This window comes from Lepidochelys kempii, chromosome 23 (assembly GCF_965140265.1).
Source record: "Lepidochelys kempii isolate rLepKem1 chromosome 23, rLepKem1.hap2, whole genome shotgun sequence".
Taxonomy (NCBI): Eukaryota; Metazoa; Chordata; order Testudines; family Cheloniidae; genus Lepidochelys; species Lepidochelys kempii.
This window is the reverse complement of record NC_133278.1, coordinates 12,234,758-12,356,653: the sequence shown is the minus strand read 5'-3', so window position 1 is coordinate 12,356,653 and position 121,896 is coordinate 12,234,758. Positions and strand designations below refer to the sequence as shown.

Here is a 121,896-nt window from a genome sequence, read left to right as displayed (position 1 = left end):
TGAAGGAGGCGGCACAGGAGGAAAATCGTAGGCATGGAGCACGCTCACACCAGGGCAGTGCCTGCCCTGGGAGCGACCCAACAGCTCCCCCCGGGGCAATGGGCACACTCACACCAGGAACACTGAGCGCCCTGGGACTGACCCCACAGCTCCCCCTAGGGCAATGGGCACATGCCCATCAGGGGCAGTGCCTGCCCTGGGGTTGCCCTGCAGCTGTCCCCCAGCCACACTCGCACCACAGGCTGTGCACACTCCGGGGCCATCACCCCCATATAAAACAAGATCTTTATTTACAATACCATTAAATCCGCCTCCCTGGCACAGAGGCAAAGGTCGGGGCAGGGGTGGGGGGCAGAGAAGTGCTGTCACCAGGTATACGTCTCCAGCCCTGGCATGCCACTTTTTGTGGGCAGGAGTGAGCTCAGCCATGGCCGAGCCCCAGAACCCAGGGCCTTGGGCCTGGGCAGAGGCCTGAGTCCCACACAGTCCCTCTGGGGTGGCGCGAAGCCCCCCACCCTACACACAGACGCTCCCTGCCTGCAGTCCCAGGCCTCACTCCAGCTCGCGCAGCAGCTGCAGCTCGAAGACCTGGAGGTGCTCCTTGAGCTGGTGCCGCATGTCCGGGGCCGCCCGCCGCTCCCGCTGTAGCTCACAGATGCGCAGCCGCAGCCGCTGTTCTCGCCGCTTGCAGGCCTGCAGCTGCCGCTGGACCCGGTCAAGGGCCTCCAGGGCTGCCTCCGCACGCCGCTTCCACAGCAGGGCGCTGCCCACCTGGTAGCTGTGCTCGCTCTGGATGTAGGCGCCGGCTGGGGGCGGCAGGCGCAACATGTAGAAAGACGGGGAGACGGGGCGGGGCGGCTCCGGGGCAGGTGGCGTGGGGGCCTCTGAGGGGGCATCTGTCTCCGGGAGCGCCGGCGTGGCTGTGGCTGCCTCCTGCCCTGTGGCCGCCTCCTGCCCTGTGCCAACGGCTGGGTACTCCAGGAGGATGTCCGACAGGCTGGCCAGGATGACGTCGTGCTGATCTTCTAGCTCCGCCCCCTGGGGGAGGGGCCCGGGCAAGCTGCGGTGCTCAGTGGTGGGGGCGGCTGCGGGCGTGGCCAGCTCAGACTCCTCCTCCTCCGGGAAGCACGAGATATCCGTGTTGGCCAGGGCATCCTGCTCCCCTCGGCCTGGATTGCGTCTGAGGGGACAGAGCTCATCCCACAATGCACTGCAGAGAGCATGCACAGCAGGGTCCCAGAGCCACACACCATCCCAACTCCCCTCAGCCCGACTGCCCAGTCCAAACCTGGGGCAGCCCCAGACCCTCCCACCTACACCCTGACCCCGCTCCCAAGATGACCCAGGCTAGGTTGGGGTGGGGCTAGCGTATAGGAACAGCCCTAGCTTCTGACCACGCCCCTTCTATCTAGTAACATCCAGGGCTGCTCCACCCATTCCAGACCTTCACCCTGCTCCCTGTCCCCGAGATCTGGTCTCCAATGCACACAGCCCAGCAGAGCCAGTTACAGCTCCTCACCCTGACCCATTGTCCCTGCCATGGCTGGGCCCTCCTCAGTCTCACAAGGGCAGACCAGGCCCTTCTGAACCGCACCCCGGGCTGCATAGCCTCCTGCTCCATGTGCTCTGCCTTGGCACATCCCAGCCCCTCACCCCACGACCCAGCCCAGCAGACCATTTACAGGACGGGCACTCACCTCCACCTCCTCCAGGCCCTGGCGGCCTTGGCGTCATCACCCTTCTGCCTCACCTTTGCTGCCCGGCGCGCCTTGGAGAAGGACTCGAAGACGGTGGGGACGGCCCCCTCCTTGAGCCGGTGGTAGCCACTGCGGAGAGACATCGGCAGGCACGAGCTGCCCCCGGTCCAGCTGGCTTGGGGAGAACCCCACAGCCCTGCGCTGGAGGCACCAACCTGGGGGGAAGCTTTCCCGGCGCAGGGACTCTTGGATGGGAACACTGTTCCACTAGCTTAGTTGGGTGTCTCTTTGCTGGCCTGGGAATACTTTTAAGTGGCTCTTCGCCCCATAGAAACCACTAGGCCAGGATGAGGCCCCGACTTTGGCGCATATGGTTTTCAACTTATCAGTTGGTCTGTCCTAGGCCAGGCGTACACTCTGGGTAGCGCAACAGCAGCTCTCATGCTGTAGCACCGGAGCGTAGACGCTTCCTGTGTTGATGGAGATGCAGGTAACCCACCTCCTCGAGAGAATTCTTCTGTCGACCTAGCCATGTCCACACCGGGGCTTAGGGCAGCTGAACTACGGCGCCCAAAAGCGTGAATTTTTCACACCCCTGAGCCATGTAGCTAGGCTGATCTAAATTTTAAGTGTAGACCAGGGCTTAATTTGTGGTCACCTGCATATAGGCTTCGAAATAAGGAGCAGTCTGATTTTTTTTACCCTCTCTCTCACAAATCCCTTAGTCTCTGAAGCACACCTTGTTTTATTCAGGTGCTTAAGGCCCCGATCCCATGATTGGATCCACACAGCCGGCCCTTGGGGTTCCACATTCATAGATTTTTAAGGCCAAAAGATCATCTACTCTGACCTCCTAGCTAACACGGGCCACAGCATTTCAGCCATTCTCCCCTGCCTTGAGCCCAGTGACTTGTGTATACTTACTGTAGAATAGTTACAGTGCTTTACATTCACACCTCACCCAGTTAACTTCCCAGTGCAGATGAGCTCTTTGTCCTATTACACAACTGCGCATTGACTTTAATTAGGTGGGTTAGTGGTTGTGGGTATGTTTACCCTCCCTTACAATAAACCCCACCCTATTTTTATGTTCTCAAAAAAATTAAATGTAAAACCCCCACACCATGCATTCTTTTGCTTGCTAGCAAGACCCTGCATTGAGAGATCTGCTGTAACAAACCGGAACTGTGTTTCAACAGAACTCATTGCAAAATGTGGCCAAGGAACTGTGACGAACAGGCCTTAAGAAAGGCCTTAAGGGGACTCACGGTCCGTCAGTCCTCACAGGGAGAGGGAGATGGGATGTGTCTGCATCTGGGGTGGGGTGGGGGTGCTCAAAATGGACCAGCTCACCTTTGCGGGACGAGGGGGGCGTCTAGACTAGGGGAAACCATTCAGATCAGTCCACCCTCATGGGGAGTGTAAGGCCTGGTCTACACTGGGGGTGGGGGGAATCGATCTAAGATACGCAACTTCAGCTACGAGAATAGCGTAGCTGAAGTCGACGCATCTTGGATGGACTTAGAATCACTTACTTCGCATCCTCGTGGCGCAGGATCGATGGCCGCTGCTCCCCCGTCGACTCCGCTTCTGCCTCGCACCCTGGTGGCGTTCCGGAGTCGACAGCAGAGCGATCGGGGATCGATTTATCGCGTCTACACTGGACTATCGTGTCTACACTAGTACAGATGCACTTAGGCCACGTCTACCCGATCGGCGGGTAGTGGTCGATCTACACTAGACACGATAAATCGATCCCCGATAGATCGACCACTACCCGCCGATCGGGTAGACGTGGCCTAAGTGCATCTGGACTAGTGGGACCATACAGACTAGTTCACCATCCAGGATAGAGGGAGTGTGCCTGGACTTGTAGGTGGGGGAACCGTATGGCCCAGTCCATCCTCACAGGGAGGGGAGGATGGACTGACCCGGAGGGGACTGTACAGACCAGTCTATCTTCACCGGGGGGACATCTGGACTAGAGGGAACCATATGGACCAGTCCAGCTTTGGGGGGACATGCCAGGACTAGGGGGAACTGTACAGACCAGTCCTTCTTCTGGAGGAGTATGTTTGGTCTAGGGGTAACTGTACAGACCAGTTCATCTTCCCAGGGGTAGGAGGAGGTATGTCAGGATTAGGGGAACCATACGGACCCGTCCATCCTTCCAGAGGGCAGATGAAGAGAGTTCAGGGCAGGGCTCCACATGGTCCAACCCATCCTCCCAGAGGAGAGAGGACCTGAACCAGGAATCTATGTGGCTGGTGGTGCTGTTTTTCTCCACCCCTCCACCCTGGCATGCCCAGCTGGGATGCCAGGGGCAGCTGCTGGCATAGTTATGGAGACCTGGTGAAAAAGCTCATCTCCCAGGCTAGCAAGGCTCAGCCTCACTAAAACCACCCAGCTTCAGGACACAGAGCTGGGCGTCCCTGGGTGTCAGTCGGCCTCCTGCACCCACCTGATTCCCACCATCTCAAAGCAGCTCTTGTCAAAGTGCTTGGAGCAGAAGTAGATGTAGTCAGAGGCTGGATTCCAGGGGCCCTGGCCGCTCGGGTCCTTGCGCTGACAGTTCTCCAGCCACACACTGCGCCGTGGGTTGTCCTTCTTGGGTAGCCTGTGAGGACAGAGATGGCACCATTCAGCTTCTGGAAGAAGCATGGGCTGGGGCAGGGGTTCAACTGCCACAAGGAGAGTGTCCATGGGTGCAAAGGCAGATCTAAGAACAACCTCCCCCGCAGGACTTTTCAACCCAGAGATGCTAATGTCCTCTAGGTACAGAGAAGAAAAAGCAAAACCACCTCCAAATGACCCACTGGAGCTGGGACGTAGGACCAACCAGACTGGATCAGACCAAAGACCCCGGTAGCCCGGCATCCTTCTCCGACAGAACCCAGCTGCGTTAGAGGAAGAGGCAACACACCCCCTAGTGGACAGCTCTGGAATAACCTGCCTAAAAGGGGAAATTGGTCCTAACTTCTCAGCGATTCCTAGATCACACCAGGTCTCAGCTGTGGTTTTGGAGCAACAAGCTTTGATGATAACAAGTGAGTCCTTGTGGCAGGAAGTTATGCAGGCTGTGCTAGGAAAGTATTTCCTTTCCATTGGCGTTAAATGTACAGCTGTTCAGTGTACCCAGATGTCCCCTTGCATCTTCCCCACAGGGAGGGGAGGGCGAAAGGGTCAGTTGTAAGGGGAGGTTGTGGGGAGGGCACAGGGCAAGGCTAGTTCTTACCGATGGAAGGAGATGCCTCGATTGCGGGTCTCGCGGGTGTCCCGGGTGCAGCAGCCGGTAGCAGAGCAGTGACGGGGCATCTGTGGGGAGAGAGACAGAGATGGGGCTGAGAATCACTCATCCCCTTTCCAGAGCTACACCCCAGCCAGTGGCTCTCAGTCTTATCCATCTCAACCCTAAGCCAGGACACTCTCCTGCCCCCGTCCACATCTACCCCTCACCCCCCGCCCCAGCCAGGACACTCTCCTGCCCCATCAATACCTACCCCATCACCCTCCTATAACCTGGACACCCTCCCCTACCCATATCTACCTCCCCCCCCACGCAGCGAAGAAACCCGCCCCTCCCCCAGCTACCCCTCCCCGTATAGCCAGGACACCCGCCCCTCCCCCAGCTACCCCTCCCCGTATAGCCAGGACACCCGCCCCTCCCCCAGCTACCCCTCCCCGTATAGCCAGGACACCCGCCCCTCCCCCAGCTACCCCTCCCCGTATAGCCAGGACACCCGCCCCTCCCCTATGAGCATTTCTACCACACACTGGCTGGCTCAGCTTCCCCATATGTGACCCCCCCGACACCTGTTTGGGCCTCCCCAGGTTGAAACCCCTGGAGCCTGCGCAGCAGCTGCGGAGGGGGAAGGAGGGGCAGGAACCAGGTGCCCGGTGGGGGGGGGGCTGATCCCAGGGCGGGGATCCGGGGGGGGCACAACGAGCCGTGGCGGGGCAGGCTGGGAAGGGGGGTGGGAGCGGGGGGCAGGGAACCCCGTGCGGGGAGGGGCAGTTGGGAGGGGGCTGTGACGCGGGGGTATCTCCGGGGGGAGGTCTCCAGATGGGGGGGCGGTGACGTGGCGCGGGGGAGGGTATCCCCGGGGCCGTTTCCGGTCTCACCTCCCCGTTCCCATCACTCCACAGACGCTGCGGTCCAGGTCCGGCGCAGGCGCAGCCGAGCCTCTCGCCCTGTTCTCGCGAGAGCTGGAAGGAGCGCGAGCCCCGTCTGCCCGCGACAACCTCGCGAGAGCGCGGGCGGGGAAGTGGGAGGGGGCCCGGCGGCCAATCAGATTCCAACGCATGCCCCGCCTCCGCCCCTGCTTTGGAGGCGCGAGACAAGCCCCGCCCGTCAAAGCTCCGCCCCTTCCCCTCTCCTAGCCCGCCGCAAGCTCCGCCCCACCCTCAAAGTCTGCTACAGGCCCCGCTCCACAGAGCCCCGCCCCTTCCCTCATTACCTGCCACAGGCCCCTCCCCCTTCCCCTCAGAGCCCCGCCCCTTCCATCATCACCTGCCACAGGCCCCGCCCCTCAGAGTCCTGCCCTTTTTCTCTCCCCCACCCCACTCCTCCAGGGCGATGGTGTCGACCTCCAAGGGCAGGACCCCCAGTGGCCTGGGCAGCCCTGAGGTGGCTCCCTCTCCGGTGACGGGGGGGGGGGGAGAGGTCTGCCTGGTGCCCTCCCAGCCCCAGGGCCACGGATCTGACTTCAGGCTTCCCAGGCTGGGAGGCCGGCGACACGGCGCGTCCAGTTACTTTCATAACTGATGCGGTAAGCCCAGAGATGCCAGGTCTCTGACAAGGAAGTCCCCACCCCGATTGCAAAACTGTCAGGAAAGCTGTTTTATAAAGGTTTCAAATTACTCCTGAAGTATATGGGTTGAAATTTAGAAATCCTAAAAGGGGGGAATACAGGGGTGCAGACCGTCATGTCCACCTGCAGTTCGTGTGCTGAGGAGGCTGTCTGTGGTAGGACCATCCTAGCAAACCAGGCACTTGTCTGAATGTGGTGGGCCCAATCCAAAACCCATTGCAGTCTTCCTGGATTTAGGATGGGGGCCCAGCATGTCACCACCTGGGCCTGATACTGATTCACCCCAGCAGGGCTCTCAGCCATTGGGGAAGAGGTACAGTCTTTACCTTCAGCTCCGGATCCGTGCGAAGGGAAGTCACACTAGGCCAAGGCATGCACAGATGTGTGTCGGTGTCTGAGAAGACCATCCCATTCCTGGTGCAGAGGTCACTGGAGTGCCTCACCAAGGCCGGATGGAGCAGGGGCTCTGGACATCTCTGCCTCTTACAACACCATCCCCTTGCAAGAAGACAGAGCTCTCAGCTGGAGAAGGATTTAATTGCTTTGTAGGGGCAGCTGCGTCTCCAAAGCTTTGAAATATCCTACCACCTCTTGGATCCGCTGATCTCGGAAGGCGCTATCCCCCCACAGGACTCCTTCCCTGCTCCCAGTTCACTGTGCGTCTGCCAGTCTGAAACGCTTACTGATGCCTTGGGCAAAGCTCGGGGGAACATCACCCAGGGTCAGTCCTGAGCCAGCCCCTGTCTGTAGTAGGGTCAGGGCTGGATTCTGATCTCAGCTTCCCTGGAGTCAATCTGGAGTCACACCTGACCAAGATGAAGTTGTTCTGGATTGGTTTAAGTGTGAACAGAATCCAGTCCATATTCTTTAGAAATAACCCCTGGTGTTGGAGATGCAGGCTTGTATCTTCTCTCTGTCCTCAGTTTAAAACCACAGACCAGTTCCTAGACTGTAAGTCCAGAAGGGACAATTATGCTTGTCTCATCTGACCTCCAGCATGGTGTAGGCCAGGGGGTTTCTCCGAATTAATTCTTGTTTCCGGTTCAATAGCTGTGGTTGAACTGGAGCATATCCATTTTTATGAGATGCAGAATCCGAACAGCAAATCCAGCTGTGTCCCCACAGGATCTGTTTCTGGGGTGTGATCCTTCTTCTTTGTCACTCATGTATAAAAGCACAGAAATTGTGTGTTAGAAAGCCCACCCTTTGTAATAGGTAAATCAAGATTTTAGAAGGAGATAAATGCTCATATCCTCCTCAGGTGGTGTGGCTGAGTGATTAAGGCAATGAGGTAGTTATATATTGTGCTCTTGATACGTGGGTTCAAATCCCAGCTTTGCTAAACCTGCTTATTCTTCATCCCTTCACAAACATCTTTCTGCGCTGCACTCATTGCTATGTTCACATTCAGGGACCATGCGAAAGAACTAGACAAAGGAGGGCAAAGTCCCTGCGCTACAGATTCAGTTCATGAGCGGTGCTTACTTTTGGGAGCAACAAAGTTTGGACTTCATTAGCGAAACCAGCCCTCAGTAACAGGCAGCTCAAGTTTGTCTTCATTCTCATGATACCACCATGATTGTATGCACCTGGTGCAAAGTCAGCATGACACATGTTCGTCTTCTTTTTATATGGCATATCCATCACTGGAGGTTTGCAACCAAGGTACCCCATTGTGTATGGACCTCTGCTAATTTCTTTGGGGATGAGTACTGTAGTCCTTTTGATCCACGCATCGTCCACCCCAGACCTTCTTTTTCTGCTTTGTGTTCTTCTGCCATCGACTTTCCCTTCTGGTGCCTGTAAACATGCGTCGCTTGTGGAACCTCTTAAAACGTCCCCAGCAAATTGAACCTTTCTTTTCATAAACCCTCCAATTAACATTTGCTTAGTTCCAGTCATCTCCAGTACTTTGTTGTTGGTTACGTGGTCCATTCATGATATTTTCAGAATTCTCTTGTAACACCATAATTTGAAGGATTGTAGTTTCTTTATTATTGATTGTTGGAATGTCCATGTTTCCCAGCTGTAACTTAACACAGACCAACTGTACATTTGCAAGAGTCAGAAGTTAGTTTTCAGGTTTATGTCCCTTCTCATCAGACGTTTATTCTTCCAGAATAACTCTTGCGCTCTTGCTATTCTGGTGCTGACTTCAGTATCCAATTTGCCATCTTCTGTTATGGTGCTTCCTAACTAGCAATAATTTCTCTCTTGTTGTATGGTTGTGTCATTCACTGAAATCTTGCATGTTTTCCAAAGATTCTTGCATGTCACCACAGCTTTTGTCCTGTCTACTTTCAACTCTAGACCATATTTTTTGCCATATTCATATATAATCTCCACCTTCTTCTGAATCATGCAAGAGCACTGTGTCATCTGCATAGTGAATGTTATTTGCTCATTTTCCATTCATCTTAATACTTTCCTCTGTTTCCTCAATTAATTTAATCAAATACTCACTATAAATGTAAAATAAAGTCAGTGACATCATACCGCCTTATCTCACTCCTCTCTAGATCTCTGTTAGATTTTCATTTTCATCTCCCGTTCTAATTGCCTTCTCATCCCAGTATAATTGTTTTATTACTTGGCATTTGTATCCATCAATCCCTACAGATCTGAATATATTGAGCAGTTTGTAGTGGTAGCTTCTGTCAAATACTTTTTGGAAGTCAATGAAACACAAGCATATTGTTTTCACCTGTTCAACTGATCTTTCTAATATGAGCATCAAAGTTTCACAATGGTGTTTATGGTGCCTTTTCCACATTCGAAATCATCTTCTTGTTTGCTTATTTCCTGATTGGTCTTTCCTTGTATTTGGTTCTGAACAACTTGCAAAAGTCTCTGAGATACTAGGCTGCTTGTTCTGTAGTTGTTACGGTCCATAGCATTGTTCTTTTCTGAGATTTGGATACACATTGAAGTTGTCAAATCCTTTGGCAAGTCTGCTGTCTCATACATGTTCTTCATTAACTCTGAGAGGCCTTTGGAACCTGTCATAAATATAAAGGGAAAGGTAAACACCTTTAAAATCCCTCCTGGCCAGAGGAAAAATCCTTTCACCTGTAAAGGGTTAAGAAGCTAGGATAACCTCGCTGGCACCTGACCAAAAATGACCAATGAGGAGACAAGATACTTTCAAAAGCTGGGAGGAGGGAGAAAAACAAAGGGTCTGTGTCTGTCCGTGTGATGCTTTTGCCGGGGACAGAACAGGAATGGAGTCTTAGAACTTAGTAAGTAATCTAGCTAGATATGCGTTAGATTATGATTTCTTTAAATGGCTGAGAAATTAAGTTGTGCTGAATAGAATGGATATTCCTGTCTGTGTGCCTTTTTGTAACTTAAGGTTTTGCCTAGAGGGATTCTCTATGTTTTGAATCTAATTGCCCTGTAAGGTATTTACCATCCTGATTTTACAGAGGTGATTCTTTTTACTTCTATTAAAATCCTTCTTTTCAGAAACGGAATGCTTTTTCATTGTTTCTTAAGATCCAAGGGTTTGGGTCTGTGGTCACCTATGCAAATTAGTGAGGATTTTTACTAAACCTTCCCCAGGAAGTGGGGTGCAAGGGTTGGGAGGATTTTGGGGGGGAAAGACGTTTCCAAACAATGCTTTCCTAATAAATAAACCCAGATAAACGTTTGGTGGTGGCAGTGGAAGTCCAAGGGCAAAGGGTAAAATAGTTTGTACCTTGGGGAAGTTTTAACTTAAGCTGGTAAAAGTAAGCTTAGGAGCTTTTCATGCAGGTCCCCACATCTGTACCCTAGAGTTCAGAGTGGGGAAGGAACCTTGACAGAGCCTTAAGCCCCTTTGCTTTAAATCAGCTGGTTTTCCATCACAACCTACTGCTTTTCCATTCAGATGTCTTTTTATGGCTACCATGCTGTCTTCATCCATTATTGACAGGTGCTTATTTGATTGATCTCTAGCTGGTTTTTCAGGCCTATCATCACCATATAATTCATTCCTATATTCTCACCATCTCTCGTTCTTGTCTTTAGGGCCTGTCAGATATGGTTGCTTTTTGTCAATAAGAGTTGTATTGGTCACTTTCCTTCTGTAATCAAACCTTTTGATACATCTCACTTTGTTTATTTTCTTTATCCAGTTCTTCAAATTATTTGCATTTCTCATTCAGTCATTAAGACTTTGCTGATCTGCATTTATTATTTATCATTTTAGCTAGTCTTTGGTATTCGTTTTCTGTGGTCGATCCGTGTGCTTTTACTTTCCGTCTTTCATCTAGCAGCGCAATGATTTTGTCTATTTCCAGGGGTTTTTAGTAGCTACTGTAAGCAGAGTCAGAATGAGCTGTACCCTGACATCTGGTGGTGAGCTGTGGAAAAGGACTTCAGGGACTGATCTCGTTTGCATGAGCACACCCACCTTGCCTAACATGATGGACTGCCTGCCCAAATGGTCACTTTGGCTGCTGTGGGATCGCCAGTCTCTTTGTTATTGGGGCAGGAGTAATAAAGGGTTGTTATCCTGGTTATCTGAATCAAGGACAGTAGAACTGTACTTGGCATTTTATGATGAAGGGACTCACTCTCAACGGAGCAGCACTTGATAGGCAAGGCACATGGGTTCCAAAACCAATGAATTGAGAGAGGTTGGGGACAGGTATGTGTACCTGGTAGTGTGGGGCTCTTCTGAGGGTCCTAAACACCACTTTGGCCCCTCCTCTCTCTCTACTGTGTAACAGCAGACCTAATTTTGACTCCATTAGAAGTGTTGTTACATGCTGCAGAGCTGAGATCGCTGATACCTAGGTCTAAGCATTGGACCTACTTTGGGCTTGTGGTGCACAAGTGTTGAGGCCCCCCCCTACTGCCAGGTAAACTCACTGAGAGCTGATGTAGCTGAGAACTGTGCTAAGTAGGGGGGCCCTGAAGACAAGTTGGTGAGTGGCTAGCCAAGAGGAGAGCGGTGTGCCGCAGACAGCAGGAGAGCAGGACCTAGGGGTGACAGTGGACGAGAAGCTGGATATGAGTCAGCAGTGTGCCCTTGTTGCCAAGAAGGCCAATGGCATTTTGGGATGTATAAGTAGGGGCATAGCGAGCAGATCGAGGGACGTGATCGTTCCCCTCTATTCGACATTGGTGAGGCCTCATCTGGAGTACTGTGTGCAGTTTTGGGCCCCACACTTCAAGAAGGATGTGGATAAACTGGAGAGAGTCCAGCGAAGGGCAACAAAAATGATTAGGGGACTGGAACACATGACTTATGAGGAGAGGCTGAGGGAGCTGGGATTGTTTAGCCTGCAGAAGAGAAGAATGAGGGGGGATTTGATAGCTGCTTTCAACTACCTGAAAGGGGGTTCCAAAGAGGATGGCTCTAGACTGTTCTCAATGGTAGCAGATGACAGAACGAGGAGTAATGGTCTCAAGTTGCAGTGGGGGAGGTTTAGATTGGATATTAGGAAAAACTTTTTCACTAAGAGGGTGGTGAAACACTGGAATGCGTTACCAAGGGAGGTGGTAGAATCTCCTTCCTTAGAGGTTTTTAAGGTCAGGCTTGACAAAGCCCTGGCTGGGATGATTTAACTGGGAATTGGTCCTGCTTCGAGCAGGAGGTTGGACTAGATGACCTTCTGGGGTCCCTTCCCACCCTGATATTCTATGATTCTATGATTGAGAGCGAGCGGAGCAGAGTGGACAGCAGGTGGCGTGGCTAGCAGGGTGGCTGGTGTAGAGGTGTAGCTGGCGGTGAAGTTTGCAGCAGAACCCCATGGAGAGGTGTGGCACTCAGCCATCAACCTGAGCAGCAGAGCATGTAAGATGGTCCCCCCATACCCACCTCCACCCAGGCTTGGAGGTAAACTCTGCAGATGAACTTCTGAACTCTGGGGCTGTGCTGACCAAGGTCAGAAACTGTGGGTGGGGTGACTGCTGGGTTGCTGGACTTAAGACCCTGGGGGAAAAGGACACTACTAAACTTACTTGGAGGTGGGTCATTTGCTCATGGTTTGTGTTATGAATCCTGTTGGTGGTGTTTCCCCAACATAATGCTGCATTGTTTCCCTCCTTTATTAAAAGGCTTTTGCTACACTCAGACTCCGTGCTTGCGAGAGGGGAAGTATTGCCTCTTAGAGGGCCCAAGGGGGTGGTATGTAATTGTCCCAGGTCAGTGGGTGGGGGCTCGAGCTGGGTTTGCATTGTGTTATTGAAACAGAACCCCTAGATACTGAACCCGGCCCTTGTTGCTGCCAACTCTGATGGGCAGAAGAGTTGCACTAGTAACTTCTTGCCTACATGTTTATCTGCATCTTTGAGATGTTCCCAAGTCAATTGGTCCTTGTTTTCATGAATGCACACATGACATGGGTTAAAAACTGGCTAAATGACAGGTCTCAAAATGTGATTGTAAATGGGGAAACATTCTCAAGCAGGGTTGTTTCCAGGTATCAGTTGTTGGCCCTGTGCTACTTAACATTTTTATCAGCGAGCTGTGGGAAAACATAAAATCATCATCACTGATGAAGTTTGCAGATGACACGGTGATTGGGGGACTGGTAAATGATGAAGAGGGCAAGTCCCTGATACAGAGCAACCTGGATCGGTTGGCAAACTGGGCGCAAGTGAACAATACACATTTTAATATGGCCAAATGTAAAGTCGTCCATCTAGGAACAAAGAACGTTGGCCGTACCGACAGGCTGGGGGACTCTCTCCTGGGAAGCAGCAACTCTGAGAAAGATTTGGGGGTCGTGGTGGATAATCCCAATGCGACGCTGTGGGCGAAAAGGGCTAATGTGATCCTGGGAGGAGCAAATCCGGGACTCTCGAGTAGGAGCAGAGAGGTTGTTTTACCTCTGCATTTGGCCCTGGGGCTATTGCTGCTGGGATCCTGTGTCCAGTTCTGGTGCCCACATTGAAGACGGATGTTGATACATTGGAGAGGGGTCAGAGAAAAGCCACAAGAATGAATGAAGGGTTTTAAAATCTGCCTCAGAGTGATGTAACCAAGGAACTCAATCTATTTAGTTTAACAAGGAGAAGGTTAAATGGTGCCTTGATCCCAGGCTTTCGGAGCCTACAGGGAAACAGAAATTTGCTCTTCATTCCAGCAGAGAAAGGTCTAACACAGGGGTGGGCAAACTTTTTGGCCTGAGGGCCACATTGGGGTGCGAAACTGTATGGAGGGCCGGGTAGGGAAGGCTGTGCCTCCCCAAACAGCCTGGCTCCCACCCCCTATCCTCCCCCTCCCACTTCCCGCCCCCTGACTGCCCACCTCAGAACCCCTGACCCATCCAACCACCCCTGCTTCTTGTCCCCTGACTACCCCCTCCCAGGACCCCCATCCCAAACTGCCCCCCCGGGATCCCACCCCCTATCCAACCCCCCCTGCTTCCAGTCCCCTGACTTCCCCCCAGCCCCTATCCACCCCCCGTGCCCGACAGGCCCCTCAGGACTCCCACGCCCTATCCAACCTCCCGTTCCCCAACCCCTGACTGCCCCAGAACCTCCGCCCCATCCAACCGCTCCCTGTCCCCTGACTGCCCCCTGGGACCCCCTATCCAACCCTCCCACTGCCGCGTGCGTGCACGTCCGTGCGTCTGCCGCCCCCTTACCATGCCGCACAGAGCGGCAGGAGCTTGCAGCGCCGCTGCCCGTGCAGCGGCGTGGCCGCGGGGGAGGGGGGACAGCGGGGGAGGGGCCGGGGGCAAGCCTCCCCGGCCAGGAGCTCAAGGATCTGGCCTGCGGGCCGTAATTTGCCCACCTCTGGTCTAACATGATCCAGGGGCTGGAAGTTGAAGCTAGACAAATTCAGATTGGCAATAAGGTGTAATTTATTAACAGGACGATAATTAACCATCAGAACAATTTACCAAGTGCTGGGCAGGGGAATTCTCTATCACCGCTCATTTGGAAAGCTTGACAGACCGTTTTTCCAAAAGATTTGCTCTCAGTCAAATGGGAATTAATTCAGGGAAGAGCTAAAGCTTATGTCACACAGGAGGTCAGAGTAGATGATCACAGTGGTCCCCTCTTATTTTATAGTCTCCGATTCTGCAGGCACTCGAGGCCCACGCCAAGGGCTGGATTAAGGGCTAGGCACTATGGGCCTGGATGCACAGAGGGATTTAACTGTTGCAATGCTGAGCATTGCAGGACCTACGCAGTGGGCCCCGGAAGATCACAGGAACGTGCTGCGATTCACAAAGCCTGAGCACTGCGCCTAGGTGGCTGCACAATGAATGCAGGGAGAAAGGAGCCGGAGAATGAGAGTGGCCAGAGCCAGCACACTGGGCGGGGAGCTGCCTAAGCTAGCTGATGGGAGCTGCCGATCAGAGGGGGCGTGTGCTAAGCCCCCACCCTTCTCTCAGAGGGGGGAGCCTAAGGCCAGAGAGCAGGGAGGTGCCCTTTTCTGCTTGGAATCCACAACCAGGAGCTTTCTCTGGAGCTCGGTACCTCTGGTGTTTCGGCGAGCAGCGGCCCTCTCATAACTGTGAGCCCAGAGGTTGGAGAACTCCCCTGGAAGCCATGTTCCCATTCCCCCCATGAAGCAATGTTTTGGTCCCATGAGGCATTGCAAGCCCTTCCCAAAATGCCCTGCGGCTAGTTGCACTGTGGGAGAGCTTTACAGGAGCTCCTCCTTGCATGAACTTGCCTGAGATTCCCGAGCCAGTGAGCGGCCTTTGCACATGCCCACTGCATCTGGCCCTGCAAGGCTGTGAATAGCTCTTGGAGACAGGCATCCTGGCTCAGGGGGGTACAGAGCACAGGCCCGGAGGCAGAAACATAGGCACAGAAGGAAATTTTTGCTGCAAAAAACCCCCTGGTGGAACGTGGTCTCACCCCAGCCCTGACCCATCTGTGACACAGTGCCACCCAACTCCCACACTGACCGGGAAAACAAATCAAATCACCTTCGCCTCACTCTCAGCCACCCCCCACTTTTTTCCAATTAATTTTGTTGTTGTCTATCTGCTGCCTGCGTCTCCTCGCAATCCCCTGGGCACGACCATTACTGATGCTCAGCGGAGCCACTTCGCGCTTCCTTTTTAACAAGCCCTGGTGGAATTCGCTTTGGTTACTTGCCTTTAATGAGGCAGCCGAGGCTCACGTCTTCCCCCCTGGGGAGGGAGTTGTGGGTCTGCTTCTAGACTCTACATTGGGCCTGGCATCTGCGCAGCCAGATGTGGCCTCTGGATTTGGCTGGTGTTTTGGTGCCCACCTCCAGTCATCTCAGTCCTGGTTTTCAGCACCCAGGATGAGAATTCAAGCAAAGAGATCACCCTTCTCCCTCAATTTTGGATCCCTCCTCTGGCTGCCCCTTCTCTAGCACATCAGGCTTATGTGGTCTTCACTTTAAAGGCCCTTCCTGGTGTATTCCCCGCCCCACCCGGGCCACGACCACCACGCTGACCACTGAGAATAACTAACAGGCTAATTGTACAACTGATCAATGAAATTGTTTTTAATTGTTCACTTTATTAATATAACTTCATAAGCAAAGTTTTATGAATGAAACAACATTCATTCATAAAACCGGTTACCCCAATAACTGGCTAATTGAGTTTCACTTTCAATCCAATTGCTGCTTAAATCGCTGAAACTTGCACTGGTTCAACACTGTAACTTCTGCTCACTGTTTGTCATTTATTATACTTGTCTACGTTGGAATTTCTGTTCCCTGTTTGCCATTCCTTACACTTGTAACCCTTCTGCCCGTCAGAGTTGGCAGCAACAAGGGCCGGGTTCAATATCTAGGGGTTCCATTCCAATAACACAATGCAAACCGGCTCGAGCCCCCACCCAGTGACCTGGGACAAATATATACCACCCCCGCTGGGCGCCTCCAAGAGGCAATACTTCCCCTCTCGCAAGCACATAGTCTGAGTGTAGCAAAAGTCTTTTAATAACAGAGAGAAACAATGTGGCATTATGTTGGGGAAACACCACCAACAGGATTCATAACACAACCCATGAGCAAAAAAAAAAACCCACCCCAGGCAAATTGGGGCATGCCCTTTTCCCTTTGGTTCTTGAGTCCAGCAACCCCAAATCACCCGAAGTCCCAAAAGTCCAATGCCCCAAAAGTCTCTGTCCCTGGTCAGGGCAGCCCCAGAGTTCAAAAGTTTATCTGCAGAGCTTTACCTCCCAACCTGGGTGGAAATGGGACAGGGGTAAGAGGCACCTTACGTGATCTGAAGCTGACCGCCCCATAGCTCCATAGTGGCGCTCCACTCCGCCAGCCGCCCCACAAACTCCTTCGCTCAGCTGCGCTCCGCTCCGCCAGCCGCCCCACGAACTCCTTCGCTCAGCTGCACGCCGCTCCACTCCGCCAGCCGCCTCATGAACTCCTTCGCTCAGCTGCGCTCCGCTCCACTCCGCCAGCCGCCCCACGAACTCCTTCACTCAGCTCCACGGCCCACAAGTAGCTCCTGCCAGCCACACACTGTGCCGCATCGAACTGCTCCACAATATATCTTCAGGCTCCCCCACTACTTAACACAACACTCAGTGATTTCAGCTCTTAGGTGAATTCAGCTTATAATAGGGGAGCCCCAGTGCTGGTGCACTGTCAGCCCAAAGTGAGCTCAGCAGCCTATAACTAGACTTCTAATGAAATCAAAATTAGCTCTGATATTCCACAGTGGAGAGAGGAGGAAGTGCAATTAGCATGTAAGGCCCTCACCAAGGGGCCCATGCCACCAAGTATTAATACTTGTCCCCAGCCTCTCTCCATTCACACAGTTTTGGAACCCATGACCCTTGCCTAGCGAGTGCTACTTAGTTGATGGTGAATCCCTCCATCATAACAAAAGGCCACGTGCAGTTCCAAGCACAGTTCCCATAATCAGGGTAATAACAATTTATTCTTCCCGCCCCAATAACAGAGACACTGGGGATCCCACAACAGCCAAAGTGACCATTTGGGCTGCTATGGTCTCATTCTAGGCGTGGTGGATGTGCCTATGCAAATGAGATCGGCCCCTGAAGTTCTTTTCCACAACTTGCCACACCTCACCACCAGATGTCAGGGTGGAGCTCATCCTGACTCTGCTTACACACTTGTCCATATTGTAACTCAAACTCCATTTTAACTTGTCCCAAACTCCATTTTAAAATGCTTACTCCGTTTTGTAAAAGCTTGCTGCAACCTTCATTTTTGCAAAACCCTGCTGTAATCTTACTAGTGTAGTTTAGCTGTGTGAATGAGGTATGTATGGATGATGGAATCAACCTCCAGCCCCAGCCTGTCCTGATGAAATAAAGTGTAAACACCAATGGGTGAAGATGCAGACAACAGCCCTGAGAAAGCAAGAAGAGTCCATCCTCGAAAGAAAAGAACAAAAGTACAATTGTAGAAACATCAAAACCAGGTCCTAGGCTGAAAGTCACGTCTGCAATTGACGGGTGATCAATCACCCCGAACCCAGAGGCAGCGTGACACAGGAAGACCTAAAGACTCTGGATTCAAACTAAAGCCTATAAAAAGGATGGGTGAGATGGAAGACTTTGGAAGATAACATTCTGCTGCCAACATGGAAGGGTATCGGTGTATGCCCGACAGAGACCCAGGTTTTCCTTGTGCCCGGCTTTCCTGGCCAGTTAGCCGCCACAAGCTAGGAACCCAGGCCACGAACTCAAGCTACATTCAGGACTGGTAACTGTCTAGCAGCTGCAGAACATTTGGGGTGTGTGTGTGTGTGTGTGTGTGTGTATACATAGGTATTAGATATTAGTTATTGGTCTTAAATCAAATTGTGTTATAATAAACGTGACATCTTGTCTTGTCCCCTGAAACGATCCCGTGTAGTTTTATCTGTGATCTTGGGATCATAATGTGATCCTGGGAGATGTAAACATAGGAATCTCAAGGAGGAGCAGAGCGGTTACGTGCCCTCTGCATTTGGCCCTGGGGCAACCGCTGCTGGGATCCTGTGTCCAGTCCTGGGGGCCACCATTCAAAGAAGGATGCTGAGAAGTTGGAAAGGGTTCAGAGAAGAGCTGCAAGCATGATGAAAGGATGGGAAAACGTGGACTCCAGGAGCTGAGTTGGTTTATTTTAACACAGAGGAGGTGGAGCAGGGAGGATCAGGACCTACACAAGGAACAAATATTAAATAATGGACTTGCCAGTCTAGCCGACAAAGCTCTAACAAGATCCAATGGCCAGAAGTTGAATTAAACGAATTCAGACTGGAAATAAGGTGCACGTTTTTCACAGGGAGGGTAATTAACCCTTGGAATGATTTACCAGGGGTCACGGTGGGTTCACCATCACTGGGGATTTTTATATCAAGCCTGAATGTTTTTCTAAAAGATCTGCGCTAGCTCAGGCAGGAATTGTTTCGGGGAAGTTCTCTGGCCTGTGTTATACAGGAGGTCAGACTAGATGATCACAATGGCCCCTTCTGGCCTTCGAATCTATGGGATCTATGAACATTTGGACTTAAACCAGCTGCAGCTGCATTGGAGTCAATAGTGCCAGATCCCCGGCTGGTGGCAATCGGCCACAGCTCCATCAGAGTCAATGGGGAGAGCCCCCAGCTGGTATGAATCAGCCATCGCTCCATTGGAGTCAATGGGGCAGGCCCCCGGCTGGTGTCAATGGGTGCTGTTCCATTACTGCCATCAAGTCGGCATCACTCCATCATTTAAATACTGACCCACACCCACTGAGGCCAGCTGGGGATCTGGCTCCCTTGCCATTTGCAAGCACGGAAATGATCAGTTAAGGCACCTAAAGATTCATGGCAGGACCTGAGCGCTGCTGAAAACTCAGATAGTGTGTTATTGTCACCTTCAAAATAAGAGGTGAAAACTTGACCAGAGCTTTGCCATTGATGTCAATGGAGCCAGGACTTCACCCAACCTCACGAAGATCACAGAGCCATTTCCATTGGGCATTTTGGGTAATTTCCCTCCAACGCATCAACCATGAACATAAAATTGGTCAGGCCAGGCCAGACCCAAGATCTGACTAGTTCAGTATCTCTGGCAATGGAAGCATGACAAGCTTCAGAGAAAGCACTGGAGAAATGTGGGGTAATCTGTCTCCCGTGATGTTCCCTTCCTGACCACTAAGAGCGATCATCTTCAACCCTGAAGCATGAGGATTTATAACCCTTCCAATAAGCCATGTTCATTGGGAAATGCCCAATATGCATCAGAAGCAAAAGCCATCACATTGTCATCCTCACCCCAGGGATATGGACAGGTCATTTATTTGCCTTCTGCCTGGACACCGAAGTTGCAGATGCCGTGTTTCAAAAGATGCTTTATTTGAATTTACTAAAATCAACCAGAGAAATGAGCCCATTTGGATTTGGATTCAAGGGTGATTATGCCCCTGGCATCTGTTGATCAGAAGCGATCTTTGTCCAGAGCGGGGCTCATTCCTTTAATTTAATTTCAAATGTCATCATTCTGTCTCCTCCCGGCTCTGGGGCTGTCACCTGAAAAGGACAGAAGGACAGACCTTCAGCACCACTTCACTGGCTAGGCAGCGGGACGGAAGAAAAGGATCTAGGGGTTCGGGTGTATCACAAATTGAATATAAGTCGACCGCATGGTGAGGTTGTGAAAAAGGCAAATATAATTTTGAGGTGTATGAATGGGAGCATCGTATGTCAGACATGGGAGGACATTGTCCTGCTGTAGTTGGCATTGGTGAGGTCTCAGCTGGAGGACAGTGCCCAGTTTCGGGTACTGCACTTGAAAAAAGATGTGGGCAAATTGGAGAGAGTCCAGAGAAGAGCAACCAAAATGCTCAGAGATTTAGAACCCCCTGACCTAGGAGGGGAGGTTGAGAAAATTGGGCAGGTTGTGTTTTGAGAAGAGAAGGCTGAGGGGGGACCTGATAACAGTCTTCAAATATGCCAAAGGTTGCTAGAAAGAGGATGGAGAACAATTGTTCTCCACGGCCACCGAGGGATAGCAAGGAGGAACTGGCTGAGTTTGCAGCTAGGGAGATTTAGGTTAGATACTAGGAAAAACTTGCTAGCTCTACAGATAGTTCGGCTCTGGAGCAGGTTACCTAGGGAAGGTTGTGGCATCCCCATCATTGGAGGTTGGACAAACACCTGTCAGGGATGGTTTAGGAATATTTGGTCCTGCCTCAGCATGGGGTCGGGGGGAGGGGGCTGGGTTTTGAGGTCCCTTCCATCCCTATATCAATATAATTCTATAGTTGGGTGGTTGGTGGATGTGTATGGGGATGGTTGGATGGGTGACTGTGGATAGGGATGGATGAGTGGGTGGATGGATGCATATGGGAATGTATGGATGGGTGTGTATGGGGATGTATGGATGGACAGAGTCGCTGAGATCAGGACCCATTATGCCAGGTGCCGCCCAGACATAGAGTCACAGAGATCGGGATCCCCTTGCACCGGCTGCTGCAGACAGTTGCTGCCTGGAAGAGATCCCAGTGTAAGCAGACAAAAGAAGCAGGATCACACACCCCTGGTCCAGATGGGGATGCTATACTGATGTGCATCCGATGAAGTGAGCTGTAGCTCACGAAAGCTTATGCTCAGATACATTTGTTAGTCTCTAAGGTGCCACAAGTCCTCCTTTTCTTTTTGTGAATACAGACTAACACGGCTGCTACTTTGAAACCTATAAACAGAGGCCATCCCATCGCCCTGTCCTACCTGTCTCAGGCAGGGCAGTAGCTCCACTGATGGTCCCGGTCATAGTTGTCTGTGCTGGAACACCAGAACTTCCCCCTGGCCTCCGCAAGGTTGGTGCAGGTGTGGAATTTAAACTTCTTGTCGATGAAGGGAAAGACACAGGGCTTTCCGTGGAAGGGGCGGTCATAGTCTGCAGACCAAACACACTGACAGCGGGTGAACACCTTGGCCAGAATCATGGGCAACGCATAGCAAATGCAGGCAGCATCAGACCATGAGCAAACATTTTGTTAGGTGGTTCCCCGTGCAGCTTAGGGCTCAGGGAGAGAGCGCGGCCCCATAGACAGGGGCGCCAGGCAGAGCAACGAGAGACTTGGGTGCTATGCCTGGCTCTGCTGGGTGACCTTTCGCAAGGCACAGCCCAGCTCCATGCCTCTGTTTCCCCACTTCTGCAACATGGGGCTAACGAGCCAAAGATGCCAAGGGGACAGGCAAAAAATGTCTGTGGTGTTGGGGATTGCATATGCAAAATGTGTTAGGTGGTTTGTGAGTCTGTGGGGAAGTGCATTTAGCCAGTTTATACACGCACAAGTGGTTAGACACAACCACACCCCAGATGTGTTTTGGGGGTACATCCTCGGTGGTTATTACGTGCATTAGTCAAGGCCTCTAGATACTAGTGTGAGATCTGGGATCCCTTTTGCTGGGGTCCCTTTTGCTGAGATCAGGGCACTGAATGCCACCCAGACACAGTCACCGAGATCGGGGCCCTGTCACGTCGGGTGCTGCCCAGACACAGAATCACTGAGATTGGGGTTGTGCCAGGCGCTATCCAGACAGACAGAGACCGAGAGTCCCTGTCTCAAAGCGCTGCCAATCTAAACAGCCAATAGAAGGAGCCCCTCTGCTCGAGGGCAATTTGGGGGATGGTTTTAAGAACTGCTCCCCATGAACTTCAGCTTGCTCAGCATTTCCTAAGGGGTGGGGGATGGGGACCAAAAAACCAACCAACCAGTTCCTAACTGACTCACCCAAGGAGTCTATGACAGAATTGAACCAGGTCTCGGTGAGCCGAACACCTTAACCGCAAGGCTCAGCTTCCTCCTCCCCCTGCCTTACCTGGTGTGGAGCAGTAAGTCCACTTCTTGTCCACCTCGTAATTCCTGGTGGTGCTGCACCACAGGTGGCCCGAGCTCTCCCCGTTGCTGGTGCAGGTGTGGTGCATTTGTTTGTTGTAGAGGAAGGGGAACGCACAGCTCTTTCCTGCCGCGTTCCCACCCAGGACTAGGGAGGCAAAGCGAGGTGGTTATAGACTCCGCCAACACGCCCACCTGTCCACGGACTAACAGCTCCCGCATCCCACTATGACCTGGCCACCTATTGCGAATAGCCAAGAAATCTCAGGTAGGCTTTCATGGATTCATAGATCCCATGGCCAGATGTGTCCACTGTGATCGTACAGTCTGAACTCCTGTGGAACACAGGCCAGTGAGTGGCCACCAGTTCTCTCTGTATTGAACCCAATAACTTGGGTTTCACTAAAGTATCTTCTAGAACGACGTTTAATCTGGATTTGCGTTACCTAGGGAGGTGGTAGAATCTCCTTCCTTAGAAGTTTTTAAGGTCAGGCTTGACAAAGCCCTGGCTGGGATGATTTAATTGGGTATTGGTCCTGCTTTGAGCAGGGGGTTGGACTAGATGACCTCCTGAGGTCCCTTCCAACCCTGATATTCTATGATTCTATGAGTCTATGACATTATCATGGCTAAAGCATCTTCTAGGAGGGCCAACAGGAACCTGGCTTCCCAAATCCCACTGAGGTCAGTCCCTCCTTCGGTTCTGGATCTGATTCTATGGCTGCTCCTAAACCCTGGCCTTGAACCTTTCCTGAAGGAATCCTTAGAGGCTCATTCAGCTGCTGGGAGGGGTGTGCTGAAAGCCAGGTTTCCACCCACCAATCAGATAGAGACCCACTGCCCAACTCCCATTGGCATCCAAGTGTCACAACTTCTCATTGGCTCAGGGGCACAGCAGAGAGGTGATGTGAACACACAGGAGATCCGGAGGCTCCTGGACAACTTGGTAAATAGAGGTGGATGAAACTTTTCAAATGAAATGTTTTTGGCGAAAAGTACAGATTCAGTGAAACCAAAGTATATTGTGAATGCGTGTCAGTTATGTTGGATTGTTCATGTCAAAAAAACAACCAAAACCTTCAGAAAAAGTCAATTCTTCAATTCAAAACAACTTCTGCTTTCAAAATTTCCTTCTATTTTATTAAAACCAAAGTTTAGATAGTTTAAAAAATGTTCAAAATTGAAATGAAATGTTCTGTTCAACCCAAAGGGATTTTTCCCCCTAAATTTTTAATTAAATGAACATTAAAAAAAAATCATTTTTGGGATCCACTCAAAATAATTTTGTTTCCTGATTTTTTAATTAATCAAAAGTTTTAAAGAAAATTTCAATTCCAGGATCCACCCAAAATGGTTTTCCCCCCCGATCTTTCAAATCACGGAAAATTTCCAACACGTTTGTTTCCGGGATCCTCCCAAAACACATTGTTCCCCATCTTTTGTTGATTAATTGAAAACTCTGAAATATTTCATTTTCTGGATAACCAGAGACAAAAGTTTTTGTAATTTTTTGACTCACTGAAAATTTCAGACATTTCATTTTAGGAATCCACTCAAAACCATTTTCCTGACTTTGCAATGCAATGACAATTTAAAAAAAAATGAACTTTCACGATCCACCTGAAATGATTCCCCCACCCCTGGTTTTTGATTCACTGACAATTTAAAAAAAAATCATTTTAACGGCAACCCATGACAAGTTTCCCCTCTGATTTTTCAGAATCATCAGCAAACCAAAAACTAGTTATTTGCCCAGCTGTATAAGTAAAACCCGAGTCAGATCTGCCCCAGAGAGAACATACGAAGCGGACTGGATACTGGTATCAGGGGCTGGTATCGGGGCAGTAGCTCCACAGCTTATTCCGGTCTCAGTTGTGAGTTGTGGCGCACCAGAAATGTCCTATCTTGTCTCCAGCGTTGGTGCAGCTGGAAAATAGCTGGGTTTTGTAGACAAAAGGAAACGTGAAGCCCTGAGTTCCCCCCGTAGGCTGCAAAGGCAATGAGCAAAGCCAAGTGAACAGCAGGAAATGTTTAATGATTAATTATTAATGATTTAATGTTCCATGATTTAGATAACGGCATAGAAACAATTAGGAGTCCTGTGGCACGTTAAAGACTAACACATTTATTTGGGCATAAGCTTTCGTGGGTAAAAAACCCACTTCTGAAGTAAATTTTTTAGTCTTTAAGATGCCACCGGACTCCTCGTTGTTTTTGTGGGTACAGACTAACACGGCTACCCCTCTGATACTTTGCATAATAGCATAGAGAGTACACTTATAAAGTTTGCGGACAATACCAAGCGGGGAGGGGTTGCAAGTGCTTTGGAGGATAGGATTAACATTGAAAATGATCTGGACAAACTGGAGAAATGGTCTGAAGTAAATAGGATGAAATTCAATAAGGACAAATGCAAAGTACTCCACTTAGGGTATGTCTACACTACGGAATAAGGTCGAATTTATAGAAGTCGGTTTTTTAGAAATCGGTTTTATATATTCGAGTGTGTGTGTCCCCACAGAAAATGCTCTAAGTGCATTAAGTGCATTAACTCGGCGGAGCGCTTCCACAGTACCGAGGCTAGAGTCGACTTCCAGAGCGTTGCACTGTGGGTAGCTATCCCACAGTTCCCGCAGTCTCCGCTGCCCATTGGAATTCTGGGTTGAGATCCCAATGCCTGATGGGGCTAAAACATTGTCGCGGGTGGTTCTGGGTACATATCGTCAGGCCCCCGTTCCCTCCCTCCCTCCGTGAAAGCAAGGGCAGACAATCGTTTCGCGCCTTTTTTCCTGAGTTACCTGTGCAGACGCCATACCACGGCAAGCATGGAGCCCGCGCAGGTAACCGTCACCCTATGTCTCCTGGGTGCTGGCAGACGCGGTACGGCATTGCTACACAGTAGCAGCAACCCCTTGCCTTGTGGCAGCAGACGGTACAGTACTACTGGTACCCGTCATCGTCATGTCTGAGGTGCTCCTGGCCACGTCGGCTGGGAGTGCCTGGGCAGACATGGGCGCAGGGACTAAATTTGGAGTGACTTGACCAGGTCATTCTCTTTAGTCCTGCCGTCAGTCCTATTGAACCGTCTTATGGTGAGCGGGCAGGCGATACGGACTGCTAGCAGTCGTACTGTACCATCTTCTGCCGAGCAGCCATGAGATGTGGATGGCATGCAGTCCTTCTGCACCGTCTGCTGCCAGCCAAAGATGTAAAAGATAGATGGAGTGGGTCAAAACAAGAAATAGACCAGATTTGTTTTGTACTCATTTGCTTCCCCCCCTCCCCTGTCTAGGGGACTCATTCTTCTAGGTCACACTGCAGTCACTCACAGAGAAGGTGCAGCGAGGTAAATCTAGCCATGTATCAATCAGAGGCCAGGCTAACCTTCTTGTTCCAATAAGAACGATAACTTAGGTGCACCATTTCTTATTGGAGCCCTCCATGAAGTCCTGCCTGAAATACTCTTAGATGTAAAGACACCCCCTTTGTTGATTTTAGCTCCCTGAAGCCAACCCTGTAAGCCGTGTCCTCAGTCGCCCCTCCTGGCGTCAGAGCAATGGCAAACAATCGGGCATCTGAGAGTGCTGTCCAGAGCAGTCACAATGGAGCACTCTGATAGGGCTAAAACATTGTCGCGGGTGGTTCTGGGTACGTATCGTCAGGCCCCCGTTCCCTCCCTCCCTCCGTGAAAGCAAGGGCAGACAATCATTTCGCGCCTTTTTTCCTGAGTTACCTGTGCAGACGCCATACCACGGCAAGCATGGAGCCCGCTCAGGTAACCATCACCCTATGTCTCCTGGGTGCTGGCAGACGCGGTACGGCTTTGCTGCACAGTAGCAGCAACCCATTGCCTTCTGGCAGCAGATGGTGCAATACGACTGGTAGTCGTCCTCGTCGTGTCCGAGGTGCTCCTGGCCACGTCGGCTGGGAGCGCCTGGGCAGACATGGGTGCAGGGACTAAATTTGGAGTGACTTGACCAGGTCATTCTCTTTAGTCCTGCAGTCAGTCCTATTGAACCGTCTTATGGTGAGCGGGCAGGCGATACGGACTGCTAGCAGTCGTACTGTACCATCTTCTGCCAGGCAGGCAAGAGATGAGGATGGCTAGCAGTCGTACTGTACCATCTTCTGCCGAGCAGCCATGAGATGTGGATGGCATGCAGTCCTTCTGCACCGTCTGCTGCCAGCCAAAGATGTAAAAGATAGATGGAGTGGGGTCAAAACAAGAAATAGACCAGATTTGTTTTGTACTCATTTGCCTCCTCCCCTGTCTAGGGGACTCATTCCTCTAGGTCACACTGCAGTCACTCACAGAGAAGGTGCAGCGAGGTAAATCTAGCCATGTATCAATCAGAGGCCAGGCTAACCTCCTTGTTCCAATAAGAACGATAACTTAGGTGCACCATTTCTTATTGGAACCCTCCGTGAAGTCCTGCCTGAAATACTCCTTGATGTAAAGCCACCCCCTTTGTTGATTTTAGCTCCCTGAAGCCAACCCTGTAAGCCGTGTCGTCAGTCGCCCCTCCCTCCGTCAGAGCAACGGCAGACAATCGTTCCGTGCCTTTTTTCTGTGCGGACGCCATACCAAGGCAAGCATGGAGGCCGCTCAGCTCACTTTGGCAATTAGGAGCACATTAAACACCACACACATTATCCAGCAGTATATGCAGCACCAGAACCTGGCAAAGCGATACCGGGCGAGGAGGCGACGTCAGCGCGGTCACGTGAGTGATCAGGACATGGACACAGATTTCTCTGAAAGCATGGGCCCTGCCAATGCATGCATCATGGTGCTAATGGGGCAGGTTCATGCTGTGGAACGCCGATTCTGGGCTCGGGAAACAAGCACAGACTTGTGGGACCGTATAGTGTTGCAGTCTGGGACGATTCCCAGTGGCTGCGAAACTTTCGCATGCGTAAGGGCACTTTCATGGAACTTTGTGACTTGCTTTCCCCTGCCCTGAGGCACATGAATACCAAGATGAGAGCAGCCCTCACAGTTGAGAAGCGAGTGGCGATAGCCCTGTGGAAGCTTGCAACGCCAGACAGCTACCGGTCAGTTGGGAATCAATTTGGAGTGGGCAAATCTACTGTGGGGGCTGCTGTGATGCAAGTAGCTCTCTGGAATCACCTCTCAGGTAGTTGAAAGCAGCTAACAAATCCCCCCTCATTCTTCTCTTCTGCAGACTAAACAATCCCAGTTCCCTCAGCCTCTCCTCATAAGTGATGTGTTCCAGACCCCTAATAATTTTTGTTGCCCTTCGTTGGACTCTCTCCAATTTATCCACATCCTTCTTGTAGTGTGGGGCCCAAAACTGGACACAGTACTCCAGATGAGGCCTCACCAATGTCGAATAGAGGGGGACGATCACGTCCCTTGATCTGCTCGCTATGCCCCTACTTATACATCCCAAAATGCCATTGGCCTTCTTGGCAACAAGGGCAACAACATCTGATGAAGTGAGCTGTAGCTCACGAAAGCTCATGCTCAAATAAATTGGTTAGTCTCTAAGGTGCCACAAGTACTCCTTTTCTTTTTAAGGGCAACCTGCTGACTCATATCCAGCTTCTCGTCCACTGTCACCCCTAGGTCCTTTTCCGCAGAACTGCTGCCTAGCCATTCGGTCCCTAGTCTGTAGCTGTGCATTGGGTTCTTCCGTCCTAAGTGCAGGACCCTGCACTTATCCTTATTGAACCTCATCAGAATTCTTTTGGCCCAATCCTCCAATTTGTCTAGGTCCTTCTGTATCCTATCCCTCCCCTCCAGCGTATCTACCACTCCTCCCAGTTTAGTATCATCCGCAAATTTGCTGAGAGTGCAATCCAAACCATCCTCTAGATCATTTATGAAGATATTGAACAAAACCGGCCCCAGGACCGACCCTTGGGGCACTCCACTTGATACCGGCTGCCAACTAGACATGGAGCCATTGATCACTACCCGTTGAGCCCGACAATCTAGCCAGCTTTCTACCCACCTTATAGTGCATTCATCCAGCCCATACTTCCTTAACTTGCTGACAAGAATACTGTGGGAGACCGTGTCAAAAGCTTTGCTAAAGTCAAGAAACAATACATCCACTGCTTTCCCTTCATCCACAGAACCAGTAATCTCATCATAAAAGGCGATTAGATTAGTCAGGCATGACCTTCCCTTGGTGAATCCATGCTGGCTGTTCCTGATCACTTTCCTCTCATGTAAGTACTTCAGGATTGATTCTTTGAGGACCTGCTCCATGATTTTTCCAGGGACTGAGGTGAGGCTGACTGGCCTGTAGTTCCCAGGATCCTCCTTCTTCCCTTTTTAAAGATTGGCACTACATTAGCCTTTTTCCAGTCATCCGGGACTTCCCCGGTTCGCCACGAGTTTTCAAAGATAATGGCCAATGGCTCTGCAATCACAGCCGCCAATTCCTTCAGCACTCTCGGATGCAACTCGTCCGGCCCCATGGACTTGTGCACGTCCAGCTTTTCTAAATAGTCCCTAACCACCTCTATCTCCACAGAGGGCTGGCCATCTCTTCCCCATTTTGTGATGCCCAGCGCAGCAGTCTGGGAGCTGACCTTGTTAGTGAAAACAGAGGCAAAAAAAGCATTGAGTACATTAGCTTTTTCCACATCCTCTGTCACTAGGTTGCCTCCCTCATTCAGTAAGGGGCTCACACATTCCTTGGCTTTCTTCTTGTTGCCAACATACCTAAAGAAACCCTTCTTGTTACTCTTGACATCTCTGGCTAGCTGCAGCTCCAGGTACGATTTGGCCCTCCTGATAACATTCCTACATGCCCAAGCAATATTTTTATACTCTTCCCTGGTCATATGTCCAACCTTCCACTTCTTGTAAGCTTCTTTTTTATGTTTAAGATCCGCTAGGATTTCACCATTAAGCCAAGCTGGTCGCCTGCCATATTTACTATTCTTTCGACTCATTGGGATGGTTTGTCCCTGTAACCTCAACAGGGATTCCTTGAAATACAGCCAGCTCTCCTGGACTCCTTTCCCCTTCAAGTTAGTCCCCCAGGGGATCCTGGCCATCCGTTCCATGAGGGAGTTGAAGTCTGCTTTCCTGAAGTCCAGGGTCCATATCCTGCTGCTTACCTTTCTTCCCTGCGTCAGGATCCTGAACTCAACCAACTCATGGTCACTGCCTCCCAGATTCCCATCCACTTTTGCTTCCCCCACTAATTCTACCCGGTTTGTGAGCAGCAGGTCAAGAAAAGCGCCAGGTTAAGAAAAGCACTAGGTCAAGAAAAGCACTAGGTTAGCCAGCCTGCTGGCAAAGATGCTCTTCCCTCTCTTCGTAAGATGGAGCCCATCTCTGCCCAGCACTCCTCCTTCATGGAACACCATCCCATGGTCAAAGAAACCAAAGCCTTCTCTCCGACACCACCTGCGTAGCCATTCGTTGACTTCCACGATTCGACGCTCCCTACCTAGGCCTTTTCCTTCCACAGGGAGGATGGATGAGAACGGACGAGAACGGATGGACGATGGATGATTTCCATGCAATCCAGGTGCCTAATTCCCTTTGGGGATCTGCAGCCAGGTAAGTTGCTCATGGTCACACAAAGACTTGCTAAAAGGGGAGCATAGGGGGAGCACTGCCGGGACTGATGGGATATATGTACACCCCCCCCCCTGCCCGCACCTGAAGAACCTGACAGAGAATCCAGCTGGATCCATGCAGGAGGGAAGGGAGGTGATGAAGTGGGGACTTCCTGTAATATTTTGTATGAATAGCCTGTCTGCCTCAGTTTCCCCTGTATGCGGCATTAACTAGGTGGTGGGAAAAGGTTGGTTACTCTCTGCAGAGACCCTGAGACCCAGGTGTGCTGGACTCCTGGATGGCTGGGGCCTGGGACCCATTGCCATGGAGGGTCCGTGAAGACAAAGGTCAGGCCGACTGCCTGGACATTTGGTACCTAGCAACTAAGGACCAAGGCTGGCCCGTCCCGGTGCAGGAAGCTGGCCGGGTTTGCCAGGGAAGACCAAAGGACTGAGGAGGGGCCAGGTGGGGGCTGTTGCATGTGGGGTGGCTGGAAGATGAACTGGGACAAAAGGGGGTGAAGATGGACCGGGCTGTAACTTTCTGGCCTCTGCGTTAACCAAGGACGTTCTATGCTGTGTTCCAGCCAGCTGAGAAACCCGACTGTCTTTGCCCTTCTGGCGGAGGGTCACTGCAGCGGCTGGATTTGGGGGTGCACACGGCTCCCTGTGGGGGTACACCTGTCCCTCCGGTGCCCATCTCAGGGGGACCCGCTGACAGGACTCAGCGGGTGAAGCAGGGAGGCTGGTGGCTCCAAAGTTCAGTCCAAGGAGGCGGAGAAGCCACATGGCTTCCCCTAGGGATGCAGTCAGCAAGGGGCCTCCCTGAGCTCTGGATCTGTGGCTCCATGACCCGGGACTGTTGGCATTCGAGCCAGGGCGTTTTGCCCTTTTCCTGGTAGGTTTTTTTTTGGCGTTAACATGCAGGAACTTTCCCACCGCGGGTGGCCAAATCTCACTGCCAAAACGCCCTCTCTTACCTTGCAAAGGGCCTTGTTGGGTTTGCTTCAACCGCGTCTCCTTCTCCGCGGGGTTATTTGCTCATATCCACGGCCGGATTAACCTTTTGTGGGCCCGGCTCCAAACATATTTGTGGGCCCCCATGGAGGCAATGGAGCATGGTATGGGGGAGGGACGGTCCCCAGAGTGAGGGGCCAGCCAGGGGCAATGGGGAACGGCATGGCAGGGGCGGCCCCGTTCCGCCCAGCCCAGTGTGACGGCACTATTTACAAACCGGCAGTTGCCAGATGCACACTCAATCAATCCTCTGTGCTTCCCCTCGGGGGCAGGCCCATGCCCTGCCACACGGCCCCCCCACCCAACACAACCCCCACCCTCGACTTCCTATGGCCAGAGGCCCCTGGACCCGCTACGCCCAGCGCCCCCCACCAGACCCTGCCACAAATGCACAGCACCCTGCACAACATCGCCCCTGCCCACCGTCCCACTACAACTGCCCAGCACCCCCCACAGAACCCGCACTCCCATGTGCCCCAACACACCATCTACCCCGCCCCCTCACAGCCCAGCACCCCCCAGACCCCTTCCCCCATGCCCTGGCTCCCGGCCGCAGTCACCGGCCCTGCTGGGAGGCGACTGTCTGCTGGGCTGAGCCGGCAGCGCAGCCAGGGCTGGTCCCGGGGCCGGGAATCGCTCCGGCCCCTCGGGAGTGGCGCGATCAGCCAGACCAGGGCCTGCTCCGGCCAGGCTCCCTCAGGACCCACTTGCCTGGAGGGGTCCAGCCAAGGCCCCCACACTGCGCCCCCATCAACTGGCTGAGACTGGCGGGGCTCCTGCCCCAGTCCCGGGTGGCTCAGTGTCGGGGGGAGAGGGGGGCCCCCCAGGTGGTGGGAAACAGAGACTGCCCGGAGCCGGGGGTGCACTGGGGTCCAGCCGGGGGGCAGAGGGGATCTGGCGGCTGGGGCCAGGGGGCTGACGGGGTCTCGGGGCGCAGAGCAAGCGGAGCAGGCCGGGGCCCCTTCTGAGCCTGGGCCTGGCTCCAGGGCACTGGCGCCGTTGTGAACCCGGGACCGCTCATAGCCGGGGGGGGGGTCACAAATCCACTGGCCCCCCACACCAGGCGCCTGTCAGGGTTTTGCCCAAGGAAAGGTCTTCCTCAATTTGATTTCAAGAGCTAGTGTTGGAGAGCTGCTGTTCTCCAGATGTGAGCAGTGAATCCATCCACCCGTCCATCTGTCTGCCCGTCCATCCATCCATCCACCCCATCTCGGGCCTGAAATCTCGCAGTTCTGGGTGAGCTGCCAATCAATCAATCAATCAATCAATCTGTTCCCCCCGTCAATCCCCTGCCTGGGACTGTGATGTCACCAGCCCACTCCAGGCTCTGGGGAGAACCAAACCTTAGCCCTTGAACATCCAATTTCTTTTCCTCCCGACCCCACCCCAAGACACAGGGTGGTGTCCCCCAGCAGCTAGAGCCCAGCCCAGGACTCCTGGGTTCTGTCCCTCTAGCGGGTGCTCCCATGGTGCTGCCCTGTTTGTCCTGAGATTCCCCGAGTGCTTTGCAAAGGAGGTGGGCTGGTGATGCCCTTTTGACAGATGGGGAAACTGAGGCAGGGAGTGGGATTATGCCTCAGGGCACCCTCTGGGCATCCAGCAGAGCTGGGGCTAGGGTGGGTGTTGAGGTGGCTCTGGCATCTCCTTGAGCCGCCCGGAGGGCGGACAACGGGCCCCTCACTGGCTGAGACACGGAGAGGGACCGAGCGCTCTGGCGGGCACTGGGACTTCTCATCTTTGAGCCATTTTTAGCTGCCATCCAGGGGGCAGCATGGCCTAGCGGCTAAAGTCTGGTGCTCAGGACTCCTGAGTTCTATTCGCTGCTGTGCCAGGCCCTTCTGCTATCTCTGCCTCAGTGTCCCTCTTTGCACTATGGGGTGAATTGCCCTGAGTTCCCACTGCTCTGCGGTCATTACAGATGGGGAGAGCCTGGGGGGGAGGGTGCTGTTCCAGCCCCCACAGCGGGGCTGGTTCAGGGTATGGGGGGTTGAGCAGGAGCTGGGGAAGGCCCTGCTCACTGGGGGTGTCAGGTGAGGACAGGCCCTGTCTGCTCCCCTACTGCCTTGGATCGGCATGCCAGGGGGAATGGGGGAAGGACAGGGGTCAGTATGGCAAGGGCTGGGGTCAGGAGGAGATGGGGGCTGGGGGATGAGGTGGGGGCATGTGGGGGCAGCAGGGATTCCAGGGGAATGGGGGACATGGCGGGCAATGGGGAAATGGGGGGTGGAGGAAGAGGGCTGGGCTGGGGGGGCTGGGACCCCTCCCAGGCGACAGAATCAAAGCAGAGGCCTGATCCACAGGGAAAAGCCAGATTGCTATTGCCCTGTATCCCCCCTTTCCCCCCATGTTCCCTGTGCCACCCTCTGCCCAGCTCCCCCTCCCTGCCCAGCTCCCCCATGAGCCTCCACATGCAGAGGGGCTGGCTCTGGCCTACCCCTGCCTGCTGTGTGGATGCTCCGCACAGCAGCCCTGGGCTAAAGGAGGGCTGGACTCGTGCAGAGGGTGGGGGCTGGGGTGGCCTTTGTCCCTCCTCCCTCCCCTGCAAGCACTTTCGCTTTTACTGCCAGCCGGTGAGTGGGGCCGGGGCAATGCTCCGGGATCGGGGGTGGCTCCCCTCAACCTGCATGCTCAGGCGCCTTCTCCTCCCTCCTGCCCCCCCACTCTCTCCTGTCCCCCCTCCAGGGCTTAATTTGGGCCAGGGCTGAGCCCTGGCCCCTCTGGGCTTGTCACTTCCTAGCCCCGGCCCCTCTGGGCTTGGCCCGTCAGTTATGAAAGTAAAAATATTGCGGCAGCTCTTCACCATGAATGAAGTGCTGCCCCCGTCCCCTCCCCTCCTCTCCCCTGAGCCCCTTCTCTTCTCATCTGCCCTCCTGGTCCTCTCCCGTCTGCTTCCCCCTCTGACCTCCCCCCACCTCCGTCTTCCTCTCCTGCCACCTCTTCCTCCCCCCACCTCCTCTTCTTCTCCTGTTCCCTTCCCCCTCTTCCGTCCCTTCTCCCGAGACCCTCTTCCTCTCCAGCCCTCCCCTCCTGATCCCTATCTGACTCCCCTCTTCCTCCCTTCCCCCCTGAGACCTTCTTCCTCTCCACCCCTCCCCTCCTGATAACCCCCCATCTTCTCTGACTCCTGCTCCCCCATCCCTCCCTCTACTGCTCCCCCCCCACAGCCACCCCTGGGCTCTTCGGGGGAGCAGGCAGGCAGGGGACAGAGAGCCGCAGCAGCTGGGCCTGGGAGCTCTCAGCTACCTTCTGACTTCCCCATGGGGGTGACACCAATTCTCAGCAGCCAAGTGGCTGGAGCCCGGGTGCTGACCCAAGGGGGCATCGGGGGCCTGGCGGTTCAAGCCAGGTTCAAGCAGTTCAAGCTCTCTGTGCCCAAAGCAGGGGGTGGTGATGAAATGGAGGCAAAGGACCGGCATGGGGCAGCTGCAGGGACGCACAACGAGGAGCCCAGATTTGGGGTCCCATCCCAGTTCTGCCATGGGGTGTGTGTGGTGCGCGGTGGGGGTGGGGGCGGGATGTGGGATTGTGTCTGTGTCAGGTGCTTAATAACACCCTATAGCCCCTGGGTCTTCTTGTTAGCAGCTCTTGAAGTGCTCTGAAAAGGAAATCGGGATTGTTAACCCCATGACACAGATGGGGAAACTGAGGCATGGTGGGAGGAAGTGACTCGTCCAAAGTCCCCTATCAGCAGAGCCAGGCAGAGGACCCAGGTGTTCTGCATCCCAGTTCGGGTCTGTAGCCACTGTCTGAGCACCTCTGGGGATTTATTGATCCTCGCAACACCTGTGAAGGTGGGACGGTCCCAGAGCCCTGGCTCCCTCCCGAGCTGGAATGGCTACGCGGCCATGTTCTCGCCCCGCAGCCCAAGCCTCGTGAGCCTGAGGCCACTGGCACAGCTCAGCTGCGGGGGTTTTATTACCGCCAAGGGACTGATTTGTAAAGGGATGGAGGTGCCTAAAATCTAGTGGGTTGGCTGTAGACGCTGGGATGCCCAACTCCCATTGGTTTCCAGGGGGGTTAGGCACCGCGGGCCGTTTGGCCAAAACACAACCCGTTGTTCAAAATATTTTGATGGTGACAAAATCAGCATTTCCCAGCCAAATTTCCAGCCAGCTCTAGCTTGGTATACAACCAGCAGCCACTTGGTAACTGACCCCCAGGCTGCAGTGGGTGGAGCTAGGCCGTGGGTGGAGCTAGGCCATGTCTAAGGGCCATCAGGACTCCTGGGTTCTATCCCTGGTTCTGGGAGGGGAGTGGGGGCTAGTGGCTAGATTGGGCTAGGAGTCTGGACTCCTGAGTTCTATCCTGACCTTGTGCAAGTCACTTCCCCCTTTATGTGCCTCAGTTTCCCAATCGATAAAATGGCACTATTAATACTGCCCTCCTTCGTAAAGGACTTTGAGACAGGCAGATGGACAGCAGTAGTTATTTGTATTAACCTCTGCACAGGACTGCTTTCCTGCCGGGATCTGGGACGCCGACCCAGGGTAGACATGGCACAGTGCGCGTCCTGCAAGCTTGTCAAGTATTTGAACGATCTAGAATCAAGAGAGTTCCAGATGTTCAAGTTTCACCTGGAGAACTATCCCCTGGAAGACGGCTACAAGCGAATCCCCCGCTCCAAGACGGAGGTGGCTGAAGCCATGGACATAGCTTGGGCCATGGTCCAGGTTTACCAGGAGTCCAAGGCTCTGCAGATGGCAGTGAAGATATTGGATGGTATTAACCGGAAGGATCTGTCGCTAAGGATCCAAAAGGACATGCCGAAGAGTGAGTAGATGGAGGAGATCCCCCCTCATTTTCCTCTATGGTCTGACTCATTCCTTGCTGGAACTTTTTGATCCCCCTGTCGTGCCTCAGTTTCCCCCAGTCCAACAAGGGTGGCCTAGAGGCTAGCGCCCAGATCTGGCACTCAGCAGACCAGGGTTCCATTCCCAGCTCCGCTGCTGGGTGATCCCAGACAAATCACAGCCCGGCCCCCTCTCCGTGCCTCAGTTTCCCCATCTGAAAAATGGCTGGTAGAGATGCTGGCATTCCCTCTAAAGTGCTTTGTCTCTGTGGATGGAAAGCACTAAGGCACGGAGAGGCTGCAGCTACATCTCTGCTACTGAGCCTTATGTAGATGCTGCGGCCGGTCTGTCTCACTGCTAGGGCTGGGGTATAAATACCTCCTACATCGGTGGAAGGGGTTTTCCCGTCCTCTCTCTGAGAGGCAATAGCAAGGGTGATGGAGGAATCTGTCGACCCAGCTGCAGTGACGTGGGGGATGAGGTCGACCCATCTCTGGCTCTCGGGGCGTGACATTTTCACCGTTCAAAAAACGCGGTGGGGTTGATCTCATTTTGCAGCTAGGCCAGATGCTTTTGGCTGTAAGCACTGGGGGCTTTGCTGGCCTGGCTCTGTTGATCACGGCAGCAGTTGTTTTCCCCTGGCAGCTACGCCAGGATGCGTTTGACGGGTAGGCCAGGTGCAAGCGGCTTGTCCCAGGTCGCCTGGGGCATCTGTGACGAAGCAGCAGATCAAACCCAGAGTTTCCAAATGCCAGGCCAAATGCCTAAGCACCTGCCCCTTTCTCGCAGGAAGAATGTGGGTACATTGCAGAGGGGTCAGAGAAGATTAAAGGATTAGAAAACCTGCCTTACAGTGACAAACTCCAGGAACTCGATCTAGTTAGTTTAACCAAGAGAAGGTTCGGGGGGGCTTGATCCCAGTCTATAAGTATCTACCTGGGGGACAAATATTTCATAATGGGCTCTTCGGTCTATCAGAGGAAGGTCTAACGACCTCGTCCAATGGCTGGGCGTTGAAGCTAGACACATTCAGACAGTAAAGAAAGTGTAAATGTTTAATGGTGAGAGTAAGTAATCACTGGGACAATTCAGCATGGCTCATGGTGGATTCTCCATCCCTGATCATTTTTATATCGAGATTGGCTGTTTTTTCTCTGCTCTAGGGATTATTTCGGGGCGGTTCTCTGGCCCCATGTCATACAGAGGTCAGGCTAGACCAGTGGTCCTTGACCAGGGGTACATGTACCCCCGGGGGTATGCAGTGGTCTTCCAGGGGGTACATCAACTCATCTAGATATTTGCCTAGTTCTACAACAGGCTACATAAAAAGCACTAGGGAAGTCAGGACAAACCGAAATTTCATGCAGACAATGACTTGTTTATACTTCTCTATAGACTCTACACTGAAATGTAAGTACAATATGTTTATTCCAATCCATTTATATTATATTATATGGTAAAAACGAGAAAGGCAGCAATTTGTCAGTACTAGTGTGGCTGTGACATTTTGGTATTTTTAGGCCTGATTTTTGTAAGCAAGTTGTTTTTTAAGTCAGGTGAAACTTGGAGGCGTGCCGGACAAATCAGACTCCTGAGAGGGGTCCCGTCGTCTGGAATGGCTGAGAGCCACTGGGTTAGATGATCACAAAGATTCCTTCAGGCCCTGGAATCTACACGCTAGAGATGCTTTGCTGCTATGCCAATGCCCGTGGCAGTGCAGCCCAGCCAGGGGCACCCTCCTGCGTTGGGCCACGGCACGGCCGAGGCGCCTTGCCTCAGTTTCCCCTTTCTTCCACCCTTACAAAGGAACAGCATCCGATACAAAGCCCACCTCTGGGCATCATTTATTGCCAGGCACCGGTGCAGTAATTCCCCCAAAGCCTTGGAGCAAAATCAATCGCCGGTGCCGATGGTGAACATCAGATCCGTGTTTGCTCTCTTTGGGGATTTCATCTCCAGGTCACTCACTCGAGAGTCAATCACAGCACCTCACGTCTCTCTAGAGGCCACCCTCAAGGGCTCGCCAGCTTTGGTCCGTTCTCACCAACAATTCCAGCTCCCATCCAGGCTCTTCCCTCTAGGGCCCAGGTAACCGGTTTTACGCCCATTTGGGGGCCAATTGACCAGTCACAGGTGCACTGACCTCCTCTGTCTTAAAGGACCAGTGTCACCCCGTGACACCTTTCTAGCGTAGGCACAGCCTCAGGATGTCCTCTCTGCCGTTCACATTGGTTTCAAGGCGTACCCTAAGTTAAAGCTGTGCATGTGGATCGGCATCTGGGACCCAGTCTAGAGATTGGCTTGGAAGGGTGAGATTTTTATTGCGAAATGTCGGTAAATGTTGATTTCACCGTGCACACAGGAACCGATGAAAAAATATCCCTGATGATAATACGTCGATTTCACTGCGCACACAGGGACCAACGAAAAAATGTTCCCATCGACATTAATCGAATTTTAAAAAGAAAGTAAGAAAAATGCGGCTTGAGACCTTATTAGAGTTTGATTTAAGGGTATTTACTTTGTGCATTTTGACGTGGGATGTGGATAATTTGGCTATAAAACTTTAACTTTTGGAATCTCAGCATCTCCTGCCACTAGGTAATTACAGTAACGCCTCGCTTAACATTGCAGTTATGTTCCTGAAAAATGCTACTTTAAGCGAAACGATGTTAAGCGAATCCAATTTCCCCATAAGAATGAATGTAAATAGGGAGGGTTAGGTTCCAGGGAAATTTTTTTTGCCAGACAAAAGACACGCGCGCGCACACACACACACACACACACACATAAGTTTTAAACAAATAATTTAATACTGTGCACAGCGATGATGATGGTGAAGCTTGGTTGAGGTGGTGAAGTCAGAGGGTGGGATATTTCCCAGGGAATGCCTTGCTGCTAAATGATGAACTCGCACTCGGCTGAGCCCTCAAGCATTAACACACTGTTGTTAATGTAGCCTCACACCCTACAAGGCAGCACGAATGGAGGGAGGAGACACAGCATGGCAGAGAGAGACAGAAACACACCCTGTGTGTGTGTGAGAGAGAGACACACGCTGCCCCTTTAAGTACACTGACCTCACTCTAAATACGCTGCCTTTGTAAGTAGACCAGCAAGCTGAGACAGCAGCTGCTGCCAGCAAGCTCCCTCCATCCTGAGCCCTGTCCTGTCCCTCCCGCTCTGTGGAGATGGGGTACAGGAGCAGGTGGAGGGGGATACCCTGACATCAGCACCCCTCTTCCCACCCTCCCCCCACTGCACAGCAAGCAGGAGACTACTGGGAGCAGCTCCAAGGTGGAGGGCAGGAGCAGCACATGGCAGTGGGGGAGGGACAGCTGAACTGCCGGCAATTGATAGAAGAGATCCCGCCTCGTTTCCCCCAGTGGTCTGACTCATTTCTTGCTGGAGCTTTCTGGTAAATGGGGGGGAGGGTCATCCCCTGGCATGCCTCAGTTTTCCCCCGTCTAACAAGGGTGGCCTAGTGGCTAGCGCCCAGAACTGGCGGCTGCTGCACAGGGAACTTAGGGAGCGGGGAGCTGATGGGGGGCTGCCGGCCCATGCTGGTTCCAAGCCCCCACCAGCTCGCTGCCGCGGGCTGCTCTTCCTGCAAGCAGTGGACAAAGCAGGCGGCTGCCAAACAACGTTATAAGGGAGCATGGCGCAACTTTAAACGAGCCTGGTCTCTAATTGATCAGCAACGTAACAACATTAACGGGGACAACTTTAAGTGAGGAGTTACTGTATGGTCTGACTCCCCTTTTCCCCCCCAAAAAGGATTTCCTGCAACTCTGAAAAATTTAAATCCATAAAAACAGAAAAAAGAGAGGCTTAAAACCCGTAATGTGGCAGAACTATGAAAATGTCGGTTGATCAAAATAGAACGAAATGCTTAAAACCCGAAATTTCCAGCACCTGTGAATATTTCAGTCGATAAAATAGAAAAAAAAGCTTCAAAATAAACGTCGCTATTTATCCCTCGAAATTATAAACCCATAAAAATCGAATGCTGCCAATGCTAGCAGTAGGTGTAGTTCACTGTTCACGTATAAAACGAGAGAGGGAGAAGACAATACAACATTCAGGGTTTGATTCCTCCCTCTGTAGAGATTGCCTGTCCTCATTAGAGCACCCCCTAGTGGGAAGTGATGTATCTACAATGGGGCTGACCCCGGGAGTATGTAGCCTGACCTCCTGACAGCCTGCCTCCGTTTGTCCCTTTCGGCGGCAGTTTCGCCCATGGGTAATTATTTCTCTCGTGTGTCTCGTAGTTTTCCGTCAGATGCCAGAGCCGGCTGGCGCGAGCGAGGACGACGAGAATGACCAGCAGGAGAAGCTGGACTCAGAGATGTACGATCAATTTTTCAGAAGCAAGAAGAAAGGTCAGTGACAGTCCGATGCCACCAGCCCAGGGCACGTTGAGATTTCGCAACGGCCGTGGTGCTGCATGCCGAGATCTCACCCTAACTCTCTGCTTCTCTCTCCCCAGTGGAGGTGAAGCTGGATCCCAACACGGCGTTCCGCACGCTGCTGATCTCCCAAGACCAGAAAAGTGTGCGACTCGGGGACTGCGCTCAGAACCTTCCCTGCAGCTCAGAGCGTTTTTATTTTCAGCCCTGTGTGCTGGGCACCCCGGGCATCTCTGGGGGGCGGCTGGACTGGGCAGTGGAGGTGGGTGCCGGGAAAGGCTGGATCGTCGGCGCCGTCCGGGAGTCAGTGAAGAGGAACGTGTATCTCTATATAACGGCTGAGCAGGGGTTCTGGGGGCTGGAGCTGAACCATGGGGAGTACAAGGCGCTCAGCACCCCTAAGACGACGCTTTTCCTACGGGAGCCTCTGCGCAGGATCAAGGTGCATCTAGACTTCATCCTTGGAAAACTCTCCTTCTACAACAACGACGCCGGGGAGCACATCTTCACCTTCAACTACCCCTTCTCCGAGAAGATGTTCCCCTTCTTCTTGACCTGGGACACGGAGGTCCCCCTCCAGCTCTGCCCATGTGACTGAGAGCGCCTCCCCACCGCACTCTTTGCAAGAGCAGGGATGTTACACTCCGGCGTGCAGGCCAAAATCCCAGCCACGGGAATCCACTGCCACTGCCACCTGCCTCCGAACTTCCACTTTCACTTTCACTTCCTGTCCGGATCGGGTGCAAACCCTCCTCGACTGTCTCGCGTGACTTTGTCGGATGATATTTTGTGTTGTTTCTTGACGTCTCCAGCTCTTGGAGCCATGGTATTTTGGTAAGAATCTGCACTTTTATTAAAAAAAAAAAAGGTAACTCGTTTTCTAGCACTTTGGGTTGCGGAGAAACCCTGTGAAACCTGACCCTAGAAAGGTCCAACCCCAGAAGGCAAATGTATAAAACAAACAAACAAACCCCCCCTCCCAAAGGTTTATTATTTGTCAAATCTTGTGATTTTTTTTTTCAAGCCAATCTCATGAATTTTGGGGGCTCCCATTCTGCTATTTGAGCAGGGGAGACTTAAAGAGCTCAGTCTGCTTGGAGAAGTTTGAGAGGTGACCTGATTTTGACATATAAGTAAGGCTACGTTTTAGTCACAGGTATTTTTAGTAAAAGTCATGGACAGGTTACCGGCAGTAAACAAAAATTCACGGCCCTTGAATTTTACTTTATATCCCTAACTAAAACTTCGGCATGGGGGTAATGAGGGGCGGAGGTCTGGGGGTGCTGCCGGTGGTGTGTGGGGGTGGCCCAGGACCCCCACTGGTGCTGGGGTGGGGGGGCAGCAACGGTTTGCGGCCAGGACCCCCACTGGTGTGGGGGCGGAGGGGGGAGTGGGGCTGGGTCACGGCGCATGACCGGGACCCCTGCTGGTGCTGGGGAGGGGGGCAACCCCCGCTGCTGCTGTGGTGGTGGGGGATTGGCGGGGCTCGCAGGCTCCTTACTGGGCTCCACGTGTTCCCGCAGCTCTGGCCAGGGGGCTTCAATCGCTGTCCCTGCTACCCCCTGGTGGAGGGGTTGCGCTCTGCCGTGTGTGTGTGTCCCTGCTGCCCCCTGCTGGAGGGGCTGGGCCCTGATCTCAGTGTGTGTGTGTGTGCGTGTGTGTGTGTGTGTCCCTGCTGCCCCCTGCTGGAAGGGCTGCACCCTGCTCTGTGTGTGTGCGTGTGTGTGTGTGTGTCCTTGCTGCCCCCTGCTGGAGGGGCTGGGCCCTGATCTCAGTGTGTGTGTGTGTGTGTGTGTGTGTGTGTGTGTCCCTGCTACCCCCTGCTGGAGGGGCTAGGCCCTGCTCTGTGTGTGAATGTGTATGGATATGGGGGGGTGTGTGCGTGTGTGCGCATGAGGTGCATGTATCAGGGCTGTCACTTAATCGCAGTTAACTCACGTGATTAACTCAAAAAAGTTAATCGCAATTAAAAAAAATCAATCGCGATTAATCGCAGTTTTAATTGCACTGTTAAACAATTGAATACCAACTGAAATGTATTAAATATTTTGGATATTTTTCTACATTTTCATATATATTGTATTCGATGTTGTAATTGAAATCAAAGTGCCTATTATTTTGATTATAAATATTTGCACTGTAAAAATGATAAAAGAAATAGTATTTTTCAATTCACCTCAGACGAGTACCATAATGCAATCTCTTTGTTGTGAAAGTGCAGCTTACAAATGCAGATTTTTTTTGTGACATAACTGCACTCAGAAACAAAACAATGTAAAACTTCAGAGCTTACAAGTCCACTCAGTCCTACTTCTTGTTCAGCCAATCGCTCAGACAAACAGGTGTGTTTATGTTTACAGGAGATAATGCTGCCGGCTTCTTATTTACAATGTCACCCAAAAGTGAGAACAGGCATTCGCATGGCACTTTTGTAGCCAGCATTTCAAGGTATTTACGTGGCAGATATGCTAAAATTTGTATGCCCCTTCATGCTTCGCCCACCATTCCAGAGGACATGCTTCCATGCTGATGATGCTCATTAAAAAAACAATGCATTAATTAAATTTGTGACTGAACTCCTTGGGGGAGAATTGTATGTCCCCTGTTCCGTTTTACCTGCATTCTGCCATACATTTCATGTTATAGCAATCTTGGATGAAGACTCAGCACATGCTATTTGTTTTAAGAACACTTTCACTGCAGATTTGACAAAACGCAAAGAAGGTACCAATGTGAGATTTCTAAAGGTAGCTACAGCACTCAACTCAAGGTTTAAGAAGCTGAAGTGCCTCCCAAAATCTGATCAGGATGGGTTGTGGAGCATGCTTTCAGAAATCTTAAAAGAGCAACACTCTGATGCGGAAACTACAGAACCCGAACCACCAAAAATGAAAATCAACCTTCTGCTGGTGGCATCTGACTCAGAAGATGAAAATGAACATGCGTTGGGCTGCTCTGCTTTGGATCGTTATCGAGCAGAACCCGTCATCAGCATGGACGCATGTCCCCTGGATTCATGGTTGAAGCATGAAGGGACATATGAATATTTAGCACATCTGCCATGTAAATATCTTGTGATGCCGGCTACAACAGTGCCATGAGAACACCTGTTCTCACTTGCAGATGACATTGTAAACCAGAAGCGGGCAGCATTATCTCCTGCAAATGTAAAGAAACTTGTTTGTCTGAGCAATTGGCTGAACAAGAAGTAGGACTGGGTGGACTTGCAGGCTCTAAAATTTTACATTGTTTTACTTTTGAATGTTTCTTTGGTACATAATTCTACATTTGTAAGTTCAACTTTAATGATAAAGAGATTGCACTACAGTACTTGTATTAGGTGAATTGAAAAATACTATTTCTTTTGTTTTATACAGTGCAAATACTTGTAATAAAAATAAATATAAAGCGAGCACTGTACACTTTGTATTCTGTGTTGTAATTGAACTCAATACATTTTGAAAATGTAGAAAACATCTGAAAATATTTAAATAAATGGTATTCTATTATTGTTTAACTGTGTGATGAATCACAATTAATTTTTTTAATCGCTTCACAGCCCTAATTACTATAATACTGCATTACCTACATTTTGAGATGAAAAGTTGTTCTGAACTGAAGAAACAGAATTTTTCATTTTGATTTTTTTTAATGCAAGATACAATTAAAGCCACAGGATACGTCTACACTGCAAAGACACCCCCCTCACACACACCTGTGCTGAGTCTCAGAGTGTGGATCAATTGACTTGGGCTTCTGGGTCTCGGGCTGTGGGGCTAAAAACAGCAGTCTAGACTTTCCCATTCTGGCTGCAGTCCAGACTTGAGTCCTTCCCCTTTTGCCGGGTTTCAGAGGCCGGGCTCCAGCCTGAGCGGGGACGTCTAGGCTGCTATTTTTAGCCCTGCAGCCTGAGACCCATGAGCCCTAGTCAATTAACCTGGGCTCTGAAAGTCGGCTTCACGAGATTTCCTTTGCAGTGTAGAGTCATAGGGCTAGTCTACACTACGTGGGCTCTGCAGATACAGCTATCCCCGTATAGGGCTAGGGTTAGGGTTATCAGCAGAGTACCCTAGTGTAGATGCAGCATATGCTAACTGAAGGAGGTTTTTCTTTCAGTATAGGAATGCCACATCCTTGAACAACCTTGGCTAAGCTGACAGTGTTCAATATAGCTGTGTCTACATGGGGTGCTCAGCTATGTCGGCTGTGGAGTGTTTTTCTTTTTTCATACCTCTGATTGCTATGCCAGCAAAACTTTGCAGTGTACACCTGACCATAGAATTTAAGGCCAGATGGGACCCCAAGATCATCTAATCTGACCTCCTGCATCTCACAGGCCACTAAGCACCACCTCAGCAACCAGAACAGACCAAAGTATTACAGCCCCTCCGGAGAGCAAACTATTGTGTGCCACAGGCAGAGAATAGGAGGGTCTGAGATGCACCAATGCCTGAGGCTCCTGCAACAGCAGGGAATTGATACCCAGGTGATCCTAGCTGGTGGAACTCCTTGCCACTGGATATTACAAAGGAGCTAAGATCTTAGCAGGATAATGAGAACCGGTGACCATAGTAAAGTGGAATAATACCCAAACTTCTGGGAAGCAGCTAGAAACTCCCATGCTTCAGGGTGTAAACAATCTATTAAGGGCTGTTTCAAGAGGACTTGTGATCAGTTGTTCTCCATGTCCACTGCAGGTAGGACAAGCAATAATGGACATGAGCTGTGGCAAGGGAGATTTAGGTTCGATAGTAGGAAAAACTTTCTAGCTATAGGGGTAGTTAAGCTCTGGAATAGGCTTCCAGGAGAGCTTGTGGCGTTCCCATCATTGGTGTTTCTGAAGAGCAGGTTGGACAAACACCTGTCAGGATGGGTCTAGGTTGACTTGGTCCTGCCTCAGCACCGGGGGCTGGACTTGATGACTTCTCGAGGGCCCATCCAGCCCTACATCGCTCTGACTCTGTGATCTTAATCTCAGGAAGAAATTTCCACTATGGGTAGTTGAGTTCATAGCAGCTCACTGCAAGCTCTCCCGGGAGCCACTGCTGCTGGGCTGTGCCCGAGGCGAGAGGACCTGGGGGCTGATCCAGGCGATGTGTCTCAGAAGTGGAGTGGATGGCAGAGGGGAGATGGGGTGAGGGCACGGGGGAGCGTCAGGTCATACAGATCCATTGTCTGCAGACATTCCAGGACTTGGGATGCTTTTATCTTCGTCAACCCTTCAGTCAGCCAATAAACAACGCAATGGGAAATGCTGCAAGTTGCTTCACTCTTCTTAGTTGGCAGCACAGTGACCAGGTGGGTCACAAGTAGGGACTACGATTGCCAAAGGACAGAGGGATTGCCAGACAGGATCAGAACCTCATGTCCAGTGGCAGGCACCAGTTGCTTCCCAGGTTGGTACAAGCCGCCCTGCCATAGCAGCTATCTTGACTATCTCTTGTGTGAAAAAGCTCTGTCCCTGCCTCCGTGGGTCCCGCGTTTCCTGGCAGATTTCGCTAGCCTCAGAGGCTAGATGTGACCTTCCACATAACCCTTCTCTTTCTAGAGACAAGGGTCACAGTCTACTGAGCCATTTTCATCATGAGGTGAGGAGAAGCTGTCCTCCCTTGCACAGTCTCTGTTGTCTCCCAGTCTCAGTGATTAATCGGGGGCAAAGGGGTGGGAGCCCAGGCCCTCCCTCTACTCCTGGTTCCAGTCCAGGGACCCTAATAGTATCAGCTATGGAGGCTGACCTTTTAGAAACATGACATGTACAATTCCCTGGGCTACTTCCCCCACAGCAGCCCTCACTTCCCCAAACTCTACTTCACCCTTACTTCAGGGCCCCCTTCCTTTGGCCTGATATGGTGTGTACTGCTCAGTCTCTCCAACAACACAACTTCCTCCCACAGCTCCTGACATGCACACCCACCTGACTGACTGGGAGGCTTTTCACTAGTTTCAGCCAGCCCCTGATTGGCTTCAGGTGTCCCAATCAACCTAGCACTCTCCCTGCCTTCTGGAAAGTTCTTAATTGGCCCCAGGTGTCTTAATTGACCTGGAGCAGCTGCCATTTAACTTATCCTGGTACCAGAGATTTGTTTAGCCTGGAGCTAATATATCTATCTCCCACTACTTTTCTATAGCCACCTGGCCTTGCCCCATCACACTTGCTATATCTCAATACATCTCAACTTTAGTAAGGCTTTTGATATCATCTCACATGGCCTTGTCATAAACAGCAGCCTAGATGAGTCTAGTATAAGGTGTACTCACAACTGGTTGGAAAAGCCTACTCAGAGAGTAGTTATCAATGGTTCACAGTCCTGCTGGAAGGGCATAAAGAGTGGGGTCCTACAGGGATCAGTTCTGGGTCCGGTTCTGTTCAATACCTTCATCAGTGATTTAGATAACGGCATGGAGAGTAAAATTATACATTTTGCAGACAATATCAAGCTGGGAGGGGTTGTAAGGGCTTTGGAGGATAGGATGCAAATTCAAAATGATCTGGACAAACTTGAGGAATGGTCTGAAATAACGAGGATGAAATTCAAGAAGGACAAATGCAAAGTACTCCACTTACAAAGGAGCAATCAGTTGCACACACACAAAATGGGAAAGGAGTGGCTAGGAAGGAGAACTGGAGAAAGGGATCTGGGAGTTAGAACGGATCACAAACTAAATATGAGTCAACAATAATATGAGCCCCTTAACCTCTCTCTGAAATCAAACACTGGATCTAATAGTTATGGGAATTTTAAATTTACTCCTTCTGAGGAGAGAGGAGACAAGGGGAGCCAGGAAACCTGAACCAATATAGAAGAAAGGGAAGTGTTTAATTAGTTAATATAGAATCTGAGAGAAAGAGAGGGAGAGAAAGGGGGAATGGTACAATTTTGACATTTTTGAAGATGGCCCAAAGGCCGAAACAGATACTTCAAAACACCTGACCTAGGCAAATTGCCAGTGAAATGACCTGAGTAGAAACTACGACTGGTCAAATGGACCAATAATTTTTCAGTAAATATTGACTTGAATAAAAAAATGAATAAAGGAGGGTTGTGCTTTTGTCCATTTTGTGTTCACTTTCATTAGGTATCTAGTGAACTAATTTACTATCAGCAATGTTAGTGGAAATGATAAAGTGTAAGCAAAGATGACAGAATATTGGTGGAAAGCAAATTTTGAATGAGTAAATGCAAATATTCACACCAGAAACCTGATGTCAAATGATATGATCATCTAGGACACAATGCAGCAAAGGCCATCCCTCTTCAGCAAAATTTAAGACTATACTTAAATTCCTTAGACTTTAGTGAACCCTAGTGCTTTGTAGAATAGGGATGGTTTGCTGAACCCGGGACCCAATCAAGACCGAATGCTTATCCGTCCAAACAATTCTAACCAGGGCAGCCCAAATATCAAATGTCAGTTACTCACACTGAATAGCTCACAGCCAAGAATTGTTTTGTTGCCATTATTTGGAAAATAACTGAATAGTGAGTACATTTCTGAAAAGTGAGAAATGCTCACAGATAATTCACCAATAGAAAAAGATACAAATATGTTACCTTCTGTGCATAATTTGCTCAGCACTACTGCAGACGTTCAAAACTGAGCACTATTGTCACAGCAGTGGTTCTACCCCTGCCATGGTTCTGGCCCTTTTTAACCCAGCGGGCCAGACATTGAGAGGGGAATAGGCTGCACCCCCTGTAAGAGTGTAGTTTGGAGTGCTAGATCCCTGAGCACCAGGGAGTCCTAGGAGGCAATCTGCCCCCTTCAGCAGAAAATGACTGTGAAGATGGAAAAAACTGCATATAATTTCTGGTAATTTTTTTAGCAGAAAACTGGTGATTTTTTGACCAAAATATCAAAATTGTGAAAAATGAATATTTCATCCAAAAGCTGCTGCTGGCTGAATAGTTTTGGCCGCAAACTGGGAAATCGTTGGCATTTTGATGAAAATGTTCAGTTTTCATATTTTCAGCATTCTGGTGAAAAATCAGAAATTTTCTAGGAAAGCAGAGCTTTTCCATGAAATGTTTTGTTTTTTCAAAAACTTTATTTTTAATAAAAAAAAGTTTTGATGGACAAATTTTGGTCAGCCCTTCTCCCAGCATTCCCTCTGGAATTTTGCAGCCCTGCATTTCCCCTGTCTATACGTGTTGCGTGCATTGCACAATCAAGACTTGGTGGGAAAGAAGAGACCCTAACCTCCCCGCCTTGCTTAGCAGCAAAATAGAGCTCAGCATCTAGACCTGTATTTGCATGTGGGGAGGAATGCATTAGACTGGGGTTTCCAAAGGGACTTAAGGGATTTAGGCACCCAAATCACATTGAATTGGGTGCCAAATTTCCATAGGATCCCCATCAAAAGCTCAGCTTTCATTGTTACACTAATAAAATAATACCAATAGGATCTTATACGAGGGATAAGGCAAAATGCCGCGTTTATTGTAAATACAACAGAAAATCAGCGAATGCAATCACTATCACTATTCATTCACACAAACACATTCAAACAAGTTCTGCAAAGTTGTTATAGTTACCAGCCTAAAGGTTGCTCGTGACAAGTCACTGGCCAGGTGACCTGGGCACGAGGGTGGAACCGAGTCTTTGTCAGATGCGCATCTGATGCTCTTGGAGGGTGGTCGCAGAACCAGACTTGAAGAACTCAGTCCCTCGGTTCTGTTCTTATAGGTCTTTGGTCTAATACAAGTCTATGGAGGCTGCTTCATCATGCTGATGTATGACCATTAATCAGCTCAATCAGCAGATGGCACATCCATGACAGCTGTTTTTCAGTTCTTCTGTCCTCCCAAGTTTGATGCAATTGGGTGGATTCTGGTTTGCCCTCTGGGGGTCGTCCAGTTATCTCCACTCTGCACTTTCTTCGGCCCATTGATACTGGAGTCGTAATTCTTAGGCTGGCACCATCGACTAACCAATTAATTACCTATTTCAAACACTCACTCACATGCACTCATCGTTCTTACATTTCATTTATATACCTATTCTTTTACTTAACAATTTCATGACTTTCAGGGTGTAACAGAGTCAATCCAATTCTCCCACCCTCTCTTGTTATACAGAAATCTAAATAAACATCATAAAACACGCAACGGGTGAGAGAATCAGTGGGCTGCTTCGAAGAGCAGCATTGTTTTCTCAAAGTTCTTATCACTCCTTAGCACAGACTCTGTCTAGTAACAGCCTGTGATAATTAGCACTTTGGCCTTGCAATTTGTACAGAGAGAGAGAGCAAGAAAGAAAGGACAGAGAGTGAATCATCATGGCCTGATTTGGCCAAAACATATGTCAAGCTAAGGTCTACCACTACTTCTTATTATAAATCCAAGTGCAATCCAACATCATGACTGCTCTTTCCTTTCTGTGCCTTAAAATAAAGATTTCCATCTGATACCAATCCTTTCCCAACAAAGTGTGTTAAAAGAAAATACTAGAAAGAACCAAATGTAACTATAGCTGAAACAGTTTAGTCCATTTAATTGGAGTGATTTTAAACAAGGTTGGTTGCTGTATTGGAAGCTCTACCAGGGAGCATGTGCATCCTGGAGGGGTTATATAGGGATAAATTCTGCTTGATAGAGACACAAGTACCAAAAATTCTGATGAAGAGGATGCAGTAAATATGGCAGGCAACCAGCTTGGCTTAATGGTGAAATCCTAGCGGATCTTAAACATAAAAAAGAAGCTTACAAGAAGTGGAAGGTTGGACATATGACCAGGGAAGAGTATAAAAATATTGCTCGGGCATGTAGGAATGATATCAGGAGGGCCAAATCGCACCTGGAGCTGCAGCTAGCCAGAGATGTTAAGAGTAACAAGAAGGGTTTCTTCAGGTATGTTGGCAACAAGAAGAAAGCCAAGGAAAGTGTGGGCCCCTTACTGAATGAGGGAGGCAACCCAGTGACAGAGGATGTGGAAAAAGCTAATGTACTCAATGCTTTTTTTGCCTCTGTTTTCACTAACAAGGTCAGCTCCCAGACTGCTGCGCTGGGCATCACAAAATGGGGAAGAGATGGCCAGCCCTCTGTGGAGATAGAGGTGGTTAGGGACTATTTAGAAAAGCTGGACGTGCACAAGTCCATGGGGCCGGACGAGTTGCATCCGAGAGTGCTGAAGGAATTGGCGGTTGTGATTGCAGAGCCATTGGCCATTATCTTTGAAAACTCGTGGCGAACGGGGGAAGTCCCGGATGACTGGAAAAAGGCTAATGTAGTGCCAATCTTTAAAAAAGGGAAGAAGGAGGATCCTGGGAACTACAGGCCAGTCAGCCTCACCTCAGTCCCTGGAAAAATCATGGAGCAGGTCCTCAAAGAATCAATCCTGAAGCACTTACATGAGAGGAAAGTGATCAGGAACAGCCAGCATGGATTCACCAAGGGAAGGTCATGCCTGACTAATCTAATCGCCTTTTATGATGAGATTACTGGTTCTGTGGATGAAGGGAAAGCAGTGGATGTATTGTTTCTTGACTTTAGCAAAGCTTTTGACACGGTCTCCCACAGTATTCTTGTCAGCAAGTTAAGGAAGTATGGGCTGGATGAATGCACTATAAGGTGGGTAGAAAGCTGGCTAGATTGTCGGGCTCAACGGGTAGTGATCAATGGCTCCATGTCTAGTTGGCAGCCGGTATCGAGTGGAGTGCCCCAAGGGTCGGTTCTGGGGCTGGTTTTGTTCAATATCTTCATAAATGATCTGGAGGATGGTGTGGATTGCACTCTCAGCAAATTTGCGGATGATACTAAACTAGGAGGAGTGGTAGATACGCTGGAGGGGAGGGATAGGATACAGAAGGACGTAGACAAATTGGAGGATTGGGCCAAAAGAAATCTGATGAGGTTCAATAAGGATAAGTGCAGGGTCCTGCACTTAGGACGGAAGAACCCAATGCACAGCTACAGACTAGGGACCGAATGGCTAGGCAGCAGTTCTGCGGAAAAGGACCTAGGGGTGACAGTGGACGAGAAGCTGGATATGAGTCAGCAGTGTGCCCTTGTTGCCAAGAAGGCCAATGGCATTTTGGGATGTATAAGTAGGGGCATAGCGAGCAGATCGAGGGACGTGATTGTTCCCCTCTATTCGACATTGGTGAGGCCTCATCTGGAGTACTGTGTCCAGTTTTGGGCCCCACACTACAAGAAGGATGTGGATAAATTGGAGAGAGTCCAGCGAAGGGCAACAAAAATGATTAGGGGACTGGAACACATGACTTATGAGGAGAGGCTGAGGGAGCTGGGATTGTTTAGCCTGCAGAAGAGAAGAATGAGGGGGGATTTGATAACTGCTTTCAACTACCTGAAAGGGGGTTCCAAAGAGGATGGCTCTAGACTGTTCTCAATGGTAGCAGATGACAGAACGAGGAGTAATGGTCTCAAGTTGCAGTGGGGGAGGTTTAGATTGGATATTAGGAAAAACTTTTTCACTAAGAGGGTGGTGAAACACTGGAATGCGTTACCTAGGGAGGTGGTAGAATCTCCTTCCTTAGAGGTTTTTAAGGTCAGGCTTGACAAAGCCCTGGCTGGGATGATTTAACTGGGAATTGGTCCTGCTTCGAGCAGCGGGTTGGACTAGATGACCTTCTGGGGTCCCTTCCAACCCTGATATTCTATGATTCTATGATTCTATGATTCACCCACTGCTGAGAAGAAATGAGTTATTTTACATGTTGTGAAATTTGACATTTTTTCTCTTGAAGAAACAAACTGATAAAATAAAAAATAACCTTAAAATGAATCAGTGTTTCATTTCTTAATAACTTATTTCTGACAGCTGTTTTCCTAAATGGCCCATTGTTATGCTGGACAGTTGGGTACTTAGGGGAATAAATGCAATGTCCACCAGGATGTCTCACTTATACTGGGATTTTATATAAATCTAGGGCTTTAGTATACTTGCTTGAAATATTCCCAACTGTCATGCTGTTGCTGACCATTCTGAACGTAATAAAAGATAAGCAAAATCTGAACAACAGGGGACTACAGGTGGGGGAGGTTTAGGTGGGATATTAGGAAAAACTTTTTCACCAGAAGGGTGGTGACGCACTGGAATGCGTTACCTAGGGAGGTGGTGGAATCTCCTTCCTTTGAGGTTTTTAAGGTCAGGCCTGACAAAGCCCTGGCTGGGATGATTTAATTGGGGATCGGTCCTGCTTTGAGCAGGGGGTTGGACTAGATGCCCTCCTGAGGTCCCTTCCAACCCTGATATTCGATGATTCTATGACTACTTGCCCTCTTTGGGAGTCCGATTCTGCTGTATAATTGATGAGAATCAAGAATCACAGTATCTTGCAGCATTGGCCATTAAGTGGTCAACTAAAGATGATGTCCAGCAATACATAGCCTTCTTTACCTATACAGCCTCCTCCCCATAATAGAATTTAATGCCAAGATATTATCTGATTCTGCAACCCTTATTCATTGTCAAGTCCTATTATAAAGCCCTTGAATGAAATACAGGTTCAAACTCTGAGAAATGACTCTTTAAAAAGGGTCAGACTCCATATTTAGTATCTCTCAATGACTGGTGAAAAAGTGTTCTGTCTACAAGTAACCAGGTGCTCTGCAAACTCAGCATGAACTCTGAAAGTCAAGCTGGGCGCTTGCTGTTTCATGAATCTTTGGCAACAAATGTTTTCACTCAAAATTCAGGTAATAATCCTCTTGCTGATGCATGAGCCAGAAAAAAATCCAACTCAAAATGTACATGTTAAATTTATCCTAGAAATCAAATGACAAGCTGTTAGGTCACAGAACATGGGTGCTTCTTGCATAAAACCCTAAGGCAGCACACCAGTGTCTATATTAGCTGCAGTAATTACAGAATTGTTATTGTATAAAACATTCTCTACATCCTAGTGTCCCACCTGCTAACTGGCACAGAGGCCAATAGATGGGAAGATATGACTTGCTCACAGTCTTCAAGTATCTACACGAGAAAAAGATGTCTGATAGTAGAGGGCTCCTTAATTTAGGATTAAAAAATCATGAGACCTACAGCCTGGAATCTGAAGATGGAAAAATTCAGAATAGAACAGTGGTTCTCAACTGTGGTCCACCGCTTGTTCGGGGGAAGCCCCTGGCACGCCGGCCTGGTTTGTTTACCTGCCACGTCTGTAGGTTCGGCCAATCGCGGCTCCCACTGGCCACAGTTCGCTGCTCCAGGCCAATGGGGGCTGCGGGAAGGGTGGCCAGCACATCCCTTGGCCCGTGCCGCTTCCCGCAGCCCCCATTGGCCTGGAGCGGCGAACCATGGCTAGTGGGAGCCGCGATTGGCCGAACCTGCGGACGCGACAGGTAAACAAACCGGCCTGGCCCGCCAGGGGCTTTCCCTGAACAAGCGGTGGACCACAGTTGGGAACCACTGGAACAGAAATCCGGTGCATGTTTTTAACAGTGAGGGTAGTTAACACTTGGAACAAATTACCGAGGAATGTGTTGAATTTTCCATCACTAAAATGAGCCTGGACATCTTTCTCAAAGAGATGCTACAGCTCAACCAGAACTTATCAGCTTGATGCAAAAATTGCTGCGAGAGATCGTTTGGGCTTTCATGCAGATCAGAGTAGATGACCGCAGTAGTCCCTTCTGGCCTTGAAATGTAGGAATTTGCAGATGTGCATGTACCCTTACCTGAGTAAGGGTATAGCGGGAGTCCCTGCTGAGGGACTAGTTTGTCTTTAAGGATTAGGGAACCCTTCGCTCCATCTTTTGCTCGATAGTTAGTGACACTTTGACTGCACCCTGGACTTGGAAAGAAAGAGGTGGGAAGTGGTTCAGGGAAGCAGCCTCAGGGCACTCCTTGATGTCATTTCCACTCCTAGAGCCCTGGGTTGGAGCCTGCTGGAGCCGGAAGGCCCAGGCTATCATACCAGGCAGCTGGGAGGGAGGCATAACTCTGGCTGCCCCCTGAGATAAGGGGAATAAGGACACTGGAAGCCCTGAGGCAAGAGTGTGAGGGACTACTGCCACTCCAACAGCTGCCCTGAGATCTGTGGGAGGACCCCCTAGATGTTGGGACATTTCCATGGTTGCAGAGCCAAGGCTTAACCACTTCTGAGGGCTCACTCATCCTTATCCTTATGGGGGAGATTGTGCATTAAGACAATTCATCATTGCCCTGCACATTGGGTAGTCATGTACACCTGTGTACAAATCCTGGGGATCTGTGGATTCTGGGAACCAGGATGGGGTAGGGTGCAATCTACACACACACACACACACACTCACACACACTGATGGCATTTTCTTTCATTCACCTTCAGTCCCCTCCTTCACACATTTCCTGAGTGCTTGTTCAGACATTTGCCCTTTGCCCACACCTGCTTTTTATAGTCCAACGGATTTTGGCGGGCTTTTTTGTGTCTGCTGAGAGAGTTCTGAGGTGAGTACACAAATCTGCTGTGTGCGAATGTAATTTATAATCCAGATAAGACATCTTTAAAATATGTATTTTATATTTTCTCTAGATTTGGGATTTATAAAAGTTACTTCTTGTTTCTGGAACAATTGGAATGACTGAAATTAAAGTTTAGATGCACTGCAGGGATGTTTTCATAACTGAAGCGATGAAAAAAATTGCGAATCATTCAGAAAACAGTGGCATATAATCAGAAGAAGTTTTGTGCAAATACAGAGTTTGGACTAACATTTATCTGTATTAATTGGATCATGCTGAGTGTGTAGATGAGAGTAATAGATGCTAATCTCCTTGTCACATAATGTTTGATTTAGAGTTGTAATGCTAAGGAGAGGTAGGCACTTCACTATTTCATTTTATTTTTTTCAAAAGAGGAAAGTTGTAACCAAAACCACTCTCCTTTTGCTATTGGACCTTTAAGGCAGGAATCTGCTCTGAGGGATCTGTGGGGATGGCAGAACTAGATGTGTCTTTAGAGCTCTCAAATACAAAAGGACTTTCATTCTTAACAATAGATTATCACATTGGAAAGTATATCTTGGTGTAAAATATACTAGGCTACTGCATGTGCATGGGATGGGCAGGCAGTTGGTGAAAAGAAGAGAAAGGAATAAAATGGTGCTTGTGAATTTTTCTTCTTGAATCATAGAATCATAGAATATCAGGGTTGGAAGGGACCTCAGGAGGTCATCTAGTCCAACCCCCTGCTCAAAGCAGGACCAATCCCCAATTAAATCATCCCAGCCAGGGCTTTGTCAAGCCTGACCTTAAAAACTTCTAAGGAAGGAGATTCCACCACCTCCCTAGGTAACGCATTCCAGTGTTTCACCACCCTCCTAGTGAAAAAGTTTTTCCTAATATCCAACCTAAACCTCCCCCACTGCAACTTGAGACCATTACTCCTCGTTCTGTCATCTGCTACCATTGAGAACAGTCTAGAGCCATCCTCTTTGGAACCCCCTTTCAGGTAGTTGAAAGCAGCTATCAAATCCCCCCTCATTCTTCTCTTCCGTAGACTAAACATCCCCAGTTCCCTCAGCCTCTCCTCATAAGTCATGTGTTCCAGTCCCCTAAACATTTTTGTTGCCCTCCGCTTGACTGTTTCCAATTTTTCCACATCCTTCTTGTAGTGTGGGGCCCAAAACTGGACACAGTACTCCAGATGAGGCCTCACCAGTGTCGAATAGAGGAGGACAATCACTGCCTTGTGTTTCACTGGAGGTGCTTCAGAGGAGGAAATGCATATTTCACAGGATTAACAGCATTGCTCTGCTGGTAATTTTGGCAGTTGTCTTTGCAGTTAAAAGGGGGAAGAAATTGGGAAAACAAACAAAAAAAACAAACCCTTACTAGTTATTTGGGGTCAGTTGGATTATAAAGTGTATATAAGAAAGCTTTAAAAGAGACTGAAGATCAGAGCTGGTCAGACTCCCCAAATACATTTCATTTGAACTGTTTTGATTTTTTCATGGCAAAAAATCAGAATGAAAGAAAATTAATTTGTTCAATTTGTATAGAACATTGTGTTTCAATCATTCATTTTTTGCTTTTTCCCTTATTTTGAGTTTTGCTTTTCTCCCACTTTCTGTCAGTTTTCTCCTTTTTACATTGTTACATTTCTTTGCTTTTTGTTCTTTCTAACTTTTCCAAAATTGGATAAGTTTTGCAAAGTTACGGAGTGCAGAAAAAAAAAAAACCCATGGGAAAAAAAATAAACAAGCAAACAAACCCCAGACCTCACTCAGTCAATCTATTGCACTCAGTGGCAAAAAAGGAGAAAAGAGAGAGAAAGTGGGAGAGAGAGAAATCCAAATGTTTGATTTTTTAAAGATGTTCTGGTTGTTAAGAAATGTTTCAATTTGAAATGAAACAAAACAAAATATATATTTATTATTCCTCATGATTACATCAGGGGGATTTTTTTAAACAATTAGCCTTCACAACATACAAAATTTCTAAGCATAAAAAGGGGAAATCTACTGTCTAAAATTTATCCCCATGAGTCACCGATAAATCCTGACCGCAAATCGGCTCTGTACTTAGTCACCTGTCTCTTGGAGAGGGCAGGGCTCAGCGCACATCGCTCTCCTTGGCTTCTCCCATTGGCTCATTTAAACAAGGAGCCACCTAGTTTGGGGGCTTTTGGGAATCTCAATCTAAGGCGCCTCCCTCCCTCCATTCCTTGTCTGGGGATCATGGGCGCCAAACTCTGACTTTTGGATTACAGTGATATTCCAGGTGCGAAACACACACACACACACACGATTCTTCCCCCGTGAGTGAAGGGAGCACAGTGTTTCCACTGGTCTCCCCCCGCCCCCGGTATTATTGCCTTGCTACTGGCAATCATGGCTATATTTTGAGACGGCCTTTCCTGCTTGGACCCTCCTGTCCATTCAATGCAGCTGGCTCTGGGGTTGATTACCCCCCAAAGCTTTTTAAGGAGATCTTTGCCGCAAATTGTATCTCCGTGCTTGAGGCAAACCCAGATTTGACTGACTGTAACCATATCTTCAAATTCTATTTCTATTGGCTGTCTTAGGGTTGCTTTTAATCTTCCCCCTCCCACCCCTTCAATCCATATGGTTCGACGGGTGAGGGGGAGATCTTGGCTGGTTATCGATACCAAGGCTCCTGGGTCTATTAACATACTGCTCGGCCGGCCCCCCACTCGTGCGTTAAGAAGCACCCTGGGGTCGCCTTCGGTTCCAGCCGCGGAGGCCACTGATACCTATTTGCTAGCCAGGAGTTTGAGCAACTCCTGGGTTTGTTTAACCTTTTCCGGTTTTGTGGTACTAGTTGTATCAGTTTTATTCTGCTTGTTTGGCCACTGGCCTTCTGTGGCCCACTTCATTACTGCTGAGTATGTCTCTCCCACTGAGATGCCTAATGCCAGGACTGCTTGGTGGTCCACAGGCAGCCCTTCCTTTACGATTTGGAGGAACACATCATGGTCTCGGGTTGTTATAGTCTCCACGTCTGAATAAGCCCGGAATGCATTCCACTTCTTTTCAGCACAGGACATGGCAGACTCCCCCTTCTGCTGAACCACTGATTGCAGAGCCCCCCAGTTGGTGGTCTGGGCTCCTAGATCAGCAGACAGTGCCTTCCTGAATTCGATTACAGTGCCTGCTGGCTCTTCAGCCTGATGCCCTCCTGTGGGGTTAGGGTTATAATCTTCCGCCCAGTGCCCCATCTTCCATTTATTGTCTAAGTTGTCCCACACATCCCTGGGGTACTTGCACTTGACCAGGATGTGAACATCCCTCCTATGGAGGCCGTGTATATCAGTTAGGCCATCCAGCTTGTCCCAGTGTTTTTGTTATCACGCTTGAGTTCAGGTAAATCGGACAGCAGTGCCTGTTTTTCCTGTGGGGTAAAGGGACGGTAGATCTCAGTGGTTTCTGTCCTGAGTCCCCTCGCTCGCTCGCCTTCCACATTAACATTTCTGAACCTCCTTAGATGCATTTTGATTGGAGCCAAACGTTGTTCTTGCTCCCCTGGGGCAATCAATCCTTGTGGCGCCCCTTCATCATCCCTGGAGGTGCCCAAATTTGGCCTTTCACATGAAGAAATGTATGGAGGGGGTTCCGGCTCATCTCCTTTGCTTCTTGCTGCTCGATTTTCCCACAGATAGTTAATCGGTGGTGCAGTTGGCTGGCAAGTGCCGGGTGTGAGCTCCCCCGCTTCGGATCTGGGGGGGTGTCCCAGGCATGGTGGTTGTAATTCCTTTGCTCTGGGACCTTTTCCATCTTCCTGACGGTCACATGTTTTAAAACACCAGCTTTTATCTCTCAGAGCCTCATTTTCAGTTTTTAAAGTTGCATTTTCTTTTTCCTTTATGTTGAGCATATCCAATACTACTATGATGGCTTTGTGTATTTCGTCACCTTTCTGGTTATTCCACCCATTAACCAAATCTTCCTAAAACAGTGACATATGATCAGAAGGAGTTTTGTGCAAATACAGAGATTGGACTAACATTGATCTGTATTAACTGGATCTTGCTGAGTGTGTAGAGGAGAGCAATAGACACTAATCTCTTTGTCACATAATAGAGGGTTCAGTGTTGTAATGCTAAAGATAATATAATAATAAAATACTAGTATATTTTACATCAAGATATACTTTCTGATATATTACTCAGTGAAGAGGGAGAAACAATGGGAAACTTGGAAATGGCAGAGGGACTTAATGACTTCTTTGTTTTGGTTTTCACCAAGAAGTTTGATGGTGACGGGATGCCTAACATAGGGAATGCTAGTGGAAATGGGGTAGGTTTAGAAGTTAAAATAAAAGAAAAAAGAACAAGTTAAAAATTACTTAGAAAAGTTAGATGTCTGCAAGTCGCCAGGGCCTGATGAAATGCATCCTAGAATACTCAAAGAGCTGATAAAGGAGGCATCTGAGCCTTTAGCTATCATCTTTGAAAAGTCATGGAAGTCAGGAGAGATACCAGAAGACTGGAAAAGGGCAAATATAGTGCCCATCTATAACAAGGAAAATAAGAACAACCCAGGAAACTACAGACTGGTCAGTTTAACTTCTGTGCCAGGGAAGATAATGGAGCAAGTAATTAAGGAATTCATCTGCAAATATCTAAAAGATAATAAGGTGACAGGTAACAGCCAGCATGGATTTGTAACGAACAAATCATGTCCAACCAATCTGATAGCTTTCTTTGATAGGATGTCAAGCCTGTGGATAAGGGAGAAGCAGGGGACGTGGTATACCTAGACTTTAGTAAAGTGTTTGATACAGTTACACATAACCTTCTTATCAATAAACTAGGGAAATACAACTGAGATGGGCTACTATAAGGTGGGTGCATAACTGGCTGGATAAACATCTTCAGAGAGTAGTTATTAACAGTTCACAATCGTGCTGGAAGGGCATAGCAAGTGCGGTTCCACACGGATCTGTTTTGGGATTGGTTCTGTTCAATATCTTCATCAATGATTTAGATGTTGGCATAGAGAGTACGATTATTAAGTTTGCCGATGATACCAAGCTGGGAGGGGTTGCAAGTGCTTTGGAGGGTAGGGTCATAATACAAAATGATCTGGACAAACTAGATAAATGGTCTGAGATAAATAGGATGAAGTTTAATAAGGACAAATGCAAAGTACTCCACTTAGGAAGGAACAATCAGTTTCACACATACAGAATGGTAAGTGATTGTCTAGGAAGGAGTACTGCAGAAAGGGATCTAGGGGTCAGAGGGCTCTATTGAAAAATAATAATATAAAACAATATTTTCTCATGAAAAACCTCATGTTTATGAACTCCTATATGTGACTGTGGGGCCTGGAGCAGCCACGCTGAGAACGCATACTCACGACAGACTGCAAGCAATAGGGCAGACAATCCTCCAAACTGCTGGTTTATTCTATACTTAAATTCCAGTAACAAAACAGCTTCTGTATTATCACACTGGTTATCAATAAGACAAAATACAGTCTCCTTTAAACATTGCAACTACTGGCTCCCATCCACAAAGCCAAGCCTAGAACAGTGAGGGATTACTAAAAATCTTATTCACCCTATCTAAAATTCTACCAATCCCAAAAGTCTGGACACATTACCCACCAGATCAATGAATATTTCAGATCTCACCAAAATACATGCTTACAGCCAATCCTTATTAACTAAATCTAAGATTTATTAATAAAAGACAAATGAAAGAGAGTTACTATGGTTAAAAGACATGCACACAGATAATAGGTAAAGTTCTTGGCTCAGTTTCATAGCAGGGACAGTGAGGCTGCTGATTTGTAAAGGTCTTTCTGAAATCAGTTTAAAAGTTTACAGTTCAGTCAGCAGTCCATGTGCAGAGTTTGTTCAAATTCTTCCATGGAAATTCCAGGGTGAGTCCAGCGTAACCTGGAGATCTCAGTCTTGTGGGCTTAGACTTTCCTTGACAAAGTTCAAGCAAATCTGAGATGAAAAGGATCGGGTCCAAAGCTTTCTTTTTAGTTGCAGCAAGCCATCATCACAGCAGAGCCTTTCTGGGATGAAGAATAGATAATGTTTACTGTTGCTTTGAAGGTAATCTGTTTCCTAGGCATACATAAGTAACTAGGTGTATTCATTAGCATAATGCAATTAATTATTTAAACAGTTCACCCGTAGTTTACTATGTGGGGTTATAAACGTCAAAGACAAATCAGTATAATAATATGATTACATCCCAAGTTCCATCTAAATGATATTATTCCCTTTTGATGCCTGAATCAATAGAATGTAGTAAGGAAGCATCGTGAGACAGGAGCAGAATTTAGACATCTACAAGCTAATTAGCTCACATTTACAAACTTCAAACAAGATATAGGAAAACATCGAAAAATCTAATAATAGAACCATAGAACTGGAAGAGACCTTGTGAGGTCATCTAGTCCAGTCCCCTCACTCACGGCAGGACTAAGTATTATCTAGACCATTCCTGACAGGTGTTTGTCTGTCCTGTTCCTGTTCTAGTGCTTAACCACCCTGACAGTTAGGAAGTTTTTCCTAATGTCCAACCTAAACCTCCCATGCTGCAATTTAGGCCCATTGCTTCGGGTCCTAAACTCAGAGGTTAAGAAAAACAAATATTCTTCCTCCTCCTTGTAACAATCTTTTACATACTTGAAAACAAGTATCCTGTCTCCTCTCAGTCTTCTCTTTTATAGACTAAACAAACCCAGTTTTTAAAATCTTCCCTCACAGGTCAAGTTTTCTAGACCTTTAGTCATTTTTGTTGCTCTTCTCTGGACTTTCTCCAATTTGTCCACATCTTTCATGAAATGTGGCTCCCAGAACTGGACACAATACTCCAGTTGAGGCCTAATCAGCGCGGAGTAGAGCAGAAGAATTATGTCTCATGTCTTGCTTGCCACATTCCTGCTAATACATCCCAGAAGAATGCTCACTTTTTTTTTTTGCAAGAGTGTTACACTCATATTTAGCTTTTGGTCTGCTAGGACCCCCAGATCCCTTTCTGCAGAGCTCCTTCCTAGGCAGCCATTTCCCATTTTGTATGTGTGCAACTGATTGTTCCTTCCTCAATGAAGTACTTTGCACATGTCCTTATTGAAATTCATCCTATTTGAAATTTAATGTTGATAAATGCAAAGTAATGCACATTGGAAAGCATAATCCCAACTATACATATAAAACGATGGGGTCTAAATTAGCTGTTACCACTCAAAAAAGAGATCTTGGAGTCATTGTGGAGAGTTTTCTGAAAACAGTCACTCAATGTGCAGCGGTAGCCAAAAAAGCAAACAGAATGCTGGGAATAATTAAGAAAGGGATAGATAATAGGACAGAAAATATCGTCTTGCCTCTATATAAATCCATGGTATGCCCACATCTTGAATACTGTGTGCAGAGGTAGTCGCCCCATCTCGAAAAAGAGATATTGGAATTGGAAAAGGTTCAGAAAAGGGCAACAAAAATTATTAGAAGTATGGAATGGCTTCCGTATGAGGAGAGATTAATAAGACTGAGACTTTTCAGCTTGGAAGAAAGATGGCTAAGGGGAGATATGATTGAGGTCTATAAAATCATGACCTGTGGAGAGAATGTAGATAAGGAAGTATTATTTACTACTTCTCATAACACAAGAACTAGGGGTCACCAAATGAAATTAATAGGCAGCACGTTTAAAACAAATAAAAGGAAGTATTTCTTCACACAACACACAGTCAACCTGTGGAACTCCTTGCCAGAGGATGTTGTGAAGGCCAAGACTATAACAGCGTTCAAAAAAAGAACTAGCTAAATTCATGGATAGGTCCATCAATATCTATTAGCCAGGATGGGCAGGGATGATGTCCCTAGCCTCTGTTTGCCAGAAGCTGGGAATGAGCGATGGATGGATCACTTGATAATTACCTGTTCCGTTCATTCCCTCTGGGGCACCTGGCATTGGCCACTATCGGAAGACAGTATATGAAGCTAGATGGACCTTCGGTCTGACTCAGTATGGTCATTCTTATGTTCTTATGTTCCATTTACTTCAGACCATCTCTCCAGTTTGTCCAGATCATTTTGAATTTTAAGCCTGTCCTCCAAAGGACTTGCAATCCCACCCAGCTTGTTATTGTCTGCAAACTTTATAAGTGTCCTCTCTAAGCCATTATCTAAATTATTGATGAATATATTGAAGAGAACCAGATCCAGAACTGATCCCTGCGGGACCCCACTCGCTATGCCCTTCTGTCATGACTGTGAACCACTGATAACTACTCTCTGGGAACGGTTTTCCCACCTCTTTTGCACCCATCTTATAGTAGCTCCGTCTAGGTTGCATTTCCCTAGTTTGTTTATGAGAAGGTCATGTGCGGCAGTGGATGTTTTCAGAGACCTATCCTCAGTGACTCCAAGGGCTCTTTCTTGAGTGGTAACAGCTAATTTAGACCCCATCATTTTATACATATAGTTGGGATTATGTTTTCCAAGGTGCATTACTCTTGGGTGAAGACCATCTGGTCCTGGCGACTCTGCTTTCAGTTTCAAACACAGGAGTTAACCTCAAAATGACTGCAGTCTCTCATTCAGCACTTCTGACACCGTGGAATGATCTTGGAGTTCATTAAACAACAAAACAGTGAGTATCTGCTGTAGACAGCTATATTGTGTTCTCACCCTCTGTTTTCAGGGCCCAGCTCAGAATTCCTATAATCCTTTATGAGGGAGCCTCTCTAAATAATAATCTTGCACAAACACATCTCCACACCTGCTGTCCCTGCAGTGGGAGGGAATGGATTAGGTGACATCCACCCAGGTGCCCTAGCAAGTGATCCACGCCCCATGCTTCCTTATGGCAAACTTGTCCTTGTTTTCCATTGAAAAAATGTTCGAACATTTTCACCTAGCTCTGCTAATCCCGTTCAGAGACGTCTTTAAAGCAGTGCATGGGATTTGGGCTGGTATTTATAAGGAACCTCAGGGCTGTTTACTTGAGTTTTGCAGAGCAATAAATCCACAGCCCTACCTACTCCCTTCCCACCCATCCCCTCACTGAAAAAACTGCTTTTGTTTTTCACTCCTCACTTAACAAATAAGTTTGGGAAATGACTGCTCCAGCTTCACTATCAGCAATTACACAGTGGCAGAGTTTAAAGGTAGCAAGCAGCCATAACCAGATCCACCAGCTACTCAAGGTTACTGGATTTGGATCTCCAGGAAGCATGGGTGGTAGGTATTGAAGGCCAGAGGAGCCTAAACCTCCCCTAACCCAGGCCATGACCCCACCCACACTCTGCCCTGCTACCCTGCCCTTGCTTCCCCTCTCTCCTGAAGTCGGTGGGGACTCAGCTCCAGCCAGTGGCCTGGAGCTCAGGGCTCGGGCCAGGGACTAGGGGAGCCAGAGGTGGCTTGGGCCAGTACTCGGGCTGGCCAGCGGTCCAGGACAGCTAAGGTTGGGCCTGGGTGACTCAGGTAGGCATGAGGCTCAGGCCAGTTCAGGCTACTCCAATAATGGGGGTTGGTGCTTGAGGCTCTGGACATGACATGATATATGTTGTGGTATGTTCTTGTGATGGTCACTGAATTAACCCTGGTGTCTTGGATAACTTACAATTTTGTTAACCAGGGCTTGTCTACATAAATTCTCCTTGCAGTCTCAGGTGAATGAAGTGTTCAATTCCTGTTCTAGCAGCGTTGTACTTTGTCCTTTGTACAAGGAAGCAATTGATATTTGAGTTTGTTATGTTTGTGAAGCCCTTTGGGAAGAAAAATACTGCAGTAGCTGTACATAAATTGTTACTACATGGCCTGATTCTTCCAGGCTCACTCATGGAGACGTTCAGTCCTTACTTCTGCTATGCTGGTCTCTCCTTTACAAGGTGTGTTACTGTCATCTGAGTAGCAGTTGAATCAGCGTTGCTGGAAAAAGAAATACAGTGAATTTACAAGACAATGTATCGTGAGTTTGAATTTGAATTTTTTCTTTTAAATAATTTTTGTGTTAGTGAGAAGTTCTCATTTGGGGTCAGCGGAGAATAGATTCCTTCATGACATCTGCCGCAGAAATAATAATAATAATAAAAAATTCCCCAGTCTTGTTCTGCAGACCACAATGGTGAATGCCATGTCATGTCTACTCTACACAAGCCCCATCCAGCAAAGGAGGAGATTAGTACTAATTTGTTTGTTCTGTGTGTGTTTTGTTTAACTTTTTAGTGAGAACATTTGCTATTAGAAAATTGGCTGGAAAAATCAGCACATTTCACATAGCCTAGAATAGAATCACTGAATGTGCTGAGTTTACGCCACCCACTGCTTGGTCTGCATTTTATCCATGCAGCCACTGACAGGTGAAAGTGTCTAGGGTTAACTAAATATCACAGGAATTACCTCGTCTTCCCTCAGTCTACTTCCACAAAGGATAATTTTTTCTTAGGGTTTTGTTTTTCAGGAAAGTAGAAGTTGCCTTGTAAAATGAATGCAGTTTTGTATAGAGCTGGTCAAAATTCAAAATTTCCATTCTGTTGTAAATTCTGAAATTTTGAAAGTTTTAATTTTGATTCGGAACAAAAACTGGAAAGTTTGAAATTTCTCACATAAAGGAAATTCTGAAAATTTTTTTTTTTAAATCAAATGATTTCGATTCACTTTTCCCAAAATGAAATAGAGCAGCTGGCTGCTCCAAGTCCTAGAGACTCCCTTGGCTGTATGGGGAGTCCCCCAAAGTTTGGGGAGTCCTCTGATACAGAAGTCCAGACTCCCCTGGCCAGGTGTGCTGTTTGGTTTTGATGAATAAGCATTTTCGGATGCAGTCACATTGTAGAAGAATTCCTGACCAGCTCTAGTTGTGTGTACACCTCATGCTACAGATTGTGATGTTTTCAATTTCCATTGGCAGAGCATTAGATGAATTATATTGCGATCACAATGCACATAGGAATCAAAGTATTCTCCACTGTTTTCTCCAGCACTTCATTTATTTTCGTCATGAAATGGCTTTGGGGTAAGAACACCATTTTTTATTAACTACTAATTAGATAATAAATATATACATATCCATTGCTGCCTATCTAAATACTGTGTAAGGAAACCATGATGCATGCTTATGCTCCAATAAATTTGTTAGTCTCTAAGGTGCCACAAGTCCTCCTTTTCTTAATATAAAGAGGGAATTCCAAACAAAATTTGGGAGATCTAATGGCATTGTGGTGGGAATAACATCACTGTGTTCTGGAGCCTGTCTATCTCTTCAGCTGTTTTTACATGATCTCAGATGTGTGTAAAATCTCAGTGACCCTGCTTCATTAACGAGGGGGGTGGGGAGTGAGCATACAAGCTCCTTGTCTGAACACAAGTCATTAGTTACCCTCCTCAAGCTGCTGAAAAGTACAGAGAGACGTATTTCAGGATGAAAGCACAGTGACACTGCTGCTTAGATGAGACATTTACCCTACCAGTGGATATTGTTAGGAGAAGCCTAAAATAACAGAATGATTGTTACTATTCCAAAGTAACAGAAAGATTGGCAATGGCCAGGTACAATTGCTTTTTCTGCATTCAGGGACTACTCTCTCCTGCTTCTTCCAGATGCACAAGCCACCCAAAAGGGTTAGGCAGAAAGCAGGACCATAACTAAGCTTGGAAGGATTAGAATTTTATTGGTATCAGTAAATGTTGATAAATGTCAATTTCACTGTATGCACACAAACTGAGGAGAAAGTATTTATTTATATTAGTGCTGCTAATCAAAATACTCAGAGAGGTAAAGCAACAAAAATGGGGCTTGAGAATCTGTGAGTTTGATTTAAGGCTAACATTTCGACATATGCTGTGGACAGTTTCTGTTTTAATGGTTATATGCTTTCACTCTTTGAATCCCAGAATCTACAGTCATTAAATAATCGTCTCTGTGTGTGTCCCCTCAAATTTCCTGAGACTCTGAAATTTTAAGTTGACAATTTTTTTAAAAGGTCCAAACCCCATAATTCTGCAAAACTCTGAAAATTTCAATAGATAAACATAGAAAAAATGCTTAAAAATAAACATTGATTATATGTGTGTGTGTAACTCTAGCTCTGCTGTCCATCCCACCATGCACGATCATTTTCTAGTGAGAACTGTTTGCTCCTTACCTGCTGAGGTTTCAGTTGTCACCATGAAATGTTCTGGGGCTGCCTTCCATGGGGAGACTTTTCTGCTCTGGCTTGGAGCAGCCCATGTGTCAGGGCAAAAGCAGAAGGGCAATTTTGCTATAAACAGGGAATATGGCACAGAGGAGTTTCAGTTGTTCAGGGCATAACAATCTGAAGGTTAGGCACCTGTGCTTTCCCACATCACAGTCTAGAGGGTAGTTTTAATTGTTGGCAGAGACCCACTCCACAGTACCGTGAACAGTGAACTTTCAGAGCTCCTAAGCTAAACAGAGTTAAACCTGGTCAGCTCCCAGACTACTGCACTGGGCAGCACAGCATCGGGAGGAGGTGACCAGCCCCCTGTGGAGAAAGAAGTGGTTCGGGACTATTTAGAAAAGCTGGACGTGCACAAGTCCATGGGGCTGGATGCGTTGCATCCGAGAGTGCTAAAGGAGTTGGCAGATGTGATTCAGAGCCATTGGCCATTATCTTTGAAAACTCATGGCGATCGGGGGAAGTCCCGGACGACTGGAAAAAGGCTAATGTAGTGCCCATCTTTAAAAAAGGGAAGAAGGAGGATCCTGGGAACTACAGGTCAGTCAGCCTCACCTCAGTCCCTGGAAAAATCATGGAGCAGGTCCTCAAGGAATCAATTCTGAAGCACTTAGAGGAGAGGAAAGTGATCAGGAACAGTCAGCATGGATTCACCAAGGGAAAGTCATGCCTGACTAATCTAATTGCCTTCTATGACGAGAAAACTGGTTCTGTGGATAAAGGGAAAGCAGTGGACGTGTTGTTCCTTGACTTTAGCAAAGCTTTTGACATGGTCTCCCACAGTATTCTTGCCAGCAAGTTAAAGAAGTATGGGTAGGATGAATGGACTATAAGGTGGGTAGAAAGTTGACTAGATTGTCGGGCTCAACGGGTAGTGATCAATGGCTCCATGTCTAGTTGGCAGTCGGTGTCAAGTGGAGTGCCCCAGAGGTCAGTCCTGGGGCCAGTTTTGTTCAATATCTTCATAAATGATCTGGAGGATGGTGTGGATTGCACTCTCAGCAAATTTGCGGATGATACTAAACTGGGAGGAGTGGTAGATACGCTGGAGGGCAGGGATAGGATACAGAAGGACCTAGACAAATTGGAGGATTGGGCCAAAAGAAATCTGATGAGGTTCAATAAGGATAAGTGCAGGGTCCTGCACTTAGGACGGAAGAACCCAATGCACAGCTACAGACTAGGGACCGAATGGCTAGGCAGCAGTTCTGCGGAAAAGGACCTAGGGGTGACAGTGGACGAGAAGCTGGATATGAGTCAGCAGTGTGCCCTTGTTGCCAAGAAGGCCAATGGCATTTTGGGATGTATAAGTAGGGGCATAGCCAGCAGATTGAGGGACGTGATCGTTCCCCTCTATTCGACATTGGTGAGGCCTCATCTGGAGTACTGTGTCCAGTTTTGGGCCCCACACTTCAAGAAGGATGTGGATAAATTGGAGAGAGTCCAGCGAAGGGCAACAAAAATGATTAGGGGACTGGAACACATGAGTTATGAGGAGAGGCTGAGGGAGCTGGGATTGTTTAGCCTGCAGAAGAGAAGAATGAGGGGGGATTTGATAGCTGCTTTCAACTACCTGAAAGGGGGTTCCAAAGAGGATGGCTCTAGACTGTTCTCAATGGTAGCAGATGACAGAACGAGGAGTAATGGTCTCAAGTTGCAGTGGGGGAGGTTTAGGTTGGATATTAGGAAAAACTTTTTCACTAAGAGGGTGGTGAAACACTGGAATACGTTACCTAGGGAGGTGGTAGAATCTCCTTCCTTAGAGGTTTTTAAGGTCAGGCTTGACAAAGCCCTGGCTGGGATGATTTAACTGGGAATTGGTCCTGCTTTGAGCAGGGGGTTGGACTAGATGACCTCCTGAGGTCCCTTCCAACCCTGATATTCTATGATTCTAGTTAGAATAACTCATTCATTAATGGAGTCAATTGTTTCCACAGAAAATTTCAATTTTTGTTGTAAGTTTAAATACCAACATTTTGTGGCTGAAACAGAAATAAACAAAAAACTTCAGCTGAAAAAGGAGGCATTTTTGCTTACTCTTTCTCTTTGGACTGTCAGACTTGATTCCATTGTGATAAGGCATCTTTGTTCCGCTTTGAGTAATTGCCGTTGCCCATTACATTAGGTGTGTTTCTCATGTACGAGTTCCAGAGAGTTTTTGCAGATGGTACCAGTAGAGGGGACCCACCCTAGGGCTCAGACACACTGACAGCAGGAGGCAGCCCTGAACCAGCACCCAGAGCAGCCGTGCCATGTGGTGACTGAGGCCTTGTCTACTTTAGGGGCTGAATCGGCACCCCTGCGATCTATGCAGTGGCGTTGATTTAATGGGTCTGGCGAAGACGTCATAAGTCATTAGGCGAGTGCTGTCCGGTAGACTTAATTAATCCACCTGAATGAGAGGCAGAAACTATATCAATGGGAGAGCACCATGTTAGGTCAATGTAAGTTACGTGGATGTAAGTTACATAAATTACATAAACTTTGTAAGGTAACTAGCGTAACTTAGGTTGACTCAGAGCATTAGAAAAGGGCTGAGTTTCCCTAGGGAGCTGAAAGACTAACTCAGCCTGGCTGGGGGGGGGGGAGTTCTTCCTCGAGGGCTGTCCCTGTGGGTGCTCCCTTTAGGTGTTCATTTTCCCCTGCACTCGTAGTTGGAGACTTTTGGTAGCCTGCTGGGGTCGCACATGCGTGGTCCCTGCCTCGCGCTGCTGCAGGCCGTTAACCGATGCTGTGCGACCAACCCCCACTCTGTTCCTTCTCCACCGCCCTTGACTAGGAGTCGGAGCAATCAGCAGCGCCTCGCTACTTTGTAGTTAATTAGCTACAGTAAGTTACTTAGGTCTGGTCTACACTGGGTGTGGGGGGTCAACCTAAGCTACGCAACTTCAGCTACGTGAATAGCGTCGCTGAAGTCGACGTATCTTAGGTTGACTTACCTGGCCGTCCTCACGGCGGCGAGTCGACCGCTGCTGCTCCCCCATCGACTCCGCTTCCGCCTCTCGCGGAGGTGGAGTTCCGGAGTCGACGGGGAGAGCACTTGGGGATCGATTTATCGTGTCTACACTAGATTAGTTTCCTTGTTAGCAGCTACTTAGCTTGTTTCCCTTTTCTTTTCTCCTTGGTTTAAAAAAAAAACCAAAAAAGCTCCCGGCCAGGAACTTCGGAAAAACAGCCGTTTTGAGGGCGGAAGCGTCCGTCCCCCAGCGGGAATGCCCGGTTTCCTGGGCTTTCAGCGCCTTGCCTCCAGGCTCGCAGTGCCTGTCCCTGACAGCCACGATCAGTGTGTTTGCTGCCTGGGCGAAGCAGGCATGCCACAAAGCGTTGCATTGCTTCAGGCTCACGGCCAGAACGGCACGAAGTGGAGAGGTCTCTCGGACCTGTGTCGGGGCATGAGGCTTGGGACCCCCCTGCACTTCGCCAACTGTGGCTTCGGACAGGGGTCCTTTCTCCAACCCCACGTTGGAGTGCCCCGCCGGGCGTCACTTGAGGAAGCACCTGGGTCCCTGCCACAGGAATTACAAAACAACATAAAACACAGTCGTCCAGCGGACAATAATAGTTCCGGCTGGGGTGGCTGAGAGCTCCGGCACCCCTGCAGACGGAGACTGCAGGGGACGGCGCCGGCGGAGGGGAGGTCGGAGCCCTGTGCCAACACACCCCAATCTACAGCCGCTCCGTGGGCAGGCATCCAGGGCCTGCACCACCTGGTCAGCGCCGGAGCCGAGGTGGTGGAAAGCCCTGGCACCCACCGCGAAAGCCAGAGACTACAAGAGTCGGCTCCGGCACAGGCACTAAGGGGAAACCAAACCCCTCTGCCTCCACACCGCAAGCTGCAAACGGCGGGGCGGTGCCGCTACAAAAGGCGGCTTCTGCAAGGGCGCTCCCAACACGCACAGAGGCGCAGCCAGCAGCCCCGCCTTCCCCTCTGCAGCCCTGGCACGGACCAGGAGGCAGCCCCAGGGGCCGGTCAAACCAGCACAGCAGCAGTTCCTCAGATAGAGGGCTCTGGTCTTCGGCTCTGCCCCGGTTCCCCTATCCGCAGTACGGATACGAGAATGATACCCTGGGCACCGAGTCTCCCTGCGTCCCCAGCACCACTCGCTGTCTGACTCCTTATTTGAAGGAGGAAGATGAGGAAGAAAGGGAGCTATTTCCCCACCGGCTCCTATCCATCAGGAGCCAGTCAGCCCAGGAGTCTCTCCTTACAGTGGTATGGGGACCCCTGTGCCACTCCCATCCCAATGGGCATACTGGAATCAATGGGTCATATGCCCCACACAAGGGGGGACCCCCTGCCACGGTCAGACCCAGCACACAGTAATTCCCCACAGCTTCTGTACCAGTACCCTCAGTGATACCAGGGGAAGAGGAGGAATAACCCCCACCCCTGCAGGGGACATCACCTGGCCATCATCGTCCACAGCGGACACCTTTATTATGCCTCCTCCCCCTAATATAGGGGATGATTTCAAACTGTTTCATGGCTTATTTGAGAGGGTGGCCCTCTCTGCACATTTCCCTTGAGGAGGTCCCCATGATACAGCATGGGCTAGTGGGCTTTTTGTATACATCTGCTTTGTTTAAAAAAAAATTGCCCTTCACATGAATGAGACACTAATGGACCCTGTAAGGGTCATTCTGTGGACCCCTGTGGCTGCCCCTCCAGTGGGAGGTCCGGCAGGAGGTGTGTACCAAGAAAGGTCGCGGACTTTGCATCCAACATCTAATTTCTTAGTGATAGACGCAGTCCAGCGACGTGGCATGCGACAACAGCCCAGAAACACAACTCATGATAAGGACTGGAAAAGACTTGATCAGTTTTGACAATAAGGCTTACTCCTTGGCTACACCTCACTTCCGCATACTCAACTATGGGACATTACTAACGAAATACAACTATACAAACTACACAAAAATCTCAGAATTGATTAATTTTATTGCCAAGGACAAGGGAGAACAATTTGCAGCACTTGATTCTGAGGACAGGGCTGCAACTTCTGTGTCGACGGTAGTTGTAATGAGAAGGGCCTCTTGGCTCTATCTTTCTGACTTTTCTGAAGAGGTGCAATCCACAGTGGAAGACATGCCAGCCCAAATTATTCGCCAAAAAGATAGATGACTCACTCCACTTACTCACGGACTCACAAGCAACTCTCTGATGATTGCGAACCTATAACCCTAAACCCAAGAGGAAACAGAGGAATTACTTTACATCCCAATGATACCACTGGCCAATGTATTCACAACAACAGTGGTGATTTGACTCACAGGGTCGCAGACACAGGCCCTGAGGGGACAACAATCTACTTCTCAAGTCGCTGCATTCCAACCATCAACCTCCCTGAACAAGAACTCCAGTGGATGGACACCAATACTCGACCTCCGATAATTCAACAAGTTTGTCAGAAACACAACGATTCAAGATGGTCACACTATACACTATAAGTGACTGCCTGCTAAAAGCATCAACCCAGCAGAGAGCATTGCAAGCCACCGAACAGGTGGTAACCCTCTTCATGAATCTGGGCTTCCTAATAAATAATGACAAGCCCACTCTAACAACAGTGCAAGAGCTGGACTTCATTGGGGCCCACCTCAACTCTATCGAGGCTATAGCCTCACTACCGAGACAATGTTCTCTCACTCTCACCAGCCTCATACCCACTGCATGAAATAGTATCTGCCAGGACTTGCCCCCAACTCCTTGACCACATGGAAGTCACAACATTTGCTGTCAGATACACCAGATTGAACATCCGTTGCCTACAAGGAAGGCTACGTATCGGCTTTGTTCCACACAGGCACAGTATAAACAAGCACCCCACGATATCGGGCAAAATAAAGGACCCCCTCCTCTGGTGGGCAAAGCCGACCAACGTATGCACAGGGGCACCCTTCATGCAGACCACAAAATGCCTCACTCCTGGGATGTGGAGCACACCTGCACCCACATTCCATATAGGGCTGCTGGTCCCCTGAGGAATCCCTTCAACATAGAAACCTATTGGAACTTAGAGCTGTCCGCAAGGCTTGCTCCCAATTCCTGCCAATCATCAAGGATAAGGCTATCTGAAGCCTTAGCTTGTATGTATTATATATATGGACAAGGGAGAGCACACTCACAGTACCTCTGTGTGCAAGTCATAAAACCCTGATGATGGTGCATCAGACACAATATCCACACTACCACAGCAGATACCCTCAGCAGACAAATTTCTCAGGACCGCGAAGGGAGCTCGACAACACAGTACTCCTGCATGTGTTTCAACACTGGGGGTTCCCCACAGTAGACCTTTTTACAACTGGACAAAATACCAAACACCCTTGTTTTTGTTCCAGTGCAGGTCTCAGTGTGCAGTCATTAGGTGATGCATTTCTCCTCAAGTGGAATGGTCCCCTTCTCTATGCCTTCCCTCCTATTCCTCTCTTGAACCGAGTGATCCACAAGATCACTCCTATTCCTCTCTTGAACCAAGTGATCCACAAGATCAGGCTGGATGGGCGGTATGGGCCACAGTAATTCTACTAGCATGGTCTCACCAAACCATGGTATCCTTACCCCCTCAGCATGACCGTGCATCCATGAATTGCACTCCCAGTTCTTTCTCACCCACTGTCCCAGGACTCAGGCAGTGTCCTGCATCTGCAGAAACTCCATCTCAGAGCATGGCTCCTCCATGGCTCACAAACCCTGAGCTGACCTGTTCAGAGGAGATACAAAATATACTGTTACACAGTTGAACAGAAATGAACTATCACCCATACACCCTGAAGGGGAGATGAGTTAAGGCCTGGTGCCAACTAAAATGGATGACTTCCATCCCAGGGATATTACCCTCTATACTGCATTACCTATTAGAACTCAAAGGGTCAGACCTATCCATGAGCTCAATAAAAGTCCATCTACCTACCATCAGAACATTCCATCACAAAGTGGATTGCCATCTCGTCTTTACCCATCTACTGACCCAATGTTTCCTCAGAGGACTCAATAATGCCTACCCTGAACTAAGTAAGCCTGCTACACCATGGGACCTGAGCCTGGTCCTTTGGATCATCACCTCTTCCCCGTTTGAACCCGTGACAACATAATCACTGCTACACCATTCTATGAAAGTAGCATTTCTTGTGGCAATGACATCTGTCAGACGTGTGGGAGCACTGTGGGCTTTCATGGTGGAACCCCCATACCTGCTCTTCTTTGAGGATAAAGCCTCCCTCAGACCACACCCGTAAACCCACACAGATAGAACACATTACACACTTCATAATCTTGATGTTCAGAGGGCATTGGCTTTTTACATAGACAGGACTAAAGCATCCCATAAATCCCCCAGACTGTTTCTATCTATCGCTGAATGCTCCAAAAGGAGCACCATCTCTAAACAAAGACTTTTCACGTAGATCCATAATCGCACAAAACTCAGCTATCATCAGTGTGACTGCCAATCCCTCATGGGGATTTGCTCACATCCCACTAGAGCCTTATCAGCCTCCATGGCTTCCCTGCACAATGTACCTATCAAGGACATTTGTAGAGTTGCTATCTGGGCCTCAGAACATACCTTTAGACAGCACTATGGCTTAGAGCAACAGACAACATCTGATACCTCCTTCGGATGCTCTGTAGTATCGGAGGTCACGACTTCAACTCCGAAGCCTCTCCTACCATCGGAGGGCACTGCTCTGAAGTCAACTAAAGTGGAGCACCCACAGGGACAGCACTCGAAGAAGAAGAGAGGGTTACTCAACTTGTGCAGTAACTGAGGTTCTTCGAGATGTGTGTCCCTGTGGGTGCTCCACTACCCTCCCTCCTCCCCTCTACTTTGGAGTTGCCTTATTAGTCTCTGAAGTAGAGAAGGAACGGAGCTGGGGTTGGTCACACAGCACCGGTTAACTGCCTGCAGGGACCACACGTGTGCGACCGAACTGGGCCCTGCTACCAAAAGTCTCTGACTACGAGCGCAGGGGTGCACGAACACCTAAAGTGGAGCACCCACAGGGACACACATCTCGAAGAACCTCAGTTACTGCACAAGGTGAGTAACCTTCTCTTTTCCCAACAAAACTCTACAGGCTGGGCGTCACTTTGAAGACTACAGTTGCTTTTCCTATGCTCAGGGACTTCTCCCTCCTACTTCTTATAGAGGCATAAACCACCCAAAGGGGATGGGCAGAAAGCAGGAGCATAAATAGGCTTAGATTTTTATCAGTAAATGTCGATAAAATGTCAATTTCATGGTACGCACACAAACGGATGAAAAAATATTTCCATTGCTGCTAATTAAAATATTCAGAGATGCAAAGTAAGAAATTAGTTTGACTTAACCCTAAAATTTTTATATATGCGGTTGACAGTTTGTGTTTTAATGCTTATAAACTTTAATTGTCTGACCCGCCCCCATTGTGTGCCCCTCCACTGGCCTCTGCTCTGACTGGAGTTTCAGGAGGGACTATGCATCCTGCACCTACCCAAGAGAAGTTCAGTCTGTACCACCTCGTGCTCAAATATGTGCATAGCTGAGCTACCAGTGAGGACGTTAAACACGCCCTCCATTCTGAAGGGGGGTAATTAGGTTAGATGGGGTGAGTTTCTCCCAGGAAACATAGCACTGCTGTTGTGTCTCAGAAATTGCATCTAGTTTTTATTTTGTTCTCTCTACACCAATGTCAAGCTTTTGAAGAAAATCAGTGATCATGATTTATTTCCTTTCTTGCAGGTGATTTTACTGTCACTGTGCATGTTGATCCTCCAATTGCCTTGGTTGGACAAGCTGTGATGTTGTCCTGCAATCTCATAGGCCACAACCCCGCTAACGTTCAAGTGCATTGGTATAAATGGAAAAGGAGCAAAAATACAACATTATATTTTTACAATAGCACAGAAAAAGGGACTGAGCTGGGCCGGGCTGGGGACCGGCACAGGATCAAAGGACGATATGAGAATGGAGTGGTTAGCATGAAGCTCTTTCCAGGGCAAGTAGAAGATAGTGGTCAGCACGTGTGTGCGGTGACAAGCGATGGTGTCTATCAAGAAGCTATCGCCCAGGTGACTGTTGCAGGTAAGCATGGAGATGTTGATAGAAAAGTGTTGCTGGCAGGGAACAATGTCGCACTGATCACAGTGGTGCTGATTCTCCATTGCCTTGCACTGTGTGTAGCAGCTGCATTTCCATTTAATCCTTTCCTCCCAACAGGGAGGGTTCATCAACTGGCAGGGGAAGGAGAAACACCCACTTGTTTGCCACGTTATGGGAAGTGGGCAGGGGAAGTGATGGACTGGGAGTCAGAGAAGATTCAACATTTTGGAGTCCATCTCGCACAGTGTATTCAAATTATACCCAGTGTATGCACACAACATGGATACCTCATGTACATTTTTCTCTGGCTTTTTGCTAGTGGCATGTGCAATCCTCATCCACCTGCATTGTGTGTGCTGCTGTTGTACAATAGCAATAAAATGAATAAAGCGCAGGGGCAAAGCTGGGCCATCAGCTCCCATCACACGCATATGCACCCAGGCAGTACATTACAGAGTCCTGCAGAGCGGTGAGGTCACTGTCCACCTGTGGTTTGTACACACTGCATCTGATTCTCAGTTACCCGAAGGCCCTTTTACGTGGAAATGAACCACTGCCATTACCCCTTGTACAGAGAAGGTTCTCCTTGGCCAGTGTAGAGCTGATGTAAGGGCTCTGTGGTGGCCTTGCTTCCGGATGTGGTGTAAGAGGCATGTCAGGGTTGTGGGAGAGAGGGAGCAGGCTAAGGGCTCGTAGGGGTATGGCTGGAGCTCACTGTGCTTTGGCTATGCTCTGCTTCCCAGGGCTCATAGGGGACCATGGGAAGCAAAGTGTAAGTTAGAATAGCCCTAAGGCTGCTCTGACTTACAATGGGCCCGAGCGAGGTCCCTGAATGACCCAAAATATGGGGAGCACAAAGATAGCTCTCCCCTTTTCTGAAAACACTGTTTCCTTACTGATCTGCTACCATCCCAAAAGTGAAGCTGTCGCATACATACAATGTCGTCATGTCTACATACAGTTTCGGATCAGCTTGTGAAGTGTTTGGTGATCTCTTGAGGTGGAAATCTCTCTGTATGAGTTTAAGATACCTGGAAATGCAAAATTATAGTTCAGTGTAGATTCAATAGGACATGGCGGCTGTAATGATAGTGGTGATCATTCATCATTAACACTCTTTGTTTGGTTTGTTAGCTAGTTCTTCAGCCTGTTTAACATTTTCTGAAATTGGTTTTCACTGTAGGTTTTGGCTCTGCACCTCGCCTAACTATAGACCATCAGCAGAATAATTCAGTCACTCTGAGGTGTACGTCCCAAGGGTGGTACCCACAACCTGAAGTATGCTGGACTGACAGCACAGGACAAAACATAACTGCTATGGCTGAAACAAGAATCCAAAAAGATGTGACAGATCTGTATCAAATCCACAGTACGCTCAGGGTCGCAGATACTGCTTCTGACACTATCTCATGCACTATAAGAAACCCCTTGCTGAAGAGGCACCGCAAAAAAGTTATTGCAATTTCAGGTAAGAGATGCAGTACTGTCAAAGCAAATATTCCTGCTCTTACTTACGAAATCGGGCGAAACGCACCTGCCTTGTGGCCAACCATGTCATTCAAAGCTTGCCTACATGGAGCACCAACACGCATTATTGGGGTGCGATTTCTAAAGTGCATCAATGGGTTGCACGTTAATTCATCCATGTAGACACCTCAGCTGGTGCTGACTAAAGTTTCCCTGGTGTGCTTTACCGTATTATTGTTTGAAACAGTAATATGGTAAATCACACTAGGGAACTTTTAGTGTGCATCATCAAGGTCTACACAGACCAATTAATGCACAACATATCGGTGCACTTTATTCGTCACACTTCTGTCATGCCCATTACCCCACTGTGTAGACAAGCCTTTGGTGCAGCATCGTGAAGACCTGTACAACTCAGCATTTCTTTTTAAATACTATTCTTGAGTTCACCACAGATGTAAAAGACAGTAGAACTCCGATTCTCTTTTCACTTATCTGTGTGTATATTAGGAGTGACCCCCTGAAGATAATGAATTTACACTATTGTAAAAACAGCATAAATAAGAGGAGAATTAGGGCTACCTCTTTTTCACGCTCTCTCTTGCACATTAATATGAGGCATTATGTGCTGCTGGTGCAAATATAACCCCCTGAACATTTTTCAGGTTTCTTTGATGTGGAGGCAGAACATGACGTCGTTACTGCTGGAATTGGAGAAAACGCCATTCTTCCCTGCCGGCTGATTACAAAACATCTGCCCCCTAGCATGGAGCTGCAATGGAGGAAAGTTGGACCTGGAAGGGATAAGACAATCTATTTCTACCTCTATGATGAAAGCAGCCCCCTGGTTAATTCTTATCCACATGATGACAAATGCGCAATGGGTTATTTGTCTCCAAATGGAGTCAACAGCAGAGAATGGCACAGGAAAGAATATGGAAAAAAGGCAGAAGTTTTTAAAGGAAAGGAGTTTGGGAAAGGAAATATTTCTCTGAAACTGAACAATATTCAGGTGGAAGACGAAGGGAAATACGTATGTTCTGCCACAGCCAACTCATTTCACAGAGATATCATCATTGACGTCTTGGTTATAGGTAAGAAAAGCCTAGAATTGGAGAAAGCAGATTTAACAAAACTCTATTATTCTGTCTCCCCAGGAGCCAGTTCAGGCTTGTCCCTTCTCCACAGCACATTTTATTTGATTATTATTTTATTGTTTTAAAACTCCTAAATGGTGGCATTTCCACTTCTTCCATTGGGTAGCTATTAGATCAGGGATGGGCAAACTATGGCCCGCGGGCCACACTCTGCCCGGGGGCCCTTCCTGCCCGGCCCCTGAGCTCCCGGCCGGGGAGGCTCCACCCGGCCCCTCCCCGGCTGTCCCCCCTCCCCTGGAGCCACGCTGCCGCGCGGTCAGCACTCTGGCCCGCTGCTCCTGCCTGGCAGGCTCCAGGGGGCCTGAGTTCCTGCTGTTCTGAGTGGCCTGGTAAGGGGATGGGGCTGCGAGCTCCAGCGGGCAGCGCGTCTGGCTCTGGTGGGCCACACGGCCGCCAGACATGCTGCTCTGAGTGGCCCTGTAAGGGGTTGGGGAGCGGGGTGGGGGTTATCTATTGCCGGGGGAGGGATAGCTCAGTGGTTTGAGCATTGGCCCCCTAAACCCAGGGTTGTGAGTTCAATCCCTGAGGGGGCCATTTAGGGATCTAGGGAGTTGGGGTTGGTCCTGCTTTGAGCAAGGGGTTGGACTAGATGACCTCCTGAGGTCCCTTCTGACCCTGATATTCTATGATTCTATGATAAGGGGCAGGGAGACCCGGGGGTCTGTCAGGGAGTGGGTGTGTGCAACGATAGGGGTCAGGGGGTAGGGGGAGGAGTCTGGGGGGGCAGTTAGGGTGGGGGGTCTCAGGAGGGGGCTGTCATGGGGACAAGGAGTAGGAGGGATGGTTAGGGATGGGTGGGTCTCTGGAGGGGGCGGTCAGGGGACAAGGAGCGGGGGGGGGGTTGGATGGGTTGGGGTTTCTGAGGGGGGCAGGAAGTGGGTGGGGGTCAGATAGGGGGCAGGGCCAGCTGTTTGGGGAGGCACAGCCTTCCGTACCCTGCCCTCCATACAATTTTGCAACCCCAATGTGGCCCTCAGGCCAAAAAGTTTGCCCACGCCTAAATTAGATGGTCTAATGCATGTCACTGTGAGATCAGTTTCCTGATTTCAAATTGTCTGTTGTTAGCAGACATACCAATAATAATCACTCTCTCCTTTATTTGCCTTTAAAATGCCAGTTCTTGGAGCTGTATTGTTAAATCTATCTTCTAAAAATTAAAGTGATGTTAGAGTGTAATTTAAACTACTTTTTAATACGCCTTTCTGAAGCACTGTTAATTTTACAACAGAGTTTGTTAGTATCCTAAGAACAGGAGAACCTTCAGCCATAACAACATAGAATAAAAGAAATGTAGGGCTGGAAGGGACCTCAAGAACTTTGTGAGAGTTTATTATTACAATAATAATAATTTGTTAACAACAGAGAAAAGATGTTTTTTCTTTCCACGCTGAGGTTGAAAAAAATACATTTTATTTCATGAGGTAAAATGATTTAGGATCTTGAGTCCCATTTTCAAAAGTTACTGAGTTGTTGTCTATACAGAAGCATTCTGGAAAATGAATTCGACTTAACTGAAGTTTGAATGTAAAGTGGATTAGTTAAATTTCATTAAGCCCCTGTGTGGACATCCTTATTCAGATTTTAAATTGCCTGAATTCAATCTGTGAACTAAGCTAAATCAAATTAAGGCCACTTTAATTCTGAATAATTTCTGAAAAACATGTGTTTATTGTGGTTTAACTAATAAATTTGAATAGTTGATTCAGATTAACTTTCTTGAGTTTCCCCATGCAGACAAGTCCTTAGATACTTTGGAGAAAGTCCAGTTAACCTTCCAGGAAACTTAGGTTAGGCCTACACTACAGATCTATGTCAGTATACCTATGTCACACAGGGGTATGAAAAATCCACACCCCTGAGCAATGTGAGCCAATAGGGGGAGGCTTGTGAGACAGAACATTAAACTGCGTGGAAGCTGGATTCAGACTACAGAACTCAATCCTGCACAAAACCAGAATGGTCCAAACTTCTCAGGTTTCCCAGCTACATTCAAAACCCACCTCTTTGATTCTACTTTTCCCAGTTGCTCCCAACCCCTGCATATTTAGTGTCACGTACCTGATAATGTCATGAAAGTTTTAGCAGAAAAAATAAAGTACAATTTTTTCTTGGTTTGAAAAATAAGCATTTTGAGGTCATTGTAACAGTTCATGTTCAGAAGCAAATGAGTAAGTCTGCACCGGCTTTATGTCCTTTACATTCAGATACATGAGAAAAATGTACCCCTTCATGTAACATGTGCTGACCCTGTGCCTCTTTCACGGAACAAATTCATGAAGAAATTAAGGTTCCATTTAAGTACAGAATCACATAGGGGCAGAGTGACGGTGTCAGAAAAATTGAGCACCACTTATTCCAAGACACGAGACTTCCTTCACTGAATTCAGTGTCATCTTCCATTGGCTACACTGGGAACAGTACTGGGCCCCTAATTTGAAAGCAATGAAGTAAATATATTGAAAAGTGTTCCTTTTGTTTTTCTTTTGCAGCCCAACTCAAGGAGGAAAAGGGTAAGTTGGCTTCTGCAGTTTGGAAGGGGAAAGGTCAGTGATTTTCCCATTCAGAGAAGGGAGGTCAGGACCTTTCTCCTTTTGCCGTGAGTGGGAGTTGAGTGAGTTTTGCAATTGTGAGTGAGGAGAATCTGGATATTTTTTACTGTCAGGTTGTACATCTGGTTGGTCAGGGCTGGGGTGTCAGACTGGGGCTGATCAGAGAAAAGAAATGTTCATTCACCCAATGTTAAGCAATAACAAAGATGAGTGCCTGGTATTAAATGAGGATATTGATATAATAGGCATCATAGAAACTTGGTGGAATGAGGATAATCAATGGGACACAGTAATACCAGGGTACAAAATATATCGGAAGGACAGAACAGGTCGTGCTGGTGGGGGAGTGGCACTATATGTGAATGAAAGTGTAGAATGAAATGAAGTAAAAATCTTAAATGACCCAAACTGTACCATAGAATCTCTATGGATAATAATTCCATGCTTTAATAATAAGAATATAGCAGTAGGGATATATTACTGACCACCTGACCGGGGGGGAAATAGCTCATGGTTTGAGCATTGCCCTGCTAAACTCAGGGTTGTGAGTTCAGTCCTTGAGGGGGCCATTTAGGGATTTGGGGCAAAAATTGGGATTGGTCCTGCTTTGAGCAGGGGGTTGGACTAGATGACCTCCTGAGGTCCCTTCCAACCCTGATATTCTATGATTCTATGATGATAGTGACTGTGAAATGCCCAGAGAGATTAGAATGACTATTAAAATAAAAAACTCAATAATAATGGGGGATTTCAACTATCCCCATATTGACTGGATACAGATCACCTCAGGACAGGATGCAGAGATAAAGTTTCTTGACACCTTAAATGACTGCTTCTTGGAGCAGCTAGTCCTGGAACCCACAAGAGGGGAGGCAATTCTTGATTTAGTCCAAAGTGGAACACAGGATCAGGTCCAAGAGGTGAATATAGCTGGACCGATTGGTAATAGTGACCATAATATGATTAAATTTAACATCCCTGTGGCAGGGAAAACACCACAGGAGCCCAAAACTGTAGCATTTAATTTCAGAAAGGGGAACTACACAGAAATGAGGAATTTAGTAAAACAAAAATTAAAGGTTGTAGTGCCAAAAGTGAAATCCCTGCAAGCTGCATGGAAACTTTTTAAAGACACCATAATAGAGGCTTAAATTAAATGTATACCTCAAATTAAAAAACGTAGCCAGAGAACCAAAAAAGAGCCACCATGTCTAAACAACAAAGTAAAAGAAGCAGTGAGAGGCAAAAAGGCATCCTTTAAAAAGTGGAAATTAAATCCTCGTGAGGAAAATAGAAAGGAGCATAAACTCTGGCAAATGAAGTGTAAAAATACAATTAGGAAGGCCAAAAAAGAATTTGAAGAACAGCTAGTCAAAGACTCAAAAAGTAATAGCAAATTTTTTTTAGTACATCAGAAACAGGAAGCCTGCTAAAAAACCAGTGGGGCCAATGGATGATCAAGATGCTAAAGGAGCACTCAAGGACGATAAGGCCAGTGCAGAGGAACTAAATGAATTGTTTGCATCGGTTTTCATGGTTGAGGATGTGATGGAGATTCCCAAACCTGAGCCGTTCTTTTTAGGTGACAAATCTGAAGAACTGTCCCAGATTGAGGTGTCATTAGAGGAGGTTTTGGAACAAATTGATAAACTAAACAGTAATAAGTCACCAGGACAAGATGGTATTCACCCAAGAGTTCTGAAGGAACTCAGATGTGAAATTGCAGAACTACTTACTGTAGTTTGTAACCTATTATTTAAATCAGCTTCTGTACCAAATGACTGGAGGATAGCTAATGTGATGCCAATTTTTAAAAAGGTCTCCAGAGGTGACCCTGGCAATTACAGGCCTGACTTCAGTACCGGGCAAACTGGTTGAAACTATAGTAAAGAACAGAGTTGTCAGACACTTAGATGAGCATAATTTGCTGGGGAATAGTCAACATGTTTTTTGTAAAGGGAAATCATACCTCACCAATCTACTAGAATCTTTTGAGGGGGTCAACAAGCATGTGGACAAGGGCGATCCAGTGGATATAGTATATTTAGATTTTCAGAAAGCCTTTGGTAAGGTCCCTCACCAAAGACTTTTAAGCAAAGTGAGCGGTCATGGGATAAGAGGGAAGGTGCTCTCATGGATTGGTAACTGGTTAAAAGATAGGAAACAAAGGGTAGGAATAAATGGTCAGTTTTCAGAATGGAGAGAGGTAAATAGTGGTATCCCCCAGGGATTTGTACTAGGACCAGTCCTATTCAGCATATTCATAAATGATCTGGAAAAAGGGGTAAATGGTGAGGTAGCAAAATTTGCAGATGATACAAAACTACTCAAGATCATTAAGTCCCAGGCAGACTGCAAAGAGCTACAAAAGGATCTCTCAGAACTGGGTGACTGGGCAACAACATGGCAGATGAAATTCAGTGTTGATAAATGCAAAGTAATGCACATTGGAAAACATAATCCCAACTATACATATATAACGCTCGGGTCTAAATTAGCTGTTACCACTCAAGAACGAGATCTTGGAGTCATTGTGGATAGTTCTCTGAAAACATCCACTCAATGTGCAGTGACGGTCAAAAATGCGAACAGAATGTTGGGAATCATTAAGAAAGGGATAGATAATAAGACAGAAAATATCATATTGCCTCTATACAAATCCATGGTACGCCTATCTATTGAATACTGCATGCATATGGTCGCCCCATCTCAAAAAAGATATATTGGAACTGGAAAAGTTTCAGAAAAGGGCAACAAAAATTATTAGGGTACAGAACAGCTTCCATATGAGAAGAGATTAATAAGACTGGGACTTTTCAGCTTGGAAAGAGACAACTAAGGGGGGATATGATTGAGGTCTAAAAAATCATGAATGGTGTGGAGAAAGTAGATAAGGAAGTGTTATTTACTCCGTCTCATAACACAAGAGCTAGGAAATGAAATTAATAGGCAGCAGGTTTAAAACAAACAATAGGAAGTATTTCTTCATACAACGCACAGTCAACCTGTGGAACTCCTTGCCAGAGGACGTTGTGAAAGCCAAGACTATAAGAGGGTTCAAAAAACAACTGGATAAATTAATGGAGGATAGCTCCATCAATGGCTGTTAGCCAGGATGGACAGGAATGGTGTCCCTAGCCTCTGTTTGCCAGAAGCTGGGAATGGGTGACAGAGGATGGATCACTTGATGATGATTACCTGTTCTGTTCATTCCCTCTGTGGCACCTGGAATTGGCCACTGTCGGACAACAGGATACTGGGCTAGATGGGCCTTTTGTGTGACCCAGTCTGGCCGTTCTTATATTCTGAAGACAAATATGTGACAAGTGGAGGTGTATGTCCTTTTGGAATAATAGAAGATGAGGGTCCTGGCCTTCCCTGCCCTTGGCACTAGGGTGCTGAGGGTGCTGTCCCCCTACATGCCTGGAATCTCCAGGAGGAGCTGTTAATCTCTTGAGGCATAATCCCACCCAGAGCTCCGCAGGGCGGTACAGTTTAGCAATCCACTCACCTTTCCTGACACACACATAGGCCGATCCCACACACATTGTCTGTGATGGGAATAGGTACAATTTCTGTCTCAGCAAAGCCGTATCCCTTTGCTTGGAGCTCACACAAGCCCTTCAGGAGGAAAGTGTTCGCTAGGCCCCAGGCCAAAGGGCATGGGGATGATATTAGTTAGGACGATAGAGGTTATATTAGCTCTGTATTTCGCTGTGTTGCTGGAATAGTATGTGCAGTTCTGGTGTCCCCCACTGCAGAAAGAAGTTGTCAAACTGGAGACGGTTCAGAGAACAGCACCAGAATGATTAAAGGATTAGATAACATGTTATAGTGAGAGATTCAAAGAGCTCAATCTATTTAGTTTAACAAAGAGAAGGGGTGACTTGATTGCACTCTATATGTATGTACATAGAGGACAAATATGTGATAATGGGCTCTTTAGTCTAGCAGAGAATGGTCTAGCAAAATCCAATGGCTGGAACTGACCAATATTTATGCTAATCAACAGAGAAAGGATCTCATTCATCCTCTTCAATTCATAAGTCAATGGACATTCACTGAACTGTTTTCTTCTTCTCCCCATTTTTCTTTTGCAGAGGAACTCCAGGAGCAAATGGGTGAGTTTGCCAACTGTACTCAATACTTACAGTCCACTGACTAAACTTTGTGTGCCCTGTATGGTTTTCAACAACTTCAGCTGCAGAAGGGATGCTCTCATTGCATGCCCCATGCATCTGGGAAGTGGAGGGTCTGTGTAGATTACTCTGGAATCCTGGTATGTCAGCGAGCTGAGACCTCATCAGCACTTTGCAAAGAAAGTCAAGGGGTCGGGGTTCAAGGGCAGTCGGGCAGGAGAGAAAAAACATCTACACGCTGCAGGAACTGAACATATGCACTGAATGGAAAAGCTCTGGATGGGGAGTGTGGCAGGACCGAGTTGCTTGTACTGTGCCTGACCTTGTAGTAGCTGAGAACAAATAAGTACATAGAGAACAAATATGTGATAATGGGCTCTTTAGTCTAGCAGAGAATGGTCTAGGAAAATCCAATGGCTGGAAATTGAAATTAGGAAAGTAAGACTAGAAATAAGGCATACATTTTTAAGCATGAGGATGATTAAACATTGTAAAAATGTAACATGGGTTCTGGTGGATCCTCCATCACTGGACATTTTTGAAATCAAGGTTGTATGTTCTTTGTAAAGGATGTGCTCTAATGCAAACATGAATTGTTTGGGGAAAGTTCTCTGGCCCATGTTGTAGAGGCCTTAGACAGTATGATGTTCATTGTGTGGTTACTTGGTCACTCAGAGCTATTCGCCGATAAACACAGCTTTTGATATTTTTTACTTGGAGGGTGGTGAAGCACTGAAATGGGTTACCTAGGGAGGTGGTGGAATCTGCATCCTTGGAGGTATATAAGGCCCAGCTTGAGAAAGCCCTGGCTGTGATAATTTAACTGGTGCTGGTCCTGTTTTGAGCAAGGGTTTGGGCTAGATGACCTCCTGAAGTCTCTTTGAACCCTAATCTTCTATGATTCTATGCTTCTGTGCACTATTAGTTACCTTTGTTCTTCGCCATATTATTATAAAAGGTGATATTGTTTCTTTAAAGATTTTTTTTCTTGTTTAGGAGACTTGGAAAAGAGAAGAAGTAAGTCTTTTTCTTTTTCTTTTGTGTATTCTACTGCTCTGTAGGAATCTTGTGGAATGAAAAGAAAATTCATTGAGTTATTAGGCCTCACCCCACTTTCCTGTTTTTGATAGAGTAGATTACGAGGCTAATTTTGTCAATAACATATTTGAGCACTTGCTGGTTCTGAGCAGTGCTGCTCATACATTGCCAAAATTGAAATAGACTCACCCGCTAGTTGTTTGTATTCTCCAAGAACCATAACACTCTTGCAGAGACACGGTAGGAAAGGCCACGTACACACTGAAAGGACTCTGCATTGAACCGCAAATGGAATGCAGTTCATGATGTAAATGGTGTTACTGCTCCTTTCACAGCAGAACCCATACTGGCAGAAGAGCATAGTGTGTCATATTCACCTTTTCTAATTAGTTGTCGCCATGAAGTTTTTTCTTCAATTGATCAAAGCAAGAATATCATCTTCTCTAGCTACTACGTAGCAGGATAGGAATGGGGCTAGCCCACGGATTGAAGAGGTAGGTCACTACCATGGCCAATATTCATGCTAATCGACAAAGAAAGGATCTCATTCACCCTCTTCAATTCATAAGTCAATGGACATTTACTGAACTGTTTTCTTCTTCTCCCCATTTTTCTTTTGCAGAGGAACTCCAGGAGCAAATGGGTGAGTTTGCCTACTTTACTTAATACTTACAGTCCACTGACCAAACTTTGTGTGCCCTGCATGGGTTCCAAAAATTTCAACTGCAGAAGGGATGCTCTCATTGCATGCCCCTTGCATCAGGGAAGTGGAGGGTCTGTGCAGATTACTCTGGAATCCTGGTATGTCAGTGAGCTGAGACCTCACCAGCACTTTGCAAAGAAAGTGAGAGGGGTCGGGGTTCAAGGGCAGTTGCGCATGTGAGAAAAAACATCCACGCGCTACAGGAACTGAACTTATGCACTGAATGGAAAAGCTCTGGATGGGGAGTGTGGCAGGACTGAGTTGCTCGTGCTGTGCCTGACCTTGTAGTAGCTGAAGCCATGCGGACACTCCACCCAGTTGAGGCCTGAGGTACCTCCCGGATTGCAAACATAAGGTAGGGTAGTAGGGAGTCCCAATCCTTCCCGTCCCGAGCTACCTTATCATTGCTTTGAGGGTTCGGTTAACCCTTTCTACCAGCCCATGGGTCTGTGGATGATAGAAGGAAGTTCTCAGGGTATGTATATGGAGTAGCGTACAGAGGTCCTTCATTAGCTTTGACATAAATGGGGTACCTTGGTCTGTTAATATCTCCTTTGGTAGCCCCACTCGGACAAAGATCCCCACCAACTCTTTAGCTATCGTTTTAAAGGCCGTGTTCCGCAGGGGTACGGCTTCTGGGTAGCGAGTAGCATAATCCAAAACAACAAGTATATATTGGTGGCCCCGGGCTGTCTTCTCCAGGGGTCCCACTAGGTCCATGGCTATTTGCACGAAGGGGACCTCTATGATGGGAAGGGGTACCAAAGGTGCCCTCAAGTGGGGACGGGGACTGTGCAGCTGACACTCCGGGCAGGACGCACAGTACCTCCGCACTTCTTCATGTACTCCGGGCCAGAAGAATCATCGCAGGACTCGTGCCAGGGTCTTCTCTACCCTGAAATGCCCCCCACAAAGATGACTATGGACCAGACTTAATACAGCATTCTGGTATTTTTGAGGTACTAGAATCTGCTGTACCTTCTGCCCCTGTACTGGTGTAACCTGGTATAAGAGAGTCTTCTTCATTATGAAGTAGGGTCCTGGTCCCTGGGTTTTTCCTTCCACGGGGACCCCATCTATTTCGGTCACCTCCTTCCTGATGTTGTCATACCTTGGGTCTTCAGGCTGGTCCTTTCCAAAATTTCCTCTCCCAGGGCTAATCTGCCTGAGATGTAGGGGGCCAGTCTCTGTTGCTTCTACTGGTTCAGAGGCGTTAGGGTGTGGGTCAGACTCGGGTACTTCTCCTTCCTGGGTGGCATCCTTTTCAGCTGCTCGGATCTGCCTACCTCCGAGAGCAACCCTCTGGCTTTGGGCCAGTATTCGGGTTCCCAAGGCCTTAGCTGCCCTTCTTTCCCGTTTCGTCTTTCTACGCTGTCTGGGAGCGGAGAAGAAATCTGGGGATATTTCAGAGAAGGTTGGAGGTTGACAGTCTACTGTGGATGCCTCACTACTTTCAGGGCTTCCCCCTTTCTCCAATTCCCCTGCCGAGAGTAAGTCTTCAAACCCTGGGAAGTCCCTTCCTATGAGCACCGGGTATGGGAGTTTAGGGACTACACCTGCTACTACCTCAGTAGTGTTCCCCTGAAACTCAATTTTTACTGGGATGGTGGGGTAATAACCAACTGTCCCATGGACACATGTTATCCCCGTATGCTTAGCCCACAGTAGCTGACTACACTTCACGAGCTTCCCCGAGACATGCATGATAGCACTCCTCGAATCAACCAGTGCTGTGGTCTCTACCCCATTTAGCTTCACTGGTCTGGTGTACCTATGTGGAGTTAGTGAGACCCCCACAAGGTGGATTAGGGAGCATGTGTCTGCCCAGTTCCCCAGGTTACACTGCATAGGCTCCTCGGCATTGGGACACTGTGCAGCCATGTGTCCCCACTCCCCGCAGGCATAACGTCTGTATGGAGCCCTAGGTTTTCCCCGGTCTCTTGGTTTGGGCAGTTTAACATCACGATCCTCTTTCCCCTCAGTGCTCCAACTCTCTGTGGCTTCTGGTGGGCCTTCAGCCCCTCTCTTTTACCCCCTGGGCTCTCCTGGTGGCCCAGTCACCCGAGCTCTAGGGCTTGGTGCTGCTAGTTTAACCCGGGGTGCTTTTTCCTTAACTGGTCGGGTCAGCTCCCTTGCCGTCCTTCGCCTTTCTACCAGCACGACAACCTCGTTGTAGGTGGAGGGTTCATTCTGGCTTTCCCAGGCGCGAAGGTCTGGCAGTAGTCCTCTCATGTACCGGTCGATGAGCAGAACCTCTAGTATCTCCTCCGGACTCCGGGACTCAGTTCATAACCCCTTTTGTGCAAGATGGATGTGGTCATATAATTGGGACCATGGGGTTTTGTTTTCCTGGTACCTCCACTCATGATATCGCTGGGCCCGCACTGCGGTCGTTACCCCAGATCCGCCAGGATCTCTGCTTTCAGCTGGGGGGTAGTCTGCCGCAGCCTCTTCAGGCAAATCATAGGAGGCCTTCTGGGCCTCCCCACACAGGGATGGCGCGAGGATGCCAGACCACTGTTCTCGGGGCCAAACCTCCTGCAGGGCATTCCTCTCAAAGGCCAGGAGGTATGCCTCTACATCATCCTCCTGCGTCATTTTCTGCAGCCAATTGCTGGCCCACATGATCTGCGTCCCATCATGGCCGCAGTTCAGCTCTGTAAGGGCGTTTACCTGGTTTACCAGTTCCTGAAACACAGCCCGGTCTTGAGCAGCCTGGTCCATCAGCAGGCGATTAGTCTCTTGCTGCAGCCTCACTGCCTCCTGTTGGGCGGCTGCCTGGACACTGGGAGCCTCATGCTGGGCAGTTGTGGCTTGTATCAGTGCCTGCACTACGTCCTCCATTGTGGTGAGGGAAAAAAAAACCCTCTCCCTTTTTTTTTCCCCAAACACCCTCCTTCTGCTGTGCTGTGCACACCAGATCCTACTTCTGACACCAGTTGTGACAAAGTTCCTCCTCTACCTCGGTGGGTCTTGCGCTTATTGGCAGATTTTTTCACCTTAGAGCTTCACGGCAGTCCTCAGTTTGGCCGTTTTTGTGAACCCGCAGTCCAGGTCAACTCCTCCTGTGTCTGACCAGGAGTTGGGAGGTTTGGGGGGAACCCGGGCCCACCCTCTACTCCGGGTTCCAGCCCAGGGCCCTGTGGAATGCAGCTGTCTAGAGTGCCTCCTGGAACAGCTGTGCGACAGCTACAACTCCCTGGGCTACTTCCCCATGGCCTCCTCCCAACACCTTCTTTATCCTCACCATAGGACCTTCCTCCTGGTGTCTGACAATGCTTGTACTCCTCAGTCCTCCAACAGTATGTGTTCTCACTCTCAGCTTCTAGCGCCTCTCGCTCCCAGCTCCTTGCATGCACCACAGACTGAAGTGAACTCCTTTTTAAACCCAGGTGCCCTGATTAGCCTGCCTTAATTGATTCTAGCAGCTTCTTGATTGGCTGCAGGTGTTCTAATCAGCCTGTCTGTCTTAATTGTCTCCAGAAAGTTCCTGATGGTTCTGGAAACTTCCCTGTTCCCTGAGCCAGGGAAAAGGGACCTACTTAACCTTGGGCTATTATATCTGCCTTCTGTTATTCTCCTGTAGCCATCTGGCCCGACCCTGTCACAGTAGATAGAGAACAAATATGTGATAATGCGCTCTTTAGTCTAGCAGAGAATGGTCGAGCAAAATCCAATGGCTGGAAATTGAAATTAAGAAAGTCAGACTAGAAATAAGGGTAAATTTTTAAGAGTGAGGGTGATTAGGCGTTGGAATAATTTACAAGGGGTTGCGGTGGATGCTCCATCACTGGAAATTTTTCAAATCAAGTTTGTAGCTGCGTTTGTTCTTGGCCTTATTATTACAAAGGCTGCTATTGTTATCTTTAAATATATTTTTTCTTTTTTAGGAGACTTGGAAAAGAGAAAAAGTAAGTCTGTGACCTGTTTCTTCCATGTGCTCTACTGTTGTGTAGGAGTCTTCTAGAATGAAAAGAAAAATCATTGATTTATTAGACCTCACCCCACTTTCCTGTTTTTGATAGAGTAGATTACGAGGCTAATTTTGTCAATAACATATATGAGCACTTGCTGGTTCTCAGCAGTGCTGCTCATACATTGCTGAAATTGAAATAGACTCACCCACTAGTTGTTTGTATTCTCCAAGAACTATAACACTCTTGCAGAGACACGGTAGGAAAGGCCACGTACACACTGAAAGGACTCTGCATTGAATCAGCAAATGGAAGGCAGCTCATGATGTAAATGGTGTTACTGCTCCTTTCATAGCAGAACCCATACTGGCAGAGGAGCGTAGTGTGTCATATTCACCTTTTGCTAATTAGTTGTCGCCATGAAGTTTTTTCTTCAATTGATCAAAGCAAGAATATCATCTTCTCTATCTACTCCATAGCGGAATAGGTATGGGGCTAGCCCATGGATTGAAGAGGTAGGTCACTACCATGGCCAATATTTATGCTAATCAACAAAGAAAGGATCTCATTCACCCTCTTCAATCCATAAGTCAATGGACATTCACTGAACTGTTTTCTTCTTCTCCCCATTTTTCTTTTGCAGCGGAAGTCCAGGAGGAAATGGGTGAGTTTGCCTACTTTACTTAATACTTACAGTCCACTGACTAAACTTCGTGTGCCCTGTATTGGTTCCAACAATTTCAGCTGCAGAAGGGATGCTCTCATTGCATGCCCCGTGCATCTGGGCAGTGGAGGGTCTGTGCAGATTACTCTGGAATCCTGGTATGTCAGCGAGCTGAGACCTCATCAGCACTTTGCAAAGAAAGTCAGAGGGGGTCGGGGTTCAAGGGCAGTCGGGCAGGAGAGAAAAAACATCTACATGCTACAGGAACTGAACATATCCACTGAATGGAAAAGCTCTGGATGGGGAGTGTGGCAGGACCGAGTTGCTCGTGCTGTGACTGACCTTGTAGTAGCTGAAGCCATGCGGACACTCCACCCTGTGCGTCAGGGATGGAGGGAGAATTGTCTGCCCGAAAGAGCTTCCCCCAAACTCAGAACCCACATCCTGTGCAGAGCCCCCAGTGTTGGATCTTTGACATTCCCCCTGCAAAGAAAGTGCTGATAGTCACACAGGGATGTTTGAGCAGGAAATAGACCCTAGATATTCTGTCTTCCGGTCCAGTGTATTCACGATGACAGCAAGGTGATGGCAGAAACTTTCCATGGGAATGTGTTTATTTCAGGGAGAAAAAGGCTTTTTGGATGAAAAAAAGAGACACAAAAGCATCTCCGTAGAGTCAAAAGTTTCTATTTCCTCCATATTAAAATGTACTGTTCTGAATTTTCACTTAGAAATGAAGGAGACATTGTTAAGGTTTGATTCAGTCACCCAGTTCTGTGGGGGCAGTGTAGGCAGAGGTGCCAACATTTTGATTTCCTTGATGGTGCTTGACCACCTGTCTGCCCAGGCCCTGCCCCTACTATACCCCTTCCCTCCAGGCCCCACCCCTTCCCTGCCTCTTCCCGCTCCCACTCCGCCTCTTTCTGCCCCGTTCCACCGTCTCTCCCAAGAGCGCCCTGCGCTTGTTCCGCCTCTTCCTGTCCATGCTCCTCCCCCCTGAGCACCTCCTGCCCTCTGCAGAACAGCTGATCAGTGTGGGCAGGAGGTGCTGCGGTGGAGGGGAAGGAGCTGATTGGCCGGACCAGCTGGTGAGTGCTGAGCACCCATGCTTTTATTCCATGGGTGCTCCAGTCCTGGAGCACTGATGAAGTCGTCACCATGGAGGCTGTTGAGAGGAAAGAAATGTTCATTAACCCAGTTTTCAGAAAAAAAGACAAATAGGACATATGTGAGCCTGTATCTCATTTCACAAACAATGGCATGATGGCAAGAATGAGTTTGCTTTGATTTCTGAGATGATCACACAGAGTGGGATTTGATCAGGGAAATATTTAGCAGCTTGTTCTACACTGCACCCAGGAAATCACAGTAAGTCTTAAACATCTCTGTGGGGTTTCATACAGTGCCCCGAGGGGGAACTCTTGATATTGAAAGACAGAGTATCCCCTTGGATGGGAAAGTTCTTCTGGGAACTTCAGGGGTCTTTAATTGCATCCCGCATCAGTGAGGGGGGTTCTCCCCTCACACAGCAGAATTCAGCACATGCTGGAATAGCCACAAAGTCCAGGAGTCTGACAGATACCAGCTCTCATGCTCAGAGGTCTTGTGACTTTCTGCCAGAAGAGTTTCCTGGATGCCCCTGTCCCTGGCAGCAGTGTGCTGAGGGTGCTGTCCCCGTGCATGCCTGAGCTCTCCAGTAAGAGCTGTTAACCCCTTTATATACAATCCCACCTACTGTTCCCCAGGGTGATATCATTCAAGAACCCACTCACCATTTCTGTCCCATGACTGGGCCAGTCAGACACAGATTGTCTGTGATCTGAACAGGTGCAATTTCTTTCTCAGCATGGCTGTACCCTTTTCCTTGAACCTCACAAAACCCCTTCAGTAGGAATGGGTTGGGTAGGCAGAGGGCCAGAGGGCATGGGGATGATCTTAAATAGGACTCTGAAGGTTATATTAGTTCTGTCTTTGGCTCTGCCACTGGAATACTGTGTCCATTTCTGGTGTCCCCAATTTCTCATCATCTTCATTAGACGACGCAGTGATGCCAACTCCAACCCCCCAGCATCTGCTAATTTAATGGACATGGGCTTCTTATTTTCATATCCCACACCAAACTCTCTGGTGGTCAATGCGGTGAATGAAATGGGGAGACAACATCACTCCAAAATGACTCCCAGTGTTGAAGAGTGGAAGAGGATAGATGTCTCAATGGCAATTCTAAAATTCAGAATTTCCCATTATGAGGCTTTGTCAATAGCAACATCAGTGGTTATGAGATGGAGTTCATGGCCACACCTGTTGGGATTCCTGAAGGAAGTGCAGGCCGCAGTAGAGGATGTGCCATTCAAAAGCTCCAAACCATTTGCCAACTGGATTGATGAATCCCTCTATTCCCTAAAAGATTCAAAAGCAACATTGAGATCACTCAGCATTTATACACAGCACAGAAGAAAAGACCAGGTAGATATCACCCTGCCCCAAGAGCTTGACCTCTGGCTGTCCTAACTCAACGACACTCCGACCTGCAGTGGAGATAACAGAGACCTCCTTCTAAACGTAGACAGGCCCCATCACAATCATCTACATCTCATGACCTACCTCAAAACTGCAGTTTTGAGAACTTGGTTGAGTCCCCGAGACACTTCCACCTAGACCATGTGCTGCCACCCTCAGAAACTCTTCATCAATTTGCTGACCATCTGACCCCATTCTACCCAACATGGCGGAATGTCACCTCAGACAAGTGGGCGTTGGAATTCATCAGCAACGGAAACCCGATTCCATATCTATCCTTCCTGCCTATCCCGCCACCCGTCCCTCTTCAGGGACATTTCTCACTGTAGTGAGGTGGTGTGGTTCCCCGCCACTCCTGAGAGAGACGAGTACCTCCGGACACCAGAGTGGGCAGAGGCAGGCAGCTCTGAGCCCATCCCTCATTGGGTCAGGCGTTGCCCTGGAAGTATAAAAGCTCGACCTCAGAGCTCACTGAGAGAGCAGCTGCCGGGGAGGCCAGATGCCTCCAGCCTAGCTTGCGACTGGGAAACCCCAGTGGCCCGTGGTAAACCTGAGGACTGGCCCGACCTGCCCCACGCCAGCTACCAGGAGGAGTTACCGAGTCTACCCCTCGCCAGCTGTCCCGAGGAACCCATGGTGCTGGACCCCCGTGAGGACACCACCCCGACCCAGGTACCTCCAGAGGGGGAGTCTGGCAGTAGCCCGGGGGCAGCTGACCCTAGTCTGGCTGCAGCATGGCCAGAACCCATGTCAGTGTGTAGCGGCTGGGATTCCCCGATACAGCAGCGGGTCGTCTGCTGCTGCTAGGGCCCCGGGCTGGGACACAGTGGAGTGGGAGGGCCTGGGTCTCCCCTGCCACCCAAACTCGCGGGTGGCAGCCTCCCCCTCTCCCTGGGCCTTTGTAACCAAGGGCCTCGCTTGCTGCTTATGTACTGTTGTTGCTCAGCCCCTGCCTGAGGGCCTGAGAGCCTGACTCACCCTTGCCCTGCCCTGACCTCGGGCCTGGGCTCACTGTGTTTGTTTATGCTGTCACAAGGGCCCCTGAGGAAGACCCCCGCCGCAGAACTAATTCCCACAAGACCTCTTGCTGTGTTTAGTGAGGCGGTGTGGTTCCCCGCTGCCCCGGAGAGAGACAAGCCCCGGCTCACCTCTCTACATGTGGTGGAGAATGTGGGCACAATCCCTCGACCCCTGTGAGAAGGGGTCTGGTGGGGGCACGCACCCCAGAAAGAGCCATGGATGTGGACAAACTTATCAAGCTCCTGACAGAGAGCCAGGAGCGGCAACAGGCCGCCCAGCAGCAGCAGCTGATTTGGGACCTGCGGGTTCAGCACCAGGAACACCAACGACAACGCATATAGCAGCTCGCGATGGCACTGCCTTGCCCCGCGGAGCCCCAGCCAGGAGATGCAGCCGGGTCACCCCGCACCACTGCGCCGCTGCGGCTAACCAAGATGGGACCTGATGATGGCCCCGAGGCCTTTTTAGTAACTTTTGAAAGGGTGACACTGGTTGCAGGGTGTTAGGATATAGATATTCAGGTCTGTCTGTAAAGGCCTATACTCCAAGAATTTAGATGTATTCTTTAGATGTATTGAAGTGTTCTCCGACTGGCTTATGAATGTTATAATTCTTGACATCTGATTTGTGTCCATTTATTCTTTTACGTAGAGATTGGACACAAATCAGATGTCAAGAATTATAACATTCATAAACCAGTCGGAGAACACTTCAATCTCTCTGGTCACGCAATCACAGACATGAAGGTCGCTATCTTACAACAAAAAAACTTCAAATCCAGACTCCAGCGAGAAACTGCTGAATTGGAATTCATTTGCAAATTGGATACTATTAATTTAGGCTTAAATAGAGACTGGGAGTGGCTAAGTCATTATGCAAGGTAGCCTATTTCCCCTTGTTTTTTTCTACCCCCCCGCCCCCCGACGTTCTGGTTAAACTTGGATTTATGCTGGAAATGGCCCACCTTGATTATCATGCACATTGTAAGGAGAGTGGTCACTTTGGATGAGCTATTACCAGCAGGAGAGTGAGTTTGTGTGTGTATGGGGTGGGGGGGTGAGAAAACCTGTATTTATGCTGGAAATGGCCCACCTTGATTATCATGCACATTGTAGGGAGAGTGGTCACTTTGGATAAGCTATTACCAGCAGGAGAGTGAGTTTGTGTGTGTGGTTTTTGGAGGGGGGTGGGGGGGTGAGAAAACCTGGATTTGTGCTGAAAATGGCCCACCTTGATTATCATAAACATTTTAAAGAGAGTGGTCACTTTGGATGGGCTATTACCAGCAGGAGAGTGAGTTTGTGTGTGGGGGGCGGAGGGTGAGAAAACCTGGATTTGTGCTGGAAATGGCCCAACTTGATGATCACTTTAGATAAGCTATTACCAGCAGGAGAGTGGGGTGGGAGGAGGTATTGTTTCATGGTCTCTGTGTATATAATGTCTTCTGCAGTTTCCACAGTATGCATCCGATGAAGTGAGCTGTAGCTCACGAAAGCTCATGCTCAAATAAATTGGTTAGTCTCTAAGGTGCCACAAGTACTCCTTTTCTTTTTGCGAATACAGACTAACACGGCTGTTAACTCTGAAACTTCTCTTACTGTGACAGTCTGAGGCCCTGTGCTTAGGCTAACGGCTTTGGCTAAGCAGTAGAGGCAGCCATAAGCTAGGAAGCGAACAGTCACATCCTCACATTCCAAACTAGTCACATTGAAAGAAGGTGCTATGTGGCTGTTAGGAATACAATCCTGTCCTGATAATTCCCATCACCTCCAGAGAAAGAGAAGTACCTAGAAAATGTAAAAGGAAACTTAGTCTGATAGCATCCTGTCTGGCAAGAACTCACTTATCCATAGCTGGGATGTGAAATCCTCACTTTTGTATTGTCTTGTCATTATAGTTCCCACTTTGCTGTTGTTTGTCTGTATAGTCTCGGTCTGGTTCTGTGATTGTTCCCGTCTGCTGTATAATTAATTTTGCTGGGTGTAAACTAATTAAGGTGGTGGGATATAATTGGTTACATAATCATGTTACAATGTGTTAGGATTGGTTAGTTAAATTTCAGGAAAATGATTTGCTAAGGTATAGCAAAGCAGAACTCAAGTTTTACTATGTAGCCTGCAGTCAATCAGGAAGTGAGTGGGTGTGTGTGTGTGTGTGGGGGAAAATGGGAACAGGGAATGTGGGTAAGAAAATTGGAATAATGTTTTGCTAAAGAGGGGAAATGGGAACAGGGAATGGGGGGGGGTAAGGAAATTGGAATAATGTTTTGCTAAGGGCAGGAATGGGAACAGGGACACAGGTGTAAGGCTCTGTGGTGTCAGAGCTGGGAAGGGGGACACTAAGGAAGGAAACTAGAATCATGCTTGCTGGAAGTTCACCCCAATAAACATCGAATTGTTTGCACCTTTGGACTTCGGGTATTGTTGCTCTCTGTTCATGCGAGAAGGACCAGGGAAGTAAGTGGGTGAAGGAATAAGCCCCCTAACACAGGGTGGGCCCCTGACCAATGGGCCACTCTCTTGGCCCTGTGCTTGACCAGGACAGCCCAAACGGCGTACAGAGGGCTGTCTACAGAGGATGCAAGGGATTATAGCCAGGTAAAGACAGTGATCCTGGATGCCTTGGACCTTAGCCCGGAAAACTTTCAGCAGCAGTTCCGGAGCCAGACCTACCCCACAGGCACCAGACCCCGGCTGGTGGCCCAAGAGCTGAAGGAAGCATGCAAGCATAGGTGGCGAGTTATATGGGCTCATGGTGCCCGGGCTTCAGCAATATTCAGGGTCTGGGGGCCTGGCTTCACCAATGTTTGGGGCCGGGTCTCTCTCCCGGCCCCACCTGTCACCCCCATGCACCTCCCCCAAGTGTCCCCTGGCCCCCACTTGCTGCCCTGGCGCACCTTCCCGGGGCCCCAGAGTGGAGTGTCCCCGTCTCGCCCCTGAAGCTCCAGGCTGCCTCCCTGCATCAACTGCCGCCGCAGGGTCCTAGCCCCCCATCAATTACTGCCAGGGCAGGCTGACCCTGAGCCTGCCCTTCCCCCTCAGACCCTTTCATTTTCCAGTGGGGCCCCCTCCCGCAGTCACCACTCCTGCCCCACGCTGGACAAGGGGCAGCCCCAACCCCCCACCCCCCAGTGTGGCTACAGTGAGGGGCAGCAGCAGGGGAGGAGGTGCACATGTGATGGCAGCCCCCCGCAACACCCACCACAGGGGAGGCGAGGGGGCTTTCTGTACCTGAGAGGGGCCCTAGGAGCACGTGCAGTGACAGTGGTGCGAGGTGATTGTGGTGCAGGGGGGCCCTCCCGCGGAGCTCGTTGCTGCCTGTGGGGAGAGGGCTGGGGGGAATCCTCCTCTCTGGCCCTTGCCCCAGGGCAGCCTGTCTGCACCCCAACTCCTCATCCCCAGCCCTGTCCCACCCCAGAGCCGTCACCCCCTTAACCCCAACCCTCTGCCCTAGCCCTTAGCCCCCTCCCACATCCCAAACCCCTCATCCACTGCCCTCACTCCTGCACCACAGACCTCTGCTTGAGCCCCCCCCACACCTGAAACCCCTCATCACCAGACCCACCCCAGAGCCCTCACACATTTACATTATTTTAAAAAATATACAGTAACTCCTCACTTAACGTTGTAGTTATGTTCCTGAAAACTATTACTTTAAGTGAAATGATGTTAAGTGAATCTAATTCCCGAAGGGGATTCCCAGAGGGGGACACCCTGACAACAGCACCCCTCTTCCTCCTTCCCACCCCTGCTCTTAGGGTGACCAGACAGCAAGTGTGAAAAATCAGGACAGAGGGTTGGGGGTAATAGGAGCCTATATATGAAAAAGACCCTAAAATCAGGACTGTCCCTATAAAATCAGGACATCTGGTCACGCTACCCCCACCAGCTAGCTCCAACGGGCTGCTCTTTCTGCAAGCAGTGGACAAAGCAGGTGGCTGCCAAACAATGTTATAAGGGTGCATTGGGCAACTTTAAATGAGCCTGTTCTCTAATTCAGAGGTTTTCAAACTCTGGTCTCAGAGTAACAGCCGTGTTAGTCTGTATTCGCAAAAAGAAAAGGAGTACTTGTGGCACCTTAGAGACTAACCAATTTATTTGAGCATAAGCATCCGATGAAGTGAGCTGTAGCTCACGAAAGCTTATGCTCAAATAAATTGGTTAGTCTCTAAGGTGCCACAAAAACTCTGGTCTGTGGACCACCAGTGGTCTGTGAGCTCCATTCAGGTGGTCTGCGGATAGTTCCCTCTAAGGTGAACTTCTGGGCGGCTGCACACGAGAGAATGAAGGGCTACCCACCTAATTAGTGGAGCTGCACAGGCGTGGCTCCTCTAATTAGGTGCCTGGACCCTGGAGACGATGCACGTGTAAGGGGAGGTGGTGGCCTTGGGGGAAATAAGGGGTAGGTGGGAGGGGGCAGTGGGGTGAGAAGAAGGGATGGGGGGAATTTGGGACATGCAGGGCTACGGCTGCCAGAGAAAGAGGCTCCAGGGCTCTGGCTTCCCAGCTTCAGCTCTGTGGCTGCTGTGGCAGGGGAGAGACCCCCCCTCCTTTCCAGCCAGAGTTCAGGGGCTGCTGCAGTGGGGGAGAGAGGGAGAGACCCCCTCTTCTTTCTAGTCCCAGCTTGGGGGCTGCTGAGGCAGGGGAGAGAGGGAGAGACCCCCCCCCCCTCCTTCCCAGCCCCAGCTTGGGGGCTGCTGCCGTGGGGGAGAGAGGGAGAGACCAGCCAGAGGGAGAGACCCCCCCCTCCTTTCCAGCCAGAGCGCAGGGTCTCCTGCGGTCAGGGAGAGAGGGAGAGACCCCCCCCTTCTTCCCAGCCCCAGCTTGGGGGCTGCTGCCGTGGGGGAGAGAGGGAGAGACCCCCCTCTTCTTTCTAGTCCCAGCTTGGGGGCTGCTGAGGCAGGGGAGAGAGGGAGAGACCCCCCCGCTCCTTCCCAGCCCCAGCTTGGGGGCTGCTGCCGTGGGGGAGAGAGGGAGAGACCAGCCAGAGGGAGAGACCCCCCCTCCTTTCCAGCCAGAGCGCAGGGTCTCCTGCGGTCAGGGAGAGAGGGAGAGACCCCCCCCTCCTTCCCAGCCCCAGCTTGGGGGCTGCTGCCGTGGGGGAGAGAGGGCACATTCATCACATTAGAAAGGTTAAGACTATTGATATTAAAATATGAGTTATGTACTTTTATGTGTAGAACAAAAAAAGTTTATTATTATTTAGGGGTTTTTTTTAAGCAGTGCTTTTATCCAAAGCACTTTACAATAGTCAGCTAACGGTCCAAACAACGTTTGGAAAGATCACGAAGTGGAGCGCCAAGACCCTCAGAAATTGTCAAGTTGTCCACGGAAAAAAAAGTTCTAGAGCCACTGCTCTAATTGATCAGAAACGTAACAACAAAACAAGGTTACCTCTAAATGAGGAGTTACTGTGTATTGGCTTACTAGGCAGGTGTGTGTGTGTGTGCGGGGGGAGGGGGGGAGCGGGACTTGGACCTGTTCTGAGCACCACCAAAAATTAGACAAGCCTGCCGCCCCGAGTGCAAGCGGTGGTTACAGCCGGAGAGGAGGACTGCTGATGAGGTCATGGAACAAGTTATTTTAGAACAGTTCGTACACATCCTCCCAGCGCAAGGAAGTGCCTGGGTGCTTCGCCGTCAGCCAGCGACGCTAGCCACCACCATCGCATTTGATGGAAGACTTCCTTGCCGCTGAAGCGCCGGTGGGGCCAGCTACCAGAGCCTACCCCCCACCCCCGGGCCAGCGTGCCCTAACTCCGAAAAGAAAGGGGAGTTCAGAGCAAAGTGCAGAGTCTCCCCTGCGGACAAGAGGCTCGCTCGGGGCTTTGGGTCAGATGCCCCAAACTCCCACCTCAACAAGGATCCATGCCCCCGTACCGAGTGTCCTGGGGACCAATTGGAGTCTTTATCGGGTGGAACGAGATCCACACATGGAAGAGCCACAGACGCAGCTGCTGGTGCCTCTGTGCCACCAACGAGCCGTAATGAAGCTCACACATGACATCCCTGCTGCTGGTACTTGGGCCATGAAAAGACCCTCGCCCAGATTTTGACATGGTTCTTCTAGCCCGGTGTTCACCAGGAGGTGAGGAACTATTGTAGCTCCTGCCCGGAGTAACAGTTAGTGGCTCCCCACGGGTGCCCAAGGCCCCTTTGGTTCCCATGCCCATAGTGGAGATACCATTTGAGCGGATGGCCATGGAACTGGTGGGCCCACTCCCGAGAAGTGCTGCGGGATTCCAGTGTGAGTTGGTCATCGTGGATTATGCCACCTGTTTTCCCGAGGCCATGCCATTGCGGAGCACCACTGCCCGAACCATCGCCTGTGAACTAGTGAAGATCTTCGCTCGAGTGGGCCTGCCCCGGAAATCCTAATGGACCAGGGCACCAACTTCACCTCCCGGCTGTTGCAGCAGATATGCGAGCTCCTGAGAGTCAAACAGTTACACACCTCCTTCTACCACCCACAGACTGACAGAGGGGTGGAACGGTTCAGTCGGACTCTGAAGGAGATGTTGTGCAAGTTCCCCCCAGAGTAGCTATGCTGGTGGGACCAGCTACTCTCACCTCTAGTGCTGGCCATCTGCGAGGTAATGCAGTCATCGACAAAGTTCTCCCCGTTTGAGCTACTATATGGCCGCTGCCCGCAGGGCCTGTTAAACTTAATGCTGGAGACATGGGAGCAGTCACCATCTCCAAACCAGGGCTTCCTGAAGTATGTTCTCCAGCTCCAGCAGCACCTCGCTCAGGCTGGAGCCCTAGCATATGAAAACTTAAAAGCCGCGCAGGAAGCCCAGGCACAAACCTATAACCAGGAAACGCAGGTCCGTGCCTTTGAGCCAGGTGATTGGGTCCTGCTCCTCTTACCGTCAAGCAAGTTGAAGCTGCTGGCCTGTTGGCAGGGACCCTATGAGGTGGCCCAGAAGGTTGGCCCCATCACCTATGAAGTCCACCAGCCTGACCGGCGCAAGAAGACCCAGTGGTATCACGTGAATATATTGAAACCATGGCGGAAGCGGGAGGGCCTATTAATTAACCCTTACCCGCCAGAACCAGAGTTGGGTCCCCGTGCGCCCCTGACAGAGGACCCTGCAGGCCCCCAGCTCAGCGACACGCTTACAGAGGAGCAGTGTAAGCAGGCCCAATGTCTCCTGCAGGTTTTCAGGAGAACCTTTACAGTCCTACCTGGTTACATGACCTTGGTCCATCATGCCATCCAGACCGAGCCGGGGAAGGTAATCTGGGAGACGACCAGGCCCCTGCTGCACCAAATGTGGCAGGAGGTCGAGGAAGAAGTACAGGCCATGCTAGCCCTAGGAGTCATCGAGCTGTCGCAGAGTGAGTGGTGCAGTTCAGTGGTCTTGGTGCCCAAGCCTGATGGCACATGGTGCTTCTGTATAGACTTCCAGCGGATCAATGCCATCTCAAGGTTCGATGCATATCCTATGCCCCATGTGTATGAACTGCTTGACCGCCTAGGGGAGGCCCGTTTCATCACCACCCTCGACCTCAGTAAGGGGTACTGGCAGATCCTGCTTGACCCCATCTCTAAGGAGAAAATGGCATTTGCCACCCCAACAGGACTTTACCAATTTACCTGGATGCCCTTCGGCCTCCATGGGGCCCCGGTGACGATCCAACGACTAATGGAGTGCCTTTTATGGCCCCATCAAGACTATGCAGTGGTGTATTTGGATGACATCGTGGTCTACAGCTGCCAGTGGGTGGACCACCTGGAACACACAGCTGCAGTCCTGAGGTCCCTGCAAAAGGCGGGACTAACAGCCAATCCAAAAAAGTGTCACATTGGATGGCAAGAGGCAACATACCTTGGATACACCATAGGTGGAGGATGAGTGAAACCCCTCACGGGGAAGGTTCAAGCACTGGAAGCCTGCCCGCCACCCACCACGAAACGCCAAGTGCGACAATTCTTGGGGCTTGCTGGCTACTATCAATGATTCATCCCCCAGTTTGCTTCCATCGCAGCCCCCTTGTTGGGACTTTTGACGAAAGACAGCCCCCGGCGGTTGCTGTGGACCCAAGAATGAGAAGACGCCTTCCGGACACTCAAGGAGTACTTCTGCTGGGAGCCAGTCCTATATAACCCTGACTTCAACCGTGACTTTATCCTCCACACGGGCACTTCGGAGGTGGGGCTCGGGACCGTCCTGTCCCAAGAAATCAACGGAGAAGACCACCAGGTCTTATATCTTAGCCAGAAATTACTCCCCTGGGAGAAGAACTACGCGGTAATAGAGAAAGAAGCACTCGCGGTGAAATGGGCCTGGGACGCCCTGCAGTACTACCTCCTCGGGGGCCCATTTACACTACTCACGGACTATGCCCCACTCCTGAATGAAAAACAACAACACTAGACTACTGCGCTGGTACCTGGCGTTACAGCCCTATGCTTTCACCATCCGGCATAGGGCCGGCAAAGACCATGCGAATGGTCCCCTCCATGAAAGCAAGGGCAGACAATAATTTCGCGCCTTTTTTCCTGAGTTACCTGTGCAGACGCCATACCACGGCAAGCATGGAGCCCGCTCAGGTAACCGTCACCCTATGTCTTCTTGGTGCTGGCAGACACGGTATGGCTTTGCTACACAGTAGCAGCAACCCATTGCCTTCTGGCAGCAGACGGTGCAATACGACTGGTAGTCGTCCTCGTCGTGTCCGAGGTGCTCCTGGCCACGTCGGCTGGGAGCGCCTGGGCAGACATGGGCACAGGGACTAAATTTGGAGTGACTTGACCAGGTCATTCTCTTTAGTCCTGCAGTCAGTCCTACTGAACCGTCTTATGGTGAGCGGGCAGGCGATACGGACTGCTAGCAGTCATACTGTACCATCTTCTGCCAGGCAGGCAAGAGATGAGGATTGCTAGTAGTTGTATTGTACCATCTTCTGCCAGGCAGGCAAGAGATGAGGATGGCTAGCAGTCGTATTGTACCATCTTCTGCCGAGCAGCCATGAGATGTGGATGGCATGCAGTCCTTCTGCACCGTCTGCTGCCAGGCAAAGATGTAAAAGATAGATGGAGTGGGTCAAAACAAGAAATAGACCAGATTTGTTTTGTACTCATTTGCCTCCTCCCCTGTCTAGGGGACTCATTCCTCTAGGTCACACTGCAGTCACTCACAGAGAAGGTGCAGCGAGGTAAATCTAGCCATGTATCAATCAGAGGCCAGGCTAACCTCCTTGTTCCAATAAGAACGATAACTTAGGTGCACCATTTCTTACTGGAACCCTCCGTGAAGTCCTGCCTGAAATACTCCTTGATGTAAAGCCACCCCCTTTGTTGATTTTAGCTCCCTGAAGCCAACCCTGTAAGCCGTGTCGTCAGTCGCCCCTCCCTCCGTCAGAGCAACAGCAGACAATCGTTCCGCGCCTTTTTTCTGTGCGGACGCCATACCAAGGCAAGCATGGAGGCCGCTCAGCTCACTTTGGCAATTAGGAGCACATTAAACACCACACGCATTATCCAGCAGTATATGCAGCACCAGAACCTGGCAAAGCGATACCGGGCGAGGAGGCGACGTCAGCGCGGTCACGTGAGTGATCAGGACATGGACACAAATTTCTCTGAAAGCATGGGCCCTGCCAATGCATGCATCATGGTGCTAATGGGGCAGGTTCATGCTGTGGAACACCGATTCTGGGCTCGGGAAACAAGCACAGACTGGTGGGACTGCATAGTGTTGCAGGTCTGGGACGATTCCCAGTGGCTGCGAAACTTTCGCATGCGTAAGGGCACTTTCATGGAACTTTGTGACTTGCTTTCCCCTGCCCTGAGGCACATGAATACCAAGATGAGAGCAGCCCTCACAGTTGAGAAGTGAGTGGCGATAGCCCTGTGGAAGCTTGCAACGCCAGACAGCTACCGGTCAGTTGGGAATCAATTTGGAGTGGGCAAATCTACTGTGGGGGCTGCTGTGATGCAAGTAGCCCACGCAATCAAAGATCTGCTGATATCAAGGGTAGTGACCCTGGGAAATGTGCAGGTCATAGTGGATGGCTTTGCTGCAATGGGATTCCCTAACTGTGGTGGGGCTAAAGACGGAACCCATATCCCTATCTTGGCACCGGAGCACCAAGCCGCCGAGTACATAAACCGCAAGGGGTACTTTTCGATAGTGCTGCAAGCTCTGGTGGATCACAACGGACGTTTCACCAACATCAACGTGGGATGGCCGGGAAAGGTGCATGATGCTCGCATCTTCAGGAACTCTGGTCTGTTTCAAAAGCTGCAGGAAGGGACTTTATTCCCAGACCAGAAAATAACTGTTGGGGATGTTGAAATGCCTATATGTATCCTTGGGGACCCAGCCTACCCCTTAATGCCATGGCTCATGAAGCCGTACACAGGCAGCCTGGACAGTAGTCAGGAGCTGTTCAACTACAGGCTGAGCAAGTGCAGAATGGTGGTAGAATGTGCATTTGGACGTTTAAAGGTGCGCTGGCGCAGTTAACTGACACGCTTAGACCTCAGCGAAACCAATATTCCCACTGTTATTACTGCTTGCTGTGTGCTCCACAATATCTGTGAGAGTAAGGGGGAGACGTTTATGGCGGGGTGGGAGGTTGAGGCAAATCGCCTGGCTGCTGGTTACGCGCAGCCAGACACCAGGGCGGTTAGAAGAGCACAGGAGGGCGCGGTACGCATCAGAGAAGCTTTGAAAACCAGTTTCATGACTGGCCAGGCTACGGTGTGAAAGTTCTGTTTGTTTCTCCTTGATGAAACCCCCCGCCCCTTGGTTCACTCTACTTCCCTGTAAGCTAACCACCCGCCCCTCCTCCCTTCAATCACCGCTTGCAGAGGCAATAAAGTCATTGTTGCTTCACATTCATGCATTCTTTATTCATTCATCACACAAATAGGGGGATGACTACCAAGGTAGCCCAGGAGGGGTGGTGGAGGAGGGAAGGAAAATGCCACACAGCACTTTAAGCACAGCACTTTAAAAGTTTACAACTTTAAAATTTATTGAATGACAGCCTTCTTTTTTTGGGGCAATCCTCTGTGGTGGAGTGGCTGGTTGGCCGGAGGCCCCCCCACCGCGTTCTTGGGCATCTGGGTGTGGAGGCTATGGAACTTGGGGAGGAGGGCGGTTGGTTACAGAGGGGCAGCAGTGGCAGTCTGTGCTCCAGCTGCCTTTGCTGCAGCTCAACCATACACTGGAGCATACTGGTTTGGTCCTGCAGCAGCCTCAGCATTGAATCCTGCCTCCTCTCATCACGCTGCCGCCACATTTGAGCTTCAGCCCTGTCTTCAGCCCGCCACTTACTCTCTTCAGCCCGCCACCTCTCCTCCCAGTCATTTTGTGCTTTCCTGCACTCTGACATTATTTGCCTCCACGCATTCGTCTGTGCTCTGTCAGTGTGGGAGGACAGCATGAGCTCGGAGAACATTTCATCGCGAGTGCGTTTTTTTTTCTTTCTAATCTTCACTAGCCTCTGGGAAGGAGAAGATCCTGTGATCATTGAAATACATGCAGCTGGTGGAGAAAAAAAGGGACAGCGGTATTTAAAAAGACACATTTTATAAAACAGTCACTACACTCTTTCAGGGTAAACCTTGCTGTTAACATTACATACATAGCACATGTGCTTTCGTTACAAGGTCGCATTTTGCCTCCTCCCACCACGTGACTACCCCCTCAACCTTCCCCCCTCCCTGTGGCTAACAGCGGGGAACATTTCTGTTTAGCCACAGGCAAACAGCCCAGCAGGAATGGGCTCCTCTGAATGTCCCCTGAAGAAAAGCACTCTATTTCAACCAGGTGACCATGAATTATATCTCACTCTCCTGAGGATAACACAGAGAGATAAAGAACGGATGTTGTTTGAATGCCAGCAAACATACACTGCAATGCTTTGTTCTACAATGATTCCCGAGTACGTGTTACTGGCCTGGAGTGGTAAAGTGTCCTACCATGAAGGACGAAATAAGGCTGCCCTCCCCAGAAACCTTTTGCAAAGGCTTTAGGACTACATCTAGGAGAACCGCAAATGCCAGGGCAAAGTAATCCTTTCACATGCTTGCTTTTAAACCATGTATAGTATTTTAAAAGGTACACTCACCAGAGGTCCCTTCTCCGCCTGCTGTGTCCAGGAGGCAGCCTTGGGTGGGTTCGGGGGGTACTGGCTCCAGGTCTAGGGTGAGAAACAGTTCCTGGCTGTCGGGAAAACCGGTTTCTCCGCTTGCTTGCTGTGAGCTATCTACAAGCTCCTCCTCCTCCTCATCTTCTTCGTCCCCAAAACCTGCTTCCATATTGCCTCCATCTCCATTGAAGGAGTCAAACAACATGGCTGAGGTAGTGGTGGCTGAACCCCCTAAAATGGCATGCAGCTCATCATAGAAGCGGCGTGTTTGGGGCTCTGACCCAGAGCGGCTGTTCGCCTCTCTGGTTTTCTGGTAGGCTTGCCTCAGCTCCTTCAGTTTCACGCGGCACTGCTTCGGGTCCCTGTTATGGCCTCTGTCCTTCATGCCCTGGGAGATTTTGACAAAGGTTTTGGCATTTCAAAAACTGGAACGGAGTTCTGATAGCACGGATTCCTCTCCCCAAACAGCGATCAGATCCCGTTCCTTCCGTTCGGTCCATGCTGGAGCTCTTTTGCAATTCTGGGACTCCATCATGGTCACCTGTGCTGATGAGCTCTGCATGGTCACCTGCAGCTTGCCACGCTGGCCAAACAGGAAATGAGATTCAAAAGTTCGCGGTTCTTTTCCTGTCTACCTGGCCAGTGCATCTGAGTTGAGAGTGCTGTCCAGAGCGGTCATAATGGAGCACTCTGGGATAGCTCCCGGAGGCCAATACCATCGAATTGTGTCCACAGTACCCCAAATTCGAGCTGGCAACGTCGATTTAAGCGCTAATCCACTTGTCAGGGGTGGAGTAAGGAAATCGATTTTAAGAGCCCTTTAAGTCGAAATAAAGGGCTTCATTGTGTGGACCGGTGCAGGTTTACATCGATTTAACGCTGCTAAATTAATAGATTCATAGATTCATAGATATTTAGGTCAGAAGGGACCATTATGATCATCTAGTCTGACCTCCTGCACAATGCAGGCCACAGAATTTCACCCACCACTCCTAAAAAAACCTCACACCTATATCTGTGCTATTGAAGTCCTCAAATTGTAGTTTGAAGACCTCAAGGAGCAGAGAATCCTCCAGCAAGTGACCCGTGCCCCATGCTACAGAGGAAGGCGAAAAACCTCCAGGGCCTTCCAAACTGCCCTGGAGGAAAATTCCTTCCCGACCCCAAATATGGCGATCAGCTAAACCCTGAGCATATGGGCAAGATTCATCAGCCAGATACTACAGAAAATTCTTTCCCGGGTAACTTGGATCTTACCCCATCTAAAAACCCATCACAGGCCATTGGGCCTATTTACCATGAATATTTAATTACCAAAACCATGTTATCCCATCATACCATCTCCTCCATAAACTTATCGAGTTTAATCTTAAAGCAAGATAGATCTTTTGCCCCCACTACTTCCCTCGGAAGGCTATTCCAAAACTTCACTCCTCTGATGGTTAGAAACCTTCGTCTAATTTCTAATCTAAATTTCCTAGTGGCCAGTTTATATCCATTTGTTCTTGTGTCCACATTGGTACTGAGTTTAAATAATTCCTCTCCCTCTCTGGTATTTATCCCTCTGATATATTTATAGAGAGCAATCATATCTCCCCTCAACCTTCTTTTAGTTAGGCTAAACAAGCCAAGCTCCCTGAGTCTCCTTTCATAAGACAAGTTTTCCATTCCTTGGATCATCCTAGTAGCCCTTCTCTGTACCTGTTCCAGTTTGAATTCATCCTTCTTAAACATGGGAGACCAGAACTGCACACAGTATTCCAGGTGAGGTCTCACCAGTGCCTTATATAACGGTACTAAAACCTCCTTATCCCTACTGGAAATACCTCTCCTGATGCATCCCAAGACGACATTAGCTTTTTTCACAGCCATATCACATTGGCAGCTCATAGTCATCCTATGATCAACCAATACTCCAAGGTCCTTTTCCTCCTCCGTTACTTCTAGTTGATGCGTCCCTAGCTTATAACTAAAATTCTTGTTATTAATCCCTAAATGCATGACCTTACACTTCTCATTATTAAATTTCATCCTATTCCTATTACTCCAGTTTACAAGGTCATCCAGATCCTCCTGTAGGGTATCCCTGTCCTTCTCTAAATTAGCAATACCTCCCAGCTTTGTATCATCTGCAAACTTTATTAGCACACTCCCACTTTTTGTGCCCAGGTCAGTAATAAAAAGATTAAATAAGATTGGTCCCAAAACTGATCCTTGAGGAACTCCACTGGTAACCTCCCTCCAACTTGACAGTTCACCTTTCAGTAGGACCCGTTGTAGTCTCCCCTTTAACCAATTCCCTATCCACCTTTCAATTTTCCTATTGATGCCCATCTTATCCAATTTAACTAATAATTCCCCATGTGGCACAGTATCAAACGCCTTACTAAAATCTAAGTAAATTAGATCCACTGCGTTTCCTTTGTCTAAAAAATCTGTTACTCTCTCAAAGAAGGAGATCAGGTTGGTTTGGCACGATCTACCTTTTGTAAAACCATGTTGTATTTTGTCCCATTTACCATTGACTTCAATGTCCTTAACTACCTTCTCCTTCAAAATTTTTTCCAAGACCTTGCATACTACAGATGTCAAACTAACAGGTCTATAATTACTTGGATCACTTTTTTTCCCTTTCTTAAAAATAGGAACTATGTTAGCAATTCTCCAATCATACGGTACAACCCCTGAGTTTACAGATTCATTAAAAATTCTTGCTAATGGGCTTGCAATTTCTTGTGCCAATTCTTTTAATATTCTTGGATGAAGATTATCTGGGCCCCCCGATTTAGTCCCATTAAGCTGTTTGAGTTTCGCTTCTACCTCAGATATGGTGATGTCTACCTCCATATCCTCATTCCCATTTATCATGCTACCATTATCCCTAAGATCCTCTTTAGTCTTATTAAAGACTGAGGCAAAGTATTTGTTTAGATATTGGGCCATGCCTAGATTATCCTTGACCTCCACTCCATCCTCAGTTTTTAGCGGTCCCACTTCTTCTTTCTTTGTTTTCTTCCTATTTATATGACTATAGAACCTTTTACTATTGGTTTTAATTCCCTTTGCAAGGTCCAACTCTACTTGACTTTTAGCCTGTCTCACTTTATCCCTAAATATTCTGACCTCAATAAGGTAGCTTTCCTTACTGATCCCTCCCTTCTTCCACTCCCTATATGCTTTCTGCTTTTTCTTAATTACCTCTCTAAGATGCTTGCTCATCCAGCTTGGTCTACAACTCCTGCCTATGGATTTTTTCCCCTTTCTTGGGATGCAGGCTTCCGATAGCTTCTGCAGCTTTAATTTAAAATAATCCCAGGCCTCCTCTACCTTTAAACCCATAAATTCTTCAGTCCAATCCACTTCCCTAACTAATTTCCTTAATTTTTGAAAGTCAGCCCTTTTGAAATCAAAAACCCTTGGCATTTCGAAAACTGGAACGGAGTTCTGATAGCACGGATTCCTCTCCCCAAACAGCGATCAGATCCCGTTCCTCCCGTTCGGTCCTAAAGTCCTAGTGTAGACCAGGGCTTAGAAATACCTCCCATGTCTGAGGCCCCATGAAAAGGAGTACTTGTGGCACCTTAGAGACTAACCCATTTATTTGAGCATAAGCTTTCGTGAGCTACAGCTCACTTCATCGGATGCATACTGTGGAAACTGCAGAAGACATTATATACACAGAGACTTAGTTTCTAAGGTGCCACAAGTACTCCTTTTCTTTTTGCGAATACAGAATAACACGGCTGTTACTTTGAAACCTGAGGCTACATGGTGGTGATAGTAACATGTTCTATCTTTCCGTAGGTGTCTTAATCTGTTTATTGCTGTCTATTGCTGGGATCATCATCCTTTTCCTTGGAAAATGGAACAGTAAGTGAACTTAATTTTCTTTTGTTTAATTTGCATAAGGTGTACATTTTTAATAGTGATGGTGATTAACCGTTGGAACAATTTACCAAGGGTTGTGGTGGTGTCGCCAAACCTGGCAATTTCTAAATCAAGATTGGATGATTTTTTCAAAAAGAACCTCTGCTCTAGGAATTATTTTGGGGCAGTTCTCTGGCCTGTGTTCTAGGGGTGATCAGACTAGGTGATCACAAAGGTCCATTTTGGCCTTGGAATGAAAGAAAAAACGGTCATATTGCACGTGAATGAGGTTAGTTTTGCTTGAAAGAAACCATGGAGAAGCTGACTGACAGCAGCAGAGAGAACCCAATGATGGTCACTTTTACTGATAGCAAAAGTACTGGATCTAAATATTTGTCCACATGAACCTCACTGAAGGTGGCTAATTTATGATGTTCAAGATTTTTAAAATACAATTAGCGAATTTTAATATCCCCTAGCAATGAGTTCCCTGGGTTGACGGTGTGTTGTGTGAAAAGTACTTCCTTTTGTTCGTTTGTTTGTTTTAAAGCTATTAATTTAATCAAGTAACCCCTAGTTCTTGTGTTATGCAAATGGGTAAATAATATTTCCCTTTTCTCTTCCTCCACAGCATTCATGATTTCATAGATCTCTGTCATATTCCCCCTTTTTCATCTGTTTTCCAAGCTGAAAAGTCCTAGTCTTTTAAATCTCTTCTCATATGGGAGCTGTTCCATACCCTTAATCATTTTTTTTGCCCTTCTCTGTACTTTTCCCAACTCTAACATACATTTTTTTAGATGGGGTGTCCAGAATTGCGCACAGTATTCAAGGTGTGGGCATACTATGGATTTATATAGTGGCATTATGTTAGTTTCTGTCTTATTATAGATCTCTTTCCTAATGGTTCCTAACATTCTGTTCACGTTTTTGACTGCTGATGCACATTGATCGGATGTTTTCCGACAACTATCTAAGCTTTTGAGAATTTTACCTGAGTTACCCCTGAATAAGATTTCTGGATTTGGCCAAATATGAACTGTGGGTGCTCAGTACCTCACAGAAGCAGGCAGTAACACACAGTAACACACAGTCATTCACTCATCAGAAACCTATTGTACATCACAGCTCATATGGCAGCCACCTTTCTAGAGAAAGAGGATATGGACTTTCCATTATAAAACTACTATTATCAGTTCCTCATAATGTAGGGCCCACAGCTGGAGTTGCAAGTGCTCAGTCACTGCCTTTCCTCAAATGCAATGATTTTGTTTTTCTTCTGGAAAGTTTAAACAAAAACTTTTCTTCCCTTTTTGATAAAAGTATGAATAATGGGAGTTTCTTCATTTTGCTCGGGCTCCCAGGTCCCTTAAAAGGGAGGGGTACCTCTGCATGATTGCAGCCTGGGTTCAGAATCAAATCTGTCTGTCACTGGCACCAGGGGAATTCCTCATCCCCTGCAGTCCCTGGCTCCCTGGCAATTTTGTTGTGGCACACAGGAGTCAGAGACTCCTTCAGCCCTCCCTGCTGAAGAGACAGCTCTCTGAGGGAAATGCCAACATTGTATTTCATGTAGTCTCCTTCCCCCCGACCCCCTGTTTGGCTTAAGCCTCCTCCCTGCTGCTTGCTAATTGGAGTAGCTTGTCTTCCCTCCTCGCATACATTGGTTCCTGGGTTCTTTATTTCAGCACCTGGTGCCTCTACCCAAGGTGATTCCTGTCTGTGCTTCGGACACCAGGGTGCTGTCTGGGATAGCTCAGTGGTTTGAGCATTGGCCTGCTAAACCCAGGGTTGTGAGTTCAATCCTTGAAGGGGCCATTTAGGGATCTGGGCCAAAAATTGGGGATTGGTCCTGCTTTGAGCAGGGGGTTGTTGGACTAGATGACCTCCTGAGGTCCCTTCCAACCCTGATATTCTATAATTAAGTCTCTTGGGAAAATGACTAATGCTACTCATCTATTTACAAGAAATATAACCCAGCACATGAACAATACAATACACTAATACAAGTCCCAACAAATGAAAGGCCACACTCAAAAATAACAGTATAACACAGGGAACTTAACTGGGGACAGGGAACAAAGCCTCTAGGGAAGCAACATAAGAACAGCCATACTGTGTCAGACCAATAATCCATCCAGCCCAGTATCCTGTCTTCTGACAGTGGCCAGTGCCTGATGCATCAGAGGGAATGAACAGAACCACAATTTATCTAATGATCCATTCCCTGAAATCCAGTCCCAGCTTATGATAGTCAGAAGCTTAGGGACACCCAGAGCACTGGCTTGCATCCCTGACCATCTTGGTTAATAACCACTGAAGGAGCTATTCTCCATGAGCTTATCTTATCCTTTTTTTTTGGAACCCCATTATATTTTTGACCTTCACAACATCATTTGGCAACAAATTGCCCCTAATATACCCCTTCCGCCTCGGCCCCACTGCTGCCCAACATCTTTCCATTCCCACTCTGACTCTTCCTGCCCCATTACACCCCCCTCCTAAGAGCGCCCCACCCTCATTCTGCCTCTTTTTTCCCTCACTCCTCCCCCACAGTGCCTCCTGCCCTCTGCAGAACAGCTAATCAGTGTCGGGCGGGAGGTGCTGGGTTAGAGGGGTGGAGCTGATTGGTGGGGCCTGCTGGTGAGTGCAACTTCTGTCTCAGAAAAACTACCCTGTTCACTGGAGCTTACGCATGCCCTTCAGTAGGACAGTGTTCACTCAGCCCCAAAGCAGAGGACATGGGGATGATTTTAATTAGGGTTATATTAACTCTGTATTTGGCTCTGTTGTTGGAATACTGTTTGCAGTTCTGGTGGCCCCAACAGAAGAAAGAAGTTGTCAGACTGTAGAGGGTTCAGAGAAGAGCACCAGAATGATTAAAGGTTTAGATAACATGTGTTATAGTGATAGACTCAAAGAGCTCAACCTATTTAGCTGACGACAGAGAAGAGAAAAGGAGTACTTGTGGCACCTTAGAGACTAACCAATTTATCACGAAAGCTCATGCTCAAATAAATTGGTTAGTCTCTAAGGTGCCACAAGTACTCCTTTTCTTTTTGCGATACAGACTAACATGGCTGTTACTCTGAAACCTGACAGAGAAGAGGTGACTTGATTACACTCTATATGTATTTAGATAGAGAACAAATGTGTGATAATGGGCGGAGGGCAACAAAAATGATTAGGGGACTGGAACGCATGACTTATGAGGAGAGGCTGAGGGAACTGGGGATGTCTAGTCATCAGAAGAGAAGAATGAGGGGGGATTTGATAGCTGCTTTCAACTACCTGAAAGGGGGTTCCAAAGAGGGTGGCTCTAGACTGTTCTCAGTGGTAGCAGATGACAGAACAAGGAGTAATGGTCTCAAGTTGCAGTGGGGGAGGTTTAGGTTGGATATTAGGAAAAACTTTTTCACTATGAGGGTGGTGAAACACTGGAATGCGTTACCTAGGGAGGTGGTGGAATCTCCTTCCCTAGAAGTTTTTAAGGTCAGGCTTGACAAAGCCCTGGCTGGGATGATTTAGTCGGGGATCGGTCCTGCTTTGAGCAGGGGGTTGGACTAGATGACCTCCTGAGGTCCCTTCCAACCCTGATATTCTATGATTCTATGATTCTTTAGTCTAGCAGAGAATGGTCTAGCAAAATCCAATGGCTGGAAATTGAAATTAAGAAAGTCAGACTAGAAATAAGGCTTAAATTTTTAAGAGTGAGGGTGATTAGGTGTTCTAATAATTTACGAGGGGTTGCGGTGGATCCTCCATCTCTGGAAATTTTTCAAATCAAGATTGTAGTTACGTTTGTTCTTGGCGTTATTATTACTATTGTTATCTTTAAATATATTTTTTCTTTTTTAGGAGATTTGGAAAAGAGAAAAAGTAAGTCTGTGACCCATTTCTTCAGTGTGTTCTACTGCTGTGTAGGAGTCTTCTAGAATAAAAAGAAAAATCATTGATTTTTTTAGACCTCACCCCACTTTCCTGTTTTTGATAGAGCAGATTACTTGACTAATTTTGACAATAACATATATGAGCACTTGCTGGTTCTGAGCAGTGCTTCTTATACATTGCTGAAATTTAAATAGACTCCCTCACTACTTGTTTGTATTCTCCAAGAACCATAACACTCTTGATGAGACAAAGTACAAAAGGCAATTTACACATTGAAAGGACTCTGCACTGAAACAGCAAATGGAATCAGCTCATAATGTAAATGGTGTTACTGCTCCTTTCATAGCAGAACCCATATTAGCAGAGGAGCATAATGTGTCAGATTCACCTTTTGCGAATTAGCTGTGGCCATGAAGTTTTTTCTTAAATTGATCAAATCAAGAATATAATCTTCTTTATATACTACGTAGAATCTCAGGGTTGGAAGGGACCTCAGGAGGTCATCTAGTACAACCCCCTTCTCAAAGCAGGACCAATCTCCAATTTTTGCCCAAGATGGCCCCCTCAAGGATTGAACTCACAACCCTGGGTTTAGCAGGCCAATGCGCAAACCACTGAGCTATCCAACCCACAAAAGTAGTGGGATAGGAATGCGGCTAGCCTATGGATTGAGTAGCTAGCTGACTATTCATGGCCAATATTCATTCTAATCAACAAAGAAAGGATCTCATTCACCCTCTTCAATTCATAAGTCAATGGACAAACCCTGAACTGTTTTCTTCTTCTCCCCATTTTTTTTTGCAGAGGAACTCCAGAAGCAAATGGGTGAGTTTGCCTACTTTACTCAATACTTACAGTCCACTGTCCAAACTTCGTGTGCCCTGTATTGGTTCCAACAATTTCAACTGCAGAAGGGATGCTCTCATTGCATGCCCCATGGATCTGGGAAGTGGAGGGTCTTTGTAGATTATTCTGGAATCGTGGTATGTCATCGACCTGAGACCTCCCCAGCACTTTGCAAAGAAAGTCAGAGGGGGTCGGGGTTCAAGGGCAGTCAGGCATGTGAGAAAAAACATCCACATGCTACAGGAACTGAACATATCCATTGAATGCAAAAGCTCTGGATGGGGAGTGTGGCAGGACCGAGTTGCTAGTGCTGTGCCTGACCTTGTAGTAGCTGAGGTCATGCGGACACTCCAGCTTGTACATCAGGGATGGAGGGAGAAATGTCTTCCCCGAAGAGCTTCCCCCGAACTGGGAACCCACAACCTGTGCAGAGCCCCCAGTGTCGGCTCGTTGACAATCCCCCTGGAAAGGAAGTGCTGATAGTCACACAGGGATGTTTGCTAGAGCAGGAAATAGACCCTAGATATCCTGTCTTCTGGTCCGGTGTATTCACGATGAGAGCAAGGTGTTGGCAGAAACTTTCCATGGGAATGTGCCTATTTCAGGCGGAAAAAAACTTATTGGATGAAGAAAAGAACAAGAAAGAAGCAAAAGCATCTCCGTAGAGTCAAAAGTTTCTATTTCCTCCATATGAAAATGGACTGTTCTGATTTTTCACTTCAGAATGAAGGAGACGTTGTTAAGGTTCGATTCAGTCACCCAGTCATGTGGGGGCAGTGTAGGCACAGGTGCCAACGTTTTGATTTCCTTGATGGTGCGTAACCACCTCTCTGTCCCTTGCCCCTCCCCTACTATACCCCTTCCCTCAAGGCCCCACCCCTGCCCCATCTCTTCCCTCTCCCACTCCTCTTCTCCCTGCCCTATTGCAACCCCTCTTCCAAGAGTGGCAGATCTTCGTTCCGCCTCTTCCTTCCCCCAGTCCTCCCCCACAGCACCTCCTGTTCTCTGCAGAAGAGGTGATCAGTGGCGGGCAGGAATCGCTGCGGTGGAAGAGGAAGTACCCTTTCACTGGAGCTCATAGAAGCCCTTCAGTAGGAAAGTGTTCACTGGGCCCTAGGACAGAGACCACGATGGTGATCTTAATGAGGACTATAGAGATAATACTAGCTCTGTATTTGGCTCTGCTGCTGGAATAGTTTGTGCAGTGCTGGAGTCCCCAACTGAAGAAAGACGTTCTCAAACTGGAGAGGGTTAAGAGAAGAGCACCAGAATGAATAAAAGATGAGATAACATGTGTTACCATTGTTCTTGGCTTTCTTATTACAAAGGCTGCTATTGTTATCTTTAAATATATTTTTCTTTTTTAGGAGACTTGGAAAAGAGAAAAAGTAAGTCTGTGACCTGTTTCTTCCGTGTGCTCTACTGCTGTGTAGGAGTCTTGTGGAATGAAAAGAAAAATCATTGATTTTTTAGACCTCAGCCCACTTTCCTGTTTTTGATAGAGCAGATTACTAGGCTAATTTTGTCAATAACATATATGAGCACTGGCTTGTTCTGAGCAGTGCTGCTCATACATTGCTGAAATTGAAATAGACCCACCCGCTACTTGTTTGTATTCTCCAAGAACCATAACACTCTTGCTGAGACAGAGTAAGAAAGGCAATTTACACGTTGAAAGGACTCTGCACTGAAACAGCAAATGGAATCAGCTCATGATGTAACTGCTCCTTTCATAGCAGAACCCATATTAGCAGAGGAGCATAGTGTGTCATATACACCTTTTGCTAATTAGTTGTCGCCATGAAGTTTTTTCTTCAATTGATCAAAGCAAGAATATCATCTTCTCTATCTACTCCATAGCGGGATAGGAATGGGACTAGCCTACAGATTGAAGAGCTTGCTCACTATGCATGGCCAATATTCATGTTAATCAACAAAGAAAGGATCTCATTCTCCCTCTTCAATTCTAAGTCAATGGACATTCACTGAACTGTTTTCTTCTTCTCCCCATTTTTCTTTTGCAGAGGAACTCCAGGAGCAAATGGGTGAGTTTGCCTACTTTACTCAATACTTACAGTTCACTGACCAAACTTCGTGTGCCCTGTATTGGTTTCAAAAATTTCAACTGCAGAAGAGATGCTATCGTTGCATGCCCTGTGCATCAGGGAAGTGGAGGGTCTGTGTAGATTATTCTGGAATTGTGGTATCTCATCAAGCTGAGACCTCAGCAGCACTTTGCAAAGAAAGTGAGAGGGGTCGTGGTTCAAGGGCAGTCGGGCATGTGAGAAAAAACATCCACGCGCTACAGGAGCTGAACATATGCACTGAATGGAAAAGCTCTGGATGGGGAGTGTGGCAGGACCGAGTTGCTCGTACTGTGCTTGACCTTGTAGTAGCTGAAGCCATGTGGACACTCCACCCAGTTGAGGCCTGAGGTACCTCCCGGATTGCAAACATAAGGTAGGGTAGTAGGGTGTCCCAATCCTTCCCGTCCCGACTTACCTTATCATTGCTTTGAGGGTTCGGTTAACCCTTTCTACCTGCCCATGGGTCTGCGGATGATAGGCTGAAGTTCTCAGGGTATGTATATGGAGTAGCGTACAGAGCTCCTTCATTAGCTTTGACATAAATGGGGTACCTTGGTCTGTTAATATCTCCTTTGGTAGCCCCACTCGGGCAAAGATCCCCACCAACTCTTTAGCTATCGTTTTAGAGGCCGTGTTCCGCAGGGGTACGGCTTCTGGGTAGCGAGTAGCATAATCCAAAATGACAAGTATATATTGGTGGCCCGGGCTGCCTTCTCCAGGGGTCTCACTAGATGCATGGCTATTTGCACGAAGGGGACCTCTATGATGGGAAGGGGTACCAAAGGTGCCCTCAAGTGGGGAGGGGGACTGTGCAGCTGACACTCTGGGCAGGACGCACAGTACCTCCGCACTTCTTCATGTACTCCGGGCCAGAAGAATCCGTGCCAGGGTCTTCTCTACCCCCAAATGCCCCCCCAAAAGATGACTATGGGCCAGACTTAATACAGCATTCTGGTGTTTTGAGGTACTAGAATCTGCTGTACCTTCTGCCCCTGTACTGGTACAACCCGGTATAAGAGATTCTTCTTCATTATGAAGTAGGGTCCTGGTCCCTGGGTTTTCCCTTTCACGGGGACCCCATCTATTTCGGTCACCTCCTTCCTGATGTTGTCGTACCTTGGGTCTTCAGCCTGGTCCTGTCCAAAATTTCCTCTCCCGGGGCTAATCTGCCTGAGATGTAGGGGGCCAGTCTCTGTTGCCTCTGCTGGTTCAGAGGTGTTAGGGTGTGGGTCAGACTCGGGTGCTTCTCCCTCCTGGGTGGCATCCTTTTCAACTTTTCGGGTCTGCCTACCTCTGAGAGGAACCCTCTGGCTTTGGGCCAATATTCGGGTTCCCAAGGCCTTAGTTGCCCTTCTTTCCCGTTTCGTCTTTCTATGCTGTCTGGGAGTGGAGAACAAATCTGGGGATATTTCAGAGAAGGTTGGAGGTTGACAGTCTACTGTGGATGCCTCACTACTTCCAGGGCTTCCCCCTTTCTCCAATTCCCCTACCGGGAGTAAGTCTTCAAACCCTGGGAAGTCCCTCCGTATGAGCACCGGGTATGGGAGTTTATGGACTACACCTGCTGCTACCTCAGTAGTGTTCCCCTGAATCTCAATTTTTACTGGGAGGGTGGGGTAATAACCAACTGTCCCATGGACGCATGTTATCCCCATATGCTTAGCCCACAGCAGCTGACTACACTTCACGAGCTTTCCTGAGACAAGCGTGATAGCACTCCCCGAATCCACCAGTGCTGTGGTCTCTACCCCATTTAGCTTCACTGGTCTGGTGTACCTATGTAGGGTTAGTGAGACCCCCACAAGGTGGATTAGGAAGCATGGGTCTGCCCAGTTCCCCAGGTTACACTGCATAGGCTCCTTGGCATTGGGACAGTGTGCAGCTATGTGTCCCCACTCCCCGCAGGCATAACATCTGTATGGAGCCCTAGGCGTTCCCCGAACTCTTGGTTTGGGCAGTTTAACATCACGATCCTCTTTCCCCTCAGTGCTCCAACTCTTTGTGCCTTCTGGTGGGCCTTCAGCCCCTCTCTTTTACCCCCTGGGCTCTCCTGGTGGCCCAATCACCCGAGCTCTAGGGCTTGGTGCTGCTAGTTTAACCTGGGGTGCTTCTTCCTTAACTGGTCGGGGCAGCTCCCTCGCTGTCCTTCGCCTTTCTACCAGCGCGACAACCTCGTCATAGGTGGAGGGTTCGTTCTGGCTTACCCAGGTGCGAAGGTCTGGCAGTAGTCCTCTCATGTACCGGTCGATGAGCAGAACCTCTAGTATCTCCTCTGGACTCCGGGACTCAGTTCGTAACCACTTTCGTGCGAGATGGATGCGGTCATATAATTGGGACCGCGGGGTTTTGTTTTTCTGGTACCTCCACTCATGATATCGCTGGGCCCGCACTGTGGTTGTTACCCCAGATCCGCGAGGATCTCCGCTTTCAGCTGGGGGTAGTCTGCCGCAGCCTCTTCAGGCAAATCATAGGAGGCCTTCTGGGCCTCCCCACACAGGAATGGAGCAAGGATGCCAGGCCACTGTTCTCAGGGCGAAACCTCCCGCAGGGCATTCCTCTCAAAGGCCAGGAGGTATGCCTCTACATCATCCTCCCACGTCATTTTCTGCAGCCAATTGCTGGCCCGCATGATCTGCGTCCCATCATGGCCACAGTTCAGCTCTGTAAGGGCTTTTACCTGGTTTACCAGTTCCTGAAACATAGCCCGGTCTTGAGCAGCCTGGTCCATCAGCAGGCGATTAGTCTCTTGCTGCAGCCTCAGTGCCTCCTGTTGGGCGGCTGCCTGGACACTGGGAGCCTCCTGCTTGGCAGCCGTGGCTTGTATCAGTGCTCGCACTACGTCCTCCATTGTGGTGAGGAAAAAAAAAGCCATCTCCCTTTTTTTTCCCCAAACACCCTCCTTCTTCCACTGCGCTGTGCACACCAGATCCCACTTTTGACACCAGTTGTGAGAAAGTTCCTCCTCTACGTTGGTGGGTCTTGCGCTTATTGGTGGATTTGCTTGCCTTGGAACTTCACGGCAGCCCTCAGTTTGGCCATTTTTGTGAACTCACAGTCCAGGTCAACTCCTCCTGTGTCTGACCAGGAGTTGGGAGGTTTGGGGGGAACCCGGGCCCACCCTCTACTCCGGGTTCCAGCCCAGGGCCCTGTGGAATGCAGCTGTCTAGAGTGCCTCCTGGAACAGCTGTGCGAAAGCTACAACTCCCTGGGCTACTTCCCCATGGCCTCCTCCCAACCCCTTCTTTATTCTCACCATAGGACCTTCCTCCTGGTGTCTGATATGCTTGTACTCCTCAGTCCTCCAACGGTATGTGTTCTCACTCTCAGCTCCTAGCGCCTCTTGCTCCCAGCTCCTTGCACGCACCACAAACTGAAGTGAGTTCCTTTTTAAACCCAGGTGCCCTGATTAGCCTGCCTTAATTGTTTCTAGCAGCTTCTTGATTGGCTGCAGGTGTTCTAATCAGCCTGACTGTCTTAATTGTCTCCAGAAGGTTCCTGATTGTTCTGGACACTTCCCTGTTCCCTGAGCCAGGGAAAAGGGACCTTCTTAACCTGGGGCTATTATATCTGCCTTCTATTACTCTCCTGTAGCCATCTGGCCTGACCCTGTCACAGTAGATAGAGAACAAATATGTGATAATGCACTCTTTAGTCTAGCAGAGAATGGTCGAGCAAACTCCAATGGGTGGAAATTGAAATTAGGAAAGTCAGACTAGAAATAAGGGTAAATTTTTAAGAGTGAGGGTGATTAGGCGTTGGAATAATTTACAAGGGGTTGCGGTGGATGCTCCATCACTGGAAATTTTTCAAATCAAGATTGTAGTTGCATTTGTTCTTGGCCTTATTATTACAAAGGCTGCTATTGTTATCTTTAAATATATTTTTTCTTTTTTAGGAGACTTGGAAAAGAGAATAAGTAAGTCTGTGTCCTTTTTCTTCCATGTGCTCTACTGCTGTGTAGGAGTCTGTGTAGAATGAAAAGAAAAATCATTGATTTTTTAGACCTCAGCCCACTTTCCTGTTTTTGATAGAGTAGATTACTAGGCTAATTTTGTAAATAACATATATGAGCACTTGCTGGTTCTGAGCAGTGCTGCTCATACATTGCCGAAATTGAAATAGACTTGCCCACTACTTGTTTGTATTCTCCAAGAACCATAACACTCTTGCTGAGACAGAGTAAGAAAGGCAATTTACACATTGAAAGGACTCTGCATTGAACCAGCAAATGGAATCAGCTCATGATGTAACTGCTCCTTTCATAGCAGAACCCATG

At 48.6% G+C, this 121,896-nt stretch overlaps 3 protein-coding genes across 7 annotated transcripts; 2 read left to right on the top strand and 1 right to left on the bottom strand.

The window, feature by feature from the left end:
- Positions 1–273: 273 nt before the first annotated feature.
- Positions 274–92,213, bottom strand: THAP7 (THAP domain containing 7). 3 transcript variants are annotated; one of them, XM_073322099.1, is made up of 5 exons: positions 92,210–92,213; positions 4,933–5,014; positions 4,159–4,314; positions 1,698–1,826; positions 274–1,210 (listed from the first exon to the last, which is right to left on the bottom strand). In XM_073322099.1, exons 2-5 carry the CDS (start codon positions 5,010–5,012, stop codon positions 553–555), a joined length of 1,023 nt encoding a protein of 340 aa, XP_073178200.1. In that variant the 5' UTR covers positions 5,013–5,014; positions 92,210–92,213; the 3' UTR covers positions 274–552. The 3 variants fall into 3 exon arrangements, with proteins under 3 accessions (XP_073178200.1, XP_073178199.1, XP_073178201.1); XM_073322098.1 differs by lacking the exon at positions 92,210–92,213 and adding an exon at positions 5,820–5,925 and having other exon boundaries at positions 4,933–5,012; XM_073322100.1 differs by lacking the exon at positions 92,210–92,213 and adding an exon at positions 5,820–5,924 and having other exon boundaries at positions 274–1,180; positions 4,933–5,012.
- On the top strand, positions 6,403–40,863 carry RFPL4A (ret finger protein like 4A). 3 transcript variants are annotated; one of them, XM_073322131.1, is made up of 4 exons: positions 6,403–6,466; positions 35,253–35,573; positions 39,865–39,975; positions 40,083–40,863. In XM_073322131.1, exons 2-4 carry the CDS (start codon positions 35,297–35,299, stop codon positions 40,598–40,600), a joined length of 906 nt encoding a protein of 301 aa, XP_073178232.1. In that variant the 5' UTR covers positions 6,403–6,466; positions 35,253–35,296; the 3' UTR covers positions 40,601–40,863. The 3 variants fall into 3 exon arrangements, with proteins under 3 accessions (XP_073178232.1, XP_073178231.1, XP_073178233.1); XM_073322130.1 differs by lacking the exon at positions 6,403–6,466 and adding an exon at positions 33,323–33,373; XM_073322132.1 differs by lacking the exon at positions 6,403–6,466 and adding an exon at positions 34,267–34,285.
- On the top strand, positions 74,872–86,668 carry LOC140901861 (butyrophilin-like protein 10). Its single transcript, XM_073321286.1, has 7 exons — positions 74,872–74,878; positions 75,293–75,634; positions 76,836–77,120; positions 77,785–78,213; positions 80,766–80,786; positions 84,926–84,946; positions 86,625–86,668. Exons 1-7 carry the CDS (start codon positions 74,872–74,874, stop codon positions 86,666–86,668), a joined length of 1,149 nt encoding a protein of 382 aa, XP_073177387.1.
- Positions 92,214–121,896: the final 29,683 nt, after the last annotated feature.

Bases quoted from the DNA above. Each gene is read 5' to 3' on its own strand.
- THAP7 (XM_073322099.1), bottom strand. From the start codon at position 5,012: ATGCCCCGTCACTGCTCTGCTACCGGCTGCTGCACCCGGGACACCCGC. The intron at 4,315-4,932 runs GTAAGAACTAGC...CTGTCCTCACAG, and splicing joins CGAGGCATCTCCTTCCATCG to GCTACCCAAGAAGGACAACC. The intron at 1,211-1,697 runs GTGAGTGCCCGT...TGCTCTCTGCAG, and splicing joins AGGGCCTGGAGGAGGTGGAG to TGCATTGTGGGATGAGCTCT.
- RFPL4A (XM_073322131.1), top strand. From the start codon at position 35,297: ATGGCACAGTGCGCGTCCTGCAAGCTTGTCAAGTATTTGAACGATCTA. The intron at 35,574-39,864 runs GTGAGTAGATGG...TGTGTCTCGTAG, and splicing joins CCAAAAGGACATGCCGAAGA to TTTTCCGTCAGATGCCAGAG. The intron at 39,976-40,082 runs GTCAGTGACAGT...CTCTCTCCCCAG, and splicing joins TTTCAGAAGCAAGAAGAAAG to TGGAGGTGAAGCTGGATCCC.
- LOC140901861 (XM_073321286.1), top strand. The intron at 77,121-77,784 runs GTAAGAGATGCA...AACATTTTTCAG, and splicing joins AAAAGTTATTGCAATTTCAG to GTTTCTTTGATGTGGAGGCA. The intron at 78,214-80,765 runs GTAAGAAAAGCC...TTTCTTTTGCAG, and splicing joins CATTGACGTCTTGGTTATAG to CCCAACTCAAGGAGGAAAAG.